This window comes from Bos taurus, chromosome 3 (assembly GCF_002263795.3).
Source record: "Bos taurus isolate L1 Dominette 01449 registration number 42190680 breed Hereford chromosome 3, ARS-UCD2.0, whole genome shotgun sequence".
NCBI classification, from domain to species: Eukaryota; Metazoa; Chordata; class Mammalia; order Artiodactyla; family Bovidae; genus Bos; species Bos taurus.
This window is the reverse complement of record NC_037330.1, coordinates 65,188,937-65,333,115: the sequence shown is the minus strand read 5'-3', so window position 1 is coordinate 65,333,115 and position 144,179 is coordinate 65,188,937.

Sequence of the window (144,179 nt, the reverse complement as noted above, 5' to 3'; positions counted from 1 at the left end):
ACTAGGGACTCAGGTCTTGTTATGATTTTACAATCTTTAAGTCTTTGACTTTACTCTTAATGAAATGGAATGATATGCTCTTATATTTTAACAGTAACCTTCATGCCCCAGCTCTAATCCCTTCCTCTTTCTTGAGGCAATCACAATCATGATTTGTTGAGTACATTTCTCATCTCCATTTTTGTTTTAATATTTCTACATCCTGAAACAGCATATAGATGTGTTTGTGTATAGTCTTATATAAAATACTTGTTGTTCAGTTGCTCAGAAGTATCCAACTCTTTGAGGCCCCTGAACTGCAGAACTGGTCATAGCAAACACCGTCTTCCAATAACACAAGAGAAGGCTCTACACATGGACATGACCAGATGGTCAACACTGAAATCAGATGGATTATATTCTTTGCAGCCAAAGATGGAGAAGCTCTATACAGTCAGCACAGACAAGGCCGGGAGCTGACTGTGGCTCAGATCATGAACTCTTTGTTGCCAAATTCAGACTTAAATTGAAGAAAGTGGGCAAAACCACTAGACCATTCAGGTATGACCTAAATCAAATCCCTTATGACTATACAGTGGAAGTGAGAAATACATTTAAGGGACTAGATCTGATAGACAGAGTGCCTGATGAACTATGGGCGGAGGTTCATCACATTGTACAGGAGACAGGGATCAAGACCATCCCCAACAAAAAGAAATGCAAAAAAGCAAAATGGCTGTCTGAGGAGGCCTTACAAATACCTGTGAAAAGAAGAGAAGTAAAAAAGCAAAGGAGAAAAGGAAAGATATACATATTCAAATGCAGAGTTCCAAAGAATAACAAGGAGAGATAAGAAAGCCTTCTTCAGAGATCAGTGCAAAGAAATAGAGGAAAACAACAGAATGGGAAAGACTAGAGATCTCTTCAAGAAAATTAGAGATACCAAGGGAATATTTCATGCAAAGATGGGCTCGATAAAGGACAAAAATGGTATGGACCTACCAGAAGCAGAAGATATTAAGACGAGGTGGCAAGAATACACAGAAGAACTGTACAAAAAAATCTTCCTGACCCAGATAATCATGATGGTGTGATCACTCACCTAGAGCCAGATATCCTGGAATGTGAAGTCAAGTGGGCCTTAGAAAGTATCACTACAAACAAAGCTAGTGGAGGTGATGGAATTCCAGTGGAGCTATTTCAAATCCTGAAAGATGATGCTGTGAAAGTGCTGCACTCAATATGCCAGCAAATTTGGAAAACTCAGCAGTGACCACAGGACTGGAAAAGTCAGTTTTCATTCCAATCCCAAAGAAAGGCAATGCCAAAGAATGCTCAAACTACCGTACAATTGCACTCATCTCACACACTAGTAAAGTAATGCTCAAAATTCTCCAAGCCAGGCTTCAGCAATACATGAACCGTGAACTTCCAGATGTTCAAGCTGGTTTTAGAAAAGGCAGAGGAACCAGAGATCAAATTGCCAACATCCGCTTGATCATGGAAAAAGCAAGAGAGTTCCAGAAAAACATCTATTTCTGCTTTATTGACTATGCCAAAGCCTTTGCCTGTGTGGATCACAATAAACTGTGGAAAATTCTGAAAGAGATAGGTGCCGGGGTCCAGCCCCGGCTGATCCAGGGTATTCGAAGAGGAGACGGCTTCGGCGACTATTTAAATATTTATCAAAGATATAAAGAGTAATAGAATGAGGATAGCTCAGTAGGAAAATTCAGTGGAGAAAAGAGGCTGAGTAGCTTGGTTTACATGGGAGATCAATAAAACTTCAAGACAAGAAGCTTGCACCACTTACGTAGGCCGCAGGCGTCCTTCCATTCTCCCGAAGGAGAGGAGACACTGAGGCCTCCCTGGTCGGATCTTAGAAGCCCAGGCATAATTAGTAAGCATGGGGGGTTCCGCGCTCCAGATGGAGACTCAGCCAGAGTGAGAGAGAGAGCGACATGGGGAGACCAGTATTTCGAGGAACTGATCCCAATTCTTTATTTTCCAGAGTCTGTTTTTATACACTGAGATGTTATACAAAAGTCACGTGGGGACAGCAGTCCTGACTTTTATTAAAGTCAGGTGCTTCACACAAATGTATACAGAGGTCTTAGGGGTGTTATATCATCTTCTGGCCAGGGGGGCCTGCTGACAATTTATGACCCTCTCCTTGTGACAGTGGTCAGTCAACCAGAACACTTTTTTCTCCAAGGGTGATTATTCTTAAAACAGATGCCACCCGAATAAAGTTACATTCTTATAGGGTGAGGGTGTAGTGGGTTTTAGTTAAGGAAAGAATTTACTTGGCCTAAGGTCTAACGTGATTTATATCAAAGGTTAATACTTATTTCTTCTATATATTCATTAATGTGTATAAGGGCAGGGGATGTGGAGACTTAGTAGTAAACATTGGCTCAACAAATGAAAAACCCTTCACCAATACAATTTCTAATCAGCCCACTATGCTTATACTAATAATTTTCTAACTTCTCTAAAGAACCTGTTTTTAGAAGGTTTAAAGCATCTCGTGCCTCTCGCGGTTGGGAGGCTGTGAGCAATCACATGTGGTCGGACAAGCCTGTCAGGCAGGCTAGAGAACCTTCAGAGGAGTTTGTAAATTGAAACACTCCTGTCACGCCCAGGAATTATTATTAGCTGGAGCTCCAAGTTAACTCCTTCTCCGAAAGAGGTGGTGGGGGACAGCCCCCCATAAAGTCAGAGGTGTAGGTGAGAGCACAAAGTAGTAAAGTAGGCAGGCTCTGGTTATGGGGTTAGATGCTCGAGGATTTCCAGGGGGACTCCTGAGGCTCGATCCTGCCTTTTCATATGTCAAGCCTCCTTCCTCATGACCTTTGTCATGGGCGGAGTGCCTCACACCGGCCCCCAACAGATAGGAATACCAGACCACCTGACCTGCCTCTTGAGAAACCTATATGCAGGTCAGGAAGCAACTGTTAGAACTGGATATGGAACAACAGACTGGTTCCAAATAGGAAAAGGAGTACGTCAAGGCTGTATATTGTCACCCTGCTTATTTAACTTATATGCAGAGTACATCATGAGAACCACTGGACTAGATGAAGCACAAGCTGGAATCAAGATTGCTGGGAGAAATATCAATAACCTCAGATATGCAGATGACACCACCCTTATGGCAGAAAGTGAAGAGGAACTAAAAAGCCTCTTGATGAAAGTGAAAGTGGAGAGTGAAAAAGTTGGCTTAAAGTTCAACATTCAGAAAACTAAGATCATGGCATCTGGTCTCATCACTTCATGGGAAATAGATGGGGAAACAGTGGAAACAGTGTCAGACTTTATTCGGGGGGGGGGGGAGCTCCAAAATCACTGCAGATGGTGACTGTAGCCATGAAATTAAAAGATGCTACTCCTTGAAAGGAAAGTTATGACCAACCTAGATAGCATATTGAAAAGCAGAGACATTACTTTGCCAACAAAGGTCCGCCTAGTCAAGGCTATGGTTTTTCCAGTGGTCATGTATGGATGTGAGAGTTGGACTGTGAGGAAAGCTGAGTGCCAAAGAATTGATGCTTTTGAACTGTGGTGTTGGAGAAGACTCTTGAGAGTCCCTTGGACTGCAAGAGATCCAACCAGTCCATTCTAAAGGAGATCAGTCCCAGATATTCATTGGAATGACTGATGCTAAAGCTGAAACTCCAATACTTTGGCCACCTCATGCGAAGAGTTGATTTATTGGAAAAGACCCTGATGCTGGGAGGGATTGGGAGCAGGAGGATAAGGGGACAACATAGGATGAGATGGCTGGATGGCATCACTGACTCAATGGACGTGAGTCTGAGTGAACTCCGGGAGTTGGTGATGGACAGGGAGGCCTGGTGTGCTGAGATTCATGGGGTCGCAGAGAGTCGGACATGACTGAGCGACTGATCTGATCTGATCTGATCTGATGGGAGGGATTAGGGCTAGGAGGAGAAGGGGATGACAGAGTATGAGATTGTTGAATGGCATCACCGACTCGATGAACATGAGTTTGAGTAAACTCTGGGAATTTGTGATGGACAGGGAGGCTTGGCATGCTCTGATTCATGGGGTCACAAAGAGGCAGACATGACTGAGCAACTGAACTGAACTGCAGCACACCAGACTTTACTGTCTCCTGGATTTTGCTCAAACTCTGTCCACTGAGTATGTAATGTAATATAATATGTAATACATGTAATGTAATACTTGCATATGCCAAAAAACACAATTAATATTAATAAGGTAAATCTTTTACTTAGGATCTTTCTGCTTAAGAGGGGATAATAATAGTTTCTACAACAAAGAAGTAGTGTAGTATATAGAAATTACTTGCACTAAGAGTCTGAAAATTATAATACATGCACAATATTCTTCCCCATGTGGAAATTTTGTCTTTGTAACAAGATTCAAGTTGTTGAAGGACCCTTCCCCAAATGATTTGCAATGCTACCCCTCATTTACCCAGGTTGCTGTTTTATGTGTGACTGACCCTTTTGTTTATGTAGTTTTTATGGGCAGACAATATTATTTATTTGTCTTTGTTTCCATAGTAATTGCATGGGCCAGCTAACAGAGAAGTATTTATAAAAAGAGATGTCATTTGAACCAGAGCTTGACAGAAAATTTATAATTTACCAAGAGCATAGGTTTTCACTTAATTTGGTTTAGGAAATATGTATGAAAGTAAATGTAAAAAGTATAAATTGTTGTATTTTTCCACAATACCACTCTAAATTTCTTTAGAGCTGAATTCTGCAGTTTTATATTTGAATAATTATGAAGCATGTGATCTGTAATATTATCTACCTCATGTTAAAAATGATATTTATTTGTTTACATATTTAATGGGAAATAATTATTTGATTCTAATCTGTAAGGGGTTGTAACTCAAGACATAGAGTATAAAAACAGCCAAGTCATTCTCTATCCTCGAAAAGCTCATGGTCTATTCAGGAGGCTCAATGCATGAAGAAATAACTTTGATGTAATAGAGCTATGCTGCTGCTGCTACTGCTACTAAGTTGCTTCAGTTGTGTCCGACTCTGTGCGACCCCATAGATGGAAGCCCACCAGGCTCCACCTTCCCTGGGATTCTCCAGGCAAGAACACTGGAGTGGGTTGCCATTTCCTTCTCCAATGCATGAAAGTGAAAAGTGAAAGTGAAGTTGCTCAGTCATGTCCGACTCTTAGCGACCCCATGGACTGCAGCCTACCAGGCTCCTCTGTCCATGGGATTTTCCAGGCAAGAGTACTGGAGTGGGGTGCCATGGCCTTCTCCATAATAGAGCTATAGGAGAGACAAATGTGAAGGACAATGAAATGTAATGAAGGAAAGTTAGCCTTGTGATGGAGAGTCAGGGAAGTATTCACAGAAGTGATTGTGTTTGAGTTGAATCTCAATAATAAAATTTAAAGTTCACTAGGAAGAAAAAAGAAATGCATTTTCTTACCAATGGGAATGACAAGCACACAGGCATAGAGGCATGCTGGAGCATGGCATGTTCAGGAAATAGCAACTGACCTTTTATAACTAAAGCAAAAACGTCAGGAGTCGGGAAAGGAGTTGAAGATTAATCTGGAAAAATAGATTGGGGTCAGATTTTGAAGGGATTTGTATGAAGAGGTTGCACGTAATTTTGAAGGCAAGGAGTAATCAGTGAAATTTTGAAATAGGCCAGTCACATGGTCAAGCCTGTAGTTTAGAAAGTAACTGATGTCAGGCTGATGGATAAACTGAAAGGCATACAGACTAAATCTTACTAATGTGTATTTTTATAGATAAACAATGAGATTTTAGATTTCTGTAATAAATTCTTAACTGGTCTTCCTCTTCAGCACTGACTCTAATAATCACAACACCACAGCAGCCAAAGCTATTCTTTAAAAAAAGAAACAAATCAGGTCATGTCACTTCTCTGCTCAGCCCTTGTAATTGATTCTCCAAATCATTCAGAGTAAAATCCTTGTAATCAGTAGCACACGTGTTTCTGTCACATTCCAACCCCTCTGGCCTTGCTGATCATCATACATGCCAGATATACTCCCATCCTAGGACTTGTGCTACATAAATACAGGGTTGATTCCCTCACTGCTTTTAAATCTTGGCTCAAATGTCGCCTTCTTATGGAGGATTCTTGGTAACCCTGTTTAAAATTGGAAACATCTATTCCCACCTAGCATTCACAATCTCTTCCATCCTGTTCTCCTTTTATCCTCCAAAGCATTCATTACACTCTGCTGCTGCTGCTGCTGCTGCGTCGCTTAAGTTGTGTCCGACTCTGTGCGACCCCATAGGCGGCAGTCCACTAGGCTCCCCCGTCCCTGGGATTCTCCAGGCAAGAACACTGGAGTGGGTTGCCATTTCCTTCTCCAATGCATGAGAGTGAAAAGTGAAAGTGAAGTCGCTCAGTCATGTCCGACTCTTAGTGACCCCATGGACTGCAGCCTACCAGGCTCCTCTGTCCATGGGATTTTCCAGGCAAGAGTACAGGAGTGGGATGCCATTGCCTTCTCTGTCATTACACTCTAATGTATTAAATCATTTACTTTTTAAATTATGCTTATTGTCCTCCTCCTTTGCTAGAATTAAGGTAGGGATCATCTATTTTGTTCAGTAGTGTATCCCAAAGTGCCTAGAACATTGCTGCATAGAAGGGTCTTGAAATTAGTTTTTTTGATGAATGAAACGATGGAGTGGGGTGCCATTGCCTTCTCCGGACAATAAGTTATGGACAGGTAAATTGTTAGAGTGAAGATTTTTAAGATGAATTTCAGTGGAGTTGTGGGTGGGACTGGTTTAATCTGGCCATAAAGAGAGAAATAGGATCTGACTCATTTCTCTAGCTTGTTTGAATTACTGGATAAGAGTGCTATTAGCTGATATTTTCCTCTCATTTCTAATATTAATTTTAAAACCACATAGAAACTGTATAAAATAAATTATGCACAAGTTAAAATTTTAAAAATTCTCTTATAACTGCTTGTTAAACAAATATGCATTGTCATTTCTTTAATGTCTGATAAATATTTTATAGTTCTACCTTGGAAGAGAGAGAGGACTTCAAATTTCAACTGTCTTCTTGAATTATTTTAAGTAAAGGGACAAATAGATCATTTTCTAATTTATGTCTAGTTCAAACTACTGCTCTTGCTTTCTTTACTATGATACTATTGTCCACTTGATTCTGGTTACTTTGAATCTCAGCTCTTACTATGAGCACAATTACTTGCTCTGGAAGTAGAGTGGTGTTCTATAAGGACAAGGATTCTGACTGTTGTGTTGTGTTTGGAACAGTGTGTCCCTGTGGGGAGAATAAGAAGAAAAGTATTTACTCAGGCTTGGATACTCTTTTTATTATTTATTTATTTACTGGCCATACCACACAGCTTGTGGGATCTTACTGACTTGGCCAAAAATTTCGTTTGGGTTTTTCCTCAACATCATGTGTCCCAAGGAGAATTTTGTCAAACTCAATAGTTCCTTGATCAGGAATTGAACCCAGGCTCTTGGAAGCGAAATCATGCAGTCCTAACCTCTGGATCACCTAGGAATTCCCTCAGGCTTGGATTCAATAGAGTTGTTTTTAAATTCCAGCTTTGTTAACTTATGAGCAATGTCTCCTAAAACAAATTATTTAACCTCATCAAGAATCACCTCCTTTACTTGTCAAATGATACTGGCATACAGTTTTGTTGTGAGATGAAATGCAATGTTTTTTAAAATTGTGAAGTGCAAAAAAAAAAAAAAAAGTAAAATAAACATACACACCATTGCTAAGAGCATGGTGGGATCTACAAGGAATCAGGAAGAGAAATTCATGGTATTCGGTCTTCAGAAACTAGTTGGTAAAAGACAAACTAGTTCTACAATTTCTTTTGGTATTCACCAAACTTGTTGCTAGGTTCTAGAGGTCTTATTTTGTTTTTTGTTTTTTTCTTTTTAGCCTAATAAATTGTCACAGACTATGTATCCCATTTTATATTTTTGTTCCACAACTTGCCTTGGAGTATGACTACTCAGGGACCCCTCTAAACTTCCTGTTAACTCATACCAGGATTTTTTCTGACTAGAAATGCTTCCAAATTAGCATCTCTGAGGGAGTTAAGTGTTTTAAAAATTAATCAGTGACTCTCATTTCACCTTCAGAGTATTGCCAGAATCTGATAGTGTGTACCTGCTAATATTGCTTTATGCTTTTTCTTATTAAAACTAAGATTTGAATTTCCCATCTTGATTGCATGCTTGGAAATTTCCGTAATTGATAATCCCCTTATTTTTTTTTCCCTGCAATCATCATTGCTAAAGTTCCTCTCACGTTGCTTAATCAAAGTCGATGGTAACATTTTATGCTCTCTCTCTCTTTTTTTTTTTTTTGTACTTGGAAAACTTAATAATTGAAGCAATAAAACATTTTTTTTAGCAAAAGAGGGTTATTTTGACCTCCAGAGAGCAAAGGTATTAATGCAAGACAGTTTAATACACTAACTGCTGCTGCTAAGTCACTTCAGTTGTGTCCGACTCTGTGCGACCCCATAGACGGCAGCCTACCAGGCTCCCCTGTCCCTGGGATTTTCCAGGCAAGAACACTGGAGTGGGTTGCCATTTCCTTCTCCAATGCATGAAAGTGAAAACTGAAAGTGAAGTCGCTCAGTCGTGTCCGACCCTTAGCATGGACTGCAGCCTACTAGGCTCCTCCATCCATGGGATTTTACAGGCAAGAGTACTGGAGTGGGGTGCCATTGCCTTCTCCGAATACACTGCTTTTCTCTGACTGACTGCTTTCCTCTATCATTCACAAATTACTTAGTTTCTGACCACACAGAATTTAGAAAGATTACTAATGTTACTGACTACTAGATGTTTGTTGGTGTGTGTAAGTCACAGTATGTATGCCTGTAAAATGGATATTTCCCTGGAAAGCAGAGTCAATGTGTAAGCTTTAATTTTCACTCAGTACAAATGGATCTCAACTTGGGGATGATTTGCTTATATCTAAGAAACATCTTAGGACACGACTGAAGTGACTTAGCAGCAGTAGCAGCAAGAAACATCTGGGGATCTTTTTGATTGTCAAAAATGGCAGAATATTATATATTCTGGATTATATATTATATATATATATTATATATGCTGGATATATTATATATCCAGCAAGCAGAGGCCATGAGTGCTGTTCAACACCCTACAGTGGGCAAGACAACTTCCCAAAACAAAGATTTATTAGACCCAAATCTCACTAGTGGTTGAGAAACACTGCTCTAAATTCCCTCATATCTCAGGTGGTAAAGAATCTGCCTGTGATTCAGGAGACCCAGGTTCAATTCCTGGGTGGAAAGATTCCCTTGGAGAAATAAATGGCAACCCACTCCAGTATTCTTGCCTGGAGAATCCCATGCACAGAGGAGCCGGGAGGGCTATAGTGCATGGGGTTGCAAGAGTCGGACATGACTTAGCAACTAAAGCACCAAAAGGACATTGAACTAAGTTACCAAAAACTTGACCTGAATCTGCCATTAGCTAGGTCCTAGGCTAATCATTTTACTTTTCTGTGCCTCAACCCTCATATCTGAAAAATAAAAAAATAAACCACATCATTTGCTAGTATGTTTTAAGCTACAAATTTCTATGGATATTTTCTGATGCCTTCCTGGAATTAGATGCCAATTGGTGGGAACAGATTTTTTTTTTTTCTTAAGCAGCTCATTAAAAATTAGCCAAACACACAGACATCATCCTGATAATTTTCAGTCAGTAGAGTAGACACCTGATTGTAACAGAGCTCAAAATATCAACTTAGAGGCAATTCAATTATGTTTACAGAATTTTCTTTCAAGATAGCATAAAACACAGCTGCCAGCAGTATCCAACAGCAGGCATTTTCACTGAATTCCCCGTGAAATCACTTTTAATGGGTCTGTCAGATAATATTGGCTTATTTATATATTTTGCTTCTAATTACTTTGTCCATTTCAGTATCCTGAACAACTCTTGATAAAACTACAGTAAAAGTTTTGCAAAACTTTCAATATTTATTCCTCAAGGTATTTTCTGTTTATTCCAAACCAAAGAAAAAACCTGACAGCTATAAAGTTAACAATGAATATTGTATTAATTATTTATCTGAGCATCAGAAAGTTTTGAATAAATGGGCATAAAAGCAATATGCTAGAGATTAATGAAGAAAGTAACAGCAATTCCATTTTGAACCAATTCTCCCAATGTTGTTCTTTCAGGGAATTCTCCCTCATGCAAGAATGAATACTAAAGCATCTTGGTACAGTTCAGATTGAGTTAATAGTAGGTATTATAAAATGTTGGAGGAGGGCATGGCAACTCACTCCTGTATTCTTGCCTGGAGAATCCCATGGCCAGAGGAATCTGGTCGGCTACCATATGGGTAGGGTGGCGTATCTCTGTCCATAGGGTCGCACAGAGTCAGACATGATTGAAGTGACTTAGCAGTCACTAACTCATGATAAAGTGTCCTTATGCTTATTTTTCCCTGGGAAATCAATAGTCCCCACACTAATAGTTTTCAGTAACTCAGAGTGATGGTGTGTGATTGTTGTATTTTCTTTTAGAGGGTCACTAATTTATTCAGAAAACACCAATTGACAACTTGCTATGTATCAGGAATAGCGCTCTAACTTGGGTCAGTTCACACGTTAAACCTGTCTGTTCAGTATTTTTAACTGAACAAAAATACTATTCTCTGGCATCTTCACTTTAGCATGTGCTATCTGTTGCTTTTTTCTCAATGGTCACTCCATATAATGTCACCTTTATTGCTCTTCTCAAATTCTTAAAACATTTATTTATTCCACCTTGTTTGTTACTAACGTATAAGCTCTCTGTATGTTTTGCTCCCCATGTTGTTTCTGCATTCTCTAGAGTTTAAACTTCGAGATGCAGTGAGCACAGCTTCAAAGCTGGTTAACTGTCTCACTCCAAAAACTGATTGCAAATTACGCCATCTTGCATATGATATTAATTAAAACTCATAGTTGGCACTGAAAACATTGCTCAAGAATGTATGTGTTCATTAATACTTCTCTGGAAAAAAGATTTAGAACTTAGAGGTGATCTCACAGTTTACAGTTGCATGGAAAAAACTCTTTTTATCCAAATTTCTATTTTGAGAAATTTCAAACCAACACTCAAAGTTGAAAAACTGATATATATATATATATATATATATATATATATATATATATAATGTTTATATATATATAAACATAAATACTCGTATTTCTCCAGCTATATCTACTAATGATTAATATTTTACCACTTTAACTCCCTTTACACACCCACCCACACACAGATTTTTGTTGAGCCATTTTTAAATAAGTTGCATAAACCATGACTCTAACTACTTCTATATGTAGCTCTCAAAGTTAGAATTTTTTTTAAAATGAGGATATTTTCTCATATAATCATGAGAATTACATATCTATAACTCTCAAAGATTTTTAACAGATAAAAATCTTACCTTATATAAAATCCATTACCAAATGGCCTTAGTTGTCCCAATAATGTCCTTTGTAACCATTTTGTTGTGTTGAACCAAGATTCAAAGATCATACATTATAGTTAAATGCCATAACTCTTTAGTCTTATTTCAACTAAAATAGTGCCCTGTCATTAAAACAAAAACAAAAAAACTCTTACAATAATGAAATTTTTGAAGAATCCAAGTTAGCTGCTTTTGTGTTATAACATTTATATTTGTCTAATTGTTGTCTTGTGATTTAATTCAAATTAAACATTCATGTTAAGAAGCTTACATAGCTGGTGCTGGATCCTTCTTGGTGTACCTCATGAAGAGTCATGTAACATCAGGTTATTATTGGTGATGTTTGTCTTCTCCATTGTAGGGGCTCCTTTGCCCATTGTGATTTTTAACCTCAATTTTAAACAAAATTAAACAAATATACCTAGAATTTCGTGTTTTGTGTGTGTGTGTGTGTGCTTTTTTTTTTTTTTTTTTTTTGAGAATTTATTAATGGTTTGGAGAAGAAAGATGACATCTTTACCATCGTAGAGTAAAATTCTGGAGATAGCCATTACTCCTTTTTCACTCACTAGGATAGTTACTGCAATGCTCTTATTCTCCCATGATTCTATCCATCCTCCATGAATTCTTGGGCATGAAACTGTGCAACCACTTCTAACTTTTGAGCAAATGTAATATCTGTTGAATTTTCATACAATTATTACTTCAAGTTGGTAAAATAAAGCCCAGGATTAATTATTTATAATGTAGCAACCTTGTATAGGAAAGGAAGTGAAAGTCACTCCGTCCTATCTGACTCTTTATAGCCCCATGGACTGTAGACTGCCAGACTCCTCTCTCCATGTCTCTTGACAGAGACAGACAGAACCCTCTGTCTGAGTGGGTTGCCATTTCCTTCTCCAGAGGCTCTTCCTGACCCGGAGATCATACCCAGGTCTCCAGCATTGCTGGTAGATCCTTTACCATCTGAGACACTTAGGGAAGGATGTGAAAGTATAGGAAAGTAGACACAATGTTGAAAATTGTAAATACACCCACTACACACTAAAATTTTAGCACATTTCCTAGTTCTTTTCTGGGCACTGAATCTTCAGTTCAGTTCAGTCACTCAGTTGTGTCTGACTCTTTGACCCCATGGACTGCAGCACACCAGGCTTCCCTGTCCATCACCAACTCTTGGAGCCTACTCAAACTCATGTCCATTGCATCAGTGATGCCATCCAACCATCTCATCCTCTGTCATTCCCTTCTCCTCCCACCTTCAATCTTTCCCAACATCAGGGTCTCTTCCAATGAGTCAGTTCTTCACATCAGGTGGCCAAAGTATTGGAGTTTCAGCTTCAGCATCAGTCCTTCCAGTGAGCATTCAGGACTGATTTCCTTTAGGATGGATTGGCTGAATCTCTTTGCAGTCCAAGGGACTCTCAAGGGTCTTCTCCAACACCACAGTTCAAATCATCAATTCTCTGGCGCTCAGCTCTCTTTATAGTCCAACTTTCACATCCATACATGATTACTGGAAGAACCATAGCCCTGACTAGATGGACCTTTGTTGGCACAGTAATGTCTCTGCTTTTTAATATGCTATCTAGGTTGATCGTAGTTTTTCTTCCAAGGAACAAGTGTCTTTTAATTTCATGGCTGCAATCACCATCTGCAGTGATTTTGGAGCCTCCCAAAATTAAGTCTATCACTGTTTCCATTGTTTTCCCCATCTATTTGCCATGAAGTATTGGGACCGGATGCCATGATCTTAGTTTTCTGAATGTTGAGATTTAAGCCAACACTGAAGTTAAATCTTAAAGATTTAAGCTAAATCTTACAACTAGCAAATCTGTTGTACCAAAAGCTTTTATAGTGGCTGTAAATAAGAAATATGAATATATGTTGTTTTCTAAAATAGTATTCTGACCTGCTATTGGTGAAATTCCTAAGTTGTTGAACTCAAATATCTGTTTTAGGAAGAGATCATATTAGATTCTACACATTTGTTTTCTTGTCATTTTTTTCTAGGTCTACTTTAAAATCTAGAGGAATATATCAATATGCCCAGGAGCTTTACCACAATTTACACTCTGACCAAAAGAACAACACATAGATATAACACACACTATTACAAATAAAATAATACAAACACAATATTATTGTTGCTGTGAATGTTTTATACTTTGCTAAGAACTTTATCAGTGCTAGGAGAAAGTGTAATGAAAAGATTGATGAAAATCTGTGTCCTTTAGGGGGGGATTTTCCTCTTGTCCATGATGATGAGGAAGTATTTTCATTTTCTAATTTGGGAAGGCAGCCAAATGCCCTACTGGGTTTGCTCTTGTCTGTTCCAGAGAATTATTTGAACTCAACAGGCCAAATTGACCACATATATGTCTTCATTTGATTAGCATATTATACTGGTAGATTACTTAAACTTACTTCTTCAGCTTTAAGATTGGAAATCTATTTTGTTTAAATAAGAATAGAGACACCCTCCATACTACTTAAATTTAACTATGTCCTAGAGTGAAACAATTTTCCTGGAGGATAGGCAATATAATGAAAAATAGTACAATGACTATAAGTCAACATGAGGTCCCTGCTTTAATTACTCAACATTTCACATTTGTTGCTTGTAAACTATTACTTATTTAAAATTGTTAATTTCACCAAGATTCTGATACTTTCCAAGTAATGCTGCTGCTGCTGCTGCTAAGGTGCTTCAGTCGTGTCTGACTCTGTGAGACCCCATAGATGGGGTCTCACCCCACCAGGCTCCGCCATCCCTGGGATTCTCCAGGCAAGAACACTGGAGTGGGTTGCCATTTCCTTCTCCAATGCATGAAAGTGAAAAGTGAAAGTGAAGTCACTCAGTCGTGTCCAACTCTATGCGACCCCATAGACAGCAGCCTACCTGGCTCCTCTGTCCATGGGATTTCCAGGCAAGAATACTGGAGTGGGTTGCCATTGCCTTCTCCGTTCCAAGTAATAAACTTTGGAAAATCATACTTAATTCACTTGACTTAATTCTACCTTGAAACAGAATGAAAAGTAAAATTTATTTCACTTGAGTGATATATAGCGTTGACAGACCAGGGACCTTCTTTCTATTTTGTGCTTCTTCTGTATCAGTAATTTATAAGCTGAACCAGATGACTTTCAAGTCTTGGGTAAGACCCTCAGTATATGAAATACTAAAAAGAAATCATACATTTTGTTTTCTGGGGTATAACTAGTCAACAGGCCAATTTACTTGAGGTTCAACATCTATTTCCAATATTAAACAGATACTACAAAAAAATCAGCTCTATGTGTCTGTTTCTCCTGTGAGGCATGAAAGGCTGTATAGAAAACCAGTGTAGTGATGGAGCAGACTGTTCCAGAAGAAATAAGAATCATCTGTACCATCAGAAGTGTTGACTTCTACCTGCTATGGTATCATTAAGGTATATATTATAAAAGCAATTCATAACTAAGCACAGATAAATGTTATTACTCATATTCTCTTCTGGTAAAATTAGGTAGTGGAGACATGTTGTGAGAGTTCTCTCTTTCATCCAAGTGTTTTTCTTTGGGAACCTTTTTGTTCCCTTTTCTGTGTTAAACTGATCATTTCTTTATGAAAGTACTTGGAGGTGATCATTTAGTGAAAGAAATTTGTAGGAAAGAGCATTATGCAAATGAGAAATCCCTCTGTAAAATTTTAAAAGTTAAAATTTTAATTCCCTCTATTCTATATTTTATATCTCTCAACTAAGCAGTTAATATATTACTATTTCCTTGTGGTACTATTAATGAACTTTCTGCCCAGTATGTTCTTTCCTTCTCTCTTTATTTATAAATATGTTACAGTGTCTCTAACTGAGGGAAGAATGAATAAATCACAAATTTGAGATATATTCCTCAGCCATGAACTTTACAGGAAACCAGTGTTCACTACAGAGGCTGAAGCTTTATATTTAAAGAGCACTTTAAATCAGTGATATTTGAGTGGTACTGAATAATTTGAGCTAATTTTTTGCAATTGTTTAATGTCTCATAAACCAACCATTACTAAAAATAATGCAATGTTCACTTCTAATTTTTAAAATAATTTTTGCATGGATGTTGCTTTTAATTTAAATAGCATTTTATAAACTAACAATCTGTTCCCTAAACAATCTTTCACCCTCTTTATAACATCTCTGTTGCAGATATAAAGATAAATTTACCTTTATTAGATCAGTCTTATATAGCAATAACAGAGTATCATTTTATTTCTCTTCAAGAAAGCATGCTGATAGATTTACAGTATGGTTTGCAACTATGGTCCAAATACCAAGGGTATTTATCCTTTTCAAAGGAAATGATAGTGACTCTGTTCTGCTCTATAATCCTTGTTAAGTTATTCAACATAGGATCAAGGGCATTTCCTTAAGAAAATAAAAAGAATGTTCTCAGTTTATCAATTGTTCTATCATTAGGAGTCCAAAGTGTTAACATTTTTCTTGGATCATTAGGCAATCTTGTAATAGGAAGATTTAAATTTAAATGTCTTAAACAATTTGTTCATAGCTGTAAGTCTACAATCATGGTATTAAAAGTTCCCTAATGGCCAGGGTATTTTCAGAATTCCCATGTGATGTATACCACTGAAGACAAGGTACTACGAAAATTCCTACAGATGGCTGCTTAATGTGTAAATTAATCTGACTCATTAAGGATCATACCAGTCACTGGCAGCTATAATTATAGATCAAAATAAAATCTTGCTCTACAAATTTGTTCAACTAGATAACTGTAACATATACACAAGTTTATTAAATACTTTAATTATTTACTGTCAGAATTTGTGACATGTGTGCTTCAACTTGCAAACACTAATAGGAATGATATTGTACCATGTTACTAGCATAAAACAAGCAAGGTAGTTAAAATACACACACAGCAAAGACACACTGCAAAACAATAAAACCAAACATTCATCTCCAAATACAATGGATTTTCAAAGAAAAGGAATCAAACTGGTCAGCATGAGCATTTTGAAGGATCCAATTAAATATGAAGCTGATACTTCTTCACATTTTTATAACCTTAAAATTAAAATCTAAGTTATCCCAATCAAGCCCTTATTAACTAAGTTGCACTAAGAGGTATATTCAGACTTCAAGGTAATAGCTGAAAGTTTGTTTAAGACAAGCATATTTACACTTAATGAGATTCATATGAATTTTCAGCTTTTATTTGAAGAGTTTAGGAAAGCACTAACCTTGAAAAGCACATCTGTTCTTGTTACTAGTCCTGGAAAACAGTTCCCTTCCTCTTATTAACTACAAGAAACAGAATTCTCTGGGAAAAACACAGGGCAATTGACAAAGAATCTTTTTTTTTTTTTTTTTCTTTTGCAGGGGTAAGCTTTAATCCTGTTCTTACTCAATTAAAGTAAACCTGAATTAAACTAATCTGAAGTTCTCATTCACTTACAATAATGGAAGAAGAGGTAGAGTAAGATGAGATCTCCTATTATAATTTCAAAGTGACCAATATTTCCCTTGATGATAGCACGTTTTAAAAGTATTCATGAGCCAAGCTCTCCGCCCAATAATGTGTAGAGCAGCCTTCTCTCCTTACATGATGCCACTCTGTCAATGGAGAGATGATTAAACTATGTACATCTTTCTTCACATTCATTAAGAAGCTGTGTAGCATAATGTACGGGACACAAGGCAGGAAGTCAGGACCTTGGTTTCTGCAAGAATAAGTGACTGTCAGCAAAGCACTTAACCTCTGTGAACCCCAGTTGCCTCATCTATAAAATGAGAGGCTTGGCCAGATGGCATCTAAGGTGTCTCTTTCACTTCAATAGTTCTTTCATTCTATAAAGCAATGTATATACAAAGAAGTGAACTGATTCCTTTCTTTAGATAATTCTGGCCATTCAACTCTGCTCATCTCAATGATATAAATGTTTCAAGCAAAATATTTTGCCTCACTTTTCCATTTCACTTGAAAGACAAGAGGAAGAGTGAAAAAGTTGGCTTAAATCTCAACATTCAGAAAACTAAGATCGTGGAATCCTGTCCCTTCACTTCATGGCAAATAGATGGGGAAACAGTAGAAACAGTGGCTGACTATTTTTTTGGGCTTCAAAATCACTGCAGATGGTGATTGCAGCCATGAAATTATAAGACTCTTACACCTTGGAAGGAAAGTTATGGCCAACCTAGACAGCATGTTAAAAAGCAGAGACATTACTTTGCCAACAAAGGTCTGTCTAGTCAAGGCTATGGTTTTTCCAGTGGTCATGATGGATGTGAGAGTTGGACTGTGAAGAAAGCTGAGCGCCAAAGAATTGATGCTTTTGAACTGTGGTGTTGAAGAAGACTCTTGGGAGTCCCTTGGACTGCAAGGAGATCCAACCAGTCCATTCTAAAGATCAGTCCTGGGTGATCATTGGAAGGACTGATGTTGAAGCTGAAACTCCAATATTTTAGCCACCTAATGCGAAGAACTGACTCACTTGAAAAGACCCTGATGCTGGGAAAGATTGAGGGCAGGAGGAGAAGGGGACGACAGGGGATGAGATGGTTGGATGGCATCACCGACTCAATGGACATGGGTTTGGGTAGACTCAGCAGTTGGTGATGGACAGGGAGGCCTGGCATGCTGCTGTTCATGGGGTCGCAAAGAGTTAGACACGACCAAGTGACTGAACTGAACTGAACTGAAAGACACAAAAAGCCTGACATCTAAATAGAAGAGGTATGTGCCTACATAGTGTGCTTTGAGACATCCTTAAAACCTATAAATCACTAAAGACTTAAAACTTTTCAGCTTTAGAATCACTCTCTCATGTATCAGTTCAGTTCAGTTCAGTCACTCAGTCGTGTACATTTCGTGTCCATTGGGGCACCACCATGCCCCAATCCCTCCCAGCAACAGAGTCTTTTCCAATGAGTCAACTCTTCTCATGAGGTGGCCAAAGTACTAGAGTTTCAGCTGTAGCATCATTCCTTCCAAAGAATCCCAGGGCTGATCTCCTTCAGAATGGACTGGTTGGATCTCCTTGCAGTCCAAGGGACTCTCAAGAGTCTTCTCCAACACCACAGTTCAAAAGCATCAATTCTTCGGTGCTCAGCCTTCTTCACAGTCCAACTCTCACATCCATGCATGACCACAGGAAAAACCATAGCCTTGACTAGATGAACCTTTGTTGGCAAAGTAATGTCTCTGCTTTTACATATGCTATCTAGGTTGGTCATAACTTTTCTTCCAAGGAGTAAGTGTCTTTTAATTTCATGGCTGCAGTCACCATCTGCAGTGATTTTGGAGCCCAAAAAAATAAAGTCTGACACTGTTTCCACTGTTTCTCCATCTATTTCCCATGAAGTGATGGGACCAGATACCATGATCGTCATTTTCTGAATGTTGAGCTTTAAGCCAACTTTTTCACTCTCCACTTTCACTTTCATCAAGAGGCTTTTTAGTTCCTCTTCACTTTCTGCAGCATTTTTCTGTAGGCATTGAACCTGAAGCTGGTCTTCTGTTGGTTTTGTCAAATTGGAAAGATGAATGCTTATTATGAAAGTCAATTGTTGTTGTTGAGTTGCTTAGTCATGTTCTACTCACTGCGACCCCATGAACTGCAGCATTCCAGACTTCCCTGTCCTTCACCATCTCCAGGAGGTTGCTCAAACTCATGTCCATTGAGTTGGTGATGCCATCAAACCATCTCATCCTCTGTCATCCCCTTATCCTCCAGCCTTCAATCTTTCCCAGCATCAGAGTCTTTTCCAATGAGTTAGCTCTTTACATCAGGTGGCCAAAGTATTGGAGCTTCAGCTTCTGCCTCAGTCCTTCCAATGAATATTTAGGGTTGATTTCCTTTAGGGTTGACTGGTTTGATCTTGCTGTCCAAGGGACTCCTAAGTGTCTTCAACAGCACCACAATTCAAAGGCATCAATTCTTCAGCATTCAGCCTTTTTTATTGTCCAGCTCTCACATCCTTATATGACTACTGGAAAAACCATAGCTTTGACAATGTGTACCTTTGTAGACAAAATTATGTCTCTGCTCTTTAATAGGCTGTCTAGGTTTGTCATAGCTTTTCTTCCAAGGACCAAGTGTCTTTTAATTTCATGGCTGCAGTCACCATCCACAGTGATTTTAGAGACCAATAAAATGTCACTGTTTCCATTGTTTCCCCATCTATTTACCATGAAGTGATGGGACTGGATCCCATGATCTTTGTTTTTTGACTGTTGAATTTTAAACCAACTTTTTCACTCTCCTCTTTCACCTTCATCAACAGGCTGTTTAATTCCTCTTCACTTTCTGGCATAAGTGTGGTGTCATCTGCATAGCTGAGGTTATTGATATTTCTCCTGGTAATCTTGATTCCAGCTTGTGCTTCATCCAGCTTGGCATTTCGCATGATGTACTCTGCATATAAATTAAATAAGCAGGGTGACAATATACAGTCTTGACGTACTCTTTTCTCAATTTGGAACCAGTGCATTGTTCCAAGTCTGGTTCTGACTGTTACTTCTTGAACTGTGTACAGGTTTCTCAGGAAACAGGTAATGTGGTCTAGTATTTCCTTCTCTTTAAGAATTTTCCATAGCTTGTTGTGATCTAAACAGTCGAAGGTCAGTACTAAAGTGAAAATACATTTTTTTTCAATCATCTAACTGGGAACCCCTGTTTTGGAGTCCAATAGAGAGGATTTGGAGAAAGAGTTAAGATTGATCAGGGGTATTGTAATGCGGATAAATAGACATTAGTGATACTTGGCAAAGAAGCTTTAGGACTCCATGTCTCAGAGTGTTTGAGGTATACACAAAGTGATGATATTGCAAAGAGACATGTATTATCAATGAATGTATATAGTCTGAGAAAAACTTAGCTTTTCTCTGCCAATGGAATTATGTTACCAGTCAAGTTTGTTTTATGTTCTTTAGTCATTTAATTAACACAGGGGTAGAAAACTGAAAAGTAAGCAATGTTAATGGTTTAGTAGTCAGGGGGTTTTCCAAGAAAAGCAATAAAACAAAGGAAAAAGTGGTTTGATGATTGTTACCTGACACTTGGATTTGGTATCAGGAGGGAAATAGAGATTAGCGGAGACAAAAGCAAAGGACCCATCTGCTAAGTCATTTCAGTCATGTCCGACTCTGTGCGACCCCATAGACGGCAGCCCACCAGGCTTCCTTGCCCCTGGGATTCTCCAGGTAAGAACACTGGAGTGGATTGCCATTGCCTTCTCCAATGCATGAAAGTGAAAAGTGAAAGTAAAGTCGCTTAGTCGTGTCTGACTCTAGCGACCCCATGGACTGCAGCCTACCAGGCTCCTCCGTCCATGGGATTTTCTAGGCAAAAGTACTGGAGTGGGGTGTCATTGCCTTCTCCGAATGACCCATCTAAAAGGAGGCTATTCAGGTCTTCAGTTTCAGTTAAAGTTACCATACGACTGCTGACTCAGTGTTGCTATGTCTTCTGGGTTTTCATAAGAAGTCTTAAATCTGGATTTTATAAGCAGTTCTCCACCCACCTCCATACATCCTTTCTTGGCAGCTATTAAAACAAACAAACAAACAGGTAAAAATACTGTGTAGGTCAGACAGAACACATTTGGAGGCTGATTTTGGCCCAAAGGCTGTGGTTTTCAACTTTTGAACTGGAGCTGCTTCAAACTTATAAGTGTTTGTCCCTAAGAAGCCAACACTCCTCATTTAATGGAAAAGAAATTTGATGCCCAAGTCAGAAACTTACCTGAAGGTACAAAGTACACAGTAGGCTATCAGAGCCTTATTTTCTGGATGTTAGGCTAGTCCTTAATTTACTGCTGAACTTCCACTAGTGAAGTTTTTTTTTTTTTTCCAAATGATATGCACATAAGAGTATATACAACATATGCTATCAAAGTTCACTCATTAAGTCAGGTATAATAACAGGTATATTATTAGAGACAATGCCAAACACTTCAAAATTTAAATGTAGGGGTTTAAATATTTTTAAAACTACTATGCCACGTGCCATGCCCATGTGTTTCCATGTGTTAAATTCTGAGATATATTTGGAGGTCAATAAGTGGCTTCTTTCTAAGCCAGATAATAGTGATTTTTTTTTTAATTTTTGCTCACATTTTCTCCTCACCAGCCATTGCATGCCTGCCAAGTTGCATCAGTTGTATTAGACTCTGTGTGACCTTATGGACTGTAGCCCACAAGGCACCTCTGTCCATGGGATTCTCCAAGCAAAAATACTGGAGTGAGTTGCCATGCCTTCTTCCAGGGGATCTTCTGGACCCAGGGATCAAACCCAACTCTCTTAGGTCTTCTGCATTGGCAGGCAGGTTTTTGACCACCAGGGCCACCTGGAAAGCCCCCACCAGCCATTGGGAGGTAGTCGATTTTTTTTTTTTGCAGATTGCAATGAGACAGATAACACTGAATCTGGTTATGGCCCTGCTTTGTAGCTGCTCTGAAACCAAACAATGAGAAGAAAGAAAACATAATTTATTTAACTCACAACACGTTAACAGTATCAATAACATGAAAAAAAATTCCAATATTCTTAAAGCACTGCTAAAACAAGTCTGTTGATCAATTTAGGGATATTACGCCTTAGTTTTCATTTTCTTTCATCTATTATCTATTTCATAGAATCTATATATAGCTATGGAGAAGGCAATGGCAACCCACTCCAGTACTCTTGCCTGGAAAATCCTATGGGCGGAGGAGCCTGGTAGGCTGTAGTCCATGGAGTCGCAAAGAGTCGGACACGACTGAGCAACTTCAGTTTCACTTTTTCACTTTCATACATTGGAGAAGGAAATGGCAACCCACTCCAGTGTTCTTGTCTGGAGAATCCCTGGGAAGGTGGAGCCTGGTGGGCTGCCGTCTATGGGGTCACACAGAGTTGGACACGACTGAAGTGACTTAGCAGCAGCAGCATATATAGCTAAGTGAATACTATAGGACATTGGTGACTAAACAGTTCCCCACAATTAAAAAAATGCACAATTTAAAAAGTATATGCAATTCTGTATCGATGTATATACTTATTCCACAATTATATATATATACATATATATATGTATATATATATCTATCACCTAGCACAGGTCAGAGGACAGGGATGCAGTGCTAAGGAAAGTAGAGGAAGGTAGATATTCTCTCTTCTATCATGGATTTTATAATCTGGTGGTTGATACAAACATCAGACAATTATTAAAATAATTGTTTAATTGTAGAAAGTGCTAATTAGAAAAGATAGAGCAAGGATGTAACAGAGTTTAACCATGTTCTCATGAAGGTGCAGGTTGAAAGTTTGGGTAACGAGAGGCTTCACTGAGAAAGGGGCATTTAAGTTAAAACTGGAAGAGAAGAATGCTAGCCAGACAGAGGCCATGGCATAGCACCCTTAAGAGCAATAAACCAGAGAAGTGTTCTGAACACTTGTCCCCTAATGCAGCCCTATTCGGTGTATACTCAGGTCAATCAATGGTATCCCATTCCATTATTATTCTGGGACGTAACAGAGCAAATGAGAAGACCTTTGGTCACATAGCCTGCATCTAGTTTTACTAACTGTGGAAACATGCAAGTTGTGTGAACTCTCTGAATCCTAGCTTTCTTATTTGTCAAAAGTCATAAAATGTAATTCCTTCTCCAAGTTGTTGTAGGATTAAATTAAGCCACCTAGTTCGTGGCTCAAATTGTAGATACAACAGTGGTTAGTGTCTCATATTTTCTTTCCCCCTAAAAACACATAATCCTGAAAAGGAAGATATGTGTTAAAAGATTGCTGGTAGACAGAGTTAGTGAAGCAGAGTTAGAAATTTTCAATAGAAGAGGATTTTATACTTTAAGGCAGTTTACTATAACCTTTTCCTTTCTTATTTTTATCTTTAAGAAGCAAATGATTCTGCTCCTAGAAAAACAAAAGCTGTCATTTACTCAGTGCAAGATATGCTGGGGAACTTAAGATGTTTCATTTAGTTTTTAGAAACCTAGACATTAGGTATATTCTAATTTCCATTTTACAGATTCAGAAACTGTTAAGCAATTTGTTCAAGGTCAAATCCTTATCAAGTAGCAGACTGAGACTTAAATTTAGGTTGCCTATATTAAAGAAAAAAAAATCAAAAGCCATTTTAAAACTCTGAGCTCTATCTTGGGAGTAAATATGTGTGCAGTTGTGTGAATATTACTTGAGAAAGCTAACTGAGTATTACACTTGAATTTTACATTTGAAATATAAAAAATGTTTATTCTATAAACATCAGACAGTACAATTCAAAAAATATTTTCTCAACTCAGTAGTAGTGTTTCCTTAAGAAAAGGATGATATAGCTGAGTTTCAACTTTTTAGTTTTTTTAAAAGGGGAAATGGATTTAAAAGGGGGAATGACTTTGAGAAACACTGGCATGGAGGCTTTCCTCCAAAACACAGTAGAAATTGAGTCAACAATATTTTTTATTTATTTTTGTACTGTTCTTGTCTTCTGAATTAGCAAATTCTTTGAAATATAGTAGTATCTGCAACTAAATATACTGAAGTGAAACTGACATTGATAAAAGAAATGATAAAAGATAATGATGAAAGAAAGACTTACTTTCCTAAATCTACATGGAAATATATATCAAGAAATATAATAAAATTTAAAATATTCACTTTAAGACTTTTTGCTGGTTATCTTTCAAAAGGAAATGTTAAAACGTAAAAGGAGTTGTATATGGAAATGTACAATGATTAATTTAAAAATCATTTATAAAATTGAGTGATTGGAATCAACATACATATCCAATAATAAATATTGATTAAAATATAATCAACCCATTGAAATGAATATAAATTAGTTACTTACGTTGAGATTGCTGAATATACCCCTTGAAGTAGGTAATAATATTTTTTTCTGGAGAAAATGGATATAAAAATACATGTATTAAGATTTTAATTGTGTAAAAATAGAAGTATAGTAAACAGTCAATAAAATGACAATAGTTGTACTGTTGGGCTAATATATAGTCATTTAAATAACTTTTTATTTGTTTATAATGTGGACAAATTACTTTTGAAAATTTAAAACTATTTTTTTCTGCTAAGCAAGAGACATGTGTTTTATCCATGGGTTGGGAAGATTCCCTGGAGAATGAAATGGCAACCCACTCCAGTATTCTTGCCTGGAAAATCCCATGGACAAAAGAACCTAGTGGGCTACAGTCCATGGGGTCACAAAGAGTTTGACAGGACTTAGTAAATAAACAACAATCGCAACCAAATAAAGAGCACCCAGTGAGTCTGGGATGCAGAGCAAAATCTCCAAAATTGCCTGTCATTTGGTTACTGCTTCATTAAGTCACCCTTTCTCCTTTTACATGTATCAAAACAATGATTATCACATTTGCATACATTTGTTTGTTGTCCAGTTCATTTGTCAATCTGCTGACTAATTTAGAACTGAGATTGTAAACTCAATATTCAGTGCCCTCTATTTAGTAAGATTTCAATGAATTTTGTTTCATAAATGAACAAGTTACCGTATCTTAATAGTATATGATTTCTAGTATGGAAACAAGAGCTTGGAGATGAAAATTAAGTCTCCTATGAGTAGAGGAAAGTTAAATCGACAGAATATTTTGCCCTGAAAAAATACTGAATTCAGTCCATGATCATCAGCAGCAGCTACAAACACAAGAAAAGGCAAGGGAGAAAAAAAAGAAAGAGAGAGAGACCTTATTAGCCTCCTGTTGGAAGTGTACAATATCTTCAATGAAATATTCTTGTCTAACACTGAACCTGAAGCAGATCAAGTCTTAAAATTCAATTAGCAAAAATATAAAGAATGAAAAGAAATTAAACATCATGGGGATTCAAGCACCAAATTTCAGAACATAAGAACTCTACAGGAGAAATGGCCAGTTTAAGAAATAAGTTGCAAGATGAAGAAAAGGAAGGGGAAATTGAAGATGAAAAAAGACCTAAGAGGCAAGCCAATCAAATGCAGACTTGTTTGGATCCTAATTCAAACAAAAAAATAACTAGACGAACAAAATGAAAAAGGGAAAGTTGAACTTTTTTTTTTGAGGATATTAGAGAATTAATGTTAATTTTAACTACAATAACTGAATTGTGATCTCTTTGTTCTGTTTTTGTCTTTTTGAGATGTATTTATGGATGGTATGACATCTGAGTTGGTGAAAGGAGGAGGAAGGGTATAGCTGAGATATGACTAATTATGAATTCAGTCTTTTGAATTCTGTTGAATCTGGGTAATGAATATATGGGGATTTATTATACCAGTTTTTACCTTTATATGTGTTTGAAATATTCTAGAAAGAAGTTTCAAAAAATAAAATTTCAAATAATTCAAAACCACCTATCCCCCCAAATCCTAGCAACTGGGTTATTAAGGAGTCACTGATTGATCCGTCCAATCTGCTTTGCAATAAACTACTGATAAAACACTTTGCTTGCTTTGTCTATGACATGTCAATACATTTCCATCTAATGGTTATTATATCTTTCAGTGATTTAGTTCACCTAGGAAGACTGCAGAATATACACATGAATGCATTAAATAAATAGATAACTGTTACAGAATCTCTGATCTTAATATCACAAATTTCTCTTTTTAGGAAAAAAATAATTATTTGGTTTCCTTGGTATTCAATTATTAGTTGTTCATTTGCCTCTCTTAGACATTCAAAGTTTATTCAAAGGATTTCCTAAATGATTTCTATAGGAAAACCATTTCTGGAGTATATTATAGAGTTAATTAGGTGAGTCAAATGGAGCACCTACATTAGCATAAAATTCAGTTAGTCATGTTTAATATATGGCTAATTGTGTTTTCTTGACACATATGAAGAAATCATTATTTAGTAAATTTGTGTTTCAGTTTTACTATAATTTACAAAAGAGTCACTATACAAATGGTGTCAACCTTTGCAGTTTAGTTTTATGTGTCAGCTTGGCTGGGCTTCCCTGATAGTTCACATGGTAAAGAATTTCCCTGCAATACAGGAGACCAGGTTTGGTCCCAGGGTTGGGAAGATCCCCTGGAGAAGGGCTACCCACTCCAGTATTCTTGCCTGGAAAATTCCATGGATAGAGGAGCCTGGTGGGCTACAGTCCATGGACTTCTTAAACAGTCGAGCATCGCTGAGTGAATAACACTTTAGGCTGGGCCACAGTATCCAGATATGTGGTACATTACTCTGGATGTTTCTGTGAGAATGTTTTTAAGGGAGATTTACATTAAATTGATGGACTTCTGAGTAAAGCCAATCACACTCCATAAAGTGAGTGGGTCTCATTCAATCAGTTGAAGGCACGAATAGAACAAAAGAATGACCTCCTCCAAGTAAGAGGGGATTCTAAAGTAGACAGTCTTTGGACTTAAAACATCAGCTCTTTCCTGGAACTTCAACCAGCCAGTCCAACCTGCAGATTTTGGACTTGTTAGCCTCTACATTCACATTAGCTAATTTCTTAAAATCAATCTCTTTATTTATATATTTAGAAATATATACATATATATGTATATATATGTTATATTATATGCTGGGAAAGATTGAAGGTGGGAGGAGAAGGGGACAACAGAGGATGAGATGGTTGGATGCCATCACCGACTCAATGAAGATGAGTTTGGGTAAACTCCAGGAGTTGGTGATGGACAGGGAAGCCTGGCGTGCTGCAGTCCATGGGGTTGCAAAGAGTCAGACATGACTGAGCAACTGAACTGAACTGATCCAAACCTATTGGTCCCATTTCTCTGGAGATTCTTGATGAACATCAAGAATCCTCATCCTCAGACAAAATGTTAAGACAGTGAAAGTTATAGTTCAAGATTAAACACAAAACATTTTCACAATAGGAATCGGTAAGATAATAATGGTAGATTGTAGCAGCTACAAATTAGGGAGTTCCTACCTTACCTTTATATTTAATAATCTTACTTCTCCAACTTGTCTGAAATATTATAGTGCCCTATGATTATTATTTAGTGTACATATATTTATTTTTGTTGAGTTGATTTTTTTGATCATTCTTTTTAAAGCATATCACATCTTGTCTCTCTATGAATTGTTCAAAATACTTACATTTTTATTTTCTTTTAAGATATGTAATACTAAAGAGTAAAGCAGGAAAGGCTCAATAGCTCACAATTGTCTAATTTTAATGGATTGCATTTTACGAGTCAATCTAAGCATTTAAAGAGTAGAATCTGTACAAATGCCTGATATATCAAGGCTATCTTAGATCAGACTGCTATAGACTGAGTGATTTAAAGAACAAACATCTCTTTCTCACAGTTCTACAGGCTAGGAAGTCCAAGATCCAGGGGCTGATAGATTGGGTGTCTATGAGGATCTTGTTCCTTATTTGCAGATGACCTTCTTTTTGTAATGTGTTCACATTACCCGTCCTGGGGGAGGAGAAGAAGAGGGAAGGGAGAGAACTTTAAAGAGCATCATACTGGAGTGTGCATGTGCACCAAACTCCTCTGTCCATGGGATTTTCCAGGCAAGAATACTGGAGTGGGTTGCCATTCCTTCTTCTAGGGGATCTTCCTGACCCAGAAATGGAACCCACATCTCTTGCATCTCCTACATTGGCAAATGGATTATTTATCTCTACGCCATCTGGGAAGCCCATCACTATGGAGATGAGGGCTTCAACCTATGAATTTGGGGAGAACAAAATTCAGTCCATAGGAAAGACAAATAAAAAATATAAGCAATAAAAATAGGTCAGTAACCTAAATTTCAAATATATATTAATTATAATAAACTTGTACCTCTTAAAACACTAATAATTATCAAGGTGGTTTATATAGGTAACAATTCAAAACACACACATGCGCGTGCACACACACACACACACACCACACACATGAAAGAGAGCCTTTATCCAACAATGCTGGCTCCCCAATCTCAGACTTCTGGCATCCAGAACTGTGAGAGATAAGTTTCTGATATTTATAAGCCTCTGACTCTGTTTATAACAGCCCAAATGGACTTATTATTACCACTTTCTTTCTCTTATGAGAAAAAGTTCTACTCTATCTAACATATTGTTACCTGGGCTCCTGACACTACCCATTCCCTTAGGGTCTCTTAGCTTAAGTTCTTTTTCCTGAAAAGTGAGTTGCCTTCATAAGCGGAATTCTGGAGTGGTTAACACAGTAATTAGATTTCCCCTCATTACTTAAATAGTGATAATACTACTTATCTCATAGGATTTTTGTATTTTTTGATGAGGTGATGCTTACAATGAAATTAGTATCATGATTGTGATAGAGTGGGTCCTAAGTACACGTTAATTTTTTTTCTGTTAATGTTATTACTATAAAATAAATGTGACTACATAGAATGGGAGGTTTTATGGTGAAAGTTGGAGAGGAAAGAAAAAAGTGAGAGCTGAGAGAATGCAAAACTGTGTATTATGCAATATCTGGTTTTAACTACTTAAGTAAAGGAAGGTTGTGTGCATCTCAGCTCCCTGTCTTTGAAACAGAAATATCATTCATTATTATTTCTTAGTACAATTGAGAGAATAATGTTTTTAATATGACTAAAATTATAAAAGAGAGATGGATGCTATGTATGACAGAAATAAATATATTATTTTCAAGGTGTCCATTACAGGATTTGGGGAAATTTTTGGATATGTGGATAAAAGCCTCAACTGGTCCATCAATAAAATAATTGTATTAAGTATAATATATTCAAATCATTTTACTCAAATAACAAATAAACAGAAGCTACTTCTCTCCTTTTCACATTCCTTCTCATCCCTCCTTCCTCTCTTCATTCCTTTCTGTTCTACCTCCGCCACACTTTTGCTAGGAAACGTGTGAGTCCTACATGCCAATCAATGATAGGCATCAGGGATAGGATACACACATGACTAGCTCTGTCTCTGTGCTCAAAGTGCTTGCAATCTAGAGGTGAATATACGCAAGAGAAAATAATAATCAATCCGAGGATGAGAATTACTGGAGAACTATATTGTCACCCTGTTTATTTAACTTATATGCAGAGTACATCATGAGAAACGCTGGGCTGGAAGAAACACAAGCTGGAATCAAGATTGCCGGGAGAAATATCAATCACCTCAGATATGCAGATGACACCACCCTTATGTCAGAAAGTGAAGAGGAACTAAAATGCCTCTTGATGAAGGTGAAAGTGGAGAGTGAAAAAGTTGGCTTAAAGCTCAACATTCAGAAAACGAAGATCATGGTATCTGGTCCCATCACTTCATGGGAAATAGATGGGGAAACAGTGGAAACAGTGTCAGACTTTATTTTTCTGGGGTCCAAAATCACTGCAGATGGTGATTGCAGCCATGAAATTAGAAGACGCTTACTCCTTGGAAGGAAAGTTATGACCAACCTAGATAGCATATTCAAAACCAGAGACATTACTTTGCCAACAAAGGTTCGTCTAGTCAAGGCTATGGTTTTTCCTGTGGTCATGTATGGATGTGAGAGTGGGACTGTGAAGAAGGCTGAGCACTGAAGAATTGATGCTTTTGAACTGTGGTGTTGGAGAAGACTCGTGAGAGTCCCTTGGACTGCAAGGAGATCCAACCAGTCCATTCTGAAGGAGATCAGCCCTGGGATTTCTTTGGAAGGAATGATGCTGAAGCTGAAACTCTAGTACTTTGGCCACCTCATGTGAAGAGTTGACTCATTGGAAAAGACTCTGATGCTGGGAGGGATTGGGGGCAGGAGGAGAAGGGGACGACAGAGGATGAGATAGCTGGATGGCATCACTGACTCGATGGATATGAGTCTGAGTGAACTCCGGGAGTTGGTGAAGTACAGGGAGGCCTGGCGTCCTGCGATTCATGGGGTCGCAAAGAGTCGTACACGACTGAACGACTGATCTGATCTGATGGCTACAATGCTGAAATAGCACAGGAAAAGCACCCTGAATTAGAAGTTATAAATACAGTCCTTCAAATTGATGACATTGAGCTCTCATGGTGGAGAAATTAGCAAGGTTGAGTAGAATAAGAAGCAAGAAGTGTTTTCCAAGCAGAAGGGACTATTGAAAATTTGCATTCTTGCCTGGAAAATCCATGGACGGAGGGGCCTAGTGGGCTGCAGTCCATGGGGTTGCTAGGAGTTTGACACGACTGAGCGACTTCACTTTCAGTTTTCACTTTCATTCATTGGAGAAGGAAATGGCAACCCACTCCAGTGTTCTTGCCTGGAGAATCCCAGGGACGGGGGAGTCTGGTGGGCTGCCATCTATGGGGTCGCACAGAGTCAGACACGACTGAAGTGACTTAGCAGCAGCAGAGTTGTGATAAGTTTTATTTAGGGCAAAATAAGAACTATGGCCTGGGAAACAGCCTCTCAGATACTTCCAAGGAACTGCTCTGAAGAGTTGGGTCGGGGTTGGGGGTGTCAGTATATATGTGGTTTTGTTGAAGGGAAATACATGCACAGGCACACGTTTTGGCAAAAGGTTACTGCTAGTAATGAGAGCGTCGCTGCCGGTTAGGAGGAACAGATGCCTCTGTTAATGATTTTGGTGCTGTTCTAGATATGAGAAGATGTAAGAAATTAGGCTTATAACATCTTCTCCTGAAATATCTAAGTATCTGAAACCGAATCTGCTAGCTTTCCCCAGAGCACAGAATGCCTCATTCCTGATCTCCATCCTAAAATAATGGAGGGTGTGTTGAAGGTCAGCAGCTGCAGCTGCTAGTGACTTAATCTTAGTAGAATTAGATTGCAAGTAACCATTTTTACTAGGTGCCCTAAGTCAGGAGAATGCCTTTTGCAACAGGAAAGGTATAGAAAGGTGCAATGTTATAGGCTGATTTAATGGCTATGAGTGAAAGGAAAGATTTAATGCTAGAAAATCGAGAAAGGGCCAACTCTTGAAAGAACTCACATATTGCACAAATGAGTTTAGAATTTATCTTACAAGTAATCAGTATTAAAAGAAATATTTAAGAAGGAGTATGTCATACCTTGATTTGTACTCCTGAAAGATTATTTTGGTTGTATAATAGAGAAATTATTAGAAGAAAACAAGACTAGAAGTCAGAAAGAATTATTAGCTGCTAACACAGTAATCAAGATAAGAAATGATGAGAGATTACATCTAAACGGGAAATTTAAATGGTGAAAATTGAAAAGATGAAGATGAACTCTCCCTCTAGTTTCTAAGCTGGGTATCATTTTCACTGGGAGTTTACAATACTATGCACTGGTATCAGAGAAGAAAAAAGCAGGAGAGAAACGTGCATGAAGGGGAAAATAACGATGTATTTTTTGGACAATTTGAATTTAAGAACTAATTATAGTGGCCTAGGGTACAGGTAAATATATGATTATGAAATGGATTTAGAGTCTTTGATCTCACCCAACCTATGCTATTTGTGGATTTCCCTCTTCTTCTGATCAATCACAAATACTTATTGAGTGACTGTTACGTATGAAGTACTTTGCTGTGAGTCACTTCCAATGGAAGTGAATGTAGTGACCTGATATTAGTGTCATAATCTAAACATTAGAGGACTGAAGTATACTGATCATGCTCCCACAGAAGACAACATAAAATATACACATAATAAAAACAGGGAACTCTGCTCAATATTCTGTAATATCCTAAATAGGAAAATAATTTGAAAAAAGAATGGAAAAAAATATTGGCAAGTTAAATATTGATTTCAGGCAGTAAGATTTATTTGCTCCAGTTTCAAATGTATTTTGAAAATACATTTTTTCATTTCTAACACGATGTACATGCTTCCCAGGTGTATATAACCTGATGGTCTATAATATGATAAAATAAAATACTAATTAGTTGAGGTTGGTATTTATTTAAATTTTATCATTGTTTCATGAATGCATCTGAGAAAATGTGCTTTATTATATTCCTTGCTGCAAGTGCTATATATTCATCAGCTAAATTATGTTTATTAATTGCATTGTTTAAATACTTTTTATTAAATTTGACTAATTTAATAATAACCAAAATTTATCTTAAAATGTGCCCATTTTACTGATATACTTGGAAAATTAGCCTGTTTCTGTTGTTTTTCCCCTCACAATATATTTGGAGTCACTGTACAATAACTTTGCTTTTCTTTAGACATTATTATTATTATTGTCTTAAAGTCTAATATATCTGATATTGACAGAGCTATATCATCTTTATTTTGGTTAGTATTGTCCTGATACAACTTTTCCATAACCTGGTGTTTTAATATTTCTGAGTGCTATATTCATGTGTCTCTTGTAAAGATCATATAAGATTTTAAAAATTATTCTGACTAGTTTGAGATGAGGATGTTTAGTCTATTTATTTTTTATTGTGATTACTAATAGATTTGGGTTTGTTTCTACCATCCAATTTGGTTTATTAAATTAGTTTCACATTTTCAATGCTTTTATTTTTCTCTTTTCATAGCTTTGTTAATTCTGTTTCCCTGATGCTTTGGAATTTATGCACTTAATTCTTTTCAATTCTTTAATTGGCTTCTCTTTGTAATTTGATAAGCATACTTAAATTTATACATTTAAATTAATAAAAATCTCTACTCTAAGTATTCTTGGGAATTCTGACCACTCTTTGTCTCGAGTACCATTGTTTATGGGGGCTTCCTATGTGCCTGCTGCTGCTGCTAAGTCGCTTCAGTCGTGTCTGACCCTGTGCAACCCCATAGACAGCAGTCCACCAGACTCCCCCATCCCTGGGATTCTCCAGGCAAGAACACTGGAGTGGGTTGCCATTTCCTTCTCCAATGCAGGAAAGTGAAAAGTGAAAGTGAAGATGTTCAGGCGTGTTTGACTATTAGCGACCCCATGGACTGCAGCCTTCCAGGCTCCTCCATCCAGGGGATTGTCCAGGCAAGAGTACTGGAGTGGGGTGCCATTGCCTTCTCCGTCCTATGTGGCACTAGTGGTAAAGAAAGTGTGAAGTGTTGGTCACTCAGTTATGTGCTACTGTTTTGCAACCCAATGGACTGTAGCCCACCAGGCTCCTCTGTCCATGAAATTCTCCAGGCAAGAATTTGCAATGGGTTGCTGAATCTGCCTGCAAATGCAAGAATTCAAGAGACTTAGTTTCCATCCCTGGGTCAGGAATATCCCTTGTAGGAAGTCACGGCAACACATTCCTGTATTCTGGCTTGGATAATCCCATGGACAGAGGGCCTGCTGGGCTACAGTCCATATGGTCACACAGAGTTGGATATGGCTGAAGTGACTGATCATGCACACACCATTATTTCTGGCATTTTAATTTTAGTATATTAAAAAAAAATCTTCAAATTAGGCATTCCTACTACTTACTCATCTCACATGCTAGTAAATTAATGCTCAAAATTCCCCAAGCCAGTCATCAATAGTACATGAACTGTGAACCTCCAGATGTTCAAGCTGGATTTAGAAAAGGAAGAGGAACCAAAGATCAAATTGCCAACATTTGTTGGATCATCAAAAGAGTTCCAGAAAAACATCTACTTCTGCTTTATTGACTATGCCAAAGCCTTTGACTGTGTGGATCACAACAAACTGGAAAATTCTTAAAGATATGGGAATAGCAGACTACTTGACCTGCCTCCTGAGAAATCTGTAGGCAGGTCAAGAAACAACAGCTAGAACTGGACATGGAACAACAGACTGGTTCCAAATCAGAAAGGAGTATGTCAAGGAGAACGTATATTATCAGCCTGCTTATTTAACTTACATGCAGAGTACATCATGAGAAATGTTGGACTGGCTGAAGCACAAACTGGAATCAAGATTGCTGGGAGAAATATCAATAACCTCAGATATGCAGATATGCATGGGTGAAAGTGAAGAAGAACTAAAGAGCCTTTTGATGAAAGTGAAAGAGGAGAGTGAAAAAGTTGGCTTAAAACTCAACATTCAGAAAACTAAGATCATAGCATCTGGTCCCATCACTTCATGGCAAATAGATGGGGAAACAATGGAAACAGTGACAGACTTTATTTTGGGGGGCTCCAAAAACACTGCAGGTGGTGACTGCAGCCATGAAATTAAAAGATGCTTGCTCCTTGGAAGAAAGGCTATAACCAACCTAGACAACATATTAAAAGCAGAGACACTACTTTGCCAACAAAGTTTTGTCTCGTCAAAGCTATGTTTTATCCAGTAATCATATATGGATGTTAGAGTTGGGATATAAAGAAAGCTGAGTGCTGAAGAACTGATGCTTTTGAACTGTACTATTGGAGAAGACTCTTGAGGTCCTAAGGACATGCACGTGACTGCGTGACTGAACTGAAGTGAAATGATATACATCAGAAAGAAGGAGTAGATTCCAGAAGGACAAACTGAAATACATAAATACAAGTAAAAGAGTTGATAGAAGTTTGATAAGGTAAATTAAAATTTATTCTGTAAACAGTCAATCAGTCAACTCAGTTGCTCAGTCGTGTCTGACTCTTTGCGACCCCATGGACTGCAGCACGCCAGTCCTCTCTGTCCATCACCAACTCCTGGAGTTTATTCAAACTCATGTCTATCAAGTCAGTGATGCCATTCAACCATTTCATCCTCTGTCATCCCCTTCTTCTCCTGCCTTCAATCTTTCCCAGCATCAGGGTCTTTTCAAATGAGTCAATTCTTTGTATCAGGTGGCCAAAGTATTGGAGTTTCAACTTTAGCATCAGTCCTTCCAATGAATATTCAGGACTGATTTCCTTTAGGATGGACAAGTTGGATCTCCTTGCAGTCCAAGGGACTCTCAAGAATCTTCTCCAACACCACCATTAAAAAGCATCAATTCTTCCACGCTCAGCTTTCTTTATAGTCCAATTCTCATATTCATACATGACTACTGGAAAAACCATAGCTTTGACTAGATGGACTTTTGTTGGCAAGCTAATGCCTCTGCTTTTTAATATGGTGTCTAGGTTGGTCATAGCTTTTCTTCCAAGGAGCAAGCGTCTTTTAATTTCATGGCTGCAGTCACCATCTGCAGTGATTTTGGAGCCCCCCAAAATAAAGTCTGTCACTGTTTCAATAGTTTCCCCCATTTATTTGCCATGAAGTGTTGGGACTGAATGCCATGATCTTAGTTTTCTGAAAGTTGAGTTTTAAGCCAACTTTTTCACTCTCTTCTTTCACTTTCATCAAGAGGCTCTTTTAGTTCTTCACTTTCTGCCATGAGGGTGGTGTCACCTGCATATCTGAGGTTATTGATATTTCTCCTGGCAATCTTGATTCCAGCTTCATCCAGCCTGGTATTTTGCATGATGTACTCTGCATATAAGTTGAGTATCTCCATATATGTACATCATTTAGAATGTCCTAATTGAGGGTCTGAATGGTAAACATTTCAGTTTAACTTTTAAATCTTATGCTTTTTTGGTGTTTTGTATTTTTTTTAATTCATACATGATGAAATAAAGCTTGTTGTATAACATTTAGTTGACATTTCAATGCCAAAATTTTTTTGATGCTATAACATAGCTTTTAATTTTTTTCTGCTGATTCCCAGCCTTTTTTCTTATTTTGTTTTTGTAAAATTGGGGTTTAAGTTCTAACTGTGAGATAGCTTTTATTACTGTCAGAGTCTGATATAACTTAAAGTTATTTTGACTGGGTTTTCTATAGCTCCTGGTTTTCTCTTGGTGGGGGGGGGTGTCCCTTAATTTATGGTTATTAGTTATATGTTTTTAATTGTTTTTTTTAATAATAGCCAATGTTTGAAAATATTTATTTGAAAGTGGATTTTTAAAATATTTTTAAGCATTTGAGATTTTTTTTTCAATATAAATTTCTTTATTTTAATTGGAGGCTAATTAACTTACAATATTGTAATGGTTTTGCAATACATTGACAGGGATCTGCCACGGGTGTACATGTGTTCCCCATCCTGAACCCCTCTCCCACATCCCTCCCCAGCCCATCCCTCTGGGTCATCCCAGTGCACCAGCCCCAAGCACCCTGTCTCATGCATTGAAACTGGACTGGCGATCCTTTTCACATATGATAATATATATGTTTCAATGCCATTCTCCCAAATCATCCCAGCCTCACCCTCTCCCACAGAGTCCAAAAGACTGTTCTATACATGTGTCTCTTTTGCTGTCTTGCATGTAGGGTTATCATTATCACCTTTCTAAATTCCATACATATGCATTAGTATACTCTATTGGTGTTTTTATTTCTGGCTTACTTCACTCTGTATAATAGGCTCCAGTTTCATTCACCTCATTAGAACTGATTCAAATGTATTCTTTTTAATGGCTGAGTAATACTTCATTGTGTTTATGTACCACAGCTTTCTTATCCATTCATCTGCTGATGGCCATCTAGGTTGCTTCCATGTCCTGGCTATTATAAACAGTGCTGCAATGAACATTGGGGTACACGTGTCTCTTTCAATTGTGGTTTCCTCAGTGTATATGCCCAACAGTGGGATTGCTGGGTCTAATTATATCTAGCATGTTGTTTGGGCTTACCAGGTGGCTCAGCAGTAAAGAATCTGCCTGCAATGCAGGAGACCCGAGTTTGATCCCTGAGTTAGGAAGATCCCCTGGAGGAGGGCATGGCAACCCACTCCAATATTCTTGCCTGGAGAATTCCATGGACAGAGGAGCCTGGAGGGCTACAGTCCATGGGGTCACACAGAATCAGACACAACTGATGGGACTAAGCAGCAGCAGCAATATTTTGCTTTATTTATTTATGTTTTATTCTTTCAATGAAAACATATTAAGCATTAACTATATACCAGGCATTCAGGTTTAGGGAGACAAGGTAAACAAAAAACAATTATTACTTAAGTGCCATAAGGATTTATATGTGCGTATATGCGCTATAAGGACTCAGAATAAGAACTGAGGACACAAGGAATAAGGACAGTTCTTGTCACTTCCGGAAACATGAAATGAGAACCATAGAGCATCTACTTTGGGAAACGATATGACAGGCACCCTTTTTGATATGGTTGATGACTTGTGGCAGTTGAGATAAAAGTTTCAGCTGAATAAATGGTAGAAACAATGGTATTGAAATTTTTAAATACTGCTGTTGTGAATTGTAAATCTTCAACATTAAAATTGGCTCATGAATAAGATATGTAAAAGAAAGGAATGGGAAATAGTACTGAAAAAGCAGGTTCATGGGGCAAAAACTAACATTAGACTAAGGATGTATGATTTTTATTTTATAAGAGGCAATAAGCAAAGTGGGCAGGTAGTGGTATTTGGCATTATTTGAGACAAAAATTGTATGATCAATGCTCTCATGAATTTGGATAGGATTTATAAACTATTATGCTTAGTCACTCAGTCATGTCCAACTTTTTGTGACCTCATGGACTGTAGCCCAGCAGGCTCCTCTGTCCATGAGATTCTCTAGGCAAGAATACTGGAGTGGGGTTGCCATATCCTCCTCCAGGGAATCTTCCCAACCTAGGTGTCGAATCCAGGTCTCCCGCATTCCAGGTGGATTCTTTACCATCTTAGCCACCAGAGAAGCCCAAGAACACAGGATTGGATAGCCTAACCCTTCTCCAGGGGAAATTTCCGACCCAGGAATCCAACCTGGTTATCCTGCATTGCCAGGTAGATTCTTTACCAGCTGAGCTAGCTGGGATTGGTTGGTAGAGAGATGGAGTGGAGTAAATATTTTATTAGTCATATTATTCTAGAAGTATCTGATGACTGAAGGATTATTTTTAGTAGAAAAAAATTGATTAAGTTGGGGTTTTGTCAGGAAGACAGAAATCTCCCTTGGTGTTTCAAGCTGGGAGGAATTAAAAACAGGGGAATAGAAGTTAATAAAACTATTGAAATGACTGGAAAAACAGACCATGGAAAACACTTTAAAGTTCAGAAAATCAGATAATATAATAGCTGGAAAGAATCTGAAAGCACTTCCTTCTTAAAAATGCAAGAAGTACTAAAATGAAAGAACATTAAAAATGGGAAACAGCTGTTTTGATATGTCTATTTTTTTGTTGCATTTGTGAGTATTCATTACAGTTTAGACACAGCATTACAGGTTAGTTGCTAAAATAAAACATTCTGGAGATGACATTCTATCAGGTCACACTAAGTAATAGTTCAGTTGTATCAGAGTAGAACCCACCTCAATATGTTAAGTCAAATATGTAGGAAACACAAGGTTTCACAAATCTAATAAGATATATTTATTCACTAACACATCCAAAAGCACACAGTTCAATCCTTGCCTGTTATGCAAATAGACACACCATCTAAGTGCGCCTCAAAAAGCAAAATTGCTAAATATTTGATTTTCATAGTCAAGCTCTTATTGGTCTTTTAAATCAATCTGCTGTCCATTTTCACTGTTGGCCTGTTATAGGCAGTCTCCTTTAAGATTATTTACTAAGAATCATTAATAGAGGAAATTTTGAGAGAAAATGTAATTTACTTGCTCAATTTAGGGTTTTAAGAAATCTTGATTTAAACAGATAGTAAAAATATATATATATATATTTCGATTAAGTTTTTAAGTTGCATATAGGATTAAACTCCATTTCTACACTAAATAATGTATAATGACATTCATTTTATATTACTATTTATTATACCCTTTTTCAACTATATAAACTGGACAAGTTAACTAACATTTAAAGTTGAAAAATAAATTGAATATTAAATTAGTTCAGTTCAGTTCAGTCGCTCAGTTGTGTTCGACTCTTTGTGACCCCATGAATAGCAGCACGCCAGGCCTCCCTGTCCATCACCAACTCCCGGAGTTCACTCAGACTCACGTCCATCAGGTCAGTGATGCCATCCAGCCATCTCATCCTCTGTCGTCCCCTTCTCCTCCTGCCCCCAGTCCCTCCCAGCATCAGAGTCTTTTCCAATGAGTCAACTCTTCACATGAGGTGGCCAAAGTACTGGAGTTTCAGCTTTAGCATCATTCCTTCCAAAGAAATCCCAGGGCTGATCTCCTTCAGAATGGACTGGTTGGATCTCCTTGCAGTCCAAGGGATTCTCAAGAGTCTTCTCCAACACCACAATTCAAAAGCATCAATTCTTCAGTGCTCAGCTTTCTTCACAGTCCAACTCTCACATCCATACATGACCACAGGAAAAACCATAGCCTTGACTAGACGGACCTTTGTTGGCAAAGTAATGTCTCTGCTTTTGCATATGCTATCTAGGTTGGCCATAACTTTTCTTCCAAAGAGTAAGCATCTTTTAATTTCATGGTTGCAGTCACCATCTGCAGTGATTTTGGAGCCCAAAAAAATAAAGTCCGACACTGTGAATATTAAATGGACATCTATAAATGTTGAAATCAAAATTTTTTTTTTCTGTTTTAGCATATTTTCTAAATATGTGTTTAATCTGATTGCTACAGAGCTGGTTTATAAACTCAAGTGGATAGCCTATATCTAAATTGTACCTCTTTATGTTTGTGCATTTTATATAGAGAAAATTGGATGTAAACTAATTGAGGGCAAGAAAAAATAAAAAAAAATAAAAAATAAATCAATAGTAAGAAGCCTGCATACCAGAGACCATTTCTGCAACATCTCTTGATTTCTCTTTCTCTCACCTCTTTATTTTCAGTAATCCTTACAATCTCAAGTAATTGCAAAATGATAATATCCACTTCATTATCTGTCTGACTGAATGACCTCAATTTATAACAGCATCCAAATTTGCCCTTCATACAACTTTTTTTGAGAGATGCAAGATGAACATTTCTCTTTATAGGTTAATGCAAGTAGTTTATACAAAGGGAGATTTACAAGTCCTCAAAGAAACCCATTAAAGAGGTTCAGGGATGTTACACTGCAGCTTCCTTCAATCACTGAATTTCCATTGACAACCATTACTATGACATTAGTTTTTAAAATGTCTCATGCATCCCTAGAGACCTTCTAAGATACTTAATAAATGAGTTAAATAGTGGTTAGAATGTTTTAACTAAATAAATACCTGAGAGAAGCTCTTTAGCCAATGGTAGGAACCTACAACTCTAGCTCCAGAGCGCAAAATAAGCCAAATTTCCCATTAGCCTTAACACTTTCTTTTTTTTTTCAGAGTTTTCATTAAAATAAATGCCTTAAAATATAAATCTTGAAGCTCTCAGCTCTAAGATTTGCAGAAATGATTCTTTATTAATAGGAGATCAAGGGAGGTTACTATTCATATTATACAATACGAATCATGCTGTCACAAGGGCTTTTGAAGTTTAGTTATATTTTTATACTTCTGCTTATGCTCTTAAAAACACTAGGTTCCCAACAGCATGTAGAGAATATTGCACAGTATATTTCTTAGAGCTACATGTATTATTTTTCTTTCACAAAAAATAATGCTCTTATTATATCTGCTTTCTTTCATAAGGGGCTACTGACACTACATATTTTCAGAGCACACTTACACTGAGAAATGAGAGAAAACAGATTATCATATACACTTACAATTTTCAATGCTTCAGTGTTTCATCTTTCAAAGTTGGTATAGTGATACTTAGGAAAAGTCATTCCAGATATTATCTTGTGTGTCTAAAAGAAAAACAAAAACAAACTATATATATACATAGAATTAAATATATTATTATAAATTATATATAAATAAATGCATAAAATACATATTATCTTTCAGAAGGAACTTTGCTGCTGCTGCTAAGTCGCTTCAGTTGTGTCCGACTCTGTGCGACCCCATAGACGGCAGCCCACCAGGCTCCCCCATCCCTGGGATTCTCCAGGCAAGAACACCGGAGTGGGTTGCCATTTCCTTCTCCAATGCATGAAAGTGAAGTCGCTCAGTCGTGTCTGACTCTTCGTGACCCCATGGACCGCAGCCTGCCAGGCTCCTCCGTCCATGGGATTTTCCAGGAAAAAGTACTGGAGTGGGGTGCCATTGCCTTCTCCAGCAACTTATCTAGTATGTATCAATACAACTTAGGGAATGGAAGAGAAATAAATAAATTTTTAAATTTAACTTTGGGGCAGAAATTCTTACACCTGATATCTCTACTTCATTAAAACTCTTCTTTCACATGTTAAATCTGTCAAAGGGCAGTCAGAAGTCAGTACTGACTGTAGCTGTGAGTTAAACATCTTAGTTAACGTCCTTGGAGATTTTAATTTTCTTTAGGAAAGTATGATACCCTGGTATTATTTTGACTTGCTCTTGTATAAATGACAGATATCTTGCCAAGTTGTTATCAGTACCTGCAAGATTCTCTAGAGGCATAGGCAAAAGTTAATATTTATTGAAAAGCAATCCAGTTAACTTTTCTGAATATACAGAAGAAACAGGGTCATTGCTTGCCTACATTCAAAAGGCTATAAACAGTGGTTAGAAGCCAGAGGCAAAAGTTCCAAGCCTTCTCCTCAGAATATTTTCAAAGACTTTACATTTCATTTTCTTGAAGGTCAAAAGCAGTTCCCCAAAATCAGTTATTCTTTTTAAATACCAATTTTAATTAGTGTCTCCTTTCATCCAAAGATTCCAAGGAAAGAGAAAGCAATATCAAAAACTCTTATTTTTTATACCTTACCAGTGTCAGGGAACACTTGATAAGATTTGTGAGCAAATGGTATAGCAGCAAACTGAAGTAAAGATGAAATGGATATTTTTAATTAAGGTATTTAAAACAACTTTTAAAACAAAAATTCAAGCTTTAAAAACTTCCTGGAAATCTGTCCAAGTATGTCAGAAAGAGTTGACAATGTGCTTCTAGACGACATAGAACTACAGTCAGATCATAAAGACACATTTCATTTTAATATATTTATTTCACATTGGTTATCTTCATATGCAATGGTAAGGTATCAATTTCAGGTCAATATATAGTAGGTTCATGTTTTCTGTACTATTTTTGCCTTATCTTAGGTGCAATTGTACTTGTCAGCACTGTTGGTAATTCCATATGTTTACTAATTGAGTCTGAGTCTCCAATTTCTAAAAGTCTTTCTGTGTGACATGAAACTCATACTCTCTGAGATGCTACATATTTTGGAATATTGGCCATCAACTCAAAAGCAGGAATCATAGGAGGGATTATGATCGATTAGAGTACATGGTCTGTGCCCATTACCAATGTATTTACATCTCAGCTCTACATCCATCCTTTGTTCTAGAAAGAAGGATGGTTCTCATTATCTTCTTTGCCAACTGGCATGATGCTAAACTTTATAGGAGGGGGCACTGAAGGAACACTGTGAGAGGAAGAGGTATCTCTTTCAGGTTCCAGTGTGGAAATTTTTTTCTTGCTTCTGCAGTGTGAAAGCCAGCAGTAAGCAGGAACTCAATGAAATCCATTCTCCAACAAGCTTTTTCTGGCAGCCCACTGGGCAGCTTTCTAGTGGGTCTTGCTGGCAGTCCTGCAGGCAGTTTATTTTGTTTCCAGTCCCTTTTTTGGCACTTCAGCAAACTTCTTCCCCACACAGTATGCCATGGTCATACCCTCCCCAGTGAAAAATCGAGAGGAAGTAAGGGTGCTCTTGTCCAGATTAGTTTCTCCTCTTGGTAAAATCTGCCTCAGTCCCCAGTCAATGATTGATTCATATGACTGTTATTTTTTTTTTTTATCATTTTATCGAAGTATAGTTGATTTGCAATGTTGTGTTAGTTTTATGTGCATGACCCAGTGATTCAGTTATATATATACACATGTGTATTTATTCTATTTCAGATTCTGTTCTTGTATAGCTTATTACAGAATATTGAGTAGAGTTCCCTGTGCTATACAATAGGTCCTTATTGGTTATCAGTTTTATATAAAGCAGTGTGTGTATGTTAATTCCAAACTCCTAATTTATCCCCCAACAGTGTTTCTTCTTTGATAACCATAAATTTGTTTTCTTTTTTTTAAATTATTTTTTATTTTTTTATTATTATTATATAACCATAAATTTGTTTTCAAAGTCTGTCCGTTTCTGTTTTGTAAGTTCCTTTGTATCATTTTTTCAGACCTAATTAAACTTAAACACCTTTGTATGCTATTCTTATATGCTTTAGATTTATCTTTGCCCCTTAGTAATGTACCCTTGCCTAGTTAATAATTTTTATATCAATTTTTTCCTGTATGAAGAACAGTATAACTCCTCTCTCCTGACTCACCCCTGAATGATACACTTCCCATTAACTCCAACTGACAATTGCTTGGTGGACTGCATGTTATTAGATATTCCGATTTTCATGGGAGCTGGGATGTTTTCTGTGGAATCTTTTAATGGTATATTTTGGAAACATTTAAAAATCACAGTATGCACAAAACATTTTGTAAATTTGACAATTTTCTAATCTTACTAAAGATAAATGAGGAAGCATATAGGTGAATGCAGAGTCATAGAACAGGTAGAAGAGAGTAAATGACATCCCCAAAAAATAGCCCATTAAAGCAGAGGGATTGGGAGGATCTGGCTTTTTAAGATGATTTTAGGAGCAAGTTAGAAAGAAGAAAGTTTTCTCTCATACACACAAAAAATTATTGCCACTAGAAATACTGTTAAGAAGGAGTTCCACAAAATGTGTGTGTACACACACACACCCACACCCACACAAACACAATACTAAAACGTATATGGAATTGAAGTTGTCATTTGAGACTTGAATTACCCGTGAAAATGGAAATGAGTTCTCATTTCACTTTAACATGAGAAAAATCTTGAGGCTGCCTAGTTTTTAAAGGGCAAATTGGCACTTTTTTTTTTTTTTTTGCAGCTAAGAGTTTTAAAGATTGGGAAGATCTAGAAGGGAAAAAAAGTACAAGCAATTTTAAAAATATATCTATTATTTTTGAACCATTTCAAATAAATGTGATATGATTTTGTCACTTTACAGTGATATTGACTATTCAGGAATGCAAGTCAGTTGCAAGGGTTTGTACTATTTTTAGATTTCTCTTCCTTTGCATTAAAAACTGAGAATAAAAGGGACAGTAAATTGAATAGTCTCGCTAATCCAGATACTGGCCACTCAATCTAGGCATAATGGTTAACTAACAGAGACATGACATTTGAGCAGTTTAGCATGCAGAAGCATAGGGTCAGTGCATCTTTATTTTTCATCTAGGCAGCTGGGCAGAAAATTAACTAATTTAACTCTCCATCTGTCTCTATCTTTTCTCATTAGGTTTTTGAGGAAACATAATATTTTTGCAACATGTATATACTCCTTTGGCTTTTTAAAAGTGCAAGGATTATCCTAATGCAAAGATATGATGAAAAATATTGTATGTCGTATCAGAAGGTTTGGGTATTTTCTCCTAAGGCTTGATTTGTATTATCTCTTCAAAGGTAACATAGATATGCTGCTAAGAAAATGTTATTTTCATGATGCAATATGAACAACATCAATAGTAATTTGCAAAACAATTTAAAAAGTTTAATAATAAATATGTAACTGGGACTTCTTATGGAAAAGGCAGCATGAAGCATATAACCATTAAAAAGATAAGGCCCCTGCATTTAAAGAGCTCTCTGCTTACTGGGGTTAACTAATACATGTCTGACAAATTTTAACTCTTATTTAGATTGTGGTAAGTATATAAGAGAGAAATATGCAAACTGCTAGGCAAAAGTAATTAATTCTTCCCAAGGACACAAAGGAGATGACTTGTGATTTAAAAATGGGTGTTCCTAATGAGTAGAAGATAACAATGGTTACTCAAAGGAAATTGTTTGTGAAATATATAGAATATTTGGAGGTGATCAACAGTGTAGGTGGGCTAGAACATAAGGTAGTGGGGAAAAATAACCAATGGGGCAATAAAAGAAGGGATTGGTGACTTGCTAAGGAGTTCAGGTTCCATTGTCTGTAAAATGCTATTGCTGAACGTTTTCCAGCATCCAAGTGGTTACATCTTCATATCTGTGTTTTAAAAGAATCATGCTAGCAATGTATCGAGGGCATTTTGAAGCTGGAATGAACTAGTTCCTGTGAGCTTCATAGATAGGCCCTCAGAATAACTTGTGGCATTTGATAATCAGGGCTTGAGTCACAAAAGAATTGGTGAGGATGAAGCACAGAGGACAAATTCCAAAGACATTTCAAAGATAAATTTGAGAGGGCTTGGTTGATTAAATTTAAAGGGTCAGGAGAGGTCGGAGCCAAAGATGATGGAAGTTTGCTCGCTGTGTGACTGGGAGGAGAGTGGCCCCATTACTGGAGCAAGAGAACACGGAGGAGTAGCAGCTTTAGGGCGGGGGGTGGAGAGATAATGAGTCCAATTTGGAACATCTTGGGTTTTGAGTGTCTGTGGGCCAAGGATGCTTTATATTTTCTAAAAATAAAAGGGCTTTGGGGGCAATCATCTAAAATAATTGTAATATTAAAATATAATTTATAAATGTCACCCTGATGTAAAAATATTTAACAGCGCACATCATTAGCTCACAAACCATGCTATTTCCCTGAGGCCTATGTATACACATTAGGTCTAAGGTGTAAAAGTCTATCCATTAGAGAATGAGGCCCAGACAATTACATTTGATTTGACCTACCTCCTTGTACATTTTAAAGACATGAATTAAAGAAAGAAAATATTTTTCCTCTTATTTTATTAACAAATATCTTGGATAACTCTTATCTATGGATTATTGGATATTTTAAAGTAAGATTTAGACAATAAGCTGTTGAATAGGTAATCCAGTAGTTTATCTAATAGAAAGAGAATAAACTGTATGTTATTTTTATTAAAGACAGTTTTTTTATGTGTCTAAATTTAAACAAGGGTGCTGAGTAATTCATTTCATTAAATTATTATATTAAAATTTCTAATTATTACTGCTAAATATTTGGATTGGATTGCAGGGCCAAACAAACAGTAGGATTAATACTAAATTCCAAATCCATTTTACATAGTACTATAGAGGTTGATTAAGTCAAGGGTACTTTAGCAATTAGTAGAAGGACATGTAAGTTGTTACTAGGCAAACAGCCTGTTAGGCATCCTAGCAGGCTCTTAAAACTCTGGAAGCTAGAGTTGATGTTAGCTGTTAGTATTCTAAAGTCTGTTTTCTCACACATTCTCAAACTCAACCAGGTATGAAACTCTCTACACTCCTCAGCCAATTTTATAGAAATATTAATTAGCTCATCACCCAGCTGACCAGTACTTTTAGCTCCGCTTATTAAAGCCTCTATAGTGCACATGGAACGCTGAGGGGTAACAGGCAATAGCAATGCAGTTCCATGCACTCTGTTCTGACATGTATACTGCCCCAGTTTTACTCAATACTGACTACTAGAACTGAACCCTTTAGCTTTTAGAATAATTAATTTATCCCTGGTGATTATTTTGCTCACCCCAGTGAATAGAATTTATAAGATCCTGAAACTTGAGCCAAAATTGGTTATGTATCACAATTCCCTTCTCCTTTACAAATCCAGGATTTCCTTCCTAATCTCACACCACATTTTTGCACATATTTTGGATAACAGCAAATTCATATTTTTATGTATTATTATAGTTTAGAAATATTTTCACATATTGTTCTCATTTGTTACCTTCAATGGCCCCCAAGGGTTATCTGACAAGGTATTATTTGACCACTTCCCAGGTGGCACAGTGGTTAAGAATCTGCCTGCCAATGCAGGAGATATAAGAGACAGGGGTTTGATCCCTGGGTCAGGAAGATCCTCTGGAGGAGGAAATGGCAACCCACTCCAGTATTCTTGCCTGGAAAATTCCATGGATAGAGGAGCCTGGCTGGCTACAGTCCATGGGGTCACAAAGAGTTGGGCACAACTGAGTGTGCGCACACATAACAAACACAGATATGTTACTTGACCACATTTACAGAAGAGGAAATATTATCAATGATTTGCTTAAGTTCACATTGCTAACAAATGATAGAAATAGCACTGGAATTCAGAACCTCAAATTATTATTATTTAATCTAAAATATACTTCATGGACTTAGAGAATTCTCAGAGTCCCTGAGCAAGGAAACAGACTGGAACTAGAGACAGCTTTGTCATGGGAGGTCTGTTATTTGTCCTTTCTCCAGTAAACTTAAGGCAGAAGTATTTCTAGTCCAACAACTAAAAGATGCTTAGTTCCTGGAGCACACAAACAAAATGTTATTTATAATATTCATCTTGAATAAGTAAGCACAGTTTATCCGTATAGAGTAAATCTTGTTTACATTCAGTGTTTAAGCTCATTACCAAGAGTCTTGAACTCTTTAAAAAGCCATTTCTGTCAGCAGAGGAAGTCTGTGTACACGTCAGCACATTGGAGCAGAGGGGAGTAATTCCACCAGATGTGTGCTAGAGTATCCACAGGAGCACCAAAGGGCAAAGAGCAGATCCTTGAAAGATGCAAAGAAAGAGACCGGAGGGACAACCCAAGCCACCTCCAATTTGCATAAACTAGAATCCTGGGAATATAATTGGGCAGAAAGCAGCTATCTCTTTATTTGCTCGTGTTCTGTTTCCCTGTGTGCTTTCACTCTCACTGAGAAACTAGCGGGGAAAAGAAAAGAGAAACATTCTGCCACATCAACAGTGTTTAGTGTAAATAAAGCATACTAGATATAATATCACAGCTTAATTAAAAGCCTTTTATTGCACTCTAAAATTCTCCATGGAAAGCAGTGACATTGACTCAGGGGAAAGCCAACTCTCTTAGAAAGCTTTTAACAGTAAGAAGATAAGCTTCTCTAAAGTGAATAGATATACTTCTTTTTCTTTGTTAACAAATTGTGGTGTCCACTAGGTAGAAATGTACAAGACATTGAGTGTACCACTGGTAATGATTTGCTATGCTGTGTGCTCCGTCTCTTGAGTCATGTCTGACTCTTTGCAACCTTATGGACTGTAGCCTGCCAGGCTCCTCTGTCCATGGGATTCTCCAGGCAAGACTATGTGTGTTCTCAGTAGTGTCCGACTCTTTGCAATCCCATGGACTGTAACCTACCAGGTTCCTCTGTCCCTGGGATTTCCCAGGCAAGAATACTGGAGTGGATTGCCATGCTCTCCTCCAAGGGATCTTCCTGACCCAGGGATTGAACCTGCAGCTCTTGTGTCTCCTGCACTGCATGCAGATTCTTTACCCACTGAGCCACCTGGGAAACTCAGTAATTTGGTAATTATTACCAAATTTCAGAGGTATTTCTTTATCTGTTTTTGTTGTTGTTGTTGTTTGTTTTCTTTGTTACCAAAACATATATAAAGACATAGGTGAAATCATGCATCCTGTGTTTCTGGGGGAAGAAAAAATGTGTGTTAATCGCTCAGTCATGTCCAACTCCTTGCAACCCCATGGACTGTAGCCTGCCAGGCTCCTCTGTCTATGGAATTTTCCAGGTAAGAATACTAGAGTGGGTAGCCATTTCCTTCTCCAGAGGATCTTGCTGACCCAGGGATTGAACCCAGGTCTCCTGCATTGCAGGAAGATTCTTTACTGTTTGACCTACCTATTTCTGATCTAAACTCAAATCTCAAGTCTTTTCTTTCTGGTTGTAAAATCTTGGGTACTTGTTTATCCCAGCTTCAGTTTATTCCTCTTTAAAATGGCACAATAAGTGTGTCTACCTCACAGAGCTCTGTTGAGTATTCCATGAGATAGTGAATATTGTTGTTATCGTTAATATTGTGATTTATTCTAGTAATACCTGTTTCATTGTTAGTCTATGATTTTGGGGAATCCACCATAAAGATCAATGATAATTCTGACTCTGTGGGCTGGCACATGTCCCTGTAGTTGTACCCCAGGACCCAGAAAATACAAACTATGACACAATTCCCCACAGACTAACAGAATTTCTTTTTAAAAATTTTCTACTTACTTTTTATTTAATTAATTTTAATTGTATAGTTGATTTACAATGTTGCATTAGTTTTGGGTGTACAGCACAGTGATTCAGTAATAATATACATATATATTATTCTTTTTCAGATTCTTTTTCAGTCAGTTATTATATGTTATTGAATGTAACTGCCTGTGCTATATAGTAAATCCTTGTTGTTTGTCTATTTCATATATAGTAGGTTATATCTCGGAGAAGGCAATGGCACCCCACTCCAGTACTCTTGCCGGGAAAATCCCATGGACGGAGGAGCCTGGTAGGCTGCAGTCCATGGGGTCTCGAAGAGTCGTGCACGACTGAGAGACTTCACTTTCCCTTTTCACTTTCACGCATTGGAGAATGAAATGGCAACCCACTCCAGTGTTCTTGCCTGGAGTATCCCAGGGACGGTGGAGCCTGGTGAGCTGCCGTCTATGGGGTCGCACAGAGTCAGACACGACTGAAGTGACTTAGCAGCAGCAGCAGCAGTGTATATCTATTAATCCCCAAATCCTAATTATCCCTCCCTTACCTTTCCCATTTAGTAACCGTAACTTTTCTATATCTTTCAGTCTATTTCTGTTTTTTAGATAAGTCGTGTTTTAGATTCCACATATAAGTGATATCATACGGTATTTGCCTTTCTCTGTCTAACTTATTTCACTTAGTATAATAATCTCTAGGTCTATTCATGCTGCTCAAATGGCATTATTTCATTCTTTAGAATATTAATAGAATATTCTGAGTAATATTCTATTGTATATATATATATATACACACACACACATACAATGTGGTGTGTGTGTGTGTGTATATATATATATATATATTCATATAACACACATTTATTTATTCACCTGTCAGTGGACACTTAGGTTGCTTCCACTGACCAAAGTTCTTTACCTTTTAACTTAACTGTTATAAAATGCTTTATGCAAAGGGCCAGGCACTTGCACTATGAGCCATTCTCTCTGAATTCAGTTCAATAATTCTAAGTGCAAAGACTGAAAAGAAAAATACTGAAATCTACTTATATTTATTTTTTATTCCTATTCCCTCCCACTTTTTACCCCCAACCCCTAAACCATTAAATGAAGGCAGAAAGGTAAACTGTCTACAAATCAATATGACAGTTAGAGGTGTGCCTTTCCTAGTTCTTGTTCTGTCCCAGGAGAACACATTCCCTGCTCTTCCAGGCCAGTCTTGCCAAGAGAGAGGCAGAGAAAATGCTGCACCTGGCATGAGATGGCACAGAGCTATTTCTGTATCCTGACAAGTTGAATCACGGCCAGGAAAATAATACTTACTAAATTTATGGAACTTTTGTAATTAGTTTGCAAATCTAAACTGGCAGCATAAGTAAACATATCTCAATCCTTCCTTGATCCCCATCTGACGGCAATAGTTGAGGCTGATACGTTACCCAAGTTGAGTAACCAGGCCCTCAGGTTGGTATATTACCCAAGAGGCAAATATCCTGAAACACATTATTGGCTAGCCAGATTTTTGTGATAGGCAGCAATTCAACACTTTTCTGACCTGATTTGTAAAATAACTATACACACATATTTCCTTTCTCCTTTTTACATATAGGAAGGAGAAGGTAAAAGTTATTACATGGGATTTGGGTGGAAAATTGAATTCAGGTTCTAGGTTCATGACTGGCTGGACACAGGTCTGGATTCACCCTCATCTCTCACTCTGGCTAGCAGTTGCTGAACAAGGCTCAACTTACACAACTGTATGTAAATGTTGGTCTTCACCATGCACACCAGGTTCAAGACTCAATAAAGAGCCCAGGGTCAGTGACAGAGACGTCAGTGGTTTAATGGATAGGAGGAACTCACATACCTGAAGCAAGGTCCTGGAGTGACATCCCACCACGTGCAGGGCAGCCCCAGGTAGCAGTCTTTACTACTGTGCAGGGAGTGGGAAGGGGAGATTGCCAGTGACAGGGAGAATTGACATCAAGCTGCCTCACTGGTTACCGGAGAAATCAGTAGAGGGGCACACCCCTCACTACCCCTTTGATAAACATAGTGGAGAGAGAGTTCTGATCTAACTCTAAAACAATTACTAGCTAGGGCCTGGGGCAAGTATGTAGGAAAGATAGTAAATGTGAGTGGGGTGCAGGTAAGGTAGGCACTGGTCAAGCAGGGGATATACAGAGAGCAAGAGAACAGCCATTTTGAGTGGCCTTGATCTCTGAGGGAGAGCAGCAAATGGTACTGAAGAGAGATCTTAATTCCCTGTCCAGGAATTAAGCCTGGGTAACCTGGATGAAAACCAAGAGTCCTAGCCACTGGACCACCAGGGACTAGAGGTGAGAAGCTAAATGGCCCTGGCTCTTGCCCCTGTTTGAAAGCAAGAATGTTTCAAGGAGGCAAAAATAGCCACAAAGTTTATCATTAGAGACACAGGACAATTTATGGGATAACACAAAGGAAAACTGTTTATCCAACACACAAGCCGGGCAGAGATACACATCCAGAAAGAAAAGGTGTGGGCATCCTCTCTAATGAGGAGGAGTGTGGTAAGTCAGGAGCTAGGCAGAGATACACACTCAGAGAGGAGTACAGGCATCCTAAGTGAGGAGTGCAGTAGGAGGTGATATAAATCACTTATATAGGACAGTGCTTCCGGGTCTTTGTTTACCATTGGCCAATTATCTTGTTTATCTCTTCACACCTGAAGGTCCGTGGACCCTCCCCAAGATACTGGTGCAACTTTTTTCTAAGATGGATCCCTCCATAGAGGCCTAAGGGTACATGCCCACACTTTTTATGGGGTGAGGTCCTTTCCCTTTTTGATCTCCAAGAAGTGTTCCTGCACATGTGCAGACAGGGAAGTCTTCCTTTACCTCAGGAGTGGTATCTCTTTGCTTTAATAGAACTCAGTTTTTACAACTAGACTTGTCCTTGGAGTGTCTGGGTGAAAACAAAGTTTGAATTTTACTTCACTTGACAAATACCAAGTGTCCAGCCCAGAGGCCCACAATCTCCTACTTCAGCCTGACTATACAATTGGGCATGTACTTCTCTGAAGAAAGGGTTGAAGCTCTAGAACTGGAGTTGTTAGAGGGAAGCAGAATTAAATGACTTAATAAAACTAGGGAAATGTTAACGATTAACTAGACTTTTCCCTGTGTGATTTAACTAGATAATCTTTTTGTCACTTAGCTAAAAGCCAGAGCAAGAATGGGCAATTATAAAGTTTCTGGTAGGTTTCTGAGGTGGGAGGGATAAAATTGGGAAAGGGGCTATGCATTTCCAGGAAGCTATGCAATGGAGACTGGGAAGGTTAGTTATATTAGTCAAGAATTCAATAATATGACCACACATTTTCTCCTAATCTTTGTATTATGGACACTGAGAGAAGTGCGCCAATCTTTTCTAAAAATGCATGCTGTTGGCAGTGAGGGCAAATGAGAACACAGCTGATTCATCAAGAATCTTTCACAACTGTTATATAGTTCAATTAAACAAGTATAGGCTACTGTAGTGGAGAAGGCGATGGCACCCCACTCCAGTACTCTTGCCTGGAAAATCCTATGGACGGAGGAGCCTGGTAGGTTGCAGTCCATGGGGTCGCTAAGAGTTGGACACGACTGAGCAACTTCACTTTCCCTTTTCACTTTCATGCATTGGAGAAGGAAATGGCAACCCACTCCAGTGTTCTTGCCTGGAGAATCCCAGGGACAGAGAAGCCTGGTGGGCTGCCGTCTATGGGGTCGCACAGAGTCGGACATGACTGAAGCAACTTAGCAGCAGCAGCAGCAGCAGCAGCAGCAGCAGCAGGCTACTGTAGACAATTTTTTTTTTAAATGTAAATTCTAATCCTTGATCTCTGTGGCCATATACTTAAAAGAAGTCAGAATATATGTTCTCTTGTGACATTTCAGTTCTGTATACCAGACATTCATAATGCAATGTCATCAAACCATGTTTAAATGGTTAATTTTGCTTTTATAACTCATAAGCCAAATTAGAACTAATCATGGGTCAATAATGAATTCATTTATACCTATTGATGTGTTTTGTTCACTGTTGTTTGGCTACAGCTTAGGACAGTTCCTGACACATATATGTAGACAGTATAAGTATTCCTTAATGAATGAATGAAATTCCACTAAACACTTCTTTGTACATTATCACTTTTGATCCTGTAAAATGTGTATTATAATACGTGTTTTATAAACATAAGGAAAATAGGCTTAGAGAGGTTTCTTTATTGTTTCAAGAAATTTCATCAGGTAAAAGTTGGAAATATGAAGTCAAAACTTACAGATTCTAAATCTGTGAACTTTTTAACATGTACTTACTTGATGGTAGTACTAGGCTATCAATTTTTAACTTTTATGAAATCCAAACTGTCTTCCTGACAGAATTCCATAGGCTGCATAGCATTGTTTCAATATACTTACATTGCAGTGGAAATGACAAAGAATTTAAATGTTTGAATATAGTAAACCAGGTTATTAGCTCCAGAGTTTGGATCTTTTTCACCCAATCATATTAGCTTGTGAGTAATATGAGGCCTATTGTTTGCTGATTATAAGTAAAAAGTAAATGCAATTTTTTTGGAACATGGTCAGATATGAACTTGTCAAGAGTGGTGGATGAATTGATTATTTCAACACCTCATGTTTTCAAAAACTTATACCCTTTCCATCACTCCACCACCCTTGGGGAGTAGAGTTACACCACCCTTGGGGAGTAACCTTTGCTCATATGCAGTCATAGTATGGCTGCAACATAACTATTACCTGAATGCCAAAAGAATGTCCATTGAGGAAGAGACTATGCCTTATTCTGTGTCTCTTTTAAAGAATAAAGCACCTTTTTCCTTAAAGACCCCCCAGCTGAGTTTTAATAAATTATTGCTAGAATTATGTCATATAAATCAATTAGTGGAAAGAAGAATTGGCTTATCATGGTGAATAATATTATCAGAATTTACTCCTAGGGAGCACTAATTGAGACAATATAGGCAACTTGCTTAGCACTGTCCCTTAGCACAAATCGTCAGCATGCAAACGATTACTGCTATTAGTCAAGCAACAAGTATAGCAGCCTATTCTGTAGAATTTTGAAGATGACCACCAGAAAAGATAAAACTGAACCTGATAAAACATGGTTTCTTCTATGAAATGTAATTAGGGCAAAAGAGGAAGAGGGAGATGACTATTTCCTCTCAATTTTTGTTCAGTTGTGCTCTTGAAGCTGTCTTACTAAGCCCGGTTATTAGTTTTATCATTTTTAACCCATTATTGTTGTATTTTAGTTGCTGTCATATCTGACTCTTGGCAACCTGCCAAGGCTTGGGCTGTAGCCTGCCAGGCTTCTCTGTCTGTGGGATTTTCCAGGTAAGAATACTGGAGTAGGTTGCCATTTCCCTCTCCAAGGGATCTTCTTGACTCAGGGATGGAACCCACATCTCCTGCATTGGTAAGCAGGGTTCTTTACCACTGAACTACCAGGGAAGCCCAATTTAACCCATTATCCTTTAACATTTAAGCATTACTAGAAATAGCAGAGACATTAAGTTTAAACTTGGATATATTGTTTTATTGCTAAATCCTCTATGCTTGCCATATTCAAAGATGCTTTATCATTTGTTCAGTCAAAATATTTATTAAGCACCTCTGGTGTACCTTATAAGCAAAAATGGAGACTTATACCTTCTTAAATGAGCCTCTTGTTGTACAGTGATGCCCATAAAGGGTGGTTGTTCAATAAACACCTACAAATTTTGGTGGAGAAAATGGCAATTTATTAGATTCATTATACTATTGTAACACTATTTCTGAAAATCTAGACTATAAATATTATGAAATAATCTCTAAGCACAAGTGATGTGGAAATTCAAATTTACCTACATATGTCGATTTGGTCTTTTTGTGGAAAAAAAAAATGACATGATAAAATAACAAAAGAATTAACTTCCACAAATGTTTTCCCTATAATAGAAATTTTCTTAAAATTTCAAGGTGAGACACACACATACATGTGTGTGTGCGTGTGTATGTATAAAACTCTATACATGGATAAACTGTCTCTGCTTCATCTAAGCATTTCAGTGTAGCACAACATTAAACAGCACCAGCTTCAAAGTCAGATAGATCTGTATTCTTGTCCTCATACTCTTGGCTTTTCCATTGTGTTGTCATGGTTTTGAGTATGGGGTTAAATTCTCTAAATTCTCACTCTCCTCATCTTTATAAAGGAATCCTAATAACCTCTTCCAGATTAAGGTTATTGTGGGGATGAGATGGAATAGTAAGTTAAATAATTTAGTACTGAGTTTGACAATGCTGAATTGTCCACTGGATATCTAGAGGATGAGTATTTCATGTATATTTTAGAATGCATGTTCTCATAGGAATAAAGCTCTGCCAGTAGCTAATTTGTTGGGGGTAGTCCTTAATACCCGTTGCTCTAAAAATTCACTAAAAGATCATATTGATACTGCATGCCTTAGTTCTTGACCCTGAAAGCTGGCTTGTTTAGGGGAAAGAAGGAGGAGGAAGAGTAGGGAGTAGGAAGGAGAAACAGATGGGGAAAAGGAGAAGACTTATCAAATCCTTCTTGGGTGCACTGTTGATTTTGGAGAACAGTTTGAAATAGATGAAACTCACTTTACCATCTTTATACATACCCTTTTCATGAAGGCTCACAAAGCAAGCTTTTCAGGTCTGCAGCATGGATATTCTCTAAAAGAACTGAGATTTTTCACAGTAATTCCATCACAATAGTAAACACACCAGGGAGTGATAAAATAGGGAAATAAAAGGATCTGTTTGTTTATTCTTTGCTTGTATTTCTTTCTAAATTGAGTGTTGCTTTCACGTGTGATGTTTTTACATCGGAGATTTTCTGCACCTAAATTTATAAAGCTGTTTGCAAGATGTGTATTTGTGTGTGTTCCTGTATTTTAAAAGAAATTCAAGGCCCTTGTAAGAAAGGTATCCTGAAGTCATTTCTATCAATATAAGTCATAATAAAACTATCTCAAACATGCTAAATTGGAGAAAATATATTCACTTAGGTAGATGTTCAATTATTTTTATATAAACTTCATGCAGAGCTCTTCCTCTATTAATCTACTGGCACACAAAGGAAGAAAGCATGTGACTCACAAATTGAAGGCAGAGAAGAATTCATGCAAATGAGAATAGAAATTGCAGACCTGCATAGTAGCCCTCCACATATGGAAAAATGTTGTCCTGAAATGTTATCCAGAAAGTGAATTTCTCCACATTGGACCCTTTGGTTTTCATTCGAATTATGGGGCTGACTGTGCATTTGCAGGGATGGAAAAAGAGCTGCAAAGAAAATAGATTCTTGCTAAATTCATAATGCCAATTACTTGCTTATTACCCAATCTACTTCCTAATATCCTTCCTCTTCTTCTCCAGATGGAGATCGTGGGCGTAATGTCCTTCAAGGAGACTGCAAAGCATTCCTAGGAAAGCTTTGACAATACCTTTCAATTTAAATAGGATGGAGATTATTTCAAGTCCTGGCTCTGTCTTCTTCTTCCTGATCCTCAACTCAGTCCCCTTCTGCTATCTTTCCAGAGACCAAGAGAGATATTTTGTCTTTCCCCCTACAGGATACCCATTTTAACTCCATTTACTACCAGGGGAGTGGCTACTCATCTAGCTGAAAGGAGCTGCTCATTTAGAAACAGAAAGACAAACAGGACATATTCTGTAAGTAAGCATCGACACTTAGAGTCTTTGTGTTCCCTCTGAATACCATTCATTTGACCCTAGGAAATGTTCCACATATGCAGAGGTGGTGTAATGCATGCCTGAAACTACATTCTTGATTTATAAATCCCATAACACAAAACGCTGTACACAAGGTCATGAAGCAAAAATTCTACATGGACACATAAAATACTCTGGCTTTATTTATTTAAAGAATTAACCTTTCTCTCATAGACAGCTGGAATTTCTATCAGTTCTACTTAACTAAGGTATTTGGAATGTAATTGCCACATTGCCCCACTCAAATAAGAGACACTATCAATTCACTCCATAGCCTCCAGTTGTTTCTGTCACAAAAATAGGACCCTTGGCTGCTTTTGCTTCCTTTTAACAAGTATTTGTTAATTTTTATAATTTGCAGAGTTTAAAGAACAGCAGTTCTGTTTGTGTAAATCACAAGATTTAATTAGAGAAGAGGAATCCAAATGGTGCAAATAAAAGTCTGTGCATAATAAAATATTAATTGCCTTTAAAAATACAATAGCACTCCAGGATTCTATTACACTCCAGCGGAAAGTGCTGTAAGCAACAGAGCCTAATGCTGCAGCTTGGCTGCACTCATGGCAGACTCAAAAATCTGTTTGTGACCCTGAAAGGCTAGAGGATCGACTGCCTTTGTTGCATCACTGATGAGGATGCCCGAAGTCGTGTTGCTGTTGGGAGGTGGGGCACTTACCACGTACTCATGGTACAGCCTTCTCATCTTTCCACCCTTTTGTATCTTTGTCTACAAACTTCTGAAATCTGGAGTACTGTGAAGAATTTAGTCTCTTGTTTTTTTTTGCTAGGTAGAGCTTATTGGGGTAAAGCAAATGAAATGGAAAGAAACACAGGCTAGGAGTTGTTGTTTTGGTCCTGCCATTAAGGAGCTGTATTGCTTGCAGGCCCTCTAACCTGGGGTACACACTCTCACTTCGTGGGGCCTCTGATTCTTCCCTGCAGGCTGAAGAAAGCAAAGATCTCTTTGATTTCTAATCTTTCTAGTATTCTAGTTAGTATCTTTTTAAAATCCACTTTTTAAGAGAAGGTCAGTGCAGAACAAAAATAAATGATGTATTATTTAGTAATGAAATGTACTTTCTTAATATAGTATATGGCAAATATGTGTAAGCACTAAAGTAGTACCTTATAATTTTGCATAGTGTTTTAAACTTTCAAAGATCTGTTTTATGTATATGATTTACTTTATTATAATGATCATTCCAAGAATCCTATAGGATCAAATAATGTTCTGCTTAATAGGAATTTGTAAAATTTAATGCTGAACAACTATTTTAAGTATTGTGATTAGAATAAACAGATTTAACTTTTGTAAAGTATGGACGTATAGAAACTCTTAAGTTAAAACTTGAAACCCATGTTTCCTGTAGGTTTAACTTAAACCATATAAGGAAACGCTACACTTATCAGATGACCAATAGTGCCTTGCAATAAGTCTTCTCATTTGGTGTGTGTCTGTTTGTGTAGGTGGTGAGGGATTGTGAATTTCATTTGACCCCACTCTCTGGTTTGCTTGCCCTCCTCAAACTAAAACCAACCAATACGCACACAAGCCCCACTGCATCTTCTCACTCAAAGCATCCAGGCAGTATGTCCTACTCAGGGAAGAGAACTACCAGAGGTCAAAGCAAAGAAAACTCACACCAGCTACATGTCCTTCTGTTTTTTAAGATAAACTGAAAACCAAAGGTTACCAGTGAATGAGGAGAACAAGAAACATGGAAGAGAAATACTGAATCAATACTTGTTCCATAAGAAAAAGATCATTCAGAACCCTAAATTATTTTTAGATATTTCTTATTTATATTCTCAGAGACATTTAATAAGCCATCAGGCTGTTTAAAAAGGGTCAAAGAACATGAAAGAGCTCTTAAGAGATTAAAAATATGAAAGCTGAAATTAAAATAAGCCAGCAGAACTAGAAAATATTAATAGGAAGTATTACATATGTATGCAACAAATAATTTTATACATGTGTATATATATATATATATATATATATAGCACTTTTCTGGGCTTCCCTGGTGGCTCAGATGGTAAAGAATCTTCCTGCAATGCCTGTAGGCCTGGATTTGATCCCTGGGTTGGTAAGGTCCCCTTGAGAAGAGAATGGAAACCCACTCCAGTATTCTTGCTTGGAGAAGTCCATGGAGAGCAAAGTCTGACAAGCTATAGTCCACAGGATTGTAAAAAGTCAGACACAACTGAATGACTAACATAACAACAACAGAACACTTGACATGTGCAGACCCTGTATTAGGTTCTGTACATGTATTAACTTATAATCCTCACAGCAACATAGGGAAGGATGTACTGTTATCCCCTTTCGCAGATGAGAAACTTGAGGCAGACAATTGTGAAGTAACTGGCACATTTCCTAATGAGTAAATGAAAGAACTGAGATACAGGCCCAAGTAATCTGCCTCCAAAGACCTGAAAGTTATACATTTAACTCTGTTTTTTGCTAACAGAAAGAATAAAGATGATTTTAATAAGATTCCAGTGAAAGAGACAGAAAATCGTCTACTGCTTAGTAAAACAGAGAGGCACCAACCCTCTTTTCAACTACACTATAGAAATCAGTAAAAACTTATATTCTGAGACCAAATGATTTCCAATGCAGATTTTACATCAAACCAAGTAATCAACCACAGTGAGGACAGAATAAAGTCCTTTTCAAGACATTCAAGGACTGGAAAAAATGTTCTCTCCAAAACCACTCTCAGGAAGTATCTGGAGTTGTGCACCATCAAGTGAAGTAGTAAAACCAAAAAAAAAAAAAAAAGGTGAGGCGTAGGATCAAGGAAACATTTGACCATTTAGAAGAAAAAAAAAAAAAAAGAAAGGAATTCCCAGGATGATACCATGCAGCAGTCTATGAAATAAATTAGTTCCAATGGGAGCAGGAAGTAAGAGCCTCTGGATTGTGATGTACAGGGAAAAAAAAAAAATTGAGAGAACAAAAAGTTGGTGTCATTCTGGAAAAAGTGAAAATACAATGAAGTTATCAGTTCAGTTCAGTTCAGTCGCTCAGCATGAATCGCAGCACGCCAGGCCTCCCTGTCCATCACCATCTCCTGGAGTACACTCATGATGAAAGTATAAAAGTCCATAAAGTCAAAACCATTTTAACAGCCATCAGAAGAGCAGAAATAGGTTCAATGTTTTTGAAACTTAGATTAAACTGAAAAGGGCATAATTCTGAGAAATTAAAGGTGTATAAGAAGAGAGAATCCATTTGCTCTTGATGTTCAGAACAGTATAGTGTTTTATACTTTTAACTTTTTCTTTTTTAATTGGAATACAATTGCTTTACTATTGTGTCAGTTTCTGCTGTACAAGAAAGTGAATCAGCTATAACTATACATATATCTCCTATCTGTTGAGCCTCTTCTCTAGAATAGCTCAGGAATGAGGCAATCAGGCCCGTAATCTCAGCACCACTGCTTGGGCCAGCATTGGATGGTAGCATACACAGTCACAGCAATGTTTATACTGATTGAGTCAATCAGTATTCACAGAGGACTTTATTGTGTTTATAGTTTATATTATAAATCTGACATGTATTGAGAGTATAAATGCTCTCATATAGCTCAGAGAAGGTGGAATGAAAATGACTATGAAAAGTTGAGCAAAATGTGGCAGTTCTAATGCATTTATCTGACAAAGTGGATAATCAAGAGATACTTTTCAGAATTATTGTAACTAACTGAAGCTTAAAGGCAATTTGAGAATTTTAAACAAAGCTGATAATTATGTCATGAAGGAAAGAGGAACAGGAGAGTACAAGTAAATTTTCATGTGTCATAAGAGCAAGTAAATAGATACTTTCCAGTATGGTGTTTACAGAGTAAGCAATACAAGAGCCAAAAATAGTCCTTTAAAAAGAGTAGATGTAGTCATACTGGAGGTGGTAAGGGAAATAATTGGGACCAACCATAAGTTTTCACCATAAGTTTCTGTATTCTGTGTTACCCTGGCATTTTGATAAAAGCTAAACATTAAAATATTATAATATTTCTAAGATGATAAGATACGCTTATTCTAATTCTCTAGTTTTCTAAATCTAAGGAAATTTTAATGTGTCAATTTGCTATCAAGGTTAAAAATAGAAGGGAAAGTGTTTTTGCATTAATATAAGACAGAAGATCCCATCCTTTGGAGAGCTGGCTCCTGGATCCCATGGATCAGTTCTTAAGATGATACGTGATGATGAAGCAAATGCTTCTTTATGATTTGGGTCAGTATGTAATCAGTATTGCAATTTCTGAATACTCATGATATGTATGATCCATGAATAGCAAAATAAATTTAAAAAGGAATTTTTTTCATCTTCTAGATGATCACCCAGATATAAAAATATCTAAAAGTTATAGTAGAAGACATTTACTTCTTTTAGTTTTTAAGGTGTGTTAGTGTGAGATGCAAATAGGATAAAGTAAATGGACTCTAGAAAGAGTTGAAAGATAAGAGCCTTGATTAATTACACTGTGATGTTATCCAGGGCAGTCGACCATTTTTGTGATTCAGTTTTCTCATCCACATGAAAAAGGAAGTGAGGAAGAAAGTACAGAAGGAGAGAGGGAAGGAGGAAAAGCAAAAAGATGGAAGAAATGAAGGGGAAGAAGGAATTTAATTAGATTGGCTTTGAAGTTCTATTATTTTGAGCAAGAAAGATGTTTTATTTTGAGGTGAGTTGACAGTGTAGTTTTAGAGGTAGGTGGGGAGCTTCGAGCCTGAGAGCTGAGATGTATATTTTAGTCATGAAGCTTCAGAGAAAGGCAGTCCCTGAAGGTTTAAGAAGTAGGTGGTAGGATTAAATGTTATTAATTACAGGTGAGAGAAAAAAGCAGCAAATGCTTGAATGCACTGGGAATTTATTAATGCATCAAAACTATATTAAGCTGTATTCAAAGTGCTTTGCTGGAAGCTTTCAAGGTTCTAAAAGACATATAAGATAGAGGCCCAGATTTAAAGACATTTACACCTAGACAAGGAGATAAGGCACACTGCCTGAAAGCTTAAACATTCTAGACTCAAATACCTCTGCCAAATATGTTGCAGACAATATGTGGTTCTGGGGCTCAGAATAAAGGCCACTTTCATCTGCTGTAATGAGAGATGATTTCATAGGGCATAAGGAGCTAGAGATGGGGTTTAAAAGAAGCTGAGAAAAATAAATTCTGTGATGTGGTTACAAAAAATGAGTGGAGGAGAGATAATGAAGATTCATCCCAACTTAGATTTCCCATGAGGCTGACTGAGACTCCATTGAGACTTCATTATACCTCACCCTCTATCTCAGAAAGGCTGCTGAAACACTGGAGTGGAAGGGTAATGGTCTTAATATGATCTTTCACAGACAGCTGAGTTGTTTTGTTTAACTGAGAAATAGTGTTAGATTTTGTCACTAAAGACTTTTTTTCAGTCTTATGACTTATTGCATGGGGTCCAAAATAGTTGTTTTCTGAATCTATAAGGCTCTTGATCCCTGGCCCTCCACTGCCATTCTTATGCATGCATGCATGTATGCTAAGTCGCTTCAGTCGTGTCCAACTCTTTGGGACTCTATGGACTGTAACCTGCCAGGCTCCTCTGTCCATGGGATTCTCCAGGCAAGAATACTGAAGGGGATTCACGTGCCCTCCTCCAGGAGATCTTCCCAAGTCAGGGATAGAACTCACATCTCTTATGTCTCCTGCACTGACAGGTGGATTCTTTACCACTAGCGCCACCTGGGAAGCCCTGTCATTCTTAATTCATTCTTTTTTGTTTGTTTGTTTTTTGGGTTTTTTTTGTTTTTTTTTCTAATTTTATTTTATTTTTAAACTTTACATAATTGTATTAGTTTTGCCAAATATCAAAATGAATCCGCCACAGTTATACATGTGTTCCCCATCCTGAACCCTCCTCCCTCCTCCCTCCCCATACCATCCCTCTGGGTCATCCCAGTGCACTAGCCCCAAGCATCCAGTATCATGCATTGAACCTGTTAATTCATTCTTAAATGGTTTGTTAGAACTTGACAATAGTGGCCAACATGTTGGCTCTTTCCCACACTTCTCCTAGAGCTACTGGCTCAATAGGTAAGGTCTGTGGTCAAGTCATCACAGACAGCAATTTTACCAGGTATTTTTTACTGTACAACCACGATCTCTCATTTTTCAGTCGCGGAGATCAGTTTTAGCACCATCTGCTGCCTGGCTGCTTTTTTTGTTCTGGAAGTTCTACCTTCTGGTAACAACTTTGTGGAAATTTGGCCACACTAGAAATAACTGCATTCCAACCAACAGGAAGAAACACCTGTAAGAGATTCATTCTAAATATACCATGTATCCTTTCTACTCCATTCTGATTGTTAGAACTGTCACATGGTCATTTCTAACTATGGGGAGTTTGGGAAGTAAATTATGTGCTCAGAAAGTAGGGAATTTTCATCTAATATCCCAGCTAGCACTATCTGGCCCAAATGGAGACACAAAAATGCTGTGATATACTGGTAACACTGCCACGGATGAGGGTGGGCATAGAGTATTTGTGTCACATAGTTTTCTACCCTTGTCATTGTCAGCACTATTAGAGACAGTGCTTAGACAGTATTCATAAATATACATATGCATATATATATATATATATATATGCATTTAAGGACTATATATACAGGCTTCCCTGGTATCCAAGATGGTAAAGAATCTGCCTGCAATGCAGGAGACCTGGGTTCGATCCCTGGGAAGATCTCCTGGAGAAGGGCATGGCAACCCACTCCAGTATTCTTGCCTAGAGAATTCCATGGACAGAGGAGCTCGGCGGGCTAGAGTCTACGGGGTTGCAAAGAGCTGGACATGACTGAGTGACTAACACACACCTACGTATATAAATATATATAATTTCCTTTCAATAGATTGGCCCCCACCTTTTCTTAATAATCCTCCTTAATAACACTTTTCAAATAAATTGTGGCTCATGATGTCAGTTTAAAAATTAAAACAAGCACTAGAGCATCTTCTAGGAAAAGCTCAGTTTTAGAATATCCCTCACTTTAAAATTCTGCTGTCTGTTCTCTAATTCCACAGTGCCCAAATATTTCAGAAGCAATATAATCTTCAGTTTATTTCAAATTCCTCAGCTTTCCCTAGGGCGCTTGTCTCTCCACAGGGCATGAGTAACTAGGAACTTTGGTCTGATGCTATCCACTTGGTTAAATCTCACCGAAAGAAGAAATTACCTCTCAGTTCCATGTGGGAACTGCAGTTACAATCCTTGTCACTAAACATAAAATAACTCGGGCCTCCAGGGTTAACAGTAACATTAGAATCACTTGAGGCTCAGGTAAGAAAATTGTAATTAAAAAGGAAATAGAGTTTGAGATATCGCTGAACTTTATTATACAAAAGTACAGTGTAGCATTTCCTTCTTAACCTTGGAGCTAAGTCTCTGAAGGTACTGGGATTTTTGATACCTAGAAAATGCCTTGATGAAAGAAGAGGAGGTGTGGGAGTGGGGGCAGTTAAGTAGACCACTGCCAAATTTCTGCCCAGAATTTTATCAAACAATTAAAGCCTTCTTGCCACCCATTTCAAGTTTCTTTCCCTTTGTTTCTTCTGCACTCGATTTTCCTCTCAGTGGCTCTTAAGAGAGGAGCTTGTGGCCTCAGTTCCTTCACTACTGAGCCATCATGCTTCTCTTAACCCCTCCTGAATTCTCCCCCAACCCTTGTATTTAGGAGTTTAGTCAAGTAGGCAGAACGTCTTTAGTTTTTGTTTTGGCCCTTAGTATTTTTATACCCCAAATTGCATGGCCCAGCAGTGTTTTCTTGTTCCTCTTCTGTGACAGACTGAAATAAACACGCCACCATCTGATAAAGGTCAGCTTTGAAACACAGCTGCCTCTTGTGCTTGGGGATCAGACCACAGAGCACCCAAACCTCTCCCCACTACTAAGAAAATTTAAAATCCAATTAAAACTCTTAGCCTCCTCTTTAAATCCTGAAGGGCTTAGGGACCCAGCCTCCTCAGAAACAGCCTCCCGAAGTCATCTTTCCCTTCCTCCTTTCAATCACCACTTGCTCTCCTCAGTTGTTTATTTCTAGGATTAAATTGAAAAGACCTCAACAAAATCATTTTGGAAATGAAAACCCAAGAGCATAGACCTCTCACTTCCCGCTTATCCACCTGAGTCTTGCTATAATCATTCACAACGTGGCACACAAAACTTCCTCCCTCAACTTGCTTGCGCCAGCTTGAAATCCTAAGTCTGCCAATGCCTGATTTCTTCCCACTCGCTTTCACATGGTTTAAATGGAGTCAAGCCCAGGAGAAATTGATTTGCCCCGGTTGCATTATACTTACATGTTTCTCTGATCACATAGCGATGCTGAGTGCCTACCAATAGGACAGTTTTAATCAACACCACAGAGTTGTCTGGGATGTGTGCAATCGGGGAAAGCAGGGACCTTCACTGTATCTGCTTATTAGCTCCTCTGATTAGAGAGACCCAGGGCGCTTGGGATCACTCACCTGTCACAGGTGCTCAGTTCCTCCAGAGTAATGTGTCCTCACCTGAGAGCTCAATTGCAATGGCGGCTTGCATCTCTGTTTGCCAAACTTCTGTTCCTCTTGATACCTAAGCTATACCATGGGCTCACTGGGCCAGAACAACTCTTTTTTTGTGTTTGTGCATGTGGGGTTAAGGGACTGAAAGACAGGGAGGGATATTTACCCTTTAGGAAGTCAAGTTTCGGAAAACTGAACAGCCTATGACTGCTGATGGCGAGGGGGGCGGGGTGGGGGGGGTGTTTCCTTTCGCTCAGGTGATCTGGGAGCTAGAAGACCACACATGTGATTCAAACCCTCAGCAGGGATCCATGATGGCATCTGTCCTTTCCATGCTATTGTTTGATAGCTAAGCTACAGAGCAGCCCCTCTGCAGACAATTTACATGGAGGGAACTATTGTAAAGCACTGAAAGGAGTTTCAAGCCCTCTCAAAATCCACAGGGTTCAGTGAAAAATAGAATCTAATCAACCTGTAAAAATTGAAATCCCACATCTATTGCATGAGTGATTTGATTTGAAGTAGCTTCTTTTGGATCCCCAAGCAATAAAATGAATTGACTCTTTTTTCAGGAATGTTATCTGCATCTGTGTCTGCTTTTCTCAGCCTCCTAATCTTCATTCTGTGGCCTTCGTCTTTCAGGCTCCTGGTTCTGAAAACTTCCAAACCACTCCTTGGCTTTTGCAACTATAAGTAAAAGGAAAGCAGTCCTTATTGCTTCTCTTCTATTTATGTCTGGCACTTCTCTATCCATTCTTTTTTTGTATTCTCCTTTCCCTGAGTTTCATTATTTCCCCTCTGACTCCCAGGGTTTTATGAGGACTTGCTGAAGAACCATTTCTTAATCAAAGGTGAATCAACAATTTCAGAATTTTGTATGATTGTTTGGGCAAGAGTGTGATGTGCTCAGAACAGAGGAGAATTCAGGGAAGTTCATGTTTAATTAAATCTTCTTCCATTAAGATAGGGAAACCTAATATATGTTCTACAAACAGATTGTACCTTCTCCCACTGCCCTGTGCTGTACAGTAAGTTCTTACTGGTTTATCTCTGGTATACATAGTAGTATATATATATCAATCCCAGTTTCCCTGTCCATCCCCCATTTTCTCCCCTTGGTGTTCATACATTTCTTCTCTATGTCTCTGTCTCTATTTCTGCTGTGCAAGTAGGTTTATCTGTACATTTTTTTCCAGATTCTATGCACATGCATTAATACATGATATTTGGGACAGAGTTTCAGTTTAGAAACATGAGAGCTGCATAGCACAGTGGATGCACCTAGTGCCACTGAACTGTGTAGTTAAAGGTAGTTAAGATAGTATGTTTTTGTGATTTGTACCACAGTTAGGAAAAAAAAATTAAAAAAGATAGGGACACCTACAATGTGGAAAATCAACAATGGTTTGTTGATTAAGGGAAATAATCCAAGCCAAATGGATTTAATCTTGAAGAAGAGCATTACATTATATAAGAGTAAAGAAGTCACCCAAGGTGGGAGCGGTGACATATATCATGATTCAGATGTGAAAATAACTATTAAAGATGCTTTTGGGGAAATATATGGTGTTTTTTCTTTATGATAGTCACTTCATTTTTTGATGCAAAAGATTAATTTTAATGCCTGTATATGTTACACTAACTCAATTTGGGGATAATTTGTAAAACTTATTGATTCCTAATAATTATATCAACTTCTGCATCATTAGATATGCTCTCCCCAAAACCTTGCCCTACTCTAGCCTCAAAGCATATATTTAATGGAATATATTACAACATGTTCCTTTGTGTATTAATACAAATAACTCCTTATTCAGAGAAATTCTAAGGCAGTACATAATGCACTAGTTCATTGAAGAAATAAAAAGAGAGAATTTTATAAGTTTTTTGTTATTTGAAATCTGCAGATAGTTTATTTTATTTTTTGTCTGCACCGTATGGAATGTGGGATCTTAATTCTCTGATGAGCAATCAAATCCTGCCTTGGGAACCCAGAGTTTCAACCACTGGACTACCAGGGAAGTCCCTAAAGAGAACGTTTTATTAAACCAGTTGAAAATGGAGGAATATGACATAGAACTCATTAGAATTTTTACTAGGGTCCAGACTCCTTTGGGGCTTCCCATGTGGCGCTAGTGGTAAAGAACCCTCCTGCCAATGCAGGAGACATAAGTGACGTGGGTTCCATCCCTAGGTAAGGAAGATCCCCTGGAAGAGGGCATGACAACCCACTCCCGTATTCTCGCCTGGAGAATCTCATGGACAGAGGAGCCTGGTGGGCTACATTCCACGGGCTTGCAAAAAGCCAGACACTACTGAAGTGACTTAGCATGCATATAGGCATGGCAGACTCCTTTACTCCAAAAAATTACATGGAGATATTAGAAAACATAGTTTAATGTTACTTTCCAGAGACAATACCTGCAGTAAGGGTGTCTTCTAGCACCAGGTCTGCACACAGGTTCAATTATGAATGAGGAGAACATCAATGAACTGGCCCAGCTTCTCCTCTGTCTGCCTCCTGCCATCTTCTCCCATCTGTACCCTGACAATGTTCCCATGCTTTCTGCTGCTCATCTTCTGAGCACAGCCTAAGATGGGAGAGCTTTGTTTTAGTTTGATCCACTCACTCAATAATAAAAGAGGGGTAGGTGTGGGGTGTTTTGCTAAATTCCAAAGTGTTTCTGGAGAAGAAAGTTGTTGAAGCCATCAAACTTGTTTGACCTTCAGCTTCCATCTGCCTTGAAATTAAGCTTGCTTTTATTTTCTCCTTTGCTTCTACCTTTTTCTTTTCTTTCATAAACAATAGTGGTAACTATAATGGTAATAGTTAAAAGCTGATCTGTGTATGTGTGACCACTAAGTGTCTTTGGGGATTGGATGTGTATGTGCCTAGCTTTATGTTAATATTAAGAGTTCTTATTTTAGGATTTTAAAATCTAAGATTACTACTTTGAATGCTTTTCGATTTTTTTTCCTGATTTTTTGCTCCTATATATTAACATTCTTCATCTCTCCTGTAATATGAGGATAGATAATAAGAAGCCTATATTGCTTATCCAGCTTTAGCTACAACATATTGCATAGGAGACATTATTTTCAAATGATTTCCTTTTTTCTTGGTCTTGACTGTTTCCCATCTCCCACCAAATATTTGCTTAAATGGTGTAAGTCATCTGTAGTTTATTAAACACCTTTAAGCTATTGTTTTAAAGTTTCATACCTTTTAATGTCTCCCTATTTATTTCCTGCTGGTATCAACATATACCCTGCCAGAATCAATCTTGGTGGATAATAACATATTCATATTAAACATTTAATCCGGGAAGTTTGCAGATAATAAGCAGAGTAAACATTTATGAGGGCCAGATAATTTTTAATATTTACAGATAACTCATTTCTGTATTACAATCCTTATGATGAGCTTGATTATTTAAAACACTGTGCAGTACAAGTCCTTGCAGAGGATTCTATTGTGGGAGAGCTTTGAGGATTGAGTACTAAACTGTTTACTAATTGGGTTTTCAACATTGTAAGAGAATATTACTTGTAAGAGTTTGAGTACTGTGCAAAGTACCTATGGAAAGGTGTTGACCTCATACATTTTTAAATTGTCACATGCTAAATGCACTCGAAAGAAAAAAAATAAAAGATTCTGCCTTAGAGAACAATGTCCAAAAGTAGAACAAGTTTATTGCTAAGTATTAAGGCGATTCATGTTTTTACTATGAACAAGATATTGATGTTTGTCCTACTCTTTTGAAACAGAAAAAATTTAATGGAATTAAAACAGTATCTCATTAGTGTATTTTATTTTTTGTAAAGTGTTAGTATCTGGAAAAGATTAGTTACAGGTTCAAGATTCATATCAATTTTATGACCGGAAAACTGGTCTGAGATTTTTTTTAAGAAAATATTTTAATATATTCACTGCCCCTCTCCCAGACAGCTCCCTTAAAGTCAGATAAGGTGATCTGGCTGGCACAAGAATCTGATAAAATAATATATTCTGTTATTGTGAACTGGTAAATAAATTAGCAATATGATTTAGATTCAGAGATCTGAAAATTATTTTAGAGATTATGTAGTATCACTCTTTATTAAACTAAGCTTTGAATAAATTTGAAAAACCAGACAAACAAACAAAATTCAACTGTTGATATAACCTAGTTTATGGCAGATTCAAGACTAAAATTCAGCTCTTTTATAGTGCTTGGAGAAGGGTGGATCTAGTAAGTAATCTTGAAAAATGGCCCAAATGAGTGAAAATGCTAATTTGCAAGGACTGTCCCTGCTTATGAACTACCACTAAGGTGGCTCCATTTTTCTCTCCAGTCCTCTGAAGCACATTGTTACTTTAAAGGTAAATCCCTGAGTTGTTTAAATTGGTAGGCAAAATCACTCTTAGCCCAGGAAGGGTAGTTTTAGGAAAAGGAGCTTTGAGTTTTTTATTCTGTTATTCTCTTCTTTTCTTTTTCTGCCTCAAAAATTCCATTTAGATCCTAAAATCAATACTGAAGATAATTTATCTTGCAGCAGAAGGAGCAGTCTTCTCCTCCTACCTAGTAGCAGTTGGGAAATAATTGAAGAAGGAATTAGAAGTTGGTCATAGCACATTATTTTGTCTTGCGTTGTTTAAGCTTCTTAAATATATAAATTAATAATTGATCAGAATGATGCGATGGATTTCCATGCATATTTCACTTTGTGCCATATAGAAAAAATATAGTTTTATTTCATATTGAATTTGTAGATAATGATTCTGTAGGAAGTATTAATAAACCATAATAATAGAATTCCTTGGCACAGAAGTGCTGTGTTGTCCAGAAAATTCTCTAGAACAGTGAATTTGACAGACAAACGTATTACCTCATGGGACTGTATGGTTTTCCCAACACTAGAATGAAAAATCAGAGTTTATCATGCACAGGCTTGCCATAAACAAGAAGATGCAAATAATAGATTTTAAAAATAAAGAAATTGTTTGGAAAAATAAAAATCCTTAATGTCACAAACTTTAAAACTGACCAACTAGCCCAAAGCTATCTGCAGATCCAGGGAAGTAGGGACCAATGTCCTTGCACTGCCAATAGCCACATAATGCCTGCCCCATACTCACTATTTAAAACAGTATTGCTGAAGTAATTAATTGATTAGCTAGTCAGTTATTGAATAAAAAAGTGTTTTCAAAATTTTCTGAATAATCTATATGTTGTTTGTTGTTGTTCAGTCACTAAGCCATGTCTGACTCTTTTACAAGCCCATGAACTGTAGCCTGCCAGGCTCCTCTGTCCATGGGCTTTCCCAGGCCAGCATGCTGGAGTGGGTTACTATTTCCTTCCCCAGGAATCAAACCCATATGTCCTGCATTAGTAGGCAGATTCTCTACCACTGAGCCACCAGGAAGTCCCATTATCTATCTATCTATCTATCAAATGAAATAATTCAAAATATGCAGTTAAATGATTTGGTGATAATGCCCCCTGGTAATTAAAACAATTGTGTGGTAGTTTGAGCATTCTTTGGCATTGCCTTTCTTAGGCGTTGGAGTGAAAGGTTATCTTTTCCAGTCCTGTGGCCACTGCTGAGTTTTCCAAAATTGCTGGCATATTGAGTGCAGCACTTTCACAGCATCATCTTTCAGGATTTGAAACAGCTTAACTGGAATTCCGTCACTTCCACTAGCTTTATTTGTAGTGATGCTTCCTAAGGCCCACTTGACTTCACATTCCAGGATATCTGGCTCTAGGTGAGTGGTCACGCCATCATGATTATCTTGGTCATGAAGATCTTTTTTTGCACAGTTCTTCTGTGTATTCTTGCCACCTCTTCTTAATATCTTCTGTTTCTGTTAGGTTCATACCATTTCTGCCCTTTATTGAGCCCATCTTTGCATGAAATGTTCCCTTGGTATCTCTAATTTTCTTGAAGAGATCTCTAGTCCTTCCCATTCTGTTATTTTCCTCTATTTCTTTGCATTGATCGCTGAGGAAGGTTTTCTTATCTCTCCTTGCTATTCTTTGGAAATCTGCATTCAAATGGGAATACCTTTCCTTTTCTCCTTTGCTTTTTGCTTCTCTTCTTTTCACAGCTATTTGTAAGGCCTCCTCAGACAGCCATTTTGCTTTTCTGCATTTCCTTTTCTTGGGGATGGTCTTGCTCCCTGTCTCCTGTACAGTGTCATGAACCTCCATCTATAGTTCATCAGGCACTCTGTCAGATCTAGTCCCTTAAATCTATTTCTCACTTCTACTGTATACTTGTTAAGGCTATGGTTTTTCCATAGTCAAGGCTATGGTTTTCCAATAGTCATGTATGGATGTGAGAGTTGGACTATAAAGAGCTGAGCACCGAAGAATTGATGCTTTTGAACTGTGGTGTTGGAGAAGACTCTTGAGAGTCCCTTGGACTGCAAGGAGATCTAACCAGTCCATCCTAAAGAAAATCAGTCCTGAGTGTTCATTGGAAGAACTGATGCTAAAGCTGAAACTCCAATACTTTGGCCACCTCATGTGAAGAGCTGACTCATTTGAAAAGACCCTGATGCTGGGAAAGATTGAAGGCAGGAGAAGGGGACGACAGAGAATGAGATGGCTGGATGGCATCACTGACTCAATGGAGGTGAGTCTGAGTAAACTCCAGGAGTTCATGATGGACAGGGAGTCCTGGCATGTTGTAGTCCATGGGGTTGTAAAGAGTTGGACACGACTGAGTGACTGAACTAATAACTGAATTCAAAAAAATTAGGAAATCTTGAGAATATAATAGTGGGTTCTCAACAAACTAACAATAATTGAGCATGGAGGTCAGTGTTTGGGGTATATGATACTTCCCCCAAACCTCACATAAACAAGTAGAAGTCTCTTAACTGACTTCTATGGATAAGAACCTTGTTTCCTATTTCACTTGACCCTGCAAAACCAGTGCAATCATAATGTTGCATACTCCTCTTTTTCTATTCAGCATGACATAGGACAGGCTATTAGTTTCACATATAATGAAAAATTTCAAAGGTAAAATACTAAATGTAATGGGGCTAGAGACGAGCTTAATGCTTCTTTCAAGTGAAATGTCTGCATCCCTCAAGGCTTGCTGTGAGGTATCAACTACAGGGACACTTTATTGTGAACCTTGTTAACTTGGCCATTAGGACATGAAAGAGTTTACATAAAAATTTTTAGGAGTAATTGGAATATTTCTCCTCCACTTTGAGCCTTTACAATTCTAACTGGAGATCTTTGAAAAATGCATTCTTCATTTCTTTGTTCACTTAACTTTAATCCAGGAAGCATAATTTAGACTTTCTTGGTGACACATTATGGGAGTACATTATGAGAGTCATAGTACACATTATGACTTTCCTGGTGATGCAGGGTTTGGGACCTCACTTTCCAATGCAGTGGGTGTGGGTTCGATCCCTGGTTGGAGAACTAAGATCCCATATACCTTGTGACCAAAAAACCAAAAGCGTAAAGCAGAAGCAATATTATAACAAATTCAATAAACACTTAAAATACTAAAAAACAAAACAAAAAAACTTTAAAAAATTAAACAAACAACTTTGATATGGGCCTGGGGGCAGATGGCATAAGTTGTCATCCCCTCCTCACATAGCTAAATTATCCTTATACGTACATCTTCATGGACACACAGTGGCAGTACCTGAGGCTTTCTGAGTTATAGATGAAAATTTGCATACACATTTAAATATATACATACTCAAGAACACATGCTCAGTGAATGGAGATGGGTTTCAAATGGTTCAATATAGAGATGGACATGATTATATTTTCTTCCCCTTGTTTAGTTGCTCAGTCATGTCCAACGTCTTTGGAGCCCTATAGACTGTAGCTCGCCAGTCTTCTCTGTCCATGGGATTTCCCAGGCAAGAATACTGGAGTGGGTCACCATTTCTTTCTCCAATTACATTTTCTTCTCCTACTCTCATTCTTTGTGGAGCCACCGTAGTCAATTCTGTCCTAGGTTTTCCTGGTATTTGCAAAAAATTAATTTAATTCAGTAAAGTTTTGATAAATGCCTTCTGTGGATCAAGCACAAGAAGTGCTGAGGATGGATAATAAATGTTCCAGCCCTTGATGAATTTTCAATATACCATACTTTTAAAAGCATTGCATTAGCAGCTATTATTTTTACTTTTCCTAGCACAGAGGCCTTGTGCCAATGATCCATTCTCAGAACCCTTCCACTATTACTGTACTATTCCTCAAACACAGCTTTGAGGAAACTGAATTCCTCCTTGTGCCCGTAGCTCTATCAAAAGTATAAAAATAACAGGCAGAACACAAAAAATAAATGAGAGAGCAGATTTATTTGCAGGAGAAAAAAAATATATTCTATGGATTTAAATCACAAATGTTTCAGGATCATAGCTTAAATCACCTTACTTTCCACCTTCACTTATGTTATTTTTGAACCCCACAGGCATGCGAGTTTGTGATTTATATCAATACTTCTGTTGCTTACCCATTGCCAACAATTCTACCACAAATTGTTTATAATTTTTGATATCTTCACTCCCCCCCACCCCCCACAATCTTCCTCTTTCTCATACCTTCTGGTTTTTCTTTTAACTTTCTCCATTTTGTTTTGAAAGAGCTAGATTTTCAAAAGTGCTATTCAACAGTACAAATACTTCTTTTTTTGGTAGACAAACTAGTGATGGCATCCTTACTGTAATCTCTTTGATTTCTGTAATTTCATTTGTTTACACATTTTGGTCAATAGTGACTAGGTAAATCATTAGGCTTAGGATTATTTTAAGAATTCCTTTTGTCTTATTTTCTTGAGTGCTTTAAGAAATGATTTTATCATAAGGTGATAACAGTCACATTTTGTCTCCCATTCAATGATATAATCATAGGTATAACTATTCTGTATATGAAAATGAATGTCTCATCAAATAGCTTACAATTTGCTTTTCATTTGTCTCCTGTATTTTTGTCCCAGTGTGTTTCAATTCTGTGACTCCTCAACAGCTCTAGTCTAAATTTTCATATTATAAAGATCTCAAGACAGCTGTTATATGAAATCTTTATAAATACAATCTGACCCTAACAAACAGGAGAAAATAGAAAGGACTGCTTACAGACACCCTCCAAACATCTATTTAATCAGTGACAAGGAAAGGCACAATTAATTTCAAAGAGAAGCAGGGACATAACAGCGCACTTTGGGGGACAAAACCTTCATGACATCCTCTGTCCTCTGCTGAATGCAAAGTTAAACATCCCCACTCACACAAAAATAGCTGTCTATAAAATGCCATCTGTGATGCTGAATGTTTTGGGGTGGGGGAGATGAAGAGAAATAATGTAAGGTAAACCAACATGTGGTAGACATCAGAAAAGCTGAGGCAGTCAGAAACGCCGGCTTTATCCACAAGTCCTATGGTATAAACAGCAATAACATTAACAATTACCCAAACAAAGAAAACATAAAGGAATCTTTCCCTAGACATAGAAGCAAAAATGTGTTCACCCAAATGTATTTCTGTCGTGTCTGGAAAAGCAAGGCTGTTTAGCAGTGCTGTGATCATCACAAGTACCATTTTCCTGGGAGGGAGAAGGTTATCTTTGTTTTCTTAGGTTATTGTAAAGTGCACATTAGTGAGTAAAGCCTGTCCCCTTAGGTAAATACCAATCTCATCTTGTGTGCGTAAACATAGATTTAGGCATTTAAAAAGTTCATTTGTTCTCTAGTTAAATAGGGTGTTTGCTGTTCCTGTTGGTAGACAGTGAAGAGAAGTATGCATTCAGGATCATGGGAGGCTCTGGATAAACAGAATGGGCAGCATGAAAATGCTTGTTTTGAAGGATCCATTTAGCATGAGCTTCCAAAAAATAGCCCTGGTTTGAATCAGACCAGAGCTTCTTATAAAGACAATGAGTTTGGTCTCTGGCTTCAAGGCTTTCATTTCTTACACATTGGTATTACGTTAGTAGTGGGGCTCACCCTTGAAGAGGTGTTGACGCTTAGGAGCAATTTATCTGACTTAATTTATATTTGAAAGTAATGAGCTACAGAAGTTCATTACCATGATTTTGAATCAAAAGGTCATACCTAGATGGCTAGAGGTAGTTTCCTGTGGGAATAGGATCAGAAGAAGTCTGTTGATGCCAGAAAGTGAGCCCAAAGAATTTAAAGAAGAGAGGGAATTTGAGAGTGTGTGTGTGTTTTTGTTTTTGTTTTTTTTTATGTTTAAAAATGTTCTCAAAGATTTTTAGCAATGAAACTAGGGGCACTCAAGAATTAAAATGTGGTGCTAAAGTCATGAAAGGCAAACTTTTCGGTAAAAGAAATCTAAAGTTGAAAATAAACATGAAATTCTCTCTTTCTTTCCTTTGCATGCCTTTGAAATTCAGAGCACTGCTCTGGTGGACAAGAATATTAACAATTGGAATGCAAAACTGAGTTGGTATAATAAGAAATATCAAAGCTCTCATTTTAGTAATCAGAGTCTGAGTCACAGAGGACAGCCCTGCTTGAAGCCCATTAACACATCATAATAACAACCACCTGATGTAATGAAAACAAATGAATTCCAAAGAAATCGAAAATGTAAGATAGGCTCATTATCACACAAGCTAATGAGGAACAGACTTGACCTGTTGTCTTGGGTTCCAAGAAAATGTTTCAGTCCACCAAGGGCATTTTACACCAGGAAATATTTCATTCTCTTTTGGAATTTCTCCTTGGAACATGTTACAGAACTATTTTCTTGCCTTCAACCTTCTTGTTTTAGTTTAGCTCTGCTGAAATCTCTTTCTGCTGCTCATTACTTAATTTATAATTTTACAGAAAGCAAGGATGTGAGGGAGCTGGGAAAAAGAAGGGAAGAGATTAAACTGTTGGAGTTTAACACAAAATTCTTAAATGATCTGGAGAAAGGACTTTTATTTGTTTCATTCTATCCTTTATTTTAGAGGTTAGTCCTTGCTGCTGATAAACATTTCTGGACAGTATATTGGAACAGGATGAGCACGAGCTTTGGAATGCATGTGGCTTTCATTAACTTAGGATTCTAACCCATAATATGTGGTAAATAGTAGTAACTCATGCTTTAACTCCATGTGTGTTGTGACAATAGATTTGTGTACCTTCCTATGTATTTCTGCCCAGCTCCCAACACCATTGGTGGCTTAGGTCATTTCATATACGGACTACTTCAAAGGCTCCTTCCATTCTCTCCTTGTTCTCTTCTTTTTCAATTCAGCACAGCCTCCCCACTATGATGCAGGCATCTTCCTCACATTGCAATTCAGAGTTTGTCTTTCTTTCTTCTTCTGATCTATTGCCTGGGATTTTCCAGGCAATAGTACTGGAGTGGATTGCCATTTCCTTCTCTAGGGGATTTTCCCAACCCAGGAATCGAACCCAGGTCTCCTGCATTGTAGACAGACACTTTACCGCCTGAGCCACCAGGGAAGCACTCTGATCTATTACCCAACTGTTTCTCAACTGAAGGCAAATTCTCACTTATAGACATTTTCCCATTGTCTTTTTAGACTGAAATGTGGGTAAATTAGGTTATAAGTAATATATATTTCTTCTCATTTAGATGTCAGTTCCACTATTTTGTGTGTGTGTGTGTGTGTGTAGTATGAGTTCTGTTTTAATATTCCCAGTGCAGAGATTGGGCTTCCTTGATGGCTCAGATGGTAAAGAATCCGCCTGGAATGGGGGAGACCTGGGTTTGATCACTGGGTTGGGAAGATCCCCTGGAGTAGGGCATAGCACCCCACTCCAATATTCTTGCCTGGAGAACCCCCACGGACAGAGGAGCCTGCAGGCTACAGTCCATGGGGTCACAAAAAGTTAGACACGATTGAGTGACTAAGCATAGCATAGCATAGCGTAGTGCCAAGATTAAGGCCTTAAACCTAGTGGTTCTTTAAAATGTCTTTGTAATAAATAGATGATAAAGGGATAAAAGTCATACAGAAACTCTAAAGTACCTATGAATGTTAGTTGTCTTCTTTACTGGTGTCTGGAATGTAGCGAGCATATGCTCCAAAAACATATGAATTCAAATTCTAATTCTCCCACTTGTTAAGTTTATGTTCATGGACAAGTTATGAAATGTCTCTCAAATTTAGTTTTCTTATCTACAAAATGGAGACAATAAAATCTTCCTGACAAAGTGAAAATGCCAACCTGTTAGAGATGTTGGCAGATACTGAATAGCGTATAGTGCCTAGTGTAGCACCCGGATCACAGTAGGGACTCAGTCCTCCTTCCTTCCATTACTAGACTAGCCTGTGGATAAATCTGGGAGACCATGAAATCTTTTCATAAGGCTAGCTAAAAATATGCTATGCATTTTGTTATAAGGTTGTGTTCTGGACTTACCTGTAATCAAGTTCTCCGTAAAGGCAACTGCACAATGAGATTTAAAACTGCAAAACAAAGATACCAACCCATTCACAATATATCCCATTGACTTACCACAGTGTCAAAAAAATTTCCAGCATTGACGGTTCAAAAATTCTTTGTTTTGCAAAAATACCCAGAAATAGAGATAATTAAAAGTGCTTTTGATATTTTAATGTTAAGAAATAGTGTAAAAGAATCTCAGAGTTGGAAGATACCCTAAATTCAGAAAGGCAACATATCTTACTTTTCTTTAAGATAGTTCCAGTTTATGCTGATCTTTCTGTGATACAGAAAAATATGTAACAGTTGATCATGGATTCTCTTTACACACTAGTCTGGGTGTGGATGATAAACTATATTGTCACTCTACCTAAAGATATTTGTTCAGTCTCTATCTCATGCTTGAGATCTCTGCAATAACCCTATCACATGGTTATCAGTTGGCTTGAATTATTTTTCTGACAGGGAACTTACTACCTCCTGAGGCAGCCAAATATGTTGTGGCTTGGTTCTGATAGGTCTTCCTTAAAATAAGCCAAATTAAGTCTGATTTTTGCTTCTACCCACTGGTTCTCACTATACCCTTGGGTTAAATAGAACAAGTCTAACGCTTCTCCCACATGACAGCCAGCTCTTCACATATCTGAAGACAGCAATCATGTCCTGCCTGAGGGTGCTTATTTCCTGGCTATGCATCCCAATTTCTTAGTTCAATTGTTGCTCGTATAACTTGGTATTAGAATTTTCTCACCATTCAGATTGCACTTCTCTGAATGTATTACAGTTTATCTTTATCTCTCTAAGTGAATAGCCCAGAACACAGCAACATAATATAACAGTGGTTTGACTGATACCAAGATAAACAAAACTGGGATTGCTGGCCATGGGTACTATACTTCTAGTAACAAAACCAAATATTCAATAGTTCTACTCACCACATCAAACTCTGTTTTTTTTTTTTTTTCCAGAACTTATTTTCTAAAAATGAAGCCAAGTTTCCTTTCATTCTAGGATTTGTGCTGTTGTATTTTGGTAATTGAGTGCAGTGTAAAGAGTGATCATCAAGGGAATAGTGCCTTGATAAGATAAGACTGGAAGCTAAATAAATGTCTATCAACAGAGGAATGGATAAAGGAAAAAAAGAAAAAAGAAGGGATGTCCAGAAGGGATGTTCTGAACATTTTATTCAAGGGTGGGATTGTAATAGAAGAACCAAATTCAATAAGAGATAAAAGTTTGGTATGGAGGACATTAGTTATACAAACCAATACTGCATATTCTCTTCCCTTTTCTGAGCTAATAGAGGACTCAATTGTACTGCTTTCTGTGCCATTGAGCATGGTCATTTTACTAGTAATGGCCAGTGGACTTCGATCAATGGTGATTCATATAATTTATAAGTTGATGCACCAAAGAGGAGGAATATAATTTTCTGTGTTTCCTTTCGCTGCAAAGGAGAATTCTGAATCTTATGCTGAAGTTGAAATGTAATAATATTAATGCAGTCTGAAACACCAAGCTACCATACTGGAATGTGGTCCACTGGAGAAGGGAATGGCAAACCACTTCAGTATTCTTGCCTTGAGAACCCCATGAACAGTATGAAAAAGCAAAATAATAGGATACTGAAAGAGGAACTCCCCAGGTCAGTAGGTGCCCAATAATCTACAGGAGATCAGTGGAGACATAAATCCAGAAAAAATGAAGGGAAGGAGCCAAAGCAAAAACAATACCTAGCTGTGGATGTGACTGGTGATAGAAGCAAGATCCAATGCTGTAAAAAGCAATATTGCATAGGAACCTGGAATGTCAGGTCCATGAATCAAGGCAAATTGGAAGTGGTCAAATAGGAGATGGTAGGAGTGAACATCGATATTCTAGGAATCAGCGAACTAAAATGGACTGGAATGGGTGAATTTAACTCAGATGACCATTATATCTACTACTGTGGGCAAGAATCCCTTAGAAGAAATGGAGTAGCCATCATGGTCAACAAAGGAGTCCAAAATGTAGTACATGGATGCAATCTCAAAAATGACAGAATGATCTCTGTTCGTTTCCAAGGCAAACCATTCAATATCACGGTGATCCAAGTCTATGCCCCAACCAGTAATGCTGAAGAAGCTGGAGTTGAACGGTTCTATGAAGACCTACAAGACCTTTTAGAACTAACACCCAAAAAAGATGTCCTTTTCATTATAGGGGACTGGAATGCAAAAGAAGTCAAGAAACACCTGGTGTAACAGGCAAATTTGGCCTTGGAGTACGGAATGAAGCAGGGCAAAGACTAATAGAGTTTTGCCAAGAAAATGCACTAGTCATAGCAAACACCCTCTTCCAACAACACAAGAGAAGACTCTACACATAGACATCACCAGATGGTCAACATCAAAATCAGATTGATGATATTCTTTGAAGCCAAAGATGGAGAAGCTCTATACAGTCAGCAAAAACAAGACCAGGAGCTGACTGTGGCTCAGATCATGAACTCCTTATTGACAAATTCAGACTCAAATTGAAGGAAGTAGGGAAAACTACTATACCATTCAGGTATGACCTAAATCAAATCCCTTATGATTATACAGTTGAAGTTAGAAATAGATTAAAGGGATAGATCTGATAGAATACCTGATGAACTATGGACAGAGGTTTCTGACATTGTAGAGGAGACAGGGATGAAGACCATCTCCATGGAAAAGAAATGCAAAAAAGCAAAATGGTTGTCTGAGGAAGCCTTAGAAATAGCTGGGAAGAGAAGAGAAGTGAAAAGCAAGGGAGAAAAGGAAAGATATAAGCATATGAATGCAGAGTTTCAAAGAATAACAAGAAGAGATAAGAAAGCCTTCCTCAGTGAACAATGCAAAGAAATAGAGGAAAACAACAGAATGGGAAAGACTAGAGATGTCTGCAAGAGAACGACAGACTGGTTCCAAATAGGAAAAGGAGTTCGTCAAGGCTGTATATTGTAACTCTGTTTATTTAACTTATATGCAGAGTACATCATGAGAAACGCTGTACTGGAAGAAACACAAACTGGAATCAAGATTGCTGGGAGAAACATCAATAACCTCAGATATGCAGATGACACCACCCTTATGGCAGAAAGAGAAGAGGAACTCAAAAGCCTCTTGATGAAAGTGAAAGAGGAGAGTGAAAAAGTTGGCTTAAAGCTCAACATTCAGAAAATGAAGATCATGGCATCTGGTCCCACCACTTCATGGGAAATAGATGGGAAAACAGTGGAAACAGTGTCAGACTTTATTTTTCTGGGCTCCAAAATCACTACAGATGGTGACTGCAGCCATGAAATTAAAAGACGCCTGCTCTTTGGAAGGAAAGTTATGACCAATCTAGACAGCATATTCAAAAGAAGAGACGTAACTTTGCCAACAAAGTTTCGTCTAGTCAAGGCTATGGTTTTTCCTGTGGTCATGTATGGATGTGAGAGTTGGACTGTGAAGAAGGCTGAGCACCAAAGAATTGATGCTTTTGAATTGTGGTGTTGGAGAAGACTCTTGAGAGTCCCTTGGACTGCAAGGAGATCCAACCAGTCCATTCTGAAGGAGATGAGCCCTGGGATTTCTTTGGAAGGAATGATGTTGAAGCTGAAACTCCAGTACTTTGGCCACCTCATGCGAAGAGTTGACTCATTGGAAAAGACTCTGATGCTGGGAGAGATTGGGGGCAGGAGGAGAAGGGGATGACAGAGGATGAGATGGCTGGATGGCATCACCGACTCGATGGATGTGAGTCTCAGTGAACTCTGGGAGTTGGTGATGGACAGGGAGGCCTGGCATGCTGTGATTCATGGGGTCGCAAAGAGTCGGACACGACTGAGTGACTGATCTGATCTGAAGGGAAAATTTCATGCAAAGATGGCTTGATAAAGGACAGAAATGATATGAACCTAACAGAACCAGAAGGTTTTCAGAAGAGATGGCAAGAATACACAGAAGAACTATACAAAAAAATCTTCCTGACCCAGATAATCACCATGGTGTGATCACTCACCTAGAGCCAGACCTCCTGGAATGTGAAGTCAAGTGGGCCTTAGAAAGCATCACTACGAACAAAGCTAGTGGAGGTGATAGAATTCCAGTTGAGCTATTTCAAATCCTGAAAGATGATGCTGTGAAAGTGCTGCACTCAATATGCCAGCAAATTTGGAAAACTCAGTAGTGGCCACAGGACTGGAAAAGATCAGTTTTCATTCCAATCCCAAAGAAAGGAAGTGCCAATGAATGTTCAAACAACTGCACAATTGCACTCATCACACACACTAGTAAAGTAATGCTCAAAAGTCTCCAAGCCATGCTTCAGCAATACATGAACTGTGAACTTCCAAATGTTCAAGCTGGTTTTAGAAAAGGCAGAGGAACCAGAGATCAAATTGCCATCATCTGCTGGATCATCGAAAAAGCAAGAGAGTTCCAGAAAACCATCTATTTCTGCTTTATTGACTATGCCAAAGCCTTTGACTGTGTGGATCACACAATAAACTGTGGAAAATTCTGAAAGATATGGGAATACCAGACCACCTGACCTGCCTCTTGAGAAACCTATATTCAGGTCAGGAAGCAACAGTTAGAACTGGACATGGAACAACAGACTGGTTCCAAATAGGAAAAGGAGTACGTCAAGGCTGTATATTGTAACCCTGCTTATTTAATTTATATGCAGAGTACATCATGAGAAACGCTGGACTGTAAGAAACACAAGCTGGAATCAAGATTGCCGGGAGAAATATCAATAACCTCAGACATGCAGATGAAACCACCCTTATGGCAGAAATTGAAGAGGAACTAAAAAGCCTCTTGATGAATGTTAGAGAGGAGAGTCAAAAAGTGGGATTAAAGCTCAACATTCAGAAAACGAAGATCATGGCATCTGGTCCCGTCACTTCATGGGAAATAGATGGGGAAACAGTGGAAACAGTGGCTGATTTTATTTTTGGGGGCTTCAAAATTGCTGCAGATGGTGATTGCAGCCATGAAATTAAAAGACTCTTACTCCTTGGAAGGAGAGTTATGACCAACCTAGATAGCATATTCAAAAGCAGAGACATTACTTTGCCAACAAAGGTCCATCTAGTCAAGGCTATGGTTTTTCCAATGGTCATGTATGGATGTGAGAGTTGGCCTGTGAAGAAAGCTGAGCTCTGAAGCATTGATGCTTTTGAACTGTGGTGTTGGAGAAGACTCTTGAGAGTCTTTTGGACTGCAAGGAGATCCAACCAGTCCATTCTGAAGGAGATAAGCCCTGGCTGTTCTTTGAAAGGAATGATGCTGAAGCTGAAAGTCCAGTACTTTGGCCACTTCATGTGAAGAGTTGACTCATCAGGAAAGACTCTGATGCTGGGAGGGATTGGGGGCAGGAGGAGAAGAGGACAACAGAGGATGAGATGGCTGGATGGAATCACCGACTCAACGGATATGAGTTTGGGTAATCTCCAGGAGTTGGTGATAGACAGGGAGGCCTGGCAAGCTGCGATTCATGGGGTTGCAAAAAGTCAGACACGACTGAGTGACTGAACTGAACTGAACCACATGGGAATAGCCACCATGGAGTGTCATCAACTTTCATATTTTCTAAAACCTGCTCTGACTGTGTCTCAAAGGAAAGTTTGAGTCTATAATCATGCAAGAGCTAGTTAACAAATGATTTAAGACTCCATTTAATGAACACTTTCTTTGTGCTAACCATTGTGCTGAGTAGTATCCATAATTTTTCTCTTTCTATCTTTCCAAAGATCATAAGGGTTAATATTGGTTCTTAAATATGGATGGAGAATAATCTACCTCTCAAGGTGTTACCTGGTTCATTTCTAAATATAGGTCTTTATGGTTCTAAGATCTGTGTTTTTGCTACATTATAATGCTTCTCTTACTACATGTTTAGGTCTTTATTGTAAAGTGAAATACGATTCAGTTCAGTTCAGTTCAGTCACAAAGTCGTGTCCAGCTCTTTGCGACCCCATGAACAGCAGCACACCAGGACTCCCTGTCCATCACCAGCTCCCGGAGTTCACTCAAACTCATGTCCATTGAGTCGGTGATACCATCCAACCATCTCATCCTCTGTTGTCCCCTTCTCCTCTTGCCCTCAATCTTTCCCAGCATCAGGGTCTTTTCAAATGAGTTAGCTCTTCGCATTAGGTGGCCAAAGTATTGGAGTTTTAGCTTCAACATCAGTTCTTCCAATGAATACTCAGGATGGATCTCCTTTAGGATGGACTGGTTGGATCTCCTTGAAGTCCAAGGGACTCTCAAGAGTCTTCTCCAACACCACAGTTCAAAAGCATCAGTTCTTTGGCACTAAGCTTTTTTATAGTCCAACTCCCTTATCCATACGTGACTACTGGAAAAACCATAGCCTTGGCTAGACAGACCTTTGTTAACAAAGTAATATCTCTGCTTTTGAATATGCTATCTAGGTTGGTCATAACATTCCTTCCAAGGAGTAAGCATCTTTCAATGTCATGGCTGCAGTCACCATCTGCAGTGATTTTGGAGCTCCCCCCCCCCCCAAATAAAGTCTGACACTGTTTCCACTGTTTCTCCATCTATTTCCCATGAAGTGATGGGACCAGATGCCATGATCTCAGTTTTCTGAATGTTGAGCTTTAAGCCAATTTTTTCACTCTCCTCTTTCACTTTCATCAAAAGGCTCTTTAGTTTTCTTCACTTTCTGCCATAAGAGTGGTGTCATCACCATATCTGAGGTTATTGATATTTCTCCCAGCAATCTTCATTCCAGCTTGTGCTTCTTCCAGCCCTGTGTTTCTCATGATATACTCTGCATATAAGTTAAATAAGCAGGGTTACAATATACAGACTTGGTGTACTCCTTTTCCTATTTGGAAACAGTCTGTTGTTCCATGTCCAGTTCTAATTGTTGCTTCCTGACTTGCATACAGGTTTCTCAAGAGGCAAGTCAGGTGGTCTGGTATTCCCATAACTTTCATAATTTTCCACAGTTTATTGTGTGATCCACACAGTCAAAGACTTTGGCATAGTCCATAAAGCAGAAATAGATGTTTTTCTGGAACTTTCATGCTTTTTCGATGATCCAGAGGATGTTGCCAATTTGATCCCTGGTTCCTCTGACTTTTCTAAAATCAGCTTGAACATCTGGAAGTTCACAGTTCACGTATTGCTGAAGCCTGGCTTGGAGAATTTTGAGCATTACTTTACTAGCGTGTGAGGTGAGTGCAATTGTGTGGTAGTTTGAGCATTCTTTGGCGTTGCGTTTTTTGGGATTGGAATGACAGCTGACCTTTTCCAGTCCTGTGGCCACTGCTGAGTTTTCCAAATTTGCTGGCATATTGAGTGCAGCACTTCACAGCATCATCTTTTAGGATTTGAAATAGCTCAACTGGAATTCCATCACCTCTACTCTCTTTGTTCGTAGTGGTGCTTCCTAAGGCCCACTTGACTTCACATTTCAGGATGTCTGGCTCTAGGTGAGTGATCAATTCATCATGATTATCTGGGTCGTGAAGATCTTTTGTTTTCCATTTAAAAGAACATATGCTAATAATTCATTCAACCATTCAACCTTTCTTCAATAAGCTTTAAGCAATGATTTTAAACTAAGCATAGATACTAGATATTAAGTAGATTAAGACAGAGCCATTGCCCTTATTCTTTCTTTTCAAAGTGAAAGTGAAAGTTGCCCACTTGTGTCCTATTGTTTGTGACCTCATGGACTATACAGTCCATGGAGTTCTCCAGGCCAGAACACCGGGATGGGTACCTTTCCTTTCTTCAGGGGATTTTCCCAATCCGTTGATCAAACCCATGTCTCCCTCACTGCAGGTGGATTTTTTACCAGTTGAGCCACAGGGAAGGCCCAAGAATACTGGAGTGGGTAGCCTATCCCTTCTCCAGTAGATGTTCCTGACCCAGGAATCTAACTGGGGTCTGTGCAATGCAGGGAGATTCTTTACCAACTGAGTTATCAGGGAAGCCCCAATTCTTCTCCGTATGTCCTTCCAGGGAAATGAGATCAGTTAGTGTAACTCTGAGTCTCTTAAGTTTTTTTCACTTGTTATGTTTCCAGGAAGGTGGAATGATGCAACTGATCTGTTAATCTGGGAAAAATAACTAAATTTTTTAGACTTATTCCACCTTTCTTCTTTTAAGAGGAAACCTGACTTTTGTGAAGTCATTTTCTCCTCTGCTCTTCTTTCCTGTGTAAATTTCCTCCATTTGGGAAGGCCTATTCCAGTTCAGTGTTGCCTGTGACTGGGTTTGCAAATCTTTCTGATTTTGGAGTTCAGTGACCAAGCTCATTTGGCTCCCACATTAGTCAAACTTCTTCAGTATAACTTCTATCATAGTAAACACTATTTTTGCCTCTATGTTGCTGTTGTTGTTCAGTCACTAAGCCGTATCTGACCTTTTGCAGCCCCATGAACTGCAACACACCAGGCTTTCCTGTCTTTCACTGTCTCTTGGAGTTTGCTCAAACTCGTGTCCATTGAGTCAGTGATACAATCCAGTCATCTTATACTCTGTTACCTTCTTCTCCCCATGCCTTCAATCTTTTCCAGCACTAGGGTCTTTTCCAATGAATTGACTCTTTACATCAGGTGGCCAAAGTATTGGCACTTCAGCATTATTTCTATTGATGTATAACAAATTACCATAAATTTAAAACTGTAAAAAAAACTCATTTATTTTCCCATAGTTTCTGTGAATGAAAAGCCTAGGTGTGGTATGGTGGGATTGTCTGCTAGGCTGAAATCCAGACGTTGGCCTGTATTGCAGTTCTCACTTACACTTGGAGTTCTCAACCACACTACTGGGTTTTAGGGAGAATTCTTTTCCTTCTGCTGGAGAAGGAAGTGGCAATCCACTCCAGTACTATTGCCTGGAAAATCCCATGGACAGAGGAGCCTGGTAGGCTACAGGCCATGGAGTCGCAAAGAGTCGGACACGACTGAGCGACTTCACTTCACTTCACTTTTCCTTCTGCTAGGATGGAGTTCTTTGTTTCCAAAGAACAGCTGGGTGTTGCTTTCAGCATCTAGAGCTGACCCACATTTCCTTACCATAGGATCCTCTTCATCTTCATGTCAGCAGTTACAAATTGAATCCTCCATGTACTTTGAATCTCTTTTCTGTGACCAGCCAGAGAAAACTCTGTGCTTTTACAGGGCTCATTTGATTATGTAATGCCCACCTAGATAATCTTTCTAATAATTTCTCCTGAGCTATATAATAAAACCTAATCACAGGAGTAAAATCCATCATATTTCATCCCAGAGAAGATGCTGGAGACCTGGGTTTGATTCCTGGGTTGGGAAGATCCCCTGGAGAAGAGAAAGGCTACCCACTCCAGTATTCTGGCCTAGAGAACCCCATGGACTCTATAGTCCATGGGGTTGCAAAGAGTCGGACACAACTGAATGACTTTCACTTCACTTCACAGAGGGAAAGGCAAGAAATCTTGAGGGGTATCTTAGAATTCTGCCTTCTGCAGCCTCCATCTTTATATTTTACCCGATTTCTCAAATTGTCAAAAAGTGACATAAGAGAGACTGTAGTTGTTCAGTGGCTAAGTCATGTCTGACTGTTTGTGACCCCATGGACTGCAGCACACAGACTTCCCTGTCCTTTACCATCTCCTGGAGTTTGCTCAAACTCATGTCCATTGATTCAATGATGCCATCTAATTGTCTCATCCTCTGCCACCCACTTCTCCTCTTGCCCTCAATCTTTCCCAGCATCAGAGTCTTTTCCAATCAGTCGGTTCTTCGCATCAGGTGGCCGAAATATTAGAACTTCAGCTTCACCATCAGTCCTTCCAATGTATATTCAAGGTTGATATCCTTTAGTGTTGACTGTCTTGATCTGCTTGCTAAGGGACTCTCAAGAGTCTTCTCCAGCACCACAGTTTGAAAGTATCACTTCTTTGGCACTCAGCCTTTTTTTATGGTCCAACCCTTACATCCGTGCATGACTACTGAAAAACCATTGCTATATGGACCTTTGTCAGCAAAGTGATGTCTCCGCTTTTTAATACACTGTCTGGGTTTGTCATAACTCTCCTTCCAAGAAGCAAGAGTCTTTTTCATTTATTGGAAACTCAACATCTCCAATATTTTCTTCCTTGTCTTTTCTCAACTGTGTGTGTGTGTGTGTGTGTATGTGCATGCTTAATAGGTTCCTGAACAGAAAGTTTACTGTGACTCTCTTTACCCAGACTCTGCTTTCCTATTTTCAAGAAAAAATTATTCAAATAGTTTTCTGAGAGTTACATTTTGGAATTTAAGGAACTTGGAAATGAATTTCTTCATATTATCTATATATTTATTATATTCAAAGACTATGAATAAAAGAACACACCAGGCTATGTACAAACTTATAATTTTAGGCCTGGCAGGTTAGTTAAGGAAAAGCCATGATTTACTTCACCAAGAAGTCCTATAATAGATAACTAGAGCTACTTAAGAATAATTCTCTTGGATCTTTACAGTGCAGTCTCATTTTGCATATAGAAAAGTTGTCAAAAAAAAATGTTGTGGCTAGTCAGAAGTAAGAAAAGACAATGATAAATAGAAATGCATTTTGCTTTATAATGACTTTCCTTTTCACTGGAAGAAAGCAACATTTTAATAACTGCATTTGGCTTTCCTTGTCGCTCAGCTGGTAAAGAATCCACCTGCAGTATGGGAGACCTGGTTTTGATGCCTGGGTTGGGAAGATCCCCTAGAGAAGGGAAAGGCTACCCACTTCAGTATTCTGGCTAGAGAATTCTATAGACTGTATAGTCCATGGGGTTGCAAAAGTCAGACATGACAGTGATTTCAAGTTGTATAAGATGCTTGCTATGAAGAGTTTAAATAAAAACAGAAACAGAACTCTCTTTGTTTATAATGATTATCCATTCATCTAAACTTTAGCAACCAGTGAGGTACTATCTAAAAATATTTTCATCTATTTAAGGTAGGTATTACTGGTTGGAGGGAAATTTGGTAGCCAATATGATTCTTCTTTATCATTTAAGCCCATAGTATAATAAGTGATAACATTAAATGGTCAAAATATATGATTCTCCTGTAAAAACACTTGCATAAGAAAAAATGAATGATCCTGGCAAGCCAACTGGAAATACATGTATATCAGTGGAGCTCATAGTAATTTCAGAAATCTCTTGCTTCGGGGGAGTGAAGCAGTATCCATGATTACTAAATTGCATACACATGCCAAATAGTGAGCTGGCAAATCACTGCCAAGGTTGAGTGACGTATTTGATAACTGGAAAGCACACAGACATAAAATCAAAGCTAACACAGAAGTCCTTTTTTTCTCCAGACTTATTGCAAAGAAATGGAGACTTGGTCTCTTTTTCGTGTCCTCTGGGTTGATGTTTAAGAATCACAGTGATTTCAGCCAGCAGGATCTCGTCACAGTTCCTGGATTGATTCTTCATGGCTGTGTCTCCTCTGTTCTGTAATGCTGGTCATGCTGCAGCGCAGAGCATGCCGTGCTTCCCACTGACAACGTGGTCCTAGAGCACTGGCTTCACTCCGGTATTAACACAATCATTTCTGGTACTGCAGGGAAATTGTGCTACCTCTTTATGCTGGATGAAGTGTCTTAAATAGGCATTTAATTTACTCATTGTAACAGTTGCTTTTGTTGAATAAATACCAACTGCTTATTAAAAACCTATTTATTGAAGATGAGCAGCTATATCATAGACACATATCAAATTTATGGTTACTAAATCTCACTTAATATCCTTTGAATATTCTATTGGTTTTTAACATTCTGTACCAAAATGATTGTATTTATTCTAACCCTTCAAATAAAAATAGCTGCTATTGAATAAATATGGATTTTTTCCCCCTCTCAGGCTTATTTACACAATGGTAAAAACTATGTAATAGTTATCTACTCTATCTTATTCTTAGTAGTTCAATTTTTCAATGTGTGTTTTTAATATTCAAATGATTTATGATCAACAGAGATTAAGCATCTTATTAAAACTAAATTAAAAATGTGAGATATTTGTGACATTCCTTGTAATATGTTACCCCAAATTCTTCTTAATCTAGTAACTCTCTTGGGAAGAAGCTGAAACTGTGTTACCAAAAAAAAAAAAAAAAGAAAGAAAGCAGAAAGATTATTTAACTTGCTCCAGAACAAAGTCATGTAAAAGAACTAAACTCTCTGGGCAGTGATCCAATTTACAAATTAGTAGCTAGAATTCTCACTCAAGAAAAAATGTACGAGATGTGCTATGCTCTCATTCAAGAAGCTGATAGCAATTCTACATGCCTCCACTATACAGATGAATAACAATTAATTTTTTTCCAGAATGCAACAGTGGTATTATTATTATTATTTTGCATTGTTGGTTTTGACATGAAGACAGTCTGTTTTCTTTCATATGGCAGCTGACATTTCTAGGCTTTACATTGTCAGAGGAGGCAACCTAAGATGTATCCTTTCCTATACCTACTTGTGGTCTATGCAATGAGACTTCTGTAATCTGAATTGTTTTTCACTGATTTCTTGCATGTGCTCATTGAAGAAAAATGTTAGAGTTGAGTTTTTTTTTTTTTTTTTTAGTCCATCTTATGGCTTCCTTTTTAGAAGAGTTGTAAGAACGAACTACACAATTTATAAACATAGAATGTATAGATTCCAGCTGTTGGAAACTATGTTGTCTTTTCGGAAAGTGTTTTAAGATCTCAAGGAATTAACTTTCTATGCAAGATTGGCATTTTAGTGTGGGAATTGGAATTGAATTACTAACAGGAAACAAGATATTTAGGGTAAGAATAATCAGGTTAGTACATAGTACTATCTGGTCACCATAATAACTCCAGTGAGGGTAACTAGAGTAATGCCCATTGGGCATTAGAATATTTTCATGAGGTCATTTAACAATAAAGATGTTATTCTGCATATTGCTGTAAATTCTTTTGATACAATTTATTTTATTACTGAGAGATTTGATTGGATCCTCTTTTGTGAAAGTCGTGAAAAGCTTGTTATTTTTTCCCTATTTTCTTCTGACTTTCCTGGTTATTACCTTCTCTAAACAACGGACAGCATTGTCTGGGGAGTTGAGTTTTTCCTGGCAAACCATTTTACAGAGGTCAGTAGAGCAAAGGATTATCCCTGATTGGTTAGGTAGAAGCTAACCTAGACACTTTTAAAGAGCCATCCATTTCTTTTGCTTTTTGTGCATTCACTTATAATCAATGGGATGTAAAGATTACATTCCCGTGTCTATTCACAAGTCCCTTTTTCTTTGCATTAGTATTGATTTAAGTCGTGAGTCTATGTAACCATTAAAGGCATCATTGTATTTCCAAATTTTGCTTTCAAAGAAATCTGGAGTGTCCTTTTTAGAACTAAGAGAACATATGGGTCTATTTCTCTTAAATCATACTGGATTGGATTCCTGTTGGGAAAACCACAATTGGGTAGTTATCTATACACATTACAAAATTGTCTGATGGTGATTTTGAACAAGCAGAATGAATTTAAATTTTGAAATAAAAATTATAACAGAAATAATATTATGGTTATTAATTATAATAGCCAGGCCTAACTGGGAGCACACATAAATTGCATTGTTTAATCCTTAGATCAAAGCAGCTGTATCCCATTTATTAATAAGGAAATCTGACACTTAGACCAATTAAGTATCTTATGCAAAGTCACACCAATATTAAGTGTTGACTTTGCTGCTGCTGCTGCTAAGTCACTTCAGTCGTGTCTGATTTTGTGTGACCCCATAGACGTCAGCCCACCAGGCTTCCCCGTCCCTGGGATTCTCAGGCAAGAACACTGGAGTGGGTTGCCATTTCCTTCTCCAATGCCTGAAAGTGAAAAGTGAAAGTGAAGTCGCTCAGTCATGTCCGACTCTTAGCAACCCCATGGACTGCAGCCCACCAGGCTCCTCCGTCCATGGGATTTTCTAGGCAAGAGTACTGGAGTGGGGTGCCATTGCCTTCTCCGGTTGACCTTGCTATTAAGAACCAAGTATGTGTGACACCAAAGACTTTTATCCATTTTGTTATGCTACTATTAATGCTTTAAAATGCTTTATTAATGTTCAGAAAATATAGTTCATTTCATATGATAATAAAAATTGGAGACCACTTTTCCGGTTTGGTACTCAGTGTCTCTTGGTAATTTGGCCTTTGTCCAGCTACCCTGAAGCACTGACCCTAGAATAAATTACTGAATTGTTTTCAATAAAATAAATTTTAGCATAGCAGATATAATATTTATTACATTGGGGAAAAGCACAATATCTTGTTTCTCTTTCTGCTACTATGTCTTTTCTGTTTGTTTGATTCCCTAGTGCCTAAACTTGCACTCCACACAGAAAGGGCTCAAATGTTCACAGAAAAAGGAAGGAAGGGAAGAAGGGAGAAAAGGAAGAGAGGTTTGGAAGAGGAAGGAAGGGAGGAGAAAAAGCAAAAAGAATAATGAATAGTATATGGGACAGTTGCTCCCTAGAGTGTACTTTAGCTCTTGAGGATTATTTGAATATATGACTTTATTGATTATGTGTACTTGACTTTAGAAATGTGTATAAAAAATTAGTAGAAACAGATTTTAAAATAAAAGTGTTACTGCCTCCTGTCAAATATGTCTTTGATATTGCCAGAGAAACACATTTAGAGTGTTTCTAACTTAGAAAATAAGTTTCTAACTTATTTTAATTGAATATTTACTCCCTACTTGGCACAAATTCATCTACTAATAGGTCCAATAATTACATGAACGCATGTGTTAAATTGACATGAATAGTTCCATTATTGGGGGAAAAAAGGACAAGAATCTACAATACTCTGCATCATTTAATACTATACAATAATTTGGCCGATGAATTGATGCTTTTGAACTGTGGTGTTGGAGAAGACTCTTGAGATTCCCTTGGACTGCAAGGAGATCCAAACAGTCCATCCTAAAGAAGATCAGTCCTGGATGTTCATTGGAAGGACTGATGCTGAAGCTGAAACTCCAATACTTTGACCACCTGATGTGAAGAGCTGACTCATTTGAAAAGACCCTGATGCTGGGAATGATTGAGGGCAGGAGGAGAAGGGGACGACAGAGGATGAGATGGCTGGATGGCATCACCGACTCAATGGACACGGGTTTAGGTAGTTGGTGATGGACAGGGAGGCCTGGCGTGCTGCTGTTCAGGGGGTCACAAAGAGTTGGACATGACTGAGCGACTGAACTGTAACTGTAATAATTTGGAAGTGATAGCATAAGAGACTGAACCAATGAAATGCCTGTATACTAACAATCAGACTTTGTATCAAATGCATTTAAAATTCTGGTAACAAAGGACATGAACAAGGCAAGAAGTCCTTCTTATGTTTTGGGCAAAAGAGAAGTAAGTTCTGAAACAAACAGATGAAAAATATACAGGGTGTGAATTTATTTAGGAAGTACACCTGTAACTCAAAGTTTGACATGTCATCTAATAAATTTGATCATATTTTCTCTTTTTTTCTGAACCAGATGGGCCCTCCTTAATTAATATGAACACATGGTTCCAAAGAGTTCATAGTAGTCTCCCCACGGCCCAGCTGTGCCACAGATGATTCTCACTTCTGGGAGACTATATTGTCTTCCTGCTATAACCAGAACCTTCCAAACAACTTTCATTGAGACTCGGTCTCCTTTTTCCTTAGACTAATTATCTTTCCAAAATAATCAGAATTGTAATTTAAATATTACAGTACATAATTAACCACACTGGTTGACAGAGAATGAGAAATTGTGGCTCTAGGCAAGCATCAAAGTTAATATGTACAATCGGGAATACATCTTGTGGTGTAGGAGGAGTGTCATCTGGCTAGTATGCATGGAGAAGCAGAGGAGCAGAGCTGAGTGGCCCGGGTAAGGCTTCTGAAATCCCAAGCACAGTCAGCCTACTCTTGCTTATTTCTGATGTATTGTTTTTCTATTTTTCTAGGTTAAGTTTAACTGCAGCTCCCCAATGACCGTCTCTTTCATCCTCTTCAAAGTCTCTGGCTCCTTCTAAGTGTCTGCATTTGTAAGTATTTATTGCTCTTATTGTATCTGACCTGGCTTCGGGACCAGTGGTGAAGGGTTCTCAGCCTGGCTGTCTCCAAGGAATAGTCTAGAAAAGTGACATGGCTGTGAACTCTGAGCCTTTATGTACTGGAAATAAGAGAAGGAAGGGGAAATGGCAAATAAGCTGTAATTAGGTCCCCGTGGGCTGCAGGACCAAGAATCATCTTCAAGCTGCTGAATCATGAGACAAAGTTAATCCGTGAGAGACGGGAATAGGTACCCCAAGAACAACAGGGAGATTCTCTCTGGTTTTCACCCAAACCAGGACTTATCAAAGTTTCTGTGATATTGCTAATTTTCAATAACATTTAGCTAAAAAAATTTTACCAGAGCTATGCCAAAATGATGGCTCTCAGTCATCACCAGGACTTGCGTCCTAAAATGAATGCTAAATAAAAATATATCATTTCTTATTCATCTCTTAGGAGAATGAAAAGCAATGTCAAGCTGGTTCTCCATAAGAAGCAAAAGGAATCAGCTGATGTATAATTTGAAGAAAAGAGGAAAATGAAACAAGAGAAAAAAATAGTAAATTAGTGATGATTTGACAATCAAGTAAAGCCTTTTGGTTGGCTTCATTGTTAGCTTTGTGAACTTGATGATAACCTTTGGCCCATATTTGGAGTTTCCCTGCTGATACAGCATGCTCACCCTTATTCTCCCATCCTTTTTGGTTGTTGTTGTTATTTTGTTATTCCCTTGGGTTCCATTGTTGTTGTTTTTGTCTCATGAAAGGGCACACTGTAATGGATCCACTCACAGGATTTTTTAATTGGGTCCATTGCTTCTGCCATGAGAGGAGAGCTGAGTGCCAGCATTTTTCCTTGAGATCTTTGCACCTTTACTGACAGTGAAAGATAATGACTCTGGCAGCTATATTCTAATAAGGTCTTCCCCTTAATGACCTTTGAGGGTAAATTAGAAAAAATGGCTATAGTTGGTGTTTCTTGATTGGGTCAATTTTTCTTGCTCAGAGGATGTAAATGCTAGCATCATCCAATTAGATGCAACCTCTTCCTTAGAAATTGAATACTTTTATGTAGATTTAACCTTAAACTGCATAGAAATGTGGATGGTTGCATCTGAGTATACCCAAGTCTGATAGTAAGCTGAGCTGATAATGAAAACAACCATGTGTTACATTTTCCTTTGATTACAAGTGACATTAACTATCACTTTTCTTCCAATATTATCTCAAAATTAAGATTTGTTTAGTACTCAGAAAACACTCATTTATCCTTGTTTTTTAAACATGAACAATTATAATAGATGACTATTTTTTCCAGTATTTAGTAACCAATTTGATAGACAATTAAATTATGCACAAGAAGATCAATCAACTTTTAATGTGAAACAGTATTGTTGATTTCATTCTATATGTATTTTATGCTACTATTAAATATGCCAATTAGAAGTTTATGTATATTAAAATACCTATACCCACTTGCACCCATGGATATTAAACAATTAACCCACTTTTCATGGGTAATCAACCCACAATAATTTGGTTTGGGTGTTCATTACCCAGATTAATTCAAATAAAAAAGTGAGGCAGTGAGGCAGAAATTGGATAAGTGGATACTATCTAATCCCAACTGTCTTAATTTTCCATAGGGATGTCTGAATTGGATTTTGACAAACTACCTCTCTTCATCACAACCCCTCTGATCAAATACAATGTGATTTTTCTCTATTTCTTAAAATAAATTATTTTTCCATAAATTGTGTGGAGTTTGTAGTCTTCACAACAATTCTCAAGGACTAAAAGTTATAAAAATTTTCCAAACACCTCCAAAAAACCATTACACAATTAAATTTATTTCTATTTACATATGTATTTCTATATGCATGCACAAAAACAATAAACATAAAACATATACTAGAAGCTTCTTAGAGTTATAATTAACCGATTTTAGATTCTTAGAAAAATTGTGAATTTTGATGCTTCTCCCTGTTTTTATAGATCCCAGCTATTGATGGTTAATCAATGACCAAAAAAGCTAAAAAAAAAAAAATATGTCACCACAGGGTATCAGATTCATTTTATAATTCAATTCTACTCAAAAGACCAACACATCTCTACCTTCTAGTAATAATATCTAGGAAGATTGGGTTTTTACATCTATTTGGATCTCTCCATATGTAAACAAACATATACTTAAAAGTAGCCTAAATAGTCAACACTATGAGGATGTTTATGTTTCTGTATGTCTGTGTTATGCAAGCATTCATTTAAAATAATCTCTATAAAATTATTTAATAATATGGACAATGCTTATACATTATGCCAATAGTTTTCAAACCTGGTTGCATGTTACAATCAATGAAGGAGCTCTTGAAAAATTAAATATGGCTAACCTCAACCTCTAGGGATTCTGATTTAATTGGTCTTGAGTGGGATATGAGCAGGATTGTACTTTAAAATGTCAGTAGGCTGCTAATTTTCCTCAATAACCAGAATTTGAGTTGTATAGCATTTGTTGTTGTTTAGTTACTAAGTCGTGTCCAATTTTTTGTGACACCATGGACTGTAGCCTGCCAGTCTCCTCTGTCCATGGGGTTATGCAGGCAAGAATACTGGAGTGGACTGACATTTCCTTCTCCAGGGGATCTTCCTTCTCCAGGAATGGAACCTGTATCTCCTGCATTGGCAGGCAGATTCTTTACTGCTGAGCCATCAGGGAAGCCACTAAAAATATAATCCATGTTAAAAAATCCATGTTGAGAATGAAAAGGAGATATAGAAAGAAAGAAATTATTTTAAAAAATCTGTTGTTGGGTTTATGTGATATAAGTTTGGATGATATTTATTTTATCTTGTTATATTTACACATTATGTATATTTTTGATGATCTTATAATTATTTAAAGTGAAATTAAAGACAAATAATAAAAATATTTAAAATACATATTTTAGAAAGCAAAATCTTAGAGGTATATGCTTAGGACAAATTGTAGCCAATATATTGAGATAAAGATAAAGTTTATACTGTATTTGACAGTATAAACTTCCTTCCACACATGCATGAAATCTAACACAGACCATGATTCACAGATGGAAACACAATGTCATGCTTTGAAGGACTGAGCCGTAATGATATGTACCTCTTCTGGTCAGAAAATAGGAACCCACATAGTATGAACATAATATGCATAAGTAAAAAACAATGATGTATCATTAAGTAAAAAATTTCAATCCCAAGCTGCTATACCTGGATTTACATATCTTTATCAGGATTAAAAAGCAGAGACATCACTTCGCTGACAAAGGTCCATATAGTCAAAGCTACGGTTTTTCCAGCCACACATAAGGATGTGAAAGTTGGACCATAAAAAAGGCTGAGCACTGAAAAATTGATGCTTTCAAACTGTAGTGCTGGAGAAGACTCTTGAGAGTCCCTTGGTAAGGAGATCAAACCAGTCAGTTCTAAAGGTAATCAACCATGTATGTTCTTTTGAAGAACTGATGCTGAAACTGAAGCTCCAATACTTTGGCCACCTGATGTGAAGACCTGAGTCATTGGGAAAGACCCTGATGCTAGAAAAAATTAAGAACAGGAGGAGAAGGGGGAGACAGAGGATATGATGGTTCGATGGCATCACTGATGCAATGGACATGAGTTTGAGCAGACTCCAGGAGATGGTGAAGGACAGGGAGGCCTGGCATGCTGCATTCCATGGGATCGCAAAGAGCTGGATACAACTGAGCAACTGAACTGACTGGCTGACTGACTGCGGAGACATTACCCTAATGCTTTTTGGTTACTTAAGTTACTGCTTTTGGAATTCTGCTGTGTAATTGCTTTTCTTAGATTTTGCTTTCAGAGGGCTTTAGATATTTTGTGGTAGAGGTCAGGGGCATTTCTGAAATTTTACAATATCTATATATCTGAATTTGTTCTTTATTTAACCTACTTAGAACTCACTATCATTCTCAAAATTGAGAATTGATTTCTTAGGCAATGGCACCCCACTCCAGTACTCTTGCTTAGAAAATCCCATGGATGGAGGAGCCTGTTAGGCTGCAATCCATGGGGTCGCTAAGAGTCGGACACGACTGAGCGACTTCACTTTCACTTTTCACTTTCATGCATTGGAGAAGGAAATGGCAGCCCACTCCAGTATTCTTGCCTGGAGAATCCCAGGGACGGGGGAGCCTGGTGGGCTGCCGTCTATGGGGTCGCAGAGAGTCGGACACAACTGAAGTGACTTAGCATAACACTCACTTTTGAACATTGCCTTTCCTCCACTCTTCCTTCTTTCATTCTGTGATTATAAAGATAGTACCTTTCAATTCCCTTCTACCAGCTACTTGTCTTAATCTTTTGCATATTTTCCATCAAATTAATTCAGTTGACTACACTGTTAATGATTTCTTCAGCTACATTCTCTAGTCATCGTTTCCTCAGTTAGCTATGCCTTTTAATGCCAATGATTATCTATTTCATGTCCAGTAGTTTCGTTTTTTTTTTTTTCAAATCTTCTTGAGCATTTTCAATATTCTTTGATTCCATGTTCATGTTTTAGAGCCGTTATTTATTTCTTTGAATGTTTTTAATATATGCTTTATATTTGGTGTTAGATGATTCTAACATCTGAAGCCCTTCAAATAAGATCTAAATTTAATTCTTAGTTTTTGTTTTCCTAGTAATTTTTTCACTTATGATGGTTCACTTCCTTGTGTGTTTGATAGTTTTGTTTCTATTGTGAACCTATATTTAACAGAGTTTAATCTATACATAGTTCAGGAAGCTTAAAATGAGTCTTCTTTCCTGAGTGGAATAGTGTTTGTTTCAGTCCAGCACCAGCTCAGTTTAGTCACTCACTCAGGTTTGACTCTTTGCAACCCCATGGACTGCAGCACGCCAGGCTTCCCTGTCCATCACAAATTCCTGGAGCTTACTCAAACTCATGTTATCCATTGGTGATGTCATCCAACCATCCCATTCTCTGTCATCCGCTTCTCCTCCTGCCTTCAATCTTTCCCAGCATCAGGGTCTTTTCAAATGAGTCAGTTTTTCCCATCAGGTGGCCAAAGTATTGGAATTTCAGCTTTGGCATCAGACCTTCGAATGAATATTCAAGACTGATTTCTTTTAGGATGGACTGGTTGGATCTCCTGATATCCAAGAGACTCTAAAGAGTCGTTTCCAACACCACAGTTCAAAAGCATCAGTTCTTTGGCACTCAGTTTTCTTTATAATCTAACGCTCACATCCATACATGACTACTGGAAAACCCATAGCTTTGACTAAAGGGACCTTTGATGGCAAAGTAATGTCTCTGCTTTTTAACATGCTGCATAGATTGGTCATAACTTTTCTCCCAAGGAACAAGCGTCTTAATTTCATGGCTGCAGTCACCATCTGCACTGATTTTGGAGCCCCAAAAATAAAAGTCCATCACTGTTTTCATTGTTTCCTCATCTATTTGCCATGAAGTGATGGGACCAGATGCCAAGATCTTAGTTTTCTGTATATTGAGTTTTATGCCAACTTTTTCACTCTCCTCTTTCATTTTCATCAAGAGTCTCTTTAGTTCTTCTTTGTTTTCTGCCATAAGGTTGCTATCATCTGCATATCTGAGGTTATTGATATTTCTCCCAGCAATCTTGATTCCAGTTTGTGCTTCATCCAGTCCAGCATTTCTCATGATGCACTCTGCATATAAATAAAATAAGAGGGTGACAATATAAAGCCTTGAGGTACTCCTTTCCCGATTGGGAACTAGTCTGTTGTTTCATGTCCAGTTCTAACTGTTACTTCTTGACCTGCCTAGCGATTTCTCAGGAGGCAGGTCAGGTGATCTGGTATTTCTATCTCTTTCAGAATTTTCCACAGTTTGTTGTGATCCACACAGTCAAAGGCTTTGGCATAGTCAATAAAGCAGAAATAGATGTTTTTCTGGAACTTTCATGCTTTTTCGATGATCCAGCGGATGTTGGCAATTTGATCTCTGGTTCCTCTGCCTTTTCTACATCCAGCTTAAACATCTGGAAGTTCATGGTTCACACACTGTTGGAGCCTGGCTTGAAGAATTTTGAGCATTACTTTGCTAGCATGTGAGATGAGTGCAATTGTGTGGTAGTTTGAGCATTCTTTGGTATTGCCTTTCTTAGGGATTGGAATGAAAACTGACCTTTTCCAGTCCTGTGGCCACTGCTGAGTTTTCCAAATTTGCTGGCATGTTGAGTGCAGCACTCTCATAGCATCATCTTTTAGAATTTGAAATAGCTCAACTGGAATTCCATCATCTCAACTAGCTTTGTTCATAGTGATGCTTCCTAAGCCTACTTGACTTCACATTCCAGGATATTTGGCTCTAGGTGAGTAATAACACCATCATGATCATTTGGGTCATGAAGATCTTTTTTTGATATTTCTTCTGTGTATTCTTTATCTTGTGCTTCTCTTAGGCTTATTTTTAATTGAGTATCTTGTCTTGGAGTTTCTCAGACTTCAGTCTTTCTCTGATTGCTGCAATAAATAGACACACCTGAAGTTGAGCCTATAACTGTAATTCTCAGAGTAGGCTGTTACTGCTATTGCTCTGGTTACTTTCCCATTTGTTCCTTTCTCCTGGCTACAGACAGGAGGCTATTTTTACTGCACATACCTTTACTGAGAAGGGGACTCTATTGAGGTTTACAAATTTATGTTCACGCAGGAGAGAGGGAGCCTCACTTTGAAATCCTTTCCACATTTTTCAGAGATCAAAGGCTCATCTCTAAGTACATTTCAGTTGGCTCTATCTATGTTCCAAGGACTTAAAAAATGCTACAGATAGGCAGTGGAAAGCACAGAGCAGAACACCATCCTCATTTCACTCTAACTCTTTTATTAATATACTTGAAAAATAATTTGTCTTTTTTTTTTGCAGAAATATAATACTTCTCTTTAATTTGTTGTCTCTTAAATCCACGTTTTCAGATTTTTGCTAAGCTTCAGTTCCTAATCTCACACTTGTCGATTTTTTTTTTTACTAGCCTGAACATCAGAAATTGATGTTTGTTTTCTTTCATTTTTGTCTTACTAGGTTCAACTCACTGTCTTAGCCTATCAAATTTTCTTAGGAGTACAATGTCTTACTTGTGATCTCTCCCAACTTTGAAGCATTTGCAATTAGTCAATATTTTATATAACCCCAAATGTTTTTCTAAGTTAAATTTCATAAATATATAACAAGATTTAATTCTCATACTGCAGATTTCAAGTTCTCAAGACCAAAAATATTTCTAAAGCCTGAATATGCTTTGTCCTAGCTATAGAATATTAAATATAAACGTGTTAAGCCAAGGTGAAGATATAAGTGTCAGGATATACATATATAAGATAAAATATGCATATAAATGAAAACACTGCATGATAGATTAAAATGCAAATTTATTTTAAATTTTATAACTACACATAAACATTTAATTACTTCTAAAATACATTTAAAAAGTTTTTCAAAAATTTGACAAAACATTGAGGATGAAAGTTACAGTAAATGCACTTCATCTCTAACAATTTTTGTCAAAACATTATTTTTCTCATCACCTTAATTAATTTTGTTGCCAATTTGAGCACAGGATTATAGAAGAAAATTTGAATGAAACACAATTTTTTAAACTGCATCCATTAAAATAACTTTTAAAAAAGAGAATCATTTATTCCCCAATTTCACCAATATTTATTATCTACTTTACTGTGATACTATTCTAACTGCTGGAGACAAAGCAGTCAAAAATCTCTGCCCTCATGAGGCTTAATGGAAAACCAAATATAAATAAACAAGCAACACAATTGAATAAGAATTGAAATATGCTAGATTAGGGGAAATACTATGAGAAAAGAACAATAAATAGGTAAAGGTTTGAGGACATGGGTGCTCTCATAGTAAACTAGTTGGTCAGGAAAGACCCCATTGGGGAAAAAAAAATGACATTTGAGCAGAGACACGAGTATGAGAGACACTGAGTATGATTACATGTGGTGAGACAAAACACAAAAACTCTAAGACAAGAGACTATATTAGAGTAGAATTGCAATATAATAAATTATTGTATATACAATCATTATTTGTGTGCTATTAATATCCTGGCCTATTGATATATTTTTTGATTCTTTATTAAATATAATAAGTATATTATTTTAAATTTATGGTGCTTTTATATTGGGGTGGGAAACTCTTTATTTTTATATTTATTGATTCTTCCTTCATAAATTGTGTTAAGAATGTTATTATTATAAATAATATTATGAATGTATAGTTTTTCTGGCTAAACTTTAAACACTTATGTTCACCTGCAAAAAGAATCACAACTGTGACTGAGATAACATATAATTTAATTTGAGAAACTGTGGAAAATTCTGAAAGAGATGGGTATACCAGACCACCTGACCTGCCTCTTGAGAAATTTGTATGGAGGTCAGGAAGCAACAGTTAGAACTGGACATAGAACAACAGACTGGTTCCAAATAGGAAAAGGAGTACGTCAAGGCTGTATATTGTCACCCTGCTTATTTAACTTATATACAGAGTATATCATGAGAAACGCTGGACTGGAAGAAACACAGGCTGGAATCAAGATTGCCAGGAGAAATATCAATAACCTCAGATATGCAGATGACACCACCCTTATTGGCAGAAAGTGAAGAGGAACTAAAAAGCCTCTTGATGAAGGTGAAAGAGGAGAGTGAAAAAGTTGGCTTAAAACTCAATATATAGAAAACGAAGATCATGGCATCTGGTCCCATCACTTCATGGAAAATAGATGGGAAAACAGTGGAAACAGTGTCCGACTTTATTTTTTTGGGCTCCAAAATCACTGCAGATGGTGACTGCAGCCATTAAATTAAAAGACGCTTACTCCTTGGAAGGAAAGTTATGACCATCCTAGTAGCATATTCAAAAGCAGAGACATTACTTTGCCAACAAAGGTTCGTCTAGTCAAGGCTATGGTTTTTCCAGTGGTCATGCATGGATGTGAGAGTTGGACTGTGAAGAAAGCTGAGTGCCAAAGAATTGATGCTTTTGAACTGTGGTGTTGGAGAAGGCTCTTGAGAGTCCCTTGGACTTCAAGGAGATCCAACCAGTCCATTCCGAAGGAGATCATCCCTGGGATTCCTTTGGAAGGAATGATGCTAAAGCTGAAACTCCAGTACTTTCCTAGTTTTCTAGCATACATACTTTATATACTATGTGTGCTTTTTTTCTCTATCTCTTGGAGGCAGTTCTGTTTTCTATTATCCCTTTGCCTATGAATAATCTACATTCTAATGACAGCAGACTACTTATTTTTCTCAACATAAGGTCATGTTACACATTTTACATGTTTTCTTCTTTCACATTTAAATTACCTTTCTCTCATCTTCATTTACAAACCCTGACTTACTTGGTTTGACTTACAAAATTTCAACTTTATAGTACTGTGAAAGCAATATGCATTCAGTAGAAACTGTACTCTAAATTTTGAATTTTGAACTTTTCCTGGGCTAGCAAATGCAATGCAATACTCTCTCATGATATATTGACACTCTTCACATATTAATCACAGTTCTCTTAAATTCTTCATCTGATAATTCCAGTATCTTTACCTGTGTGGTTCTGATGCTTTCTCTGCTTCTTCAGATTACATCTTTTTGCCTTTTGGTATGTATTGTAATTTTTTTCTTGATAGTCATACATGATGTGGTGGGTAAAAGGAACTGCTATAAACAGACCTTTAGTAGTGTGGCAGTGAGAGTGGAAGGGAGCACTTTGTAGTCTTATGATTATGTTTCAGGCTTTTAGTGAGCTTTTGCCTCTGAACTGCAAACGTTACAAGTATTTCTCAGATTTTTCCCTCCCGTAAATGTGGCAGGATTTCTATAGTCAGCTAGAGTGGGTATTTTACTTCCCCAGTTCAGTTAGGTTCTGATAATACCCTGCAGGTTGTGTGCATGCTAAGTCAGTCAGTCAGGTCCAATTCTCCACGACCCCATGGACTGTAGCCCACCAGGCTCCTCTGTCCATTGGATTCTCCAGGCGAGAATACTGGAGTGGGTTGCCATGTCCTCCTCCAGGGGATCTTCCTGATCCAGGGATAAAACCCGTGTCTCCTGTGAATCTTGCATTGGCAAACAGGTTCTTTACCACTAGGGCCACCTGGGAAGCTCATCCAGCAGTTTAGGTTCTGGTTATTTAGTTTCTCTTGAGGGCAGGCCTTGTTAAAAAAAAAAAAAAAGTCAAAATGCTCTGTTGTATTTCACAATGGATCCTTTACCTGCCGCTCCGCCAAAAGCTTCAGGGGATTTTTCTCCTGTATCTACTGTGGTAACGTGGTCAAGCTCCTGAAGATAAATCTTACTGTACTGTGGGAATCTCCATGAGCGAGCTCTCTGAAGTTTTTAACTCCTATAGAGTTTTTTTACACTGAACCTCCAGCAGTCTGTCAATTACAGTTCATGTTTTATGGCTGAGCCCTGGTTCCCATGGCAGCCTCTATTCTTGAGTCTCTGCTCAGGTAAGCTGCACCTCTTTCTCTGTCTCCAGTTTTGGGTGCAGCAATGTGCTTTGTGTTCCCTTGCCTTACAAATCCAAAAAGATTTGTTGATTTTTCAGTTTTTTTTCTTGTTGTTAGGACCCATGTAGGGTGTCTTCCAAACACCTTAATGTGAAACTGGAAACTTGCTTTTTATACTTATAATTTAAGAGATGATAAATGTCTAAAACTCATTATACTTGTTTGCAACAATGATGCAATCTTTTATGGCTATGTGCTAGTTTAGTAGTGTTTATAAAGACCTAAAATATTAATTTTTACTAAAATTACTGTTCTTTCTATGATGAATTTATTAATTCACTTGCTTATTCACCAGAGTATGTATTAAGTATATATGATAATGAAAACCAATGATTTGCATTCTAAACAGATGTGTCCATAGTTCATAATATCAACAAGTAAATAAAATAATTTTTAGTGATAAAATTGGGACGATACACATTTATAGGTATTTTTCTATTCTAGAATATGCAAGTTCCTGAGGATCTTTTGTCAAGTTTTGTGGGGAGAATCATATTGGTGCTTTGGGGTTATACTGATATCTTTTTTATGCTATTATTGAGTAGAGGCAGAGGTCCATCAGAGGGTGATGCTGCATCTGTGTGTGATTCTTGTCTGATAATATGTTTATAATCCTAGTTAAGATTGAAAACAGGAAACAACCCCCCCTTAAAAAGTGCATAGTCTTTGTTCAATATACAATTTAGTAAACTTATGAAAAGTTGGGTTGACAGTTTTAGAAAGAAGATTAAAGTAAATATTTTGATAGAGAAATGTAAGCAATCATACAAATACACTTTTCAACTGGTATAATAGTCTATACCCTTTTTAGTAGGTGTTTGTGTTAGTCGCTCAATTGTGTCTAACTCTTTGTGACACAATGGACTGTAGCCTACCAGGCTCCTCTGTCCTTGGAATTTTCCAGGCAAGGATACTGGAGTGGATAGCCATTCCCATCTCCAGGGGCTCTTCCCGACTCAGGGAACAAAACCAGGTTTCTTCTTCTCCTGCACTGCAGGCAGATTCTTTACCCACTAAGCCACTGGTGATGGTCACATAATATTTTTGGTAACCTTTCAAAATATCTGGCTTCAATAAAATAAGTCTATTTAAAAATTTTTTGAGAACAATTAAACTTAATATGTCTTTGCTGTTAAAATTCTTTACGTTTGTATTCTTCCAATCTTCTGTTTTCACTTCTTTAGTTCTGAGTGGGCAAAGAGCACCATCATAGATTTTTGGAACAAAATTTTCCCTTATATGTACTTTTCTTTCTTTCTTTTTTTTTTTTTTTTTTACTTTGTGGATAAGATTTGAGAAACAACCTTTTCTTTCTCTACATAATCACTGACTACTCTTTAGAATTAGCCAAACTTTGCAACATACAACAAATTTGTATTAAATACACATTTGCTGAATGTCAATACTTTGCCTAAGTACTAGAAGTAAAAATAGTATGGTAAGAGGTGTGATCAGTAAGAGGCAGCCACTCCTTTCAGGTTAATCATAATACAACTTGAAACAGCATGTAATGACTAATTCAAATTGTTAAAATAACCAGTGAAATATGTTAGTTTTGTAAAGTAATAGTATTGAAACGATACAAAAAAAAGTGTTACCATGGTCTTTCTGTCCTTTTCTGCTTGTGTAAAGCTATTCTATTATGGAAAATCCCTAGAAGGTACAATGTACAATACTTTAAACAAAAGATAAACACAGCTCTTTTCTCTGTCTCAATATAAAATTATCAAAGTCAAAATTGATATGTACTTATTTTGTAAGTGGTTAGAAGAGATTTACATTTTGAACATGAATATACACATGCACGCTAACTATATGGTTTGTAAATATTGTAAATTGTAAATTATTTGATTCATTTTAAAATATGCAACTGATTAGAGGAGGTGGAAATGCTTCAGGGAAAAAGCAGATAAATAAAGAGAAAATATAAGTAGTGAAAATAAGCATGCTCACTGTTAGGTATATAGATATGACATAAATAAAAGCTCTTGCCATTCATTCCAGGGCCACCCTGGGTGTAAAACTAAATAGGAAAGCAAGTGGGGGATGTAATAGTCACTGAGGGGTAGGTATTAGAATAAAAAATGAAAAAACAATTCACAAAATTAATCAGAAATTATCCCTTTCTTCAGGAGTCTGAGATATTATAAGACCAACATGTGTACTAATAGGAAGAAACATAGTTTGCATCTTAGGTTGGATTTTCTAGGAAGCTGATCCTGTCTGAAAGAGGGATTTGGGTGCCTGGATTTATTGAATTAGTACTATTTAAGAAAAACTTGTATGGGAATGAGGAAAGAAAAATGAGAATAAGGAACGAACTTACAAGAATGTGGTCTCAGGTTAATTTTGTTGTTAGCCTGGCTCAAGAAGTATTCTGGAGGGTAACTTGCATTGTAGAGGTATCCGCCTTGTGACTAGGGGAAGAGACTTCTGTACCGGAAGTTGTCAGACGTCATTAGCCTTTCAGAGGGTAAAAATGTAGCCTCCCAAGAGGAGCAGTTGGAGAAGTGTTGACTGTCAGTGAAGGGTAAGACTTTAGAGAAAATTGTGTCTAATAAGCCCTTCTTTCCAGCACCCACGGGGAGTTGAGAGCACTGGTCATTAAAGGGGACTTGGATGTGGCACACACAATGTCTGCCCATCATGTTAAATAAAACTACAAAATAACATGGGTAGAAGATGTAGTTTCTGCTGAGAGATTTGTCAAAGACTTTATGAGATGTAGCCTCTATGAGATATAACCCTGCATAACTAGAGCTTGCAATTGAATATCAACCCATTTCTGTTACTCTGCAGAATTACTTGTGGGAAATCCTGGAATTCCTTTGGCAATGATTTTAAAGCTGTGTCCAGTAAAATCAAGTCAAATAACTTACTTCCGGTTTTTATAGGCATGTTACCAGTGAAGGTTGCAGGTTATCTCAAAGAAATATGAAATGTGAAACAAGGATATGTTATGGTCCAAACCATTATAGTTTCTGTCATTTTTTACTGGTGCATTTTATGTAGCTTTGTGTTTATGTGTGGTTTGTTGAGGTGGGGAAATATATTTTTCTATTTCTATTTCTTGAACTAGTGTTTTAAAGATCTTATTTAGGAAAGTCCGTTTTTTTTCTTCTTCTATTTACATTGTAGTCTTGTAATTTAATGACAGTAGAGGGAGCTATATTGTGTTGGAAGTTTACAAAATTCCCATAGTTAAAAGTGTTAAGTATGTGGGTACTGGACGAGTCACAATCTATTTAATAATTATATCCAGGGACTAAAGTAGATAGGGACATTGAATCAATGTCTGTAATGTATTCATAGTCTGTTTGATTATAGAGTATGAATCTTTTGATTATAATACAATTTTCCTTTCAATCTTATATTCCTCTGCTTATTTAGGCTTCTTGAATGTCCATATTCATTTTCATAGCATGCATTAAAAAGTACAAAATGAGGGGACTTCCCTGGTGGCCCAGTGGCTAGAATTTCTGGTTCCCAATGCAGAGGGCTTGGGTTCAATCCCTAGTGAGGGAACTAAATTCCATATGCCACAACTAAGAGTCTACATGCCATATCTAAGACCTGGCACAGCCCAAAAAAATTACAAAATAAGAGTCTAATGTGTAATATGGTCACTATAGACTATAGTTGATAACATTGTACTGTAGAATTGAAATTGTCTTACCAAAGAAAGGGTAAATATGTGAGGTGATCCATGTGTTAATTAATTAACTTAATGGGGGAAATACTTTCAAAGAGAAAAAAAAAAGTACAAAATGATCATAGGCAAAAATTTGTACTTCTAATGTACTGAGAGAAAAGTAAGTCACTCACCTATTTGGGAATTTATTAAATATTACCCATTCATGGACTATTCCCAGAGTAGCTTTTTGTTAACTATATTATCTGTATTAGAAAGAATTACAATTTGTAGTTTTTCAAACAGGAGCCATGAAATATTTGGAGTGTTCTTTGGGAAATTACCTATTTTTGCTTGAAGGAGGAAAACCAATTAATTCCTAGATACAGAAATTAGGTTTTTGCATACAAACTTTGCTATGATGATAGAATGAGATTCTTAAAGGTAGTAATCTCCCATTATCATACTGCTTCCTGATTCTTCTCACTGGTTTACAGCTTTCCCAGCACTCTTCCTCAGAGTTTACCGAGAGAGAGCTATTAGATACTAAAGTATGTGTGTGTTTGTGTGTGTGTGTGTGTGCACACTCAGTCATGTCTGACTCTTTGGGTCCCATGGACTATAGCCTGCAAGGCTCCTCTGTCCATGAGATTTCCTAGACAAGAGTGTTGGAGTGGGTTGCCACTTCCTTTTCCAGGGATCTTCCTAAACCAGGAATCAAACCCATAAACAGAGACCTAATTACATTTACCTGGAGAAGGAAATGGCAACCCATTCCAGTACCCTTGCCTGGAAAATCCCATGGATGGAGAAGCCTGGTAGGCTACAGTCCATGGGGTTGCAAAGAGTCAGACACAACAAGTCAGTGTAAAGTAGGTGGCCTTCATGTAAGGAAAAGGATTCCATTGAGTGGCAACATAAGTGTTGATCAGAGAAGTGAGCTAGTGGTGAGCCAAACATTTCATTAACTCTAAGAACTTAAAAGAAATCAGTAGAGAAAATCATTGAAATTGGATTTGGATGCCAGAACTGATCACACCTTACCTGCTCAGAATCTCACATTTAAACCCCCAAATGAATGGCATGTCCTTGAAGATGTTCTTCCTGAGAACTTCTTTGCTCCTTCCAGTAGATTTCACCATCCTTTCATTTGTGCACCACAGAGCTTCCTATAAAAGTCTACTAAAGCTTATAGAACATGTCCACAGCCTGTTGTGTGGGGTAGGGCATCATGGTGTTAATACAAAGACTGGGATCAGAAATAGGAGTAGAGCCTCATCTTGTGTCTTCCCAGTTGCAGTTGGCTTATTTATCTGCTTTGAATCATTTCCTTACTCTGTAACATTATCAAATGGTACCTTTGTAATTGTATAGCTTTTACAAGAAAAACCAGACATACCATTTATCATAGAAGTAAAAGAATTTGCTTTAGAACATGCTGGAGTTCAAATCCTACTTGATTACTTAGTAGCTATGTTAACTTGGGCAAGCTGCTTAATTTTTCTATACCTTAGTTACTAGTGAGTAATCAATTTGTATCAAATTTGGTATGGGAAACGTCAATGAGCTTGACATTTTTGTGTTGATTGGTGGGTTTATGGTGACTGCAGCCATGAAATTAAAAGACGCTTACTCTTTGGAAGGAAAGTTATGACCAACCTAGATAGCATATTCAAAAGCAGAGACATTACTTTGCCAAAACAAAGGTTTGTCTAGTCAAGGCTATGGTTTTTCCAGTGGTCATGTATGGATGTGAGAGTTGGACTGTGAAGAAGGCTGAGCGCTGAAGAATTGATGCCTTTGAACTGTGGTGTTGAAGAAGACTCTTGAGAGTCCCTTGGACTGCAAGGAGATCCAACCAGTCCATTCTGAAGGAGATCAGCCCTGGGATTTCTTTGGAAGGAATGATGCTAAAGCTGAAACTCCAGTACTTTGGCCACCTCATGTGAAGAGCTGACTCACTGGAAAAGACTCTGATGCTGGGAGGGATTGGGGGCAGGAGGAGAAGTGGATGACAGAGGATGAGATGGTTGGATGGCATCACTGACTCGATGGACGTGAGACTGAGTGAACTCCAGGAGTTGGTGATGGACAGGGAGGCCTGGCGTGCTGTGATTCATGGGGTCGCAAAGAGTCAGACACGACTGAGCGACTGAACTGAACTGAACTGAAGGCAAATATATCTATTTCTTTCTTCTAACATTCTTATATATTCCCCAGACTTTTTCTTTCAAATTAAAATTAATTAAAATGAATGTATGAAGTTTCCAAAATATCTTCCCTTTGGGTAATATTTGGAAAATACTTTAACTTGATTAGATCTTTTTTCCTCTAAGACTCACCTATAACCACTTATCTTTCCATTTGGAAACTTAAAACAAGCACCTCACACTTGAACATCTAATATCAAGCTCCTGCTGCAGCCTTTTCCATCCCAGTGAAGGATAACATCTTATGTAAATTCAAGCCACAAACCTTGACATCAACCTTAACTTCACTCTTTCCTTCAAACCGATCATCCAGTATCAGGGCCTTAGTTTTCAAATCTGTCCAGGACATAATCACTCCTCACAAATTCTGTGGCTACGACTTGCCACCTTTCTTTCCCACCTGGACAGCTATAATAGCCTCACAACTTCACTTCCTGTTCCTGCCCTTAGAACCTTTCATACCTTCAACAGAACAATGAAAGTTATCCTCTGTCAAAAATAAAACAACAGGCCCCAAATAGGGTCACTTATCCTAAACCCCATGTCACCAATTGATTATGATTTTGGCTCTCTTAAAATGAAACCTTAAACCAGTCAATCAGGAATCACATGATCAGCACTAGTTAGGTCATCTGCATGATAGACCCCTGCTGTCCCTTGCAATCGGAGAAGGCAATGGCAACCCACTCAAGTACTCTTGCCTGGAAAATCCCATGGGCGGAGGAGCCTGGTAGGCTGCAGTCCATGGGGTCGTGAAGAGTCGAACACGACTGAGCAACTTCACTTTCACTTTTCACTTTCATGCATTGGAGAAGGAAATGGCAACCCACTCCAGTGTTCTTGCCTGGAGAATCCCAGGGCCGGGGGAGCTTGGTGGGCTGCCATCTATGGGGTCACACAGAGTCAGACACGACTGAAGCAACTTAGCAGCAGCAGCAGCAGTCCCTTGCAATAACCAACAGAGGTTTTTCCTTCCTTGTTCTTATTGCCTTCTGTCTTTCATTTCACATAGCACCTTGTAGCTTCTTTGTATCTATTAGACTGGATGCTGCCTGATTCAAATTAAATACTGCTTAAACTCTTAAAATGTTTAATAGTTCTAAGTTTATCTTTGGATAACTGTTAAAGAGTCAGATCATGTCACCCATCTGATTCAAACTTTCCAATGACTCCCCGTCCAATTTGGAGTGAAAAGCAAAATACTTCCAGTTACATGATCTGGTCTCCCCCCTGGGACTCATTGACCTCCACCCTCCACTTCAGCTCTATTAGCCTTCTTACACACTGTCCACCCAGAGACTCTGTGTCCTTTCCCTCTGCCTGGAAGTTTCTTTATCTAGATGCCACAGAGCTTGCTCTCTTACCTCCTTAAAGTCGACATTCGATTGTTACTTTCTCACTTTTGTCTTTTCAACCACCCAGTGAGAAAGCACTATCTCTACAACAGTTTCTATTTACTTGATTCAAATGCTTTAATTTTCTCCATAACATTTCACCACTGTTCAAAATATAATATGTTTTATTTGTTTAATTTTATTGTTTGTATTCTGCCTCTATCTTTACTCCATTCTCAACATACAGACCAATACAAATTAGTATTTCTTGAAAAAAGAAATGATAAAACACATACCAGAATTGACATTTTATGAGATTAAGTTTTGCCATGCATGTTTTTTTCATTTATTCAGAGTCTGTTTCAAATCTTTTGATGCATCTTACAGTGCTTATTTATTTATAGTTTTATTTATTTGTATTATCTGAAGTGTTACCTTTATATATTTATTTATCTAGTTATTGGCCACACCATGAAGCATGAAGGATCTTAGTTCCCCAAACGGGGATTGAAACCTTGTCTTTTCAGGGGAAGCACAGAGTCCTTACCACTGGACTGCCAGGGCTCGCCTACAGTTCTTTTTAAATGAGCCCTTCATCTTCCTTGAATAGTTTGCTCCAGTATTATTTTATACCTTCTATATGATTATAATAGGGTTATTTTCCATTTCAACTATTTAGAGCTATTCTAAAAAAGCATTAATATTTGATACTAATCTTATTTATAGCTATTTTACTAAATTATCTTACTAATTCTACTAGATTGTGATCAGATTATATATGAGTTGCAACACTTTACTCAATAGTCTTTAGCTGTTATTTCATGGACCCCTAATGTTTCAGATGAAAAGTCTAGTGCTAATCTGATTTCCACATTGCATACCATCCCCTCTCCAACTCCTACTCCTGTTTTCAACCTGGTTTGATATTCTCTTTTTAATGTGGAATTTTGGAAATTTGTATTGATCCTGCCTGGAAGTTTGTGAATCTTTTCCATATATAGAATCAGACTCTTTTCATTCAGGAAATTTTTCTTTTATTATTGTCTAATTATTAGTTTGACACTTGTTCTTTTTTCTCCTTCTGATACTCGTGTTTTCTACATTTTATATTTCTAAGTATCTGTTTCTTATCTTTTAGCTTTTCCCTCAATTTCCATTCCTTCCTATTCTGTTCTGTGTTATAATATTTCATTTTCTATTTGAACTTCAAGATCAATAGATCTGTTCTTGTCAGTGATATTTCTAATTTTCAGTTCCTCTATTGACATTTTATATTTAAAAATGATATGTGTCCCAGAATATTCTTTGGTTGTCCTTGTGTATTCCAATTTTTACAGTTTTTTTTTTTTTTCCTGGCTTTCCATCAGTTTTGTTTCAGTTGCTGCCAACTATTTCAAATTAATATTTAATCTTCTTTCAGTCATTTAAAGTGATCCATTATTTTGTTTTTGTTTTTTTTTTCTCTTTATATGTTCCATCAGCATTCATATGGATCTACAAAGTAGCAGCTAAATTTTGAAAGGAAGGTACAGAAATTTCTGTCTTTGTGGCTCAGTTGAGTACAAACTGGAGGGTATTTCTTTCTGCTGAGGAATGGGGTGAAAGTGAAAGAAAGTGATGTTGCTCAGTCATGTCCGATTTTTGTGATCCAATGGACTGTAGCCTGCCAGGCACCTCTGTCCATGGGATTTTCCAGGCAAGAATACTGGAGTGGGTTGCCAATGGGGTAGAAACCTGATATTGCCTGATTTCTTGTGTGGAAATTACATCCCTTTCCCAAACAGTGGGACTAAGATTGATTTTAAAGTAGTCTAACTTGAAAATTATCTCAGTGGTCAAGGTTGGTCTTCCCAGAATCACAAGCAGCCCTCTCTCCAGGGATTTTACTGGTTTTTGCTATTTGGATTTGCACAGAGATCTGCTAATCCCATGTTTGATTTTGACCTGGAGAAAGGCAAGTCCTCTCTTAAGCTCCTCCTTGCTGACACTCCCTGACACAAGAATGAGGTTCCTCACCTGCCTTCTCCTAGATCCTAGGAGAAGCTGTGCTGCTGGTGTGTTCTCAAAGCTTATTAACTCACTTCCCCTGATGGTTATGTGACTCTGAAAAGGGAGATGGAAAGAAGTCTGGACATCATCTCAACTCACATTCTCAAGTGCTTAAACTGAGACCATCAGGTTTAAATTAAATCATAACAATTCACAGATATTTTCATGTAAACAACCAGTAGTGACCACTTTACCTTTTGTTCATATTTCCATATTTAGCATCTAGTGAGAGAAGATCAGAGTCCTTTTCAAAGCCTCTTGGAAAAAGAAAAGAAAAGGCAGCTTCACACTCTTCTTTCTGCCAGCTGTAAAAACTTTGTGAGAGGACGCTACTTCCTTTTTGTTGTTTTCTTATTTCTTTAAATTTTTGGCTTTGACAAGTGTGGAGTGAAAATCACACAGGGCAAAGAGCTGAATATAGAGCTTACAGAAAAGGAGACTATAGAGGCAAGGGGAATAAAAATGTTGTGATAATTTTTCAAGAAATGACTTAAAGAGAGGAGGATGTCTTATCTTTGTGTCATATAACCTCTCACATGGCTCTTGAATGTTGCTAACCATGGCTAGAAACACAATTTCCAACAGGTAAACTATAATCTAGCCAGTGCTGTGGGAGTTGTGTATGTCAGCTGAGGGTCATATATGGCTTTACCTGTCAAAAGCTGCAAAGTAAATGTACATTGTTACTTTACTGAAGTGCATATAATTTAAGTTTCTTGTTCTATTCTTTACTGTGGCATTATCAAAACTTAAACCCAATCCATTTCCCTACTGAGCCATTTTCAATGCTTAAGAATATGCTTTCAAGCTGTAACTGCATCAATACCTGTGGTTATACATTCTACTGAGAATAAAAATGCCTTTTTCTTTTCCTCCAGAGCTGTCGAAGCTCCTGATGCTGAAGAGTTTATCTTGCAAAATGCAGGTTCCATCCTGCTACCAGTGGAAAGTTCTTCATTTCACAATCAATGTCATCTTAAATGATGCTATTGTTTCTTATAATTGCACAGAAAACAAACTTAATTGACTTTTAATTTTGTGTATTTTGGAAGGTAAAATTAATCATCCATCTGATAGGTGCTATGACAGGTTGGATATTATATTGTGTTAAAGTAAGTTATATTTGTGTACCTAAACTTTGGAAACCAGTGGTGCTCTTTTTTTTCAGATTGAGTGACACTAAATTCTTCCTAGTTCTTCAAGAAATTTGACATTTTATATGAAGAGTTACACAGCTCAAAGCCATAATTTTATTGTCCATTATTGTATGTCTGTAACTGACAAGAAGTAAACACCTGTTTGGTCTGAACTACTCAGCTTAATTCTGCTGTGGTCCCATACATGTGTTTTAATTTTATACTCTCGTTTGGATCAGAAATACTTTTCCTCCATCCATTTTATAAGCAACATTTAAAAACAAACCTCTTTGGTAAACCTTGTGCATTTCTTAGTCAGATATTGGGATCGGATGCATAGCCATAAATTCAGTTTCCTCACACTACACATGGATGTGTTTATTATAATAATTTACCCTATATATATACTTGGTAGTTGTCAAATGTCAGTGAATCCCTGTTAGTAGATTGGATGATTTCCCTATATTTAATGAATTTGCAACAATGTTTCTGCTAGGAAAGTGTACCATAGTCAGTTGGTGGGCTGCCATCTATGGGGTCACACAGAGTTGGACAAGACTGAAGTGACTTAGCAGCAGCAGCAATGTATTTATGTTATTAGCCATAGCAAAAATATTATCTACCTATTTTAAATTGCTTGGTAGCTAATAAATATTAGCCTAATTGAATAAATCTAAATTTTCATAATGATTTTCACCTGTAATAAGTGTGAACTCTAGAATTTGGTGGCCAGAACTTCATTAGGTTTTATGCCCACTTTCCAGAGAAATTCTTATGCTATCAGTTTAGTCTTGTTCAAAAATAAATGTGGTTTTATTTAGTAAAGAAATATAGTTACTCCTCATGATTCACAAATTCCATATTTGTGAATTTGATGACTTACTAATTTTTATTCCTAACATCAAAATCAATACTTGAAGCCTTTAAAGATCATTTGCAAACATACTGAGTGGTCAAAATTTTGAGTCATCTGACTGTGCCTGTTGTCCAGCTAAGACTGAACAAGGCGAGACTCTGCATTTTTGTGTCAGGTCTTACACTGTACATGAGTTTTCATTTTGCAGTCAATTTAGTGCTACCTTCTTATGCATTTTTGTACTTTTTTTTGTTAAGGCATGGAAAGGATTGCATTGTTTAAAATGCATTTAAGCATTGTACTGAAGTGTTATCTAGAGCTCCCAAATACAAGAAGCTGTGATGTGCCTTATGGGGAAAAATATGCATAGTAGATAAGCATCTTTCAAGCATGAGTTATAATACCTTTGGCTGTGAGTTCAATGTTAATGAATCAACAATATGGTACATCCAAAAAAAGGAAGAGAAAATCAACTAATCTATACATTAGGCTGCTCCAGAAAGTGCTAAAGTAACACCTATGGTATGTGATGAAACTATGAAAAATATAGAAAAGTGGCTAAGTTTGTGGGTTGACTGATTAAAAACAAGATAAAACAAGCAAAAATTCCCAAACAGCAACAACAACAAAAACATAGTGGACAGCCATGTTGTGAGACTGAAAACCAAAGAAATTTATGACAATGTTAGCCAGGGTCAGGAGAGTGGTAAGCCCTTCCGACTCTGTGCTGGCTGGTTCACATGTTTCTAAAGGTGGATATGGCATGAAAAATGTAAAACTTGCAGGCGGAGCAGGTTCTGAAGATCAGGAGGCTATGAAAGAATTTGGAACATACCTATTAAGTGTAATATAGGAAAAAAAGTTATGTGGAAGAGCTGGTTTTCAATATTGATGAGGCTGAGTTTTTTCACAGAGATGTTGGTAAATGATCCATAAGCCAAATGGTATTTTGGCTAATGAAATGTGACCAGAGGCTTGGAGACGCTGACCCAGTATTGCTTCTTAGAGCCATAGTTCAGTATTCACTACTTCAGTATTCGTGATGCTATAGACATCATAACCAGCACAAATAATGTGTCTCTATTGTACATGAGTAAATACATTCCACTGTGTTAAAATGTTCTATAGAAATTTAGAACATAAAGCTACTATTTCTCATTATCATAAATAACTATGTAAATAAAGTTAAAATTTCTTCTGTCTTTAACTACTACTCTCTGTATCATTTAGTTTATTTGGGAGAAGCCAAATTATGTACACCCTATTGATATCTGAGTAGTAAGATTAAGGAGGCTACTAAAAATTGTCCAATCTGAGAATAAGCATCATTATGCTATATACATTCAGTGTCAGTCAAGTTCTCCTGAATTAGCTGTAGTAACACACAATCCATATGTCTAAATGACTTACAGTAACACTGACACCTTGGCAAAAGAGAATGAAACATGGTAAGCCACATGATATGCCACATGGCAATTCTTAAAACTATGTCACATGTCTAGAAGGAAATGTTATTTCTTCTCCTTTTTCTTTTTTTTTCCCCAAAGAAAGTCACATGTGAACACCAGAACAGAATATTTGGTGAACAGTAAAATAGAGTGTCAGCTTCCTTAACAGTCATGAATAAAAAAATAGCAATATGGAGAGAAAGGCTTGAGAAAGGCCCTTGTGCCCTTCCACATGCTATAGTCAGGGAGGAAGGTGAACAGAATGCTCAGAACCTGTAGGGGAAATAGGAGCCCAGTGAATGGAATGCTATGACTCTACCCGCTGCAAGTAGTGGAGCAGTTGCAGGGTTTGGCCCTCTAGAAGGTATGGACTAAGAGGCCAGAAGCTGCCTCAGAGAGTCCCTGTGAACTGAGGCAGCAGATCAAGACCCCAGAGGGGAGGGGGACCAGGAAGACCAGAGGGTGAGGGAGATCTTTGAAGATGACAGGCATGCATCAGTGGTGATGATCCAGGGTTACAGCTCACCCTCACCAACACGCTGCTGCTGCTGCTAAGTCGCTTCAGTTGTGTCTGACTCTGTGCGACCCCATAGACAGCAGCCCACCAGGGTCCCCCGTCTCTGGGATTCTCCAGGCAAGAGCACTGGAATGGGTTGCCATTTCCTTCTCCAATGCATCAAAATGAAAAGTGAAAGTGAAGCCGCTCAGTCGTGTCCGACTCTTAGCAACCCCATGGACTGCAGCCTACCAGGCTCCTCCGTCCATGGAACTTTCCAGGCAACAGTACTGGAGTGGGTTGCCGTTGTCTTCTCCACACTAACATGTTTCCCCAGGGGAAAAGAGGAAAAACACTGAACTCAAGGAGCAAACTCAGAATCTGCTGCGGTAGAAGGAAAGCTGAAGATAGGACTTAGATTCAGCATTGAAAAAGAGCAAATGTTCTTCCACCTACCCCCAGGCCACACCTGAGTTGGTGGCCTGAAGATATGTTCCTGTTATACATGTGATTTATCCTTTCAAAAGCTGTAAAGTATGATTGAAAATTATACTTCCAGTTAATACTTTTATTCCACATCAACTCCTTTGAAATGCAGAAGCTAGAAGTCTGCAAGGCATACTCTCCAGTGAAGCCACTCTTCCCCATCTCAGCTTAGAGGAGAAGGTTCATACATGTCCCAGTGCACCTATTATTGCAGATCTGCCAGGGAGTTTGATGGGAGTCTATTCATTCACAAGGGCCAGAATCACTCAAGATATCATAAGTAACATTAAAAAATAAATAACAATTTATTGGAAGGCTACCAGGCTATTTCATGAACCTCTGAGACAGAAAGAGGAGGTAGACCTTGAACCAAAACCAGGCCTCTGGAGGCAGAGACAAGCAGTCAGGAATGCACCCCAAGCTCCCATTTCCCAGGGGTTTTAGGCTCTCTCCCCTCTGCATGTTTCCACACATCTGCTTCTTCTGCCTCGCTCTGAAGTACAGCTTTCTCTTCTGTGTATTCTTGGCCCCTCCACCCAAGATTCACATGCAGTTTCTCAGTTCAAAGCCTAGGAGAGACAGCTAGAGATTTAGGAGCTCATTTTAACTCAAGAAGTTTTATTTATTTTTTACTTTTTACATTAAATAACTTTTAAAAATCGCAACATAATTGCTTTACAATTTTCTGTTGGTTTCTACGGTACAGCGGTATGAATCAGCTATAGGTGTACATGTGACCCCCTCCCCTTGAGTCTCCCTCCCACCCTACCCCATCCCACCCCTTCAGTTCATCACCAATATTTTTAAAATGGCTTTCTATTTCCCATTAAAATCTTTTTTAATGTTTAAAATTTTAAGCAAACAAACAAAAAACCTGAAAAAATAGTGCAGTGAACATTAATACACAATTCAGTTAGGTTTAATAATTATTTTAACTCTGAGATTGTCAGGAAGCATTTAACAGGAGGCTTCCTGGGTGCTGTTTTGGATCTGTCAGGAAGTCTCTGTTCCTTATTAATTCCTTAATATTCAGGAATTAAAAGGAGAGGCAAGCCTCTCTCAGGGCTGATAAATCCAGGCATTTCCTTTGTAAGTTTTTCAATATGGTGATAAGTACCCTCTTCCTGTTTATGAACCATATGGTAAAAGTGATTATTTACAACCCTCTCTCTTTCATATGGATGACCTCATGTTTCCTTGTAAGTTTTGATTTTATCTCTGCTGAAAATAGCTATCTTGTAAGACAGTATAAATAACTACACAATGTTGAATAAAACACCTCTGCTCCATCAGAGCTTTGGTCCCCGTGTCTTGCTTTCTCTCTCTCTCTCTCTCTCTCTTTCAGGCTGATCCCCTGGAGCGCAGAGGTCCTCTGGGTTCACTTTCCTGCCCGGGCTTCTGTGCCTTCACCCCCTCGAGAGGGCGCCCGAGGCCTTCATGAACAGAGTAAGCCCGTGCCAGGGGTTTTATTGGCTTTCAGCATAAACCAAGGAATATCGGCCTCTTTCTCTCTCCTTTACTTTCTTATCAGTCGACTCTGGACTACTAGGTTCTGGTCCATTAAAGGACCTCAACATGTGGCGCCCAAACAGGGACACGTAGGCAGATTCAGATGGAGTGACCCCAGGGCCTACTGAGGCCGGTAAGTACTAAGACACGGGTAAAACGGCTGGAAAGCCCCATCACTTTTCTACTTACCACTTCATCACTTTCTACTTCATCACTTATTTAAAGTTCAGGGATTTAATGAAATGTATGCTGATTTTTTAGCTAAATTACAAACTGCTATTTCCCATACTGTAATTGAAGAAGAAGCTAAAAGGTAACTAGAGAAATTACTTGCTTATGAAAATGCAAATCAGGAATTTCAAAAAGCTACAGCTCCAATTCATGAGACAGGGACTATTATTGATTATTTGAAGGCTTGTCCCAATCTAGGATTAGAAACTCAAAAGATGCAAATGCTAGCTGAAACAATGGTTTCTGGCTTAAGAAAGGGAAATGAAAGATGCTTTACATGTGGAAATAAGAACCATCTAAAAAGGGACGGCCCTAAGAAAGCTTAAAAAAAAAAAAAGGGAAAAAATAAAAATAAAAAACCTCCAAAAATCTGCCCTCCCTGCTATAGAGAAATGCATTGGGCTAAACATTGTAAGTCTAAATTTGACATTGAAGGAAAACCTATTCCAGGAAACTTCAAGGAGGGAGTAAGAAATAGATTTAAGGTCCCCTTCAATAAAAACCTGGAGGAAATTCCATTTTTCCCTCAAACCCTCAACATCCGGCAGTGCTGCATCGATATAACAACTTTGTTTTTAGATAATATAAAGTTAATGAGCTATATTTAAATTCAAATTGATGTGAACTGAAAAACATTAAATATGTTTATTTAAATATGAACATAATTTAAATATAATTCTTTGCTAATCTAATTAAGCATTACTTTACTAGTGTGTGAGATAAGTACAATTTTATGGTAGTTTGAGCATTCTTTGGCATTGCCTTTCTTTGGGATTGGAATGAAAACTGACCTTTTCCAGTCCTGTGGCCACTGCTGAGTTTTCCAAATTTGCTGGCATATTGAGTGCAGCACTTTCAAAGCATCATCTTTCAGGACTTGAAATAGCTCAACTGGAATTCCATCACCTCCACTAGCTTTGTTCATAGTGATGCTTTCTAAGGCTCACTTGACTTCACATTCCAGGATGGCTGGCTCTAGGTGAGTGATCAAACAATCGTGATTATCTTGGTCATGAAGATCTTTTTTGTACAGTTCCTCTGTGTATTCTTGCCACCTCTTCTTAATATCTTCTGGTTCTGTTAGGACCATATGATTTCTGTCCTTTATCGAGCCCATCTTTGCATGAAATGTTCCCTTGGTATCTCTAATTTTCTTGAAGAGATCTCTAGTCTTTCCCATTCTGTTATTTTCCTCTATTTCTTTGCATTGATTGCTGAAGAAGGCTTTCTTATCTCTTCTTGCTATTCTTTGGAACTCTGCATTCAGATGCTTATATCTTTCCTTTTCTCCTTTGCTTTTTGCTTCTCCTCTTTTCATAGCTATTTGTAAGGCCTCCCTAGACAGCCATTTTGCTTTTTTGCATTTCTTTTCCATGGGAATAGTCTTGATCCCTGTTTCCTGTACAGTGTCATGAACCTCAGTCCATAGTTCATCAAGCACTCTATCTATTAGATCTAGTACCTTAAATCTATTTCTTACTTCCACTCTATAATAATAAGGGATTTGATTTAGGTCATACCTGAATGGTCTAGTGGTTTTCCCTACTTTCTTCAATATAAGTCTGAATTTGGAAAAAGGAACTCATGATCTGAGCCACAGTGAGCTCCCAGTCTTATTTTTGCTGACTGTATAGAGCTTTTCCATTTTTGGCTGCAAAGAATATAATCAATCTAATTTTGGTGTTGATCGTCTAGTGATGTCCATGTGTAAAGTCTTCTCCACTCATCTCACACACTAGTAAAGTAATGCTCAAAATTCTCCAAACCAGGCTTCAGCAATACATGAACTGTGAACTTCCAGATGTTCAAGCTGATTTTAGGAAAGGCAGAAGAATGAGAGATCAAATTGCCAACATCTGCTGGATCGTGGAAAAAGCAAGAGAGTTCCAGAAAAATACCTGTTTCTGCTTTATTGACTATGCCAAATCCTTTGACTGTGTGGATCACAAAAAACTGTGGAAAATTCTGAAAGAGATAGGAATACCAGACCACCTAACCTCACTCTTGAGAAACCTATATTCAGGTCAGGAAGCAACAGTTAGAACTGGACATGGAACAACAGACTGGTTCCAAATCAGGAAAGGAGTACGTCAAGGCTGTATATTGTCACCCTGCTTATTTAACTTAGATGCAGAGTACATCATGAGAAATGCTGGGCTGGAGGAAGCACAAGCTGGAATCAAGATTGCTGGGAGAAATATCAATAACCTCAGATATGCAGATGACACCACCCTTATGGCAGAAAGTGAAGAGGAACTAAAAAACCTCTTGATGAAAGTGAAAGAGGAGAGTGAAAAAGTTGGCTTAAAGCTCAACATTCAGAAAACGAAGATCATGGCATCTGGTCCCATCACTTCATGGAAATAGATGGGGAAACAGCATCAGCCTTTATTTTTGGGGGCTCCAAATCACTGCAGATGGTGATTGCAGCCATGAAATTAAAAGAGGCTTACTCCTTGGAAGGAAAGTTATGACCAACCTAGATAGCATATTCAAAAGCAGAGACATTACTTTGCCAACAAAGTTGCATCTAGTCATGGCTATGGTTTTTCCTGTGGTCATGTATGTAGTATGTAAGAGTTGGACTGTGAAGAAGACTGAGCGCTGAAGAACTGATGCTTTTGAACTGTGGTGTTGGAGAAGACTCTTGAGAGTCCCTTGGACTGCAAGGAGATCCAACCAGTCCATTCTAAAGGAGATCAGCCCTGAGTGTTCTTTGGAAGGAATGATGTTGAAGCTGAAACTCCAGTACTTTGGCCACCTCATGCGAAGAGTTGACTCATTGGAAAAGACTCTGATGCTGGGAGGGATTGGGGGCAGGAGGAGAAAGGGACAACAGAGGATGAGATGGCTGGATGGCATCACCGACTTGACGGATGTGGGTTCGAGTGAACTCCAGGTGATGGTGATGGACAGGGAGGCCTGGCATGCTGCAGTTCTTGGGGTTGCAGAGAGTCAGACATGACTGAGCAACTGAACTGAACTGAATTGAATCTAATTAAGACATGTCTTAGTCATCAACATTATATAATACTTTTAGTATGCCTAGGTAAGGTAAACTAAATTTGTCAACAAAAAGGTAACTCTTTATATATATATATATATATATATATATATATATATATGATAAAAACTTTTAGAGAAACCCATTTTTAATAGAATAATCTGTTATTATAATCTAAAGTTCTCTTAGGATTGGGATAACTTAAATTTCTGATGCTGCTGCTGCTAAGTCACTTCATAAAAGTTTATTAAATAGCTAGGTCATTTACAAACAAAATAAGATTTAAAAACATTAATTTCTAAATATTAACTTCCTCTTACAAAGGTTTTTCTTACAGAAAAACTAAAGAGATTTTAAACTATTAATAAATATATTATGTATAATATATTTATATATAAACATATCTTTATATATATATATAATAAGTATATATTATATTATATAATAAATATATTCACCAATCTTTAACACGCTAATATACAAGACACTTCATAGTTGCTAAAAAAGGTAAGATATAAACTTTTAATAAAATAATTTTAAAAGGGGGAATACACAGGTACACTACAGTCTTCCTTATCTAAAGCAGACTTTACCAGATTCCAACATAACATATTTTCTAAACCTATAACTATTGTTAATACAGTTTTGTTTTAATATATATTTTTTAACCTCTTTGGAAGATTTTACCCAAGGGGGCCCCCGGCATTCAAAATGGAAATGAAACCTCAAGAACCTCAGGTAGAAGAAATTCCAATATTGGCTATGTCCGCTCTAAAGATCTCCAGAAAACACCGCCCTCAGAGACATCAACCTTATAACCCCCCTTCTTGGGGACAAATAAAAGCCCTTACTAATCGAGCTGAAAATTTGGTCTTTCAGCACGGAATGCCTCGGAGTCCTGAATACATTTTCCTGGCAATGCCCAGCTGCCGTGTGTCACCGTGTGTCCCCGCCCTCCCGCTCCCCCCACGTCCCCTCCAGCTCTGACTTACCCAATCCCCCTCTATTGCAGGTCATGGAATGGACAGAGAAAAGACCCATCTTATCAACCAATGACTCCACCCATATACCCCCTCCCTGGAACGTGAAAGGGCCCTCACACCCTGGGGAGGAAAAAAAGCTAATTAACATTACTTTAGGCTATGAGGTTCTTCCCTTGTGCCTGGGCCCAGCAAAATTGTGCATAAACGTCAGCGGACAAACTTGGGCTTTTGCCCTGCCTCCCAAATAGGGTTTTCAGACATTGCTTAGGCTATTTACTGCCCTTTCGTTGTCTGAGAACCATGTTTATACTACTGAGACTTTAGGAAAAGAGTTAGGGAAAGAACAAAGAATATTATGCGAAGGGTTTACTTATAAAAACTTTACCTATACTCCTGTTCTTTGGGACAAATGTCAAATCATGTCAAGAAAATCAATGTTTGTGGCTAGTCATACAATTGTTGATTGGAGAGCCCATGGTATGTGGTTATCTGACTGCTCAGATGATATTAACAACACTGTGTGTGATATGGAAGGTCACTGACACTATGATGGACCATTACTACGACAAAGGACCTCTTCTGTGGCTTGATGGTAGATTAGCCCCACCTTGTCCTATGATTGTCCTCGATAAACAGAGTGGGCCTGAACAATGGGACATTTGGAAACTTGCTGTGAGCACCAGAACACCAAAAAACTTAAAACTTGGACTGGACATTTCATAGAGACCCGTCGTGGTCATAGTACCTATTTCTTTTGCTATAGTCGGTCATATTTTATACAGGCCTGTGTCCCACTTCCTTTTGTTATAGCCATAGAAAATTTACAATTTAATAAGACTTTTACATTCTGTAAAAACCACTTTTACATTCTGTAAAACCACCTCAGTATTCTTACTTTGAGAACCCTATGAATAGTAAGAAAAGGCAAAATGATAGGATACTGAAAGAGGAACTCCCCAGATCAGTAAGTGCCCAATATGCTACTGGAGATCAGTGGAGAAATAACTCCAGAAAGAATGAAGGGAAGGAGCCAAAGCAAAAACAATACCCAGTTGTGGATGTGACTGGTGATAGAAGCAAGATCTGATGATGTAAAGAGCAATATTGTATAGGAACCTGGGATGTTAGGTCCATGAATCAAGGCAAATTGGAAGTGGTCAAACAAGAGATCGCAAGAGTGAATGTCGACATTCTAGGAATCAGCGAACTCAAATGGACTGGAATGGGTGAACTTTAACTCAGATGATCATTATATCCACTCCTGCGGGCAGGAATCCCTTAGAAGAAATGGAGTAGCCATCATGGTCAACAAAAGAGTCCAAAATGCAGTACTTGAATGCAATCTCAAAAACGAGAGAATGATCTCTGTTCGTTTCCAAGGCAAACCATTCAATATCTCAGTAATCCAAGTCTATGCCCCAACCAGTAACACTGAAAAAGCTGAAGTTGAATGGTTCTATGAAGACCTAGAAGACCTTTTAGAACTAACACCCAAAAAAGATGCCCTTTTCATTATAGGGGACTGGAATGCAAAAGTAGGAAGTCAAGAAACACCTGGAGTGACAGGCAAATTTGGCTTTGGAATATGAAATGAAACAGGGCAAAGGCTAAAAGAATTTTGCCAAGAGAATGCACTGGTCATAGCAAATACCATCTTCCAACAACATAAGAGAAGACTCTACACATGGGCATCACCAGATGGTCAACACTGAAATCAGACTGATGATATTCTTTGTAGCCAAAGATGGAGAGGCTCTATACAGTCAGCAAAAACAAGACTGGGAGCTCACTGTGGCTCAGATCATGAGTTCCTTTTTGTCAAATTCAGACTTATATTGAAGAAAGTAGGGAAAACCACTAGACCATTCAGATATGACCTAAATCAAATCCCTTATTATTATAGAGTGGAAGTAAGAAATAGATTTAAGGGACTAGACCTGATAGAGTGCCTGATGAACTATGGACTGAGGTTCGTGACATGGTACAGGACACAGGGATCAAGACCATCCCCATGGAAAAGAAATGCAAAAAAAGCAAAATGGCTGTCTGGGGAGGCCTTACAAATAGCTGTGAAAAGAAGAGAAGCGAAAAGCAAAAGAGGAAAGGAAAGATATAAGCATCTGAATGCAGAGTTCCAAAGAATAGCAAGAAGAGATAAGAAAGCCTTCTTCAGCAATCAATGCAAAGAAATAGAGGAAAACAACAGAATGGCAAAAACTAGAGATCTCTTCAAGAAAATTAGAGATACCAAGGGAACATTTCATGCAAAGATGGGCTCGATAAAGGACAGAAATGGTATGGACCTAAAATCAGCAGAAGATATTAAGAAGAGGTGGCAAGAATACACAGAGGAACTGTACAAAAAAGATCTTCATGACCAAGATAATCATCATGGTATGATCATTCACCTAGAGCCAGCCATCCTGGAATGTGGAGTCAAATGGGCCTTAGGAAGCATCACTACAAACAAAGCTAGTGGAGGTGATGGAATTCCAGTTGAACCATTTCAAGTCCTGAAAGATGATGCTTTGAAAGTGCTGCACTCAATATGCCAGCAAATTTGGAAAACTCAGCAGTGGCCACAGGACTGGAAAAGGTCAGTTTTCATTCTAATCCCAAAGAAAGGCAATCCCAAAGAATGCTCAAACTACTGCACAGTTCCACTTATCTCACACCCTAGTAAAGTAATGCTTCATATTTTTCTTTCAAAAAAGCCAGGCTTCAGCAATAGGTGAACCGTGAACTTTCAGATGTCCTGGCTGGATTTAGAAAAGGCAGAGGAACCAGAGATCAAATTGCCAACATCCGCTGGATCATCGAAAAAGCAAGAGAGTTCCAGAAAAACATCTATTTCTGCTTTATGGACTATGCCAAAGCCTTTGACTGTGTGGATCACGATAAACTGGAAAATTCTGAAAGAGATGGGAATACCAGACCACCTGACTGGCCTCTTGAGAAACCTGTATGCAGGTCGGGAAGCAACAGTTAGAACTGAACATGGAACAACAGACTGGTTCCAGATAGGAAAAGGAGTACGTCAAGGTTGTATATTGTCACCCTGCTTATTTAACTTAGATGCAGAGTACATCATGAGAAACACTGGGCTGGAGGAAGCACAAGCTGGAATCAAGATTGCTGGGAGAAATATCCATAAACTCAGATATGCAGATGATACTATCCTTATGGCAGAAAGTGAAGAGGAACTCAAAAGCCTCTTGATGAAATTGAAAAAGGAGAGTGGAAAAGTTGGCTTAAAGCTCAACATTCAGAAAATGAAGATCATGGCATCTGGTCCCATCACTTTATGGGAAATAGATGGGGAAACAGTAGAAACAGTGTCAGACTTTATTTTTGGGGGCTCCAAAATCAGGCAGATGGTAACTGAAGGCATGAAATTAAAAACGCTTAATCCTTGGAAGGAAAGTTATGACCACCCTAGATAGCATATTTAAAAGCAGAGACATTACTTTGCCAACAAAGGTCCATCTAGTCAAGGCTATGGTTTTTCCAGTGGTCATCTATGGATGTGAGAGTTGGACTGTGAAGAAGGTTATGCGCTGAAGAATTGATGCTTTTGAACTGTGGTGTTGGAGAAGACTCTTGAGAGTCCCTTGGACTGCAAGGAGATCCAACCAGTCCATTTTGAAGGAGATCATCCCTGGGATTCCTCTGGAAGGAATGATGCTGAAGCTGAAACTCCAGTACTTTGGCCACCTCATGCGAAGAGTTGACTCTGGAAAAGACTCTGAAGCTGGGAGGGATTGGGGGCAGGAGGAAAAGGGACGACAATGATGAGATGGCTGGATGGCATCACCAACTAGATGGACGTGAGTTTGAGTGAACTCCGGGAGATGGTGATGGACAGGGAGGCCTGGCATACTGCGATTCATGGGGTCGCCAAGGTCAGACACGACTGAGCGACTGAACTGATCTGAACTGAACTTACATTCTGTAACTTGTCTTAATTACAAACTATATACTTGTCTTAACTGCTCTATTTCTTTAAGCTACTCAGTTTTGTGTTCAGATCAGATCAGATCAGATCAGTCGCTCAGTTGTGTCCAACTCTTTGCGACCCCATAAATCGCAGCACGCCAGGCCTCCCTGTCCATCACCAACTCCTGGACTTCACTCAGACTCACATCCATCGAGTCAGTGATGCCATCTAGCCATCTCATCCTCTGTCGTCCCCTTCTCCTCCTGCCCCCAGTCCCTCCCAGCATCAGAGTCTTTTCCAATGAGTCAACTCTTTGCATGAGGTGGCCAAAATACTGGAGTTTCAGCTTTAGCATCATTCCTTCCAAAGAAATCCCAGGGCTGATCTCCTTCAGAATTGACTGGTTGGATCTCCTTGCAGTCCAAGGGACTCTCAAGAGTCCTCTCCAACACCATAGTTCAAAAGCATCAATTCTTTGATGCTCAGCCTTCTTCACAGTCCAACTCTCACATCCATACATAACCACTGGAAAAACCATAGCCTTGACTAGACAAACCTTTGTTGGCAAAGTAATGTCTCTGCTTTTGAAAATGCTATCTAGGTTGGTCATAACTTTCCTTCCAAGGAGTAAGTGTCTTTTAATTTCATGGCTGCAGTCACCATCTGCAGTGATTTTGGAGCCCAGAAAATAAAGTCTGACACACTTTCCACTCCTTCCCCATCTATTTCCCATGAAGTGATGGGACCAGATGCCATGACCTTTGTTTTCTGAATGTTAGCTTTAAGCCAACTTTTTCACTCTTCACTTTCACTCTCATCCAGAGGCTTTTGAGTTCCTCTTCACTTTCTGCCATAAGGGTGGTGTCATCTGCATATCTGAGGTGATTGATATTTCTCCCAGCAATCTTGATTCTGCTTGTGTTTCTTCCAGTTCAGCGTTTCTCATGATGTACTCTGCATATAAGTTAAATAAGCAGGGTGACAATATACAGCCTTGACGAACTCCTTTTCCTATTTGGAACCAGTCTGTTGTCCAGTTCTAACTGTTGCTTCCTGACCTGCATACAAATTTTTCAAGAGGTAGATCAGGTGGTCTGGTATTCCCATCTCTTTCAGAATTTTCCACAGTTTATTGTGATCCACACAGTCAAAGACTTTGGCATAGTCAATAAAGCAGAAATAGATGGTTTTCTGGACTCTCTTGATTTTTCCATGATCCAGCGGATGTTGGCAATTTGATCTCTGGTTCCTCTTCATTTTCTAAAACCAGCTTGAACATCAGGAAGTTCACAGTTCACATATCGCTGAAGCCTGGCTTGGAGAATATTGAGCATTACTTTACTAGCATGTGCGATGAGTGCAATTGTGTGGTAGTTTGAGCATTCTTTGGCATTGCCTTTCTTAAGGATGGGAATGAAAACTGACCTTTTCCAGTCCTGTGGCCACTGCTGAGTTTTCCAAATTTTCTGGCATATTTTGTGCAGCACTTTAACAGCATCATCTTTCAGGATTTGAAATAGCTCAACTGGAATTCTATCACCTCCACTAGCTTTGTTCATAGTGATGCTTTCTAAGGTCACTTGACTTCATATTCCAGGATGTCTGGCTCTAGGTCAGTGATCACACCATCGAGATTATCTGGGTCATGAAGATCTTTTTTGTACAGTTCTTCTATATATTCTTGCCATTTGTTCTTAATATCTTCTGCTTCTCTTAGGTCCATACCATTTCTGTCCTTTATCGAGCCCATCTTTGCATGAAATGTTCCTTTGGTATCTCTGATTTTCTTGAAGAGATACTCCTGTTCAATTCAATCCTGGTGCCTACAACTGGGAACAGATCAAATTTCATTTACCAAATATACATGATAATGTCTCTCTGAATGTATAATTACTACAAAAAAATAATCTTTAAAACTTTTTCTTAATGTCTGCCCTCTTCCACTAATTTGGAAACTTTAGGTGAACAAATTGTCTGGGCTAGACCCACGAAGATGGTTTCAAAGTATTACCCACCACATCGGGTCTGGAACTATAATTTTGGTCATTGTCTTGATAATTATATTTATTGTTTACCATCGCCTTTCTATAAGATTGGTTAATACTAACCAGACTCATTTGTTCAGGACTTTTTTTTTTTTTTTTACAAACATAATAAAATAGGGGGAATTGTCAGGAAGCATTTAACAGGAGGCTTCCTGGGTGCTGTTTTGGATCTGTCAGGAAGTCTCTGTTCCTTATTAATTCCTGAATATTCAGGAATTAGGAAAAGAGGCAAGCCTCTCCCAGGGTTGAGAAATCCAGGCATTTCCCTTGTTAGTTTTTCAATAGGGTGATAAGTACCCTCTTCCTTTTTATGAACCATATGGTAAAAGTGATTATTTACAACCCTCTCTCTTTCATATAGATTACCTCATGTTTCTTTTTAAGTTTTGATTTTATCTCTGCTGAAAATAGCTATCTTGTAAGACAGTATACAGAGAAGGCAATGGCACCCCACTCCAGTACTCTTGCCTGGAAAGTTCCATGGACAGAGGAGCCTCGAGGGCTGCAGTTCGTGGGGTCGCTGAGTGTCGGACATGACTGAGCGACTTCACTTTCACTTTTCACTTTCATGCATTGGAGAAGGAAATGGCAACCCACTGCAGTGTTCTTGCCTGGAGAATCCCAGTGATGGGGGAGCCTGGTGGGCTGCCGTCTATGGGGTCACACAGAGTCGGACACGACTGAAGTGACTTAGCAGCAGCAGCAACAGCAAGACAGTATAAATACCTACACAGTGTTGAATAAAACACCTCTACTCTATCAGAGCTTTGTTCCCTGTGTCTTGCCTTCTCTCTCTCTCTGTGTGTCTCTCTCTCTCCCACTCTCTCTCTTTTTCAGGCTGATCCCCTGGAGCACAGAGAATCTCTGGGTTCACTTTCCTGACCGGGCTTCTAAGACCCTCTTGAGAAGGCGCTCTGCACCTTCAACCCCTTGAGAGGGCACCTGAGGCCTTCGTGAACAAAGCAAGCCCCGTGCCAGGGGCTTTATTGGCTTTCTGCATAAACCAAGGAGTATCAGCCTCTTTGTCTCTCCTTTACTTTCTTATCGGTTGACTCTGGACCACCAAGTTATGGTCCATTAAAGGACCTCAACATACAATGTTTGCTTTCTCTCCCTGTACAATAATATATTACATATATGCAGTTTTTCCTGAACCATTTGAAAATAAATTATGTATATTTTGAAAAAAATAGCAATATGAAAAGAGTGGTACTATGAATGCAGCATGCCAGTAGTTGTGTTGATTCCAATTCCAATATTGCTTACTATGCAAATCTAGTTAATATAACTTTCCTACTTAAATCCATTCCACAGCTCTCAATAATCACCAAATTCTCTAGCCTTCTATCTGTGTAACTTCAAAATGTATACTTTACTACCTATGTCTCTATATGTTTTGCCATTTTCTGCCTTCATGTTATATGCCATCTGCAATATTGATTTATAAAAAGCAAAATGTTTCATGCCTTCGTGCTTTTGGTCATGTTGTTTTTTCTTCCTGGAATGCACTTTCTATCATTCCCTCTTAGTAGGATAAATATCTTCTAATATTTTGAAACTTCCCTGATTCCTGCCTGTATCCCATTTCAGGTAGGGCTCTTTATCTCCTCTTCTTTGTTCTCCTAATAAACTATCTTTATCATGGATTGTAACACATTGTGTATAAGTAAATAAATCAGTATTGTTATCAGATCAGATAGCATCATATGTGTATAACTTTAAACATCACAAAAATCATAGGAAGTTCAATAGTATTCAATAAATCCCATAATATTCAAGACACCTACGTTCTCATAGAATTTATACATTTGGAGAATGTTATAAACTTTATAAATTATGTTTTCAACTAGATGGTAAACACTTGTGATTTTGCTCCTGCAGAAATTATGAAAGAAATCAAATAAATAGCTTCCAAAACATTTTTTAAAACTAACATAGCGTTGGCTTCTTGATAAGCTTGAAGAAGTCTTTAACTTGCTCATGAATATGTCTAGGAAGTGCTACTCAAAGACAATTTTTTAATGAATAATAAAGACCTCGATGCAGGTACTATTATAATAATTACACAATATTCTGTCCTGATATTCTGATTGATGAGTAAGCAAGAAAATAGTATAAATAACCAACCTTGTTCTTTGAAGAATGAAGCAAGAAGATCCAAAGCAGATGTGTCAATGCTTTCCTGTAACAATGGAACTTCACAAAGACCTCCACACACATTACTTCTATATATTGTATTAAAAATTTTAAAACCCTAAGATTATTTAAACTTTTGATGTGCTTCTAGTCTCATATCCTATCATTGAATATTTCATTTTTTAAGACTTAATCGTGCTTTCTTCTATTGTTATGTATTTTCGTTTATGCTCACTTCTTCCATTACCACTTATAAAAAGATAACCTTCAAGTTTGTGTGTAATCTGTATTTTTTACTCAGACTTTATTCCACCACAAATGGAGCCTTTTTGGATTTATCAAAGCATCTCACACTACTATTTCCCAACCTACAATCATATTCTTTCTTTCCAAACTGGTCCTCTTCTGGTAAACACTCTTCAATGAAAAGCACCACCACAGATTTAGATGTGTAAATCAGAAATCTAAGAGTCTTTGTTTTGTCCCTTTTCATGCCTGAAATATCCAACATATCACCATTCTCTGTATATTTTACTTCATATTTGACTTTTCAATCTACTTCTTTCAGTTTCCAACACCAAGGTACTATGAACTCACACCTAGAATATGAGAATTGCCAACATCTCTTTTAGACAGAGAAAGAGATGAGAAAGAGAGCCAGAGATCAAAGATATATTTATTTTAAGGAATGCTTCATGAGATTCCAGAGGTTGGCAAATCCAATATCTGCTTTTTGGGCTGAAGACCCAAAGAGGAACTGAATCTGAAGTTTGATTGAGAAGGACCACAGCCTGGCAGAATTACAGGCAGGCAGAATTACTGCTGCTTGGGGGAGGTTAGTCTTTTAATTTTACTCAGACCTTCACCTGACTGGCTGTGGCTCTCTGACATTTGGAGGACAGTCTGCTTTGCTCAAAGTCCATGATTTAAATATTAATCTTATCCAAAAATATCCCCACAGAGACTTCCGGAATAATGTTTGATCAAATATCTAAACACTATGGCTCAGTTGACACACAAAATTAATCATCACAATACTGTAGCCAGATTTATGTTTTTGTATCACAAATCCAGTCATGTTACCCCTTTCCTTAGCAAGGCTCCTATTGTCCTAGTATCAGTTCTATCTTGTAGCACTCCTCTGCCTTTCATGTCATCTCAATTGAACCTTCTCTGAACTGCCTGAATATGTCAAATCTCCCTAGTACATTACATGTCTTTAAAGCTTTATGTACATTTCATCTGCAACACTTGAAGCACTTCATTTTCAACCATACTTGAAAAATTATATCATTTTGGTAGTGATTTGACATCATAGTCTAAGCTGTAGAGGAGAGAACCAATATCTATTTTTGCCTATATAGTGAGTCCCCTACATATGAACCTTCAAGTTCCAAACTTTAAAAAAGGTCTTCGAAGCATCTTAGTCAGGTGTGAGCAAAATTGCAGCTTGTCCTCCATGTCCTATTGCTGACAATCCTTCAGCTTTCTCATCTCCCACCCTTTATCAATCTTCCAGTCAGTAACTCTTCTTACCTGTTCAATTGATGCCAGCCTCTGTATGCCAGCTGTTGTACTGTACTACTGTACTTTTCAAGGTACTGTACTGTAAGGTTTAAAATGTTCATTTTTTGTGTTTGTTTCTTATGTATTATTTGTTTGAAAATATTGTAAATCTATTATAGTATTATATAGCCAATTGTGTTAGTTGGATACCTAGGCTGAATTTGTCAGATTTACAAATTAAACTTATGAACACACTCTTGAAATGGAACTTGTTCACATGTAGGGAACTTACTGTACTAGTATTTTGCTCATCATGGTATTTTGAGCACAGAACACATCAGTTCAGTCACTCAGGTGTGTCCGACTCTTTGCGACCCAATGGACTGCAGCACTCCAGGCTTCCCTGTCTATCACAAACTCAAGGAACTTACTCAACTCATGTCCATCAAATCAGTAATGCCATCCAACCATCTCATTCTCTGTCATTTCCTTCTCCTCCCGCCTTCAATCTTTTGCAGCATCATCTTTTCTAGTGTGTCAGTTCCTCACATCAGGTGGCCAAATATTGGAGTTTCAGCTTCAGTATCAGTCCTTCCAATGAATATTCAGGACTGATTTCCTTTAGGATGGACTAGTTGGATCTCTTGTCGTCCAAGGGACTCTAAAGAGTCTCCTCCAACACCACAGTTCAAAAGCATCGATTCTTTGGCACTCAGCTTTCTTAATAGTCCAACTTTCACATGCATACATGACTACTGGAAAAACCATAGCTTTGACTAGATGGACCTTTGTTGGCAACGTAATGTCTCTGCTTTTAAATATGCTGTGGAGTTTGGTCAAAGCTTTTCTTCCAAGGAGCAAGCATCTTTCAATTTCATGGCTGCAGTTACCGTTTGCAGTGATTTTGAGCCCCCCAAAATAAAGTCTGTCACTGTTTCCATTGTTTCCCTGTCTATTTGCCATGAAGTGACTGGACCAGATGCCATGATCTTAGTTTTCTGAATGAGCAGAGATCATGGAAAGTAATAAATATTGTTGAACAAATTTATAAGAATCGGAAGAATGACCAAATGTCCAAGTCCATCTCTATAGTGAACTTTAATGTCCCAGCCACAAGGAATAAAGATATACACCATGAAAAGTACATAAAAACAAAAATAATAATTTCTGTAATACTCAGTTAAATTTTATTAACCGCCTAAATTTTTCTCTAAATTCTCTTTGGTATTAGCCCTCAAGATATTGAATATCCTGGTTCTTTTCCCTGAATATTTTTCAGACCAACACACTGATCAGGTTGTTGTTCAGTTGCTAAGTTGTCTCCTACTCTTTGAGACCTCGTGGACTGTACCAGGCTCCTTTGCCCTCCACTATATCCCAGAGTTTGCTCAAATTCATACCCAGTGAGTCCACTGAGTCAGTTCAGAAACCAATTGCTATTTAAACCTGGGACATCACAGTCATCCAGGTTTTCTGAACATCCCAGCCCTTTCCTCTTATTTACAAATCAACATATGAAGTTTCAATGCTTGCAGTTTACTGAGTATTCAGAGTACACAAAGCCACAGGGTGGAGGACTCTAGTAAGAAAATTTTCTAGCAAATGCAAGAAAGAAAACACTTCTGAGATGTTAAGACTAAAGAAATCTGAGCAGCAGGGAGCTAGCACTTAATTCTGGTAAAGGAAAATTTGGGCCATGGAAACAACAGGAAGAGGAAGTTAAACAGTGGGAGCTTTAAAGAGAAACACAAATACTGTGGTCTAGAGACCAAAATAAGGTAGAAACAAAAGCCAGAGAAGAGAAGCATAATCTAAATAGCAAAGAAAAAAAAGGCAAAGAATGTGAAAGGAGAGTTACAAGGAGATGTTAAGTATCTGCTGTCCTTTGGCAGAAAACAGGAGTCCTGAGAGTAGGAGGCAATCATACAGCAAAGACTAAAGAAAGGAAATGAAAGAATAAGTGTTGACAATTTTCATAAAAGAAAGCAGTACCCCCTTGTCTCTGGTTAGAAGAAAGATAAGGATTAGGCTTTCTCCATCTAAAATCACAAATGATAAGAGAAGCCAGATGGGAAGCAAGAAGCTGTTGGGAATGATAAACTATTATAAGATTCTCTTTTAATGTTGTAAGTTCTGATAGATTCTCTGCTTGACTGGTTTTTACTCCGACTCTTTTGAACTTTCTTCTCAACTAGGCCTTGATATTTGTATTTCCATGTTCACCTCTACATTTTCCAATTTTAGCAAGAATCTTGCTAAGCTGGTTTAACCAGAATCCCCCCTTATGCTGGTTGTGTTCTATTGGTAATTTCCCATTCTTTCATCCACACCTAGCTCCTTGGTTATAACATCAATTTTCCTTGTATTCAGAGTTGAGTTGAATCTCTCTTCCCTGATACAAAATCTCTCCCAATATAGTAGCTCTCCTATATACCTATTGTAATAGTCTCCCTTGAATCAAATCTCTTATCACATCACTTTGTTACTTAGAGATAGCAAGCAATAAGTATATTCAGCATGCAAACATAGGGTTGGGATTACCAAGAATAGAAGAGATCAGCCTCACATTCATACTTCTATTGTGTTCAGGAATTACTTTGTAAAGCATTTCTTAGAATGAATAATATAGTTTTCAATGAAAACACTATACTAAATAGTAGTCAAGTTCACATATGAAATTCCCAGCATATCATTGTCCTAAAATGCAAGTGAAATATTAGTTTTGTCATGACACTATTAAACTCCGAATTATCATTATTTTATTATTATTGTCATTGATTCATCTGGATCACTGGTGTTTGAGGACATAAGGTTCAATTTGAAAAGGGTGAGTAAGTGGATGAAAACATCTTGGAAAATCTAAATGGATTTTGATTTTGGAGAATTTTCATGGACTTCCAAGTTGGAAGCCTTGAAATTTAATTTTGTCTAACTTTAAAAATTATTAATGAAAAATATTTATTTAAAAACAACCATCTGTCTGTATTTATGCTAGATGTGAGCAACCCCCAAATGAGAATACTCAATCCCTGCCCTTAAATAGCCCCAATCTAGTGACAGCTCTATTTTCTCCATAAAGATGTGTTATAAATTCTACTCCTTGGCTGTGGGTCAAGTTGTTTCATGCTGTGTAACTGTTCACAGAGAGAACAAGGAAAAAAGACTGGAGAGGCTGATGAAGTTCTCTTGCTTATTAAATAGGTGAGAGCTGGGCTAGACAGGAAAGGAAGGAAAGAGATCCTAACAGGGCTGTTGTAACAAATGACTACAAACTTCATGGTGGCTTAAAACAATTGAAAAGTATTTTCTCATAGTTCTGTAGGAGGCCACAGCTTTGGGCCATACTCTCCTGAAAAGATCTAGTCAAGATTCTTTCATGCTTTGTTGATTTAAAAAAATATTCACAACCTAAAAGCTGAGAGTTATGTTCTATTCATTGGGAATTTGTAGGACTTCAAGCCCAGGAGACAGTATCTCAAGTGACCTGAGAGAGTTGCTCTGAGGAGGTGAGTGGAGGAGCCAGGTTATACAGAATTTTTGCAAATAAGGGCAGGTAGTCTGAACATCAAAAGACAATTGTTAATTAAATAAAACCACCATATGATCCAGCAACCCCATTACTGAGCATTTACCTTGAGAAGACCATAACTGAAAAAGACACTTGCACCCCAATAAACAGCAGCACAGTTTACAGTAGTCAGGACATGGAAGCAACCTATAATGTCCATCAATAGAGGAACAGTAATATACACAATGAAATATTGAAGATGTGGCACATACATACAATGGAATATTAAAGGAATATTACTTAGTCATAAAAGGAATAAATCTGAGACAGTTCTAGTGAGGTAGATGAACCTAGAGCCTGTTATACAGAAAGTAAGTCAGAAAGAGAAAAACAAATATAGTATATAACACATATACATGGAATCTAGAAAAAATGTTATTGATGAATCTATTTTCAGAGAAAGAATGGAGACACAGATGTAGAGAATGGGAGGGAGAGAATGGGACAAACAGAGAAAGTAGCATCAACATATATACACTATCAGATGTAAAATGGATGGCTGATGGGAAGTTGCTGTGTGAAACAGGGAGTCCAGTCTGGTGCTCTGTAATGACCTAGAGGGACGGGATGCAGGGAGAGGAAGGAGGCTATAGAGGAAGGAGATGTATGTATAATTGTGGCTGGTTCACATTGCTGTATGGCACAAACCAATAGAGCATTGTAAAAATTAAAAAAAAAAAAAAAAAAAAAACCCAACCAGATAAATAAAGATAAAAAACTATATAACCTAAATTAAGGAATTTAGCATTTTTCTATTTATGGGAATGTACAAGAGTCTGGGCTCACTGAAATCATTCCTTTCATATGCACCTCAGCTCTCTGGGGCCACTATCCTATTTTCACATCCTGAGATTTCTTTATCAGGACTCACCATAGGGAATGGCTGCAGTCCAATGGCTGCTAGAACACAAGTATTCTTTCCTTCTTAAGTTCCCTCAGGGCTTGCCAGCTCATCATTAACGGTGGCTGCAATCACTGGTGATTGTGACATCCTTGTTTACTGATACAGAAGGAAATACTTTATTTCTCAGCCTCTTCCAGCCTCCTGTGTTTCCCAGTGTCCTTGGCATGCAACTTTTGCTTAGTTGTTCAGTCTTGTCCGACTCTTTATGACTCCATGGACTCTAGCCCTCCATCTCCTCTGTCCATGGGATTCTCTAGGCAAGAATACTGGAGTGGGTTGCCTATCCATCTCCAGGGATCTTCCCGACCCAGGGATTGAACCCAGATCTCCCACATTACAGGTGGATTCTTTACCATCTGAGCCACCAGGGAAGCCCTGTGGCAGGTGACTACACCAGTCCAATCTGCATCTTTGTCTTTGCTTGACCTTCTGTCTATCTCTGTGTCTTCTCTTCTGTTTCTCATAAAGTTTCTTTTCTTTGGATTTAGGTCAATCCATGTAATCCAGGATTATCTCAATTTCCTCAACATCAATGTATCTGCAAACACCCTTTTGCCAATGTAGGTGACATTGACATTTTCTTGGGTTTGGGAAATAGACATACATTTTAGAAGAGCCATTGTCCTACTCACTATGAGAGTTCAAATAGGAATCCTTTGTATATAAGGATAAAAATTCAAAAGATAATACTTTGTGGTGGAGTAATAAACTAAGTGTAGGAAGAAAAACTACCAAGAGAAAAAGTAAAACAAGGAAAGTGCTGTGGAAAAAAGTGGGCTATGAGAGAAGAATGAAGTAGACTCTTCTCCGTAGCTTTTACTTAGTATTACAATTGAGTAAGAACATGGTTGCTTTCAGAGAAACCAAATTGAGGTTTTAAAGGATGTGTTGTACTTTGGAGATGGGTGTTAATGTACACATGTGTCTAGTAGGCTCTTCCTCTATCTTGGAATATATATTTATAAATCAGAGGTTTGCTTTTCATGGAGTATCCTTGAACTAAAACAAAAGTTTTCCAAATTAGCTGATTATCAATCAGAATTATATGAAGAGTTTAAAAATAAGAATCCTTACCCAACTCTAAGAGTTTAGTTAATTTTGGAGTTACCATCCTCCTTTACAGCAGGAAACTCAGAGACAAATGATGAAATGTAGCAAAAATTGTCCTTTGAAATGTTTTAGCCCTATTTATTATAAATACTTGAGTTAATGAAAATATACCTATGTTTTCATAACAATGTTTGAAGTTTTCCAGTCTTGCATTTCATAGTAGTAAGCAAATACCAGGTAGTTTTATATAGCGAAGCAATAACTCAGTCAAATGTTTGGGACAAAGGCAGCTTAATGCTGTGTGCATTCTTGCACAGTTGCTGCATCATGTCTGACTTTGAGACCCCATGGACTGTGGCCTGCCAGGCTCGTCTGTCCCTGAGATTTCCAGGCAAGAATACTAGAGTGGATTGCCATTTTTTTCTCCAGGGCATATTCCCGACCTAGGGATCAAACCCAAGTCTTCTGCTGGCAGGCGGATTCTTTACCACTCAGCTGCATGGGGAAGACTCTCAGCTGAATGGCATTCCTCCATTGAAACAGTTGGGATAGTTTCAGAGAAAGTGACCATTTTTGTGGAGAGGCGTTATATTACAAAGAAACTTGGAATCTGTATCAGTTTTTAGAGGCATGCTGAATTAAAGTTCCCTTAGGGAAAAAAAATAAGCTAAAGAAATACATATCTTTGCTCTTTTCTTTCCTTTCTCTTTGACATTAGCAGCCTTACCCAGCAGAAGCATTTTCAAGTTCCCAACAGAAACCACTCTCAGTTTATATTTCTCTTGTCTCAGTACTAAACTCAAATGTTTTCAAATGCTTTTCCCCCCCATATAATGGCCATCAGCTTTCAAATCTGTGCAGTCTGCAGGCAAATAATACATTGGTAGATTTTAATGAAAACAGATTATATGTTAGTTCCATAAAAATAAACATGTGCACATATATCATATTAACATTTGCCTCAATTTGTACAATGAGATGTGAAGCATTTTCTTCTTTTGAATTTGACAAAGCACCCAGGGCTACAGTGTGAAACTTCAAGGGAGTGCTAACTGTCTATAGACACTAGACTTCAGCAGGAGAACTATCCTCAAAAGGAAGATTTGGAAAAGACATAGATGAATAGGTTTGCTGAAAGTAGGTTGGGATGAAATTCTTCTTGTTGGAATACTTCTGTGACCTCTTAAAAAATACTAGATTCTGTTTCTGTAACTAATATACACTATGTTTAGTAGTATCTGTTATGTACGATCCATATAGTCACACCTATGGTTTTTCCAGTAGTCATGCACCAATGTGACAATTGAATCATAAAGAAGGCTGAGCACTGTAGAACTGATGCTTTCAAATTGTAGTGCTGGAGAAGACTCTTGAGAGTCCCTTGGACAGCAAGGAGATAAAATCAGTCAATCCTAAAGAAAATCAACCCTGAACATTCATTAGAAGGGCTGATGCTGAAAGTGAAGCACCAATACTTTGGACACCTGGTGCAAAGAGCCAACTCATTCGAAAAGCCCCTGATGCGGGGAAAGATTGAGGGCTGGGGGTGGCAGAGGATGAGATGGTTGGCTGGATAGCATCACTGACTTGATGGACATGAATCTGAGCAAACTCTGGTAGATATTGAAGGACAGGGGAACCTGGTGTGCTGCAGTCCCTAGGGTCACAAAGAGTTAGACACAACTTAGTGACTGAACAACAACAAACGGTGCTTGAATCCCCCAAAGCCTCTACTCTGAATTATAAATCATATTTCTTCTTCTTGCTTCAAATTCTTCAGGGCAGACTGAGTTAGGCTCATCTGTGTAATACCCTTGCCACTTGCTTGTCTTATAGATCTTTGCACCAATGGTAGCTGACCTACAGTTGGGAGAAGAAACTTGAGAAGAAGGTTGGCAACCAGCCCAGTCATATCTGTGTGAAGGAGTAGCTGAGGATCAGACACAGGAAAAGAATGGCAGCCACACTGTATCAGGGGAACTGGAATGACATTTCCTTCACTGAAGTGCATTTTGAGGACATTGAAACTAAATATTTTTGGACTCTTAATTCTCCTAGGGTTGGCATCTATGGAATATCACTTACAAAGGAAGTAAGACCACATGCTGAGTTACCACTGCTTTAGCAAAACACTGAAAAGCATTGTATTTCATATGTGTGGTCGTGTATGCGTATATACATGTGCACGTGTAATTATTTTATGAGAAGATAATGAAAGTGTAATTGGGAAAAAAAAAATCACAGGTGGGGGAAAAAAAGTAGAGAATGGGGCTTACCCCACTGAAAAAGAAAACCTGAATATTTGCCTGTATCTCACCTCTTGCCACAAAAATTGAACCTAACATTCAGCATCTGATGTCCTCTTGATAACTGAATCCTGGAAGATGTACTTTGAAAGACTTGGATGATAATCTGAAACTAATTCAAGCCTTTTGAGTTCAAAAATTGGATTGGAAATCTTTTAAGAGCAGGCTTTCTCATGAGATTTCCATTACTTCTATTCTTACTGATAAGCCACAGGTATCAGAGAAACATCCATTTGTGTGCTATCTTTGGATCCTTCAGTGCAAGAGAAGAAGTACAGGGAAAAAAATGGGGCTTGCTTTGATTCAAGTTTCAGAGGAAAGTTTCAATCAATTCGAATTTTGTCTGAAGCCTCTCTAGTATAATAGCTTAAAGTCTTTATTAGATACTTGTATGATGTTACCTTCAGTGTAATATGCCAACTTCAAGTGAGGGAGTTGATCTGTTCTAAAGGGCAGGGTCGAGTTTGGCTCTGTTCCTGACCTATGGAATTTACTTTATTCCTCAGTTTCCTCATACGGATAGTGAAGCTAGTTACCTCAAGAGGAAAACTCTGTAACATGGTTTGAGTTACTTGGTCAAAGCTGACACCTATTTCTATGTGTGATCTTGTTAGTAATACTTAAAAAGTATTTTTATATATGCTGGTTGTGAGGTCATTTTGTATTTTTCAGATGGTGCAGTTTTGCAGGAGAAATAGCTTCTGGTAAGGGGATATGCAGAGAGGTATGTTTCCTCATGTCCTGTGGGACACATGGATAAGCCTCTTTCAAAGAATGTGTGTACTTTCCTCATGAAGTGCTTGAGAAATGCATATTCTTCTTCTTTTTTCCCCCTTGAACATGGCTCTGCCAGTGACACTAATTTCCTATCAGCAAAGAAATAAGCCACTATCCCTTTTTTTGGCCACTGATGTGTTCTAACCACCTTAACACTGAATTATGAATGGTCTGTTTTTACCCACTCTGTTCCCCAGTGCCACATTTGCCCAGTAAAATTACAGTGACATGAGGGTAGTGTTTATCTTTTGTCTGCTGACAGGAAAATAGTGATACAAGGAAAAATAAAAAAAGGATGGACAGTAAGCTTTAGTTTTAACCTTCTTGAGTCCATTTGGAGATCCCAATTAATAGGATTAACCCCTGCTTTCTGAAAATTATCAATACACTTTAAATATAAATTTACACTGCCAAGTCAACTCTAAAGGCAGAAATGGAAAATAATTGTTATAGTTTCCAAGTCTGTAGTAAAAAGGAACATTTCCCCCAATCAATTCCTATATTACAGTCAGTAAATAAAAATATCACCAAGGAAAATGTCTTCCTCATACTCCCTGTGGCATGGTGTAATGAGCCTGGATATGCCACAGACACTGAATGACTAACAAGCTGATTAGGAGTTCAGGTTTATTAAATATGGTAGCAGGGAATATTTTAAGTACCCTTCATGAAAACAGTGCATAGTTACACAAATTACTCTTATTTTCTTTGTGAAAGATAAAATGTAGAGTGCAGCCAGCTTTCATATATAGTGTCTGCTTTATTTCAAAGACTATTTTGTTCCCCTAACCTGGTGTTCTACAAAAGTAAATGAAAATAGAGCATGTAGATTTATGTTTTTCTTAAGGTTGCCATCTAAGATACTGACCTTCTACTACCATGCTTAGGAAGTGATCGATTCTTTTGTAAAAGCTATAGCGTATTTATGGGTATACTACCAATAGGAAAGAGCTATTGTTATGTACTAAGAGTAGGGAATATATGTGGAAAATGACAGTGGTACTGAGATTCTTTCACTACATTGTCCACCATGTCTAATAAGTAACAAGTTGAGGTAAAATAAAAACAATACCATCTGTCCCTAATTATTGTCATTTTGTATATTCTATTGATTCTATTGTTTTGATTAAGCATCACAGATAATTTCATTTATCATTTCCATGGTAGAAATAAGCATATATGAAATGTGAAATTTTTGGTTTGGTTATGTAAATCTTACTGATTTTATATTGAAATTACCATATAGTTCTATCTCTCATGCCATTATCAGTTATATAGAAGCACCCCACTCCAGTACTCTTGCCTGGAAAATCCCATGGGCAGAGGAGCCTGGTAGGCTGCAGTCCATGGGGTCGCGAAATGGCTGAGCAACTTCACTTTCACTTTTCACTTTTCACTTTCATGCATTGGAGAAGGAAATGGCAACCCACTCCAGTGTTCTTGCCTGGAGAATCCCAGGGACAGGAGAGCCTCGTAGGCTGCCATCTATGGGGTTGCACAGAGTTGGACACGACTGAAGCGACTTTGCAGCAGCAGCAGCATGCTACTGTGGTGTGAACACAACCAGACACACACATACAGACACACACTGTTAGAGTGCATTGTGTTGGGTCAGAAGATTCATGGATACCATCATGGAAGAATAAAAATCACTGATTAGAGGGAAATAAAAAGTCTAAACTAATTTTTCATTCATTATTTTTAGCAAATGTTCATTGAACATCTAATATGTGCCTGGCATGTTCCAGTTACTATAGCTATGATAGCCAAATGAAAATGTGAGGCTTGTTGGTCAAAAAGTTTTAAGAATTACAAGGTAAGAACAGAACGCTACAACAAGCTTGGAGCCCTTGTGGGTCCCCTGGGGCCTTGTGCAACTTCACAGATATCAAGTCCACAAGGCCAGCCCTTCTTCAATCTCTGATGTTAGGGTGTCCTTAAGTTTCTGAAGTTTTATCTTTTGGAACATTCTATCTTTTTTCTTCACATCTATTTCCTAGGTGATCTAACCCTA